At 42.6% G+C, this 144,179-nt stretch overlaps 2 protein-coding genes and 1 non-coding gene across 12 annotated transcripts; 1 reads left to right on the forward strand and 2 right to left on the reverse strand.

Annotated features, from left to right (window-relative positions):
* The first annotated feature begins 6,386 nt into the window (after positions 1-6,386).
* RNF141 (ring finger protein 141) lies at positions 6,387-50,810 on the forward strand. Of its 3 annotated transcripts, none has more exons than XM_066365909.1 (6): positions 6,387-6,497; positions 14,033-14,226; positions 17,299-17,407; positions 37,789-37,970; positions 43,512-43,619; positions 49,458-50,810. In XM_066365909.1, the coding sequence occupies exons 2-6, from the start codon at positions 14,084-14,086 to the stop codon at positions 49,606-49,608; spliced, it is 693 nt and encodes a 230-aa protein (XP_066222006.1). In that variant the 5' UTR covers positions 6,387-6,497; positions 14,033-14,083; the 3' UTR covers positions 49,609-50,810. The 3 variants fall into 3 exon arrangements, with proteins under 3 accessions (XP_066222006.1, XP_066222022.1, XP_066222016.1); XM_066365925.1 differs by lacking the exon at positions 6,387-6,497 and adding an exon at positions 6,527-6,663; XM_066365919.1 differs by lacking the exon at positions 6,387-6,497 and adding an exon at positions 6,703-6,989.
* A 2,899-nt stretch (positions 50,811-53,709) lies between these two features.
* AMPD3 (adenosine monophosphate deaminase 3) lies at positions 53,710-108,915 on the reverse strand. Of its 8 annotated transcripts, none has more exons than XM_066365872.1 (15): positions 108,846-108,915; positions 98,247-98,472; positions 88,858-89,062; positions 85,222-85,384; positions 82,352-82,571; positions 80,231-80,360; positions 76,040-76,234; positions 65,756-65,887; positions 65,039-65,202; positions 64,152-64,278; positions 61,258-61,421; positions 59,802-59,922; positions 58,448-58,621; positions 56,362-56,472; positions 53,710-55,358 (listed from the first exon to the last, which is right to left on the reverse strand). In XM_066365872.1, exons 2-15 carry the CDS (start codon positions 98,465-98,467, stop codon positions 55,182-55,184), a joined length of 2,304 nt encoding a protein of 767 aa, XP_066221969.1. In that variant the 5' UTR covers positions 98,468-98,472; positions 108,846-108,915; the 3' UTR covers positions 53,710-55,181. The 8 variants fall into 8 exon arrangements, with proteins under 8 accessions (XP_066221969.1, XP_066221984.1, XP_066221996.1 ...); XM_066365887.1 differs by lacking the exon at positions 108,846-108,915 and adding an exon at positions 108,726-108,798; XM_066365899.1 differs by lacking the exon at positions 108,846-108,915 and adding an exon at positions 108,745-108,767.
* Positions 84,833-84,939, reverse strand: LOC136390199 (U6 spliceosomal RNA). Its single transcript, XR_010748632.1, has one exon. It is a non-coding gene; the product is annotated as a U6 spliceosomal RNA (small nuclear RNA).
* Positions 108,916-144,179: the final 35,264 nt, after the last annotated feature.

The raw sequence follows: 144,179 nt of genomic DNA on the forward strand, positions 1-144,179 counted from the left end.
GCAGGAGGAAAATTTGGTGTGATGGATATATTCATTTTCTTGATTATAGTGATGGTTTCACAGGTATATACATATGTCAAAACTTCTCATATTATACACTTTTATCATGTGCAGTTTATTGAAGGCCATTTATATATACCTCAATAAAGTTGAAAGACATATCTATTTAAATTTTAAGAAACTTTCTATTTTAGCCTAATATGAGCATTGGAGTCAGGAAAATCACTTTACAGATTGCCTTTAATTTTATAAAATAGAGCCATTACTCCTTTTTATACCTTGTCTGGAGAGTGTAGTAAGGAAGAGACTATAGGGAAGACTAAGACTATTTAATTTAAATTAGCATTAAATTAATATAAATATTGATATCATTAGATAGTTCCTTCTCATCTCTACAGATTTTTTCTTAACTTTGCACAATATTAATGAATTAATTAAAATGTAAAACAATAAAAAGGTAATCAAGATTATCTTAAAAACCACAGTAGAAAAAATTAAAATTTCTCTCTGGTATTCCTATTATGAAGTTATTTGTAGCAGGATAGGGAAACCTTTATTTTTCTCTTACAAAGTGTAAAATGTTTGTAGGATACCGTGAGTAGAAATAATCAGAGTTATAGAAGAAGAAAACTCTAAGTTAATTATTTTATAAGAAGGATCCTTTTGTAACAGATCTTGCCATTTGTAAGGTTATAGGTCAAATAAGTTTGTAAATATGATGTATATGTTTGCTCGCTTATAGTTTGCATTGGGTGTGGGGGTCAGGCTGTAAGCAGGCAAGGTCCTTCCTTATAGCCTAAGACTTAGTTTTAAGACTAGGCTTTTCCCACCCTTTTTAATACTAAGATCTTCTCAACACTAAGCTTTTCCCCACACTCTTGACTGTTGCATGATGTGGGGTGGTGCACTCTTATGAGGAATCCCATTATGCTTCAGATAAGTGACTTCGTATACTTTCCTTATTTGTATACTGGCTTAAAGGCTTTAATTTCTACACTATAAAATAAGGGAGACCAGGGATTCTCTCTCTCAGTTCCTAAAATTAGCATTGCAGAGGAGAGGCAGCCAAGATGGCAGAGTGCTGAAGGAGAAGCCAGTTTGTGCAGAGTTTGTGCAGAGAGAAGGAGATGGGGAACAGAGGTGAATAAGGCTGGTGAGATAGAAACCTTTGATTCTAGGAATACTGGGATAAGTCAGTGGCTTTGGGAGCCCTGAATGGAAAGGGAAGTGTTTTCCCACTGTGTATATTTCTTGCCCGCTGGGTGTAAGCTAGGATTAAAGCTAATGGCCCACCAGTTCTTGGCTCCGTTGTTTCATTATCATCTGTCCAAATCAAATGAGAACCTGAACAGGACAGGTGGCTGTGATGTTGGCCATGGCTGCTGGCTTTACAAAGGTGTTTTCAGAACTTCATAGTTTATATAGGCATTTTCCAGTAAAAACACAGAGGCTTCAATAAAAATTGTAGTAAACACAGTCCTTTAGTGAAAACCAGGAAAATTTGAGACTTCTGAAATATTTTTCTAGGAAACTATGTCCAGTGTCTCCTGCTTTTTGTAAGGTCACTAAACATCTGTGACAGGACTGTGGGAATATATGAAAAGGCTTTTGGTGGTTATAGATTGTAAACATTTTTAACTTCCTGTTGTAATTCATAAAGTCATAAAGTGAAAAGAACTGTCTAATAAATCATCTAGTCCAACATTCTTCTTTTATAGATGAGCATGCTGAGATCCAAAGATAGGAAGTGATTCACCTAAGGACTACAGAGCAAGTTAACTAAACTGGCTCAGGATCAACATTTCCCAGCCTCTAGGCTAGAGTTTTTCCTCACAATCCATTATTGTGTTTAGTTATATCAGTATAGAATATAGAGGAACAGCAGGTTACTTACAATTAAGATCAAAGCTTCATCATCTTCCAGGATTCAACTTTCTGGCTGCTTCTTCTCAAGTTCTGCCCTTTGTCTTCTGCTTTTATTTTTACACATTTGAAGTGCTCATGCACTCATAGATTCAATTATCACTTGTATTCAGATGATTTCCAAATCAACATAGTGAATTGTTATCTTTCATTGGTGTTCAATCCTGTACTTCCATATCTACATAGATTATCTACCATAGGAATGAATGTACCATAGTAATGGCACCTGAATTCAACAATTTCCATATCGAAGTGGATTCAGTATTCTTTCTGATCTCTCAGGCTAAATCAGGGGTTGGGAACCTATGGCTCGCGAGCTAGATGTGGCTCTTTTGATGGCTGCATCTGGCTCGCTGACAAATCTTTAATAAAAAATAATAATAATGTTAAAAATATAAAACATTCTCATGTATTACAATCCATTCATTTCCTACCGCTCATGTTCATGGTTGCGGGTGGCTGGAGCCAATCACCGCTGTCCTTTGGGACAACACCAAATTTTTATTGGATAATGTGTAAAGTACACGGATTGTTGTATGGCTCTCATGGAATTACATTTTAAAATATGTGGCGTTCCTGGCTCTCTCAGCCAGAAAGTTTCCAAACCCCTGGGCTAAATCATATGAAGAGATTTCTGTCTGTCTCCTCAAGCATTCTGTCATGGTGTCCTGAACTTTCTTTAAAATTTCTCCTTGCTTAATTTGATTTTGTTTTATTTCTTAGTGTATGCTAAGCACTGTAAGTATCCTATATTTATTATATTATGTAATATCATGTAAGCCTCATCCCAGTCCTAAAAGGCAGGGGTTAAAGACAGACATGAATATCTCAACTTTACAGAGAACAGTTCTAGAGAGGTGAAATGACTTGCCAAAGTGCACACTCTTCATAAGCTACAGAGGAGAGACTAAAATCCACTGTCTGCCTTCAGAACCTTGAGGTTTAGTTACTGTGCTATATTTCTAGTATTGGGTTCAACCCATTCTTGTCCATTCCATACTATTATCTCAGTCTAAGTTCTACGTCACCTCACAGATAGGTTAGTATAATAACGTCTTAGCTGACCAACTTATCCTGACATGTATTTATTCAGTTCATCTTGTATCTTGTTGCCAGACCAAGCACCTTAAAATATTATCTTTAATACATCTACATCATAAAGGTGCTGGTGCTCAATGTTAGGCCAAAGCTGCCAGGTACCCCTGCCTCTACTAAGAACTGCTTCTATATCCTCTGGGAACTGCCACACTCAAAAGGAACCACTGACTGCCATACACTGCTGCTGCATCCCAGGTACAAATGAAATAATAATCATGCTACTCCTCCGGTTGATGCACCTACCAAGTAACTATGCTACTCCTCTAGTTGATGAGTTGGCCACTAGAGACTGCTGCCTTTTCCTCCAGTGAACACAAAATTCTCCAGGCACTGCCATCTCTGCCAAGTATTACTGAAGTTCAACAAAATGGACCTGTCTTTGGGAACCCTTTTTAAATGGGTGGTTTTATCACACCATTACCTCAAAGATGTATCTAGATCTTGGAGAGTCAGTTCTGTATACTTACTACCCTTGTTGTGACCATGTCAGTCCAGCCACCTCCCACACCCTAATGCCCAACCCTCATCACTAGGTTCTATGATCATTGATCTCAGCACAACACTTTATGGCCATTTTCTTTGGCATACTTCATTGTCACCCACCTCAGGCTAGCTTCTTCTCTACCTCAGCCATCTCATTCCCATTTTCCTATTAACTCCGCTGCCATTACGTGCTTTTCCTTTGAATATTTTCTTCCTTACTGAGATGAGATCCACTTCCCTGATAACCTTATGGGCAATCTGGATCTTTGTTTTTTCAGCATTCAAATATTCATCAAGTGTTCAAAGATTGAACAGCTATTACATTCCAGGTTCTGAGTTGGCTGTCAGGAAGACAGTCTTCAGTACTCTCTAAGTGAGGTATAAAAAAAGGAGTACACAGACAGACACAAGACCTGGCCCTGATATAGTCTCATCATCTTACTGAAGTACCTTAGAACAAGAGTTAAAAGCACAGGCTCAGGGTTCAATTAGCTTGGATTTGAAGCTGTCTCCACTCCTGATTGGTTGGTTGACTCTGAAAAACTTAATTGACTTTCCTAAGACTGTTTCTTCATCTGTAAGATGAAGATATTAATAATAGATAACTCATGGTCCTGGCCAGCTGGCTCGGTGGTATAGTGTCAGCCCAGCATGTGGATGTCCTGGGTTCAATTCCTGGTCAGGGCACACAGGAGAAATGCCCATCTGCTTTTCCATCCATCCCCCTCTTGATTCTCTCTCTCTCTCTCTCTCTCTCTCTCTCTCTCTATTCCCCTCCTACAGCCATGGCTCAGTTGGAATAAGTAGGCCCTGGGTGCTGAGGATGGCTCCATGGCCTCTGCCTCAGGTGCTAAGAAGAGCTTGATTGCTGAGCAACAGGGCAATGCCCCAGATGGGCAGAACATTGCCCCATAGTGGGCTTGCCACTCGATCCCAGTTGGGGTGCATGCGGGAGTCCGTCTCTGCCTCCCCTCCTCTCACTGAATAAAAACAAAAAAGATACCTCATAAGACTGCTGTGAAGGTTATGTGAATTAATACTTTAACGTCCTTAGAACAGGGCTTGGCACAAAGTGCACAGTCAATAAATGTGATCTATTTATTACTGTATTTCCCCATGTATAAGATGTTCCCATGTATAAGACACACCTTAATTTTGGGGCCCGAAATTTGGAAAAAATGTATTGCATAAAGTTACTGAACTCAAATTTTATTCATCATAAAATTCATACAACTCCTCATCACTGTCACAACTCCCATCCATTAGCTTGTCCTCATCTGTTTCTGATGACAAATCACTGTATTCATATATTACCTCGTCCTCCATTCCATCTATGGCATTTGAAATGCCACACTTCTACAACTACTGTATAAGATGCACCCAGTTTTTAGACCCCCAATTTTTTTTTAACGTGCATCTTACACATGGGGAAATATGTTAGTAGAGAGCAGGATTTGTTAATCACAGGGTAAATCCACAAATGACTGGGAAGGACAGGTGAGGAAATGTTAACAAGCATAAGAAGTAATTTAGTGGTTACCAGAGGAAGGTGAAGGGCATAAAAGGGGGCCAAATAAATGGTGAAAGTGTTTTGCTTTTGAGTGATGGGCACGAAATGCAATGAATAGTTCACGCACTATGGAGATGCATACTTGAAACTTACGTGTTTCTATGGGCCAGTGTCACCCCATTAAACTTAATTTCTGCTAAGCACAGAGGCTATAGTGTCAGCTATACCTACATTAAAACCTTGCTCTGCTGTTTACTGGCTATGTGACTTTGAACAAACTACTTAAACAAGTGCAATGCCTGTAAGGTGTTTAGTATCATTTTTGACAGCAATTCTTGACTATAGATGTTCTGAAAAGTCATAATATTGCCAACACCTGTTCACAATAACTGCCATTTATTGAGGCTTACCATTTCAGACCTTGTGACGGTTACTGTTGTCCAAATGTTCTCTTTTATGGTTCTCAGTCTAGCTCAGTGAGTACAATGGACCCCATTTCATGGCAAGGAACGAGATAATCTTTGTGTAAGTATGACCAGTAGGAGGTGGGAGGCCTAGTAAGTGGTGGCTTGAAATCCAACCCTTGACCAAACAAGGCAGTGGTGGGATTCAAATAATTTAACAACCAGTTCTCTGCCCTAATGATCATTTTAAGGATAAAAAAATATACCAATAGTTTATTTCATGTATTTAATACTTAAACAAGAACAATAAAGGGTACACAAAACTATGTAGATTGTTATAAGAGTTTAAAAATATTAATAAAAATATTAAACAATACCTGACAAAAAAAACCCAATAAAACTGTTATTTAAGCTATTTTCATATTGCTTCTTGATTGGCATCCTCACTTGCAATTTTTTTCACCTACGGACGGAATGAACATTACTATGGACGCTTAGAATACACTGTTGCCCAGATGAACATTAAAAAAGTGTAAGGAATGTAATTTGTGATTTCCACATTGGGTAGTGCCCAGGCGCGCACCTTAGAGAGAACCCTGATTACAAGTGCCATTTTAACAACCTGTTTGCCAAACTCAACAAAAAAATAGGTATTGGTTCTACCAAACTGGTGTAAACTGGATGAATCCCACCACAAATCAGGCCTCACAGAGTGGCCTTTGTCACCAGGGGTCCCTCACAACAGCCCCTCGGAGATGGAGCCAGGAGAGGCAGCGTAGGCCAGGGCGCACGGGTCGGCGGCCCCAGAACCCCCTACCTAGGAGCTTGTCAGGTGAAGCCTCTACCGGGCCACTCAGGCACGTCCCTCTCTTTGGCCTTCCTCGCCACCCTCCCCTCAGCTCCCGAGAAGCCAAACCAGTGAGCCAGTGCAGAGCTCTGTCTCCAGGCAACGCGCCCGGCAGGGCTTTGCGTCACTGAGGTGCGACCCGGTCGCCCAACTAGCCACCGCCTCCTGTGGGTCTGAGCGGCGGGCTAAGGCGGCACCGGGGCCGCGGAAAGCGCGATGCCTTGGACCAGGGGTGAGCTTCGCAGCGCTGTCCCTTCGTCGTTTCCCTTCTCCCCTGCTCCACGACCCTAGGGCAGGGAGTAGAAAGGACGCGGGCCGGCTGCCGAGCCGGCTCCAGCGGGAGGCAGACCCCGCCCTGCCGCCCTCTAGGCGCCGGCTTAGGGCGCGGAGCTGGCTTGGTAGGTAGGCCCTGCGGGGAACGCACCGGCCGCAGCCGGGCCTTTCCAGTGGCCCTGCGTAGGGAGGCGGCTGTCCCGTTTTGGGGGTGGATCTAGGGAACTGGAGAGAGTTTTTCCTTCTCGAGCCCGGAACCGCTTTTGAATATTGCCGCCTGCGCGTCTGACGGCTAGCGGACGTAGCTGTTGGTGGAAAGCTCCAAGTTCAAGTGCGCTGGAGGATGCACTGAGGCGACAAGGGTGACCGGTGTGTTTAGTAAACACACTGATGCTGTTACCATAAATAAACAAAATAAACGTTGTGCGCCCCTGCCGCACCGGACACCCAGGTTAGAAACCCTCTGCCGAGTGACGATAATTTAGAAATGGCCAAGTCTATCTACTCAGCGTAGCTGGCCCTCCGCTTCTAAAGTAGTTTATGCTGCTCCTGACGAAAGGCCCCTTGTCTCCTTGCTAATAATTGTAGTTTTGATACCTGAAGGGGAAGCCTTCTGTGTTAGCTTTAGAAATGATTTCTTCTGTTGTTTATATCGTGCTACAGAACGTGGACTTAACAATTGTTATTCAAATTCATCCCCAGCCCCTTTATTTTAATTGCGTTGTATGCCTATATTCTGACCCTGCTCTGTTTCACGGTGTCAGATGAGTCAGTTCTTTCCTCTGGCATATTTATAACATTGCCTGTGGTTTTTAATTCGGAGAGTTTATGCATGAAGTTATTCTTTTCCACCCCCCTCTGTGCATTCTTCTTGCTATAAATTGAGCTCTATCCATTCAGAATTTCATCTGGGGCATCCCGGACCAAAGATTCTAAATTAGTCGCCGCTATATTGAAGTCATCTGTCTAAGAAGTTATGCTTTTTGAATTTATAATTAAAAAATAGTATGGGTTTTTCCTCTTTCTTTTTACGCTGCCTGCTGCTATTTCTAAATAATTTCCTCGAGAATATGATTGTACACTTCCAAAATATGTTCTTTGTCATTTCGTTTAAGTGAACTTGATATCTGATGTATGTAGCCTGATCCTTTTTAGTTCACATCCAAACACTTAACACACCTTACCCTTCTCCTAAAAAAGCAAGGAAGGTCCAGAGAGAATTCTTATAAGTCTGGCTAGTGTATTTTCCAATATATAATGTATTTAGTAAACACACTGGTGCTGTCAGAAATAGGTATTCTTAACCTCCAAGTGCTCTCTATTTTTTTGTAGTTTTTCTTTCTGTAAAAATTTTCTCCTGCCCAGAACAGGCATTCCAGACTCTATAGTGATTCTGACTAGTCTAATTTGTTTCACTATCAGTTATGACTGCTGTTAATTTCTTATCTTGCAGTTTACAGATCTAGAGTTTGAGTAAGCAATGAATAATAAAAGTGTATCCTTAAGGACCTAGTTTTTAGTACATAGTTTTTATCACTGATTTTTTTTTTTAAGTCACAGGCTTCATGATGAAAATGATTATTTCAATTAGAAATATTTTTTTGTAAGTAGTTGACACAATTTCAAAGAGAGCAGGTTTGGAGAGGTTTTCTAAATACTATGCAGTGTTTGTGAACTAATCATCTTGTTGCACTTTCAGGCTTTCAACCTCACTTTAATCCTTTTATGAATGGATATGGTTTATGTTTTCATGAAGGGTTTTGTTTTTGCTTTTTTTTTTTATTTTTATTGGTTTGGGAGGTTTAGGTTTGGGTTTGGGGGTTGGTTGGTTTGTTTTTGCCAGTTGCCCATGTGTTTTTATCTTTATAAAGAATATTTGAACGACAATAATTCATTTGTTAAAAAAAAGAAGTGATCAAGTGTATGTTACCACCCACTACAGAATGTGGCATTTTTGGAATCCTTGATATTCTTATGTTTGAAAGTAACAGTTGTTCTGTATTTTTTAAATCCTTCAGATGTTTCCTGCTAGAAACAGCTAAATTATAGGTGGCATAATAGTATGTGAACAGTTAGTTCTTTGAGAAATCTTGACCAGAGATTTGTCTGTTGTTGAATTCTATGCCAGAGGTTTGCAAACTATATTCCTATGTAATACTACCATTCCATGATTTAGAAGGAAGTTTTTCTAATATCAGATGAGTATTTCTAAATTTACATAAACATTTATTATATAATAAATTTTTACAATTTTATAGTTTTTTTCTTCCATGTATTTTATTTTTAAACTTTAGCTTCTCTCTAAGTTAGTATTTGTAAATGACTAAACAGGTTAACAAGAGTCAAAAGGACACTGAGTGAATAATAAAAAAAATTGTCAGCCATATTTACTGTATCCATTTGTAACCATTTATTCTACGCTTATGTAATCTGCTGGAAAAGAACATAGCTGCTATCCTCACAGATAGGCATGCACAGCCAAGTGACCTAGCTGATGATACGTGCTGTGGTGGTAGAATGTGCGGTCACCAAAGAGGGATTCTGAAAAACCTGTGTTGGCTGACTGGAGGGTGGCCTCAATAGATTGTTTCTGTGAACATTCACCCTTGGGTGTAATTTTATGTTGCATATAGATCACAGAGACATATTTTTATATTAGTGATAGATATTAATATTTACCATTATTTTATAGTATTCAAAATAAGCCATAAATTCCAGGTACTCTCTACTGAACCAGGTTGAAAAGCACTATTCCAGGCCCTTGAGTAGTCTATAGATGGTTCCCTTTTCATCGTAGTTGTTAGTGATCAGGTTTCCCAGGTACCAAATGCAATTACAGGATAGCATTAATATGTTGCCTCAAATTATTAATCTTGCTTGTCATTCAAAGTAAGGGTACCAGATCAAAACAGTGCAGAAACCAAAAGGATCGTTTTCTTATTCAATAAATAAGTCATTAAGGCTTCTCCTTAAATATCTGTGTGATGGGCACATTGATTATCATTGCATATAAGACTATATTTCAAAAGTTTGATTTTTTCTTTGCTACATAATATAAGTAATTTAAAGTTTTCAGTCTGGTTGATTAAAATCTTTTATTGCATTTTGATTGGATTGATATAGGAAAGCTAGAGAGAATTTAAGTTTCATTTTCGGAATAAAATATTAAATTAGAGGTCACCTATTCCACTTCTCATCCAAGCAAAAATCTTCTCTAAAACATTCATTAGTTTAATTTCTAATCTTTATTTAAACACCTCCACACTTTCAGTGAAAGCAAGTTCACATACATTAATTACAAGATAGCCATAATACTTCTGGATAATTTTGGATGATAGGAAATTACTTATATTGACTTGAAATCTGCCTAATTTACACTTAATTGGTCATTTTTTTCTCTGTAACTATAAAGAATAAATCTTACTTCCTTTTCCACATAGAACCTCTCCAAATATTTGAATAAACTTGTCGTGTTACTCCACATTGTTACAAAACTATGATTAGCTAGAATAAATTGCTTTGTTTCCTTTTTTCTAGATCTATAATATCTTGTATACTCTCACAAATATGTTCAAATGATTAGATTCCCTTTAACAGTGTGACTGCTAAGAGCTGATTGCAAACTTCAGTGTGGTCTAACCACTACAGAGCACAATGGGACTTAGGCTCTTGCTCTGGACATCTGCTTCTGACAAGAATTTAGAATTATTTAACATCTTTCTTGTCCCTACTTACTGTTGGCTTATTTTGACTGAAACGCTCAGACCTTTTATATTTTAACTGCTCTTAGCACATCTTCCCTATGTGTTTCTGTGCAGTTGGCTTTCAAAACATTCAGCATGAACTTTTAGTTATATTTGATATATTTCACTTTAGAAAATATCTATTTCAGTCTTGATTCTGGTATTCAATGGACATTCTTCATTCTAATTTTAGTCATCCACAGATTGGGCAGGCATGCAGTCTTGTCTTTGGGTCATCAATAAAAATGGTAAACAGCCCATCTCTTGGTGACAACCTCCCTATGAGTCTGCCTCTCTGCTTTAGTAACTGGCCTTTTTATTACCTCAAAGTCACGATGCTCCTTCCTATGTTAGGCACTTTCTGTGACCTCTGCCTGCAGTGTCTCCCCTCACCATGCCGCTAACCCTTTTCTCTGGCTAGCTGACTGATCTCAAATCAAACATTGTTTGCCCAAGGACTTCTTCCCTGACACAAAAACAGGTCAAGTTTCCCTTTTATAGGTTTCATAGTACCCTGTCCTTGTTTGGCTTAGCACTTTCATTTTGAATTATATATAATATTTATTGGCATGATTGTTTGTTTCTTCTCCGCTATATCAGATGCTCCATAGTGGCAAGAACCATGTTTATTTCATTCAGTATTGTATCCCCATAACATTGCACAACACCAAGCACATGATACTTATTGAATTTAATTTTTTAAAAGGCTGTTTAACACAGTGGCTCCAAAACACTGGCCTACAACCATGTGCTGCTGCTGATGTTTTCACAAGTTTGGCTTAGAACAAGAAAAGGGCAACAATGTATGTGTATGTATGTAGCATAATATCAGTGTGAAGGTACTGCCTTCTTGGGAAGGACTTTTTTTGTAATATATCTTTATTTTTTTAATTTTTCTTAAGTGAGAAGTGGGGGGGGCAGAGAGACAGACTCTCGCATGCACCCCAACCAACTGGGATTCACCCGGGATCCACCTGGCAAGCCTTCTATGGGGTTGTTGCTCTGTTGCTAGTCAGCTGAGCTATTTTAGTGCCTCAGGTGAAGCAGTGGAGCCATCCTCAGCACCTGGGTCCAACTTGCTCCAGCTGAGCCATGGCTGCAGGAGGAGGAGAGAGAGAGAAGGGAAAGGGGGAGGGGTGGATAAGCAGATGGGTGTTTCTCCTGTGTGCCCTGACTGGGAATCAAACCAAGGACATCCACACAATGGGCTGATGCTCTAACACAGACCCAACCAGCCAGGGCCCTATTGTAATATATCTTTCTACTTTGCAGGTTATAAATTCTTTTTAAATTTTTGTTAAGTTTTAGAGATTTTTTTTGTTTATTTTTGGAAAATAGCCTTACTTAGAAAGTAAGAATGTTTAGCAAACTATCCTTACTAGTTTTATCAACCTTTGAAATTAAAAAAATCTCTAATGTTGAATAAACTAGAGACCTCCTCTAGGCTAAGATCTTTATTTCTCTTTGGATACAGTTGCTATGAATCCACTTGGATATATTTGAAATTATAATTTTGCATTTAGAGATTTTTTTTTTCCTTTTTATTGGCATGGATCTTTCTCAACAGCTTCTTGTCATTTAGCTATATAATATAATATTTATCGTCACCAAGTAGATTCAAAACAGTAACTGTTGAGTTTTTCTTTTTTAGTACATTTGTACTTTTCTTATATCTAATGTGACTAAAAGAATTAAGTCTCAAGTACAGTACACTAAATTTTTTTTTTTTTTTTCATTTTTCTGAAGCTGGAAACAGGAAGAGACAGTCAGACAGACTCCCGCATGCGCCCGACCGGGATCCACCCGGCACGCCCACCAGGGGCGATGCTCTGCCCACCAGGGGGCGATGCTCTGCCCATCCTGGGCGTCGCCTTGTTGCAACCAGAGCCACTCTAGCGCCTGAGGCAGAGGCCACAGAGCCATCCCCAGCGCCCGGGCCATCTTTGCTCCAATGGAGCCTTGGCTGCGGGAGGGGAAGAGAGAGACAGAGAGGAAAGTGAGGCGGAGGGGTGGAGAAGCAAATGGGCGCTTCTCCTGTGTGCCCTGGCTGGGAATCGAACCCGGGTCCTCCGCACGCTAGGCCGACGCTCTACCGCTGAGCCAACCGGCCAGGGCCTCAGTACACTAAATTTTAATACCCAAAACAAAATTTACATATTTATGGTTATTGAGAATTCTTATTGTAAATGTTTTTATATATTAAAGTTATATATTTTATGTTTAGAATTATAACTTAATTTCTTTTATTAAATAATAAAGCATGTTTTCTGGCAAAATTTTTCCTATGAAATTATAACTATTTCACCTGATTTATATGATATGAGTGTTAATTTGGGTAAGATAAAATGATAGTCTGGTGAAATAGGATTTCTTGGAGGAAATCAGATTTTTTTTCAATCAAAATATTTTTTTTACTAACTTTATTTTTTAAAAACCCTCCTGTTAGCTATCTCACTTTGTTACTTGTTTCCTTAACTGTTCCAACTATCTTGTTTCCTCATCTATAAAATATTATGCAGATTTAAGTGACTGAATTCATGCATACATATAAAGTGCTTAGAAGATTATGATACATGATGTGAGTGATTAACAAATATTTGCTTTTACTATTATTAGTAGTATTTGTATTATATAGAGGTTTTTTTAGTTATAGAATACCTCGGCATAAATAAATACTAAATATTTATCTTGTTTTCTATATTAATCATATTCTTAATGCTTGATAGTCTGATAAATTATCATTTAACAAATAAAAAAACTACCTAAAATAAACAAATCCAAACTTTCTCTAGCCATGATACATAGAATTATATCTTTCAAGACTTTAGAGTAAGTAGTTATTACATAAATGTTTTGTGCTTAAGTTTAAGTAAATTCAATAACTTAATGATCTGTATTGGTAAGTTATTAAAATATTAATCTATATTTTTAACTAAAATATCACCTTTATATTTAGAAAACAAGTTACATAAATTCTAAGTGAAAAACATTGGAGTAAAAAGCAAAAGAGCTGTCTCTTTATTTCAAGCAGAAAATGTAAGCTGGCTGAATTATGTAACATTTTAGCTTTGTTAGGTTTTTCCAGGCCAAAAATCTGTTTAATTTACATGTATTTTACAATTAAAAGTAAGTTGCATATTTATAAAGTAATTCAACAACAAATGTTTTTGGCTAATATATTATGATTATATGTCATAGTATGTCATAGTGGTTGAGAATATAAGCACTAGAATCAGAAAAGCATGAGTTCAAAGTTCATGTCACCACTTAGTGATTTACACAACTTTAGGTAAATCACTGAGTTGTATTTCCTTATCTGTAAAATAGGAGTATAATAATGCCTACCTTTTAGGGCACTAGTTTTGAGTCTGACAGGTACGTGGTAAGCATTCAGGAAATGTTCTGAGGAAAATTTTGTAAGGTAAGCACACTTCCTTTTCAATATAAGTCACTTAAATGCCTCCATCACGGATGCATCCATTTAATGGTTTTTGGCAACATTATTGGAATTAATGGTTCATCACTGTCCCAATAATATAAGTGATTCTGTTTTCTTATTTCACTAAGTGATCTTAAAAAATAGAAATAGAAATCTTTACTTTTAAAATATAGTTTAAATAAATTATACCTTAAGCCGTGTAAATCTGGACTCTCACTTAAATGTATGTATTCCTAGTTATTCTTTATTTTCTTGAAGGGGTGACAATATTGCTGTTTTTATATGTAAAAGTAACTTTTATATATTTGACAGAAACTATATGAAACAACACTCTTTCTGGATTTCAAAAGACATCATTTCGTCATGGGACAGCAAATTTCGGATCAGACGCAGTTGGTTCTTAACAAGTTGCCAGAAAAAGTAGCAAAACATGTCACATTGGTTCGAGAAAGTGGTTCCTTAACTTATGAAGAATTTCTTGGGAGAGTAGCTGAACTTAATGAAGTGTAAGGCTTGTTTTTTATTTTATTTTCCCCCTTACTTATGCCCCATATGTCATGACTGTCTGAGAGGTAACCAGAAGTTTTAATTGGTAAGACCTAATGTTTTTAGCAGCAGTTAGCAAATATTTATTGAGTATCTACTGTAAGACTTTCTGTGTGACTATTTTAAAATATGTAATAGGAACAAAGAAATCAAAGGAACATAAAATTTTAAACAGGCATATAAATTGGCATATATAGTAATTTATAATCACAAAAGAATAAGATACTTTAGTTACTAATATTTTCTAATTAGCTAACATTTTAAAATCTCTACTTAATTCTTGAATAAATTGTTTAAAATGGAATATAAATTTCTCTACTTAAAGAGCATATTTACTAGAACTTAGTCTTTGTTTTGTTAAGCTTTTAAAATACATTTTCTTTGTGTGTGTTCTCCCCTAGTGACAGGTGATCAGATGTCACTTCTTTCTATTAAGTCTTTCTCTAGCAGCACCTACATCCACATATATCTTTTATTAGTTAATATTACCTGAGCACATAGAATGTGCAGTGCACTCCGCTGAGGGTTGGACCTTGTAACAGGCCTATAGTGGTTGTTCAACTATTAATGGCAGTGTTGGGAAAACAGCTGTGTTAGACTTCCTCGCTTGTACTTTGCATGACTAGAGTGTGGCAGGTGGCAGAGCCATGTGTACACTGTTTATGTAAAACTACAGGTGGTTTAACTCAGGGCAGATCATAGTGGCATTTTGCAGATTGCATGCCTACCACTGAGGGGCCATTTTGCTGTTTTTTCTCCTGCTGCCCTGAGAAGTATTCTCCTGCCTGTAGTTGCTCATCTGCTGTGTCAAGAATCTGTTAAACAGGAATGGCCCAATGCTTTCTGGCTCCGCAGTTCCTCTAACTTCTGCCTGAATCTAATGTGAACCTGCCTGGCCATGGCCACTGGCATTACAAGTAGATCCAGCTTTCCCCAAGTCTGAAGTTTTTTCATTATCTCTCCTTAACCTTTAACCTCTTTAAACCCCAAAAAAGTCAATCAAAATCACCGGGCGGTTTGGACCCACTTAGTATAAATATAGAGTTATATTACAGTCCCTCGTAATAGTTTAGGGTAAGATACATGAACCTGGTCCTTAAGCTTTGTGATAGCTATATTGCTTGATAAGAAATATACTTGGGCATCTGAAACACATTAGATATAATCCTTTTATGGTCATGACTAGAGTCTACTGACATTAGCTAGTCATGAAGAATGTCTTAAAAGTTAAAGTTATCCTAGAACCTGGTCGGCAAACTGTGGCTTGCGAGCCACATGCGGCTCTTTGGCCCCTTGAGTGTGGCTCTTCCACAAAATACCACGTGCGGGCGCTACCTCGATAAGGAATGTACCTACCTATATAGAAGTTTAAAAAATTTGGCTCTCAAAAGAAATTTCAGTCACTGTACTGTTGATATTTGGCTCTGTTGACTAATGAGTTTGCCGACCACTGTTAGAAGATAATTTCTTTTCTCGATTTTGTTTATTTAAAAAAAGAAGCCCTGTATAGATATATGGATATATCCTATATGGATGGATATATCCTATGTGGTTATATATGTAAATACATAGAAAATGAACCAAGAGGCTGCATGCTGGGTCTCTGGGGAGTTGATGGAAAAGGGGGCAGTCAACGAGATTTTACATTTTACTGTGTATGTTTCTGTATTGTCTGATCTTTCATAATAAAAATGTAGTTATTGGTTTTTAAAAACTTTAGCATTTTACTTTTTGTTCTTTGTTGTGTTTTTTTTGTGTGTGTGTGATTTTTGTTCTTTGTTTTTTTAGATCATTCAAATGATAGTATATGAGGCTTTACTTCTGGGACCACATTCTTAAGGAGTAAATTTGGGTTGAGAATTTAATTGCATCATAGAGTGGAATGATTTTTAGGTCCATTGTTTCAATACTTATAAAGAGTAATCAGTGACATTTCCCATCCCTTTAGAGTTTTGAAATTTATATAAACCTAGTCTATTATACACAATTTTACCTTTTTGCCTAAAGATACTGAGAAAAATGTGAAAGTATCTACAGGCTAAGTTTACTGTGTAACATAGACGTGGTGGAAAAGGAAATCTTCCTCTTGCTTATTTTATACAGGAATTTTGTCTGGATTTAGTTCTTAAAACCAGTTTTCTTGGTCAGAGTTGGGCATTTCCTAAGTGCAGTGCTGAGAACTAAAGAAGAAACGTGGCTTCATAGCTAGAAAACAGCTGGGAACTGGCACAGCTGAATTACATTTCCAGGCAGATTTTGTTACCTGGGACTAGTTGCTTAATTTTCAGTGGCCTCAATTTATTTAGCTGTAAGTTAGTTTTGAATATGATATCCCCACTGGTGCTCAGAGACGAATGGGAGTAATGATAGAAGGAAGCAGGGATATTTAAGTATGTCTTTGAACTGATTTAAATTGGCATTGATGGCATGATATTGAATTATTCTCTAAAAGTCATATTTTAATATTAGAATTCTTTGGCTCTCTAGATTAAAATTACTCTGCTAGGGGAAGACAGTAAAGCTCTATTTAAAGTGTTTCAAAATCATCTGCTTGATCTAGTCCAAACTGTCTATAAATTTTTTTCAGAGTGATGTGTTAGTATTGTTTAAATAAGGACTCAACCAAAAGCAAGGTTGTTGTTTTTTTCACACTTTCTCTGAGGCAATAGTCAAAATTTGGATAAGGAAACCAGCTCAGGTTTTTCTTTTAAATAACTGATTTTCTTGGACATGTTTTTCATAGATGTCTTTGTTAAAATTTTTAAACACCATTTGAGATATTAGATATGACACAAAAGATTTATAAATATCATGTCACTATGCTATTGACTTTAGAAACCTTGGAAATTAAGTTGTATTTAATCCAAACTTTTCCTGTTCCTGTGTTTTAAGAATCTAATTATTACAGTCATTATAATTTGTTTTTGTGGGTATTCAGATTTTCTTCTCTGTTTTAAAGAGTTTCGTGAATCTGTTTTCATTATTTTATATGACTTTTCATAAAATTAACGAATGGGTTTGTCTCTTTTCAGAACTGCTAAAGTGGCTTCTGGCCAAGAAAAACATCTTCTCTTTGAGGTACAACCTGGGTCTGATTCTTCTGCCTTTTGGAAAGCAGTTGTACGGGTGGTCTGTACCAAGGTGAGAGTGATAGAGACTTCCAACGCAGAGCTTAAACTACGTTGGTGGTTCCAACCACACTTAATAGTGTAATATATAGTAATATGGTTGAAATAAATGTTAATGATTTGGTTATAATTAACATTTATTTATAAACTCTGGAAAACATAGTTTTGATACTCATTGCTTTCCAGATTAACTGTTTGAATCTCATTGGTTGTATAATTACCAGATAGCAGAGATTTTTATAATCAAGAAGGTGATAGTAAACACTTATCCTTATACTTTCTGCCTCTCTTTTTGGATTTAGCTGGCTGTGGAATGCTTAGCTCTCAGATGAATCCTTAAAAATTAAAGTTGTCTTAGGAGATCATTTCTTTTAAGAACGCTGGGTTTTATTTATTTAAATAATTTTTTTCTTTTTTTTTACAATAATTTTTTTATGTTTTTTTTTAATTTATTGTGTTTACATAGATTCTAGTATCATCCCGATTGCATCCCCCCTCCCCCATATTCCCCTCAACATCCCCCTTGCCCTCTCCCCTTAGTGCCCTCCTCTCTTCCCTTCAGGATTATTCCATCCTATCATCCCCTTTCCCTCTGTCCTCTTTTCCTCTGGTCCCTTTGATCCCTCCTCTGTCTCAGTTTCGTTCCTCAGTTCACTTTGTTCATTGGATTCCTCAAATGAGTGAGGTCTATGATATTTTTCTTTTTCTGCCTGGCTTATTTCACTTAACATAGTAGTTTCCAGGTAATCCATGTTGTCGCAAAAGGTAAGATTTCCTTCTTTTTCATGGCCCCATAGTATTCTATTGTATATATGTAGCACTGCTTTTTAATCCACTCGTCTACTGACAGACCCTTGGGCTGTATCCAGATCTTCACTATTGTGAACAATGCTGCCATAAACATGGGGGTGCATTTCTCCTTTTGAATCAGTGCTATGGTATTCTTGGGATATATTCCTAAAAATAGGATGGCTAAGTCAAAAGGCAATTCTATTTTTAATTTTTTGAGGAATCTCCATACTGTTTTCCACAGTGGCTGCACCAGTCTGTATTCCCATCATCAGTGCAGGAGAGTTCCCTTTTCTCCACACCATCTTCAGCATGTGTTATGTGTTGTTTTGTTAATGAGTGCCGCTCTGACAGGTGTGTGGTGGTATCTCATTGTGGTTTTAGTTTGCATTTCTCTAATGATTAGTGATGTTGAACATTTTTTCATCTGTCTATTGGCCATCTGTATATCCTGTTTTGGAGAAGTGTCTATTCATTTCTTTTGCCCATTTTTTGATTGGATTGTTTATCTTCCTGGTGTTGAGTTTTATAAGTTCTTTATAAATTTTGGTTATTAACCCCTTAGCAGACATATTTTCAAATATGTTCTCCCATTGTGTAGTTTGTCTTTTTATTCTGTTCATATTGTCTTTAGCTGTGCAAAAGCTTTTTAGTTTGATATAATCCCATTTGTTTATCCTGTCTTTTATTTCACTTGCCCGTGGAGATAAATCAGCAAATATATTGCTGTGAGAGATGTCAGAGAGCTTACTGCCTATGTTTTCTTCTAAGAGGCTTATGGTTTCATGGCTTAAATTTAAGACTTATATCCATTTTGAGTTTATTTTTGTGAATGGTGTAAGTTGGTGGTCTAGTTTCATTTTTTTGCAGGTAGCTGTCCAATTTTCCCAACACCATTTGTTAAAGAGGCTGTCTTTACTCCATTGTATGCTCTTACCTCCTTTGTCAAATATCAGTTGTCCGTAAAGGTGTGGGTTTACTTCTGGGTTCTCTGTTCTGTTCCATTGATCTGTACCCCTGTTCTTATGCCAGTACCAAGCTGTTTTGAGTACAATGGTCTTGTAGTATAATTTGATACCACGAAGTGTGATACCTCCAACTTTATTCTTCTTTTTCAAGATTGCTGAGGCTATTCGTGTTCTTTTTTGGTTCCATATAAATTTTTGGAATATGTGTTCTATATCTTTGAAGGATGTCATTGGTATTTTAATTGGTATTGCATTGAATTTATAAATTGCTTTGAGTAATATGGATATTTTAATGATGTTTATTCTCACTATTCATGAACACGGTATATGCTTCCACTTGTTTTTATCTTCCCTGATTTCTTTTATCAATGTTTTATAATTTTCAGAGTACAAGTCTTTAATCTCCTTGGTTAAATTTACTCCTAGGTACTTTATTTTTTTGGTTGCAATGATGAAGGGGATTGTTTCCTTAATTTCTCTTTCTGACCTCTCATTGTTGGTGTATAAAAATGCCTCTGGCCTGACCAGGCTCTGGTGCAGTGGATAGACTGTTGGACTGGGATGTGGAGGACCCAGGTTTAAGACCCTGAGGCTGCCAGCTTGAGCGCAGGCTCATCTGGTTTGAGCAAGGCTCACCAGCTTGAGCCCAGGGTTGCTAGCTAGAGCAAGAGGTCACTCGGTCTGCTGTAGCTCCCCTGGTCAAGGCACATATGAGAAATCAATCAATGAACAAGTAAGGAACCGCAACGAAAAATTGATGTTTCTCATCTCCTTCCCTTCCTGTCTGTCTGTCCCTATCTGCCCTCTCTCTGACTCTCTCTCTGCCTCTACCACCCACACAAAAAAAATGCCTCTGATTTCTGAGTATTAATTTTATATACTGCCACCTTGCTGAATTCATTTATCAGATCCAGCAGGGTTTTTTTGTTTTGTTTTGTTTTGTTTTTGTATTTTTCCGAAGCTGGAAACGGGGAGAGACAGTCAGACAGACTCCCGCATGCGCCTGACCGGGATCCACCCAGCACGCCCACCAGGGGCAACGCTCTGCCCACCAGGGGGCGATGCTCTCCCCTCTGGGGCGTCGCTCTGTTGCGACCTGAGCCACTCTAGCGCCTGGGGCAGAGGCCAAGGAGCCATCCCCAGCGCCCGGGCCATCTTTGCTCCAATGGAACCTCGGCTGCGGGAGGGGAAGAGAGAGACAGAGAGGAAGGAGAGGGGGAGGGGTGGAGAAGCAGATGGGCGCTTCTCCTGTGTGCCCTGACCGGGAATCGAACCCGGGACTTCTGCACGCCAGGCCGACGCTCTACCACTGAGCCAAGCGGCCAGGGCCAGCAGTTTTTTGCCTGAGACTTTGGGGTTTTCTATGTATAGTATCATATCATCAGCAAATAATGATAGTTTTACTTATTCTTTTCCAAATTGGCTGCCTTTTATTTCTCCTTCTTGTCTGATTGCTGCAGCTAGGACTTCCAGAACTATGTTGAATAAGAGTGATGAAAGGGGGCACCCCTGCCTTGTTCCTGATCTTAAGGGGATTGCTTTTAATTTTTGCCCATTGAGTATGATGTTGGCTGTGAGTTTGTCATAGATGGCCTTTATCATGTTGAGGTATGTTCCCTGTATTCCCACTTTGCTGAGAGTTTTGCTCGTAAATGGGTGCTGAGATTTTATCAAATGCTTTTTCTGCATCTGTTGAAATTATCATATGGTTTTTGTCCTTTTGTTTATGTGATGGATCACATTGATTGATTTGCGAATATTGTACCAGCCTTGCCTCCCAAGAATAAATCCCACTTGATCATGGTGTATGATTTTATTTCATATATTGCTAGATCTGGTTTGCTAATATTTTGTTGAGGATTTTAGCATCTATATTCATCAGGGATATTGGCCTATAATTTTTTTTGTGTGTGTTGTCTTTGCCTGGTTTTGGAATCAGAATTATGCTCGCCTCATAAAATGAGTTTGGGAGTCTTTCTTTCTCTTGAGTTTTCTGAAATAGCTTGAGAAGGATAGGAGTTAGTTCTTCTTTGAATATTTAGTAGAATTCACCTGTGAAGCCATCAGGCCCAGGGCTTTCGTTTGTTGGGAGTTTTTTGATAACTGTTTCTATCTCATTTGTTGTAATCGATCTGTTTAGGTTTTCTGATTCTTCCAGATTGATTTTTGAAAGATTATGTGTTTCAAGGAATTTGTCCGTTTCACCTAGGTTGTCTCATTTTTTGGCATATAGTTCTTCATAGTATTTTCTTACAATCCTTTGTATTTCTGTTGTGTCAGTTGTTATTTCTCCACTCTCATTTCTAATTTTATTTATTTGAGTCCTCTTTCTTTTTTTCTTAGTGAGTCTGGTTAAAGGTTCATCAATCTTGTTTACCTTTTCAAAGAACCAGCTCTTGGTTTCATTGATCCTCTGTATTGTTTTCTTAGCCTCTATGTCATTTATTTCTGCTCTGATCTTTATTATTTCCTTCCTTCTACTACCTTTGGCTTTTCTTGATGTTCTTTTTCTAGTTCTTTTAGATGTAGGATTAAGTTGTTTATTTGAGCTTTTTCTAGCTTCTTAAGATATGCCTGTAATGTTATGACCTTCCTTCTCAGCACTGCTTTTGCTGTGTCCCATAAATTTTTAGTTGTTGTATGCTCATTATCATTTGTTTTTAGGAATTTTTAAATTTCCTTTTTGATCTCATTGTTAACCCATTGGTTATTTAATAACATGCTATTTAGTTTCCAAGTGTTTGAGTATTTTTCAGTTTTTCTTTTGTGGTTGATTTCTAGTTTCATGTCATTGTGATCAGAGAAGATGCTTGATATGATTTCAATCTTCTTAAATTTGTTGAGACCCCTTTTGTGCCCTAACATGTGGTCTATCCTAGAGAATGTACCATGAGCACTTAAAAAGAATGTATATTCTTCTGCTTTAGGGTGAAAGGTTCTAAAGATATCTATTAAATCTAGTTGATCTAGTATGTCCTTTAAGTCTGCTGTTTCTTTTTTTATTTTCTTTCTTGAGGATCTATCTTGTGATGTTAGTGGGGTTTTGAAATCCCCTACTATTATAGTATTGCTGTTGATCTCGCCCTTTATATCCATCAAAATCTGCTTTATCACAAGTTTTGACACGTAAGCACATGTTTATTTGGCGCATGTGTGCCTCTCTATTTTTAACACTTAATGTATACTTACTGATGTAGCAAATTAACTAAAACAAAGTTGATTCACGTTAGTCTTATGTGTGAAGCGATAGTGTACCCACGGCTACTGATAAAGTTCATTTACGCCACTGTAATCTTTATGAATTTCAACAAGGAAGAAATGCTACAGAAGCATGTCTGTCGCATCCACCATATTCCCCGGACTTAGCACCCTCAGACTATCACTTGTTTTTGTCCTTACAAAATTTTTTGAAGGGCAAAAAATTCAAAAATGAAGAAGATATCAAACAAGCACTGGTTCAGTTTTTTGCATCAAAAGATAAAACATTTTTCAAAAATGGGATATACAAATTGCCCTCACGCTGGCAAGAAATCATTAAGAATAATGGCAATTATATTATTTAATAAAGTTTATTGATGGTAAGAAAAATTTGTATTTTGTTTTATTCCAAAAATGGACAGAACTTTCCGGTAGACCTTATATATTTAGGTGCTCCTATCGTAGATGCATAGATATTTATAATGGTTATATTTTCCTGTTGGATTGCTCCCTTTATCATTATGTAGTGAACTTCTTTATCTCTTACAATAGCCTTTGTTTTAAAGTCTTTTTTGTCAGATATAAGTTTTGCTACCGCAGCTTTTTTTCATTTCCATTTGCTTGAAAAATTTTTTTTCAACCTTTTACTTTCAGTCTATGTGTATCTTTTGTTTTGAGGTGGGTCTCTTGTAGACAGCATATGTAGGGATCTTGTTTTCTTATCCACGCAGCTACCCTATGTCTTTTGATTGGATCATTTAATCCATTTACATTTAATGTTATTGATATGTAGTTGTTTATTGCCATTTTATTCTTTAAAGCTACATTCCTCTTATACTGTATTCTTTTCCCCCTTTGTTCTGTTTATAACAGGCCCCTTACCATTTCTTGCAGTATTGGTTTGGTTGTAATAAATTCCTTGAGTTTTTTTTTTTTTTTTTTCTGGGGAGCTTTTTATTTCTCCTTCAATTTTAAATGATAGCCTTGCTGGATAAGAAATCTTGGTTTTAAGCTCTTGTTCTGCATTACTTTGAATATTTCTTGCCATTTCCTTCTGGCCTCAAGTGTTTCTGTTGAGAAGTCAGATGTCATCCTTATGGGGGCTCCTCTGTAGGTAATAGACTGCTTTTCTCTTACAGCTTTTAGTATTCTTTTTTTATCTGTTAGCTTTGGTATTTTAATTATGATGTATCTTGGTGTAGATTTCTGTGGGTTTCTCTTTAATGGAATTTTTTTTTTTTTTGTATTTTTCTGAAGCTGGAAACGGGGAGAGACAGTCAGACTCCCGCATGCGCCCGACTGGGATCCACCCGGCACGCCCACCAGGGGCGACGCTCTGCCCACCAGGGGGCGATGCTCTGCCCCTCCGGGGCGTCGCTCTGCCGCAACCAGAGCCACTCTAGCGCCTGGGGCAGAGGCCAAGGAGCCATCCCCAGCGCCTGGGCCATCTTTGCTCCAATGGAGCCTTGGCTGCGGGAGGGGAAGAGAGAGACAGAGAAGAAGGGGGGGTGGAGAAGCAAATAGGCGCTTCTCCTATGTGCCCTGGCCGGGAATCGAACCCGGGTCCCCCGCACGCCAGGCCAACGCTCTACCACTGAGCCAACCGGCCAGGGCCTCTTTAATGGAATTCTTTATGCTTCTTGAACCGGTGTGACTTTTTCCTGCATCAATTTAGAGAAGTTTTCAGCTATGATTTCTTCGAACAAAGTCTTTATCCCTTGTTCTTTCTCTTCTTTTTCAGGAATCCCTATGATGCAAATGTTATTTCTCTTCATGTTGTCACAGAGCTCTCTTAGAGTTTCCTCAGACTTTTTGAGTCTCTTTTCTTTTTGTTGCTCTGCTTCCATGCCTTTGTTTATCTTGTCCTCTATCTCGCTGATTCGATCCTCAGCTTCATTTATCCTGCTTTTAATTTCTTCACTTCTGATATTGTATTTGTCATTTCTGATTCTTTTTTATTATTTTAATGTCCTTTTTTATATTTCCTATCTGTTTATTGAGGTGCTCGTTATGTCCATCTATTGTTGTTCTCAGATATTTTAGCATCCTAACAATCATTATTTTAAACTCTGCATCCGGTAATTTGGTTATATCCGACTCATTCATGTCCTTTTCTGTGGATTTCTCTTGATTCATTTGCATTTCTCTGCCTTCCCATTTTGCCTGTGTATAAGAAGGTTGTAGCCTGAGGAGTCCAGTGGGTGTGGCCTTTGTGTTCCCTAGGTGTGGTCTGTCTTCAGGCCTGCTACCACCTTTGCCGCTGCCTTGGTCGTTCAGGTATGGGCATTGCTGGTGCCAGCCCACTGCGGCAGTTGCTGCAGTTTCCACCTTTCCTCCAGGGGCTGGGCTGTGTTCACGTGCCCAGGCTATAAGCCCTGGCGGGCTTCTGTCTTTTCCGCACCCTTGTGTGCCTGGCTGTGCCTGTGTGCTGTGCCCGGGCCACAAGCCTGAGCACCGCAGGGTGGGGCTGCACACCTGTTCAGCCATGGGTCTTTGTCGTTTCCCGACTTTAGCTCTGCTCCTGCAGGTGGGGCTGCACTCTTGTGCTGGCCACAAGCCCCAGCTCCGCGGACGGAGCTGAGCTCTCCCACCCGCCGCAAGCCCTGGCTCTGCGGGTGGAGCTGCACACCCTTACTCTGCCGTGGGTATCCACCGGTCCCCCAGCTTTCGCCCCTCCCCCATGGGCGGGACTACAGTCTGATCGCTCCCCCAGCCCGCAGCCACAGGTTGGACTGCTTTCCTGCGTCCCTTTTGCCCTCATGGCTGCCCTCAGCATCCACCCCTGCCAGGCGGACTGAGCTCCCACCTGGCCTCAGTTGTGGCCGGCCTGGCTTCCGCCCCCACCAATGGGACAGTGGTTCTGTGTCCCGCCTCTGTCCGCCCTCCAGCTAGCACTCAGCAGTGTGGGTGGGGGCATTGCAGCTGAGACCCTAGCACTCAATACTTCATCTGGGATGGCTTCCTACTTCTAAGCCACTCTGCTCTGAGTGCTGCAGGAGAGGTTTGGCTGGTGTCCTGTTTGGCTGGTGTCCTGCTTCCCTTTGCTGGTATTGCTGATTCCAGAGGAAATATTCACTTCAGATTTGGGGAGTGACTCAACCCAGGGGTTAGGATGGCTGTCCCTCAAAATGTTTCTCCTTGTGCCTCCTAGATTACACTCTCTTCCTGCTACTTGGGTCCTCTGATCTCTCCCGGTCCCCCAGAGTCCTAGGTGAGTGGTTGTGAAAGAGGTTTTCAGCGCGGTCCTTTTAAGAAGAATTCTGGGTCTGAGAAATTGGCTCTTTCTCACAAACAGCATCCTGGCTTGTTTCGCAGCTAAATACTATATGTAAGCTTCTTCTAGGCTCTGGGGCTATAGGCTGGGGCTTTGTTCCTGGGGCCCAGGACCCTCCCCTCTCTGGGAAACTCCCCTCCCATCATTCGAGTCCTTCTGGGCTGCTTCTCGGTCCCGGGAGCTGGGCAGCCCTCTCCACGTTTCCGCTTTTCCTACCAGTCTCAGTGTGGCTTCTTCAGTGATCTTTGTTTCAAGAGTCCTCTTAATTTAGTCCATAGTTGGTTTTCCCAGGTGATGGTTTTTAAAATTAGTTTGTAATCCTCTTTGGTTCTGGGAGGTGGAAGTTGCTATGTCTGCTTACTCCAGTGCCATCTTGCCCCCTTTATTTAATAATAATTTTAAGTTCATGAGAAAGATTTGGTTTCTTTGTTTTAGTAATTTTTAGTTAGAATGAATTTTTTACCATTAATATACTGTCCCAAAAAATATACTGTCTCTTCGTCCATTTTTAAGTTTTAAATAATTGAACATATCAACTGTGCTAAAAAATATAATGGCAGCTGTCATGGAGTATTAGGAAACCTCTTCCATCAATGGGGAGGTTACAATAAGATGGTTTTTAACCCTTTTGAAGCCACAGAACTTTTGGTGAAAATGAAGAGACACATCTTACTAGGCCTTCTCCTATCACAACTTCTGCCCTAACACAAAGAGTGAACTCATCCATATGCATGTAAACAATAAACTGGATATTCATGAGTGCCCTGAGCTCATTCCTGACCAACCCAGAAAGGACTCCTGGGTAAGGAGATTTTTTTCTTTTGCATCATGATCAGCAAAGTCCTATACATTCTGTCCACACCTCACCCCCTAACCTTGTCTTCTCCCACTCTTCCCTCTCTCATTCTATTCCACCTGCCCTGGGCTCTTTGCTGGACTCCTTGTGCTCCTTGGTAGGGACACTTCTGCCTTTGCTCTTCCTATTCTTCCAGCCTTGGATGATCTTTGCCCCAAATAGTTATATGATTCATTCTTGCATCCCTTTCAGTTCTTAATTGTTACCTTCTCTGTGCGGCCTTCCCAACAATACTTTAGCTTTTTTTTTTCTTTTGTGCTTTTTTTCTTCTTCTTTTTGTTTTTTAGATTTTATTTATCATTGTATTTTTATTGTTTTTAGCATTTTTATCTCCTCTGTTTAATCATCTCCATAGCACTAATATCTGTCTAACCCAGTGATGACGAACCTTTTTTTTTTTTAATAAATAAATTTTTATTTTAATGGGGTGACATCAATAAATCAGGGTACATATATTCAAAGAAAACATTTCCAGGTTATCTTGTCATTTAGTTCTGTTGCATATCCATCACCCAAAGAGAGATCGTCCTTCGTCACCCTCTATCCAGTTTTCCCTGTACCCCTCCCCCTCCTCCTCCCCCTCTCCCTCCTTCCCTCCCCCCACCCCACGTAACCACCCCACTCCTGTCTATGTCTCTTAGTCTCGCTTTTATGTCCCACCAATGTATGGAATCCTGCAGTTGTTTTTTTCTGATTCACTTATTTCACTCCGCATAATGTTATCAAGATTCCACCATTCTGCTATAAGTGATCCGATGTCATCATCTCTTCTAGCTGAATAATATACCATGGTGTATATGTGTCCCATCTTCTTTATCCAGTCTTCTATTTTTTTTTACAGTGATTAAAAGCCTTTAAGCAAACTCTTGGCCAATACAGCAAGAATCCATAAAAGAGCAGTGTCCTTAACATGTTCACCGAGTCCAAGTTGGCCCCATCACCATGCCAAATCCCTGAAAAATGCAACCCAACCACAGTTCAGTCTGTTAGGAGCTGTCACAGGGAGCAGGAGTCCAGGAAAAGTCCACATCCAGGAAAAATCCTCATGGCACTGGAATTGTTGTCACCATTCTATACTTTGCAGCTCGTGTCCAAGTACCAACGACCGCTGCTTCTAGCTGGGAATGGTTCAGGTAGACTGGAAAAGCCATTTGCAGCATGCGTGGATATGGAGCTTCTGTTCTCCTCTGCCTGGAGAGATGAGACCAGGTTGCTTTTCCCTGGAGCTCTGCGACTGTGGCATGGTAAAGAGAACCTTGGGATACACTAAGCTGGGTGGCAAAGGTAGATTCATAAAAAAGTTGGCAAAAGGGGGAAAGAGAGCTCTAAATTAGAAGTAGGTCCCAGCCTGAAATATGCGTGAGGCATTGAGGTAGGAGGGATAAAGGAAACACTATATATTAAGCAAAGTAGCAGCAAATAGGACTATCAACACCCACAACAGAGATCTTTGAGGGAAGAATAAAAAATCTGACTATTCAGGCAGAACATAGTTAAGAGGCCCTTGTGCAAATGAGATCAGTTTACCTGCTTCTTGGAAGAAATACCCTAGGCTCGTCCACAGTGTCGTAGATGGGGCCGACGGCCCTGGGCACCTTCAGCCTTCAGTGGCAAACCCGAGCTTTCTGGGCAAGGTTAGGTCATAGGTGGCTGGAGCAGGGCTGGACGAGACTGAACCCTCCCTTAGAGGAGCAAGGGGGAAGCCTACCTTCCAGTGTCCCTGTTTCCTCACAGCAGAGGCATGTAAGCCTGGCAGGCTTTAGCTCAATGACCTTCCTTTCCACTATTGAAGCAGGACCCAGATGGCATCCTATGAGACCCCTTTGGGGCGTTGGAGCCTTTAAGGGTGTATCCTAATAGCTGGTAGTTCCCCTGATCTCTATTGGACTTTTTCTGCCTCTAGGTATCTTAAAAGTCATGCTCAGAAGATTTCGCTGAGGGGTTTGAGGATCCCCATCCGCCTATATAAATCTTTTCCATATATCTGGAGCTATTTGGAAAAAGACAAAACAGTGTTATTAGCTGGATCTAATAAAGAAGGTAGTAGTTTGCAGGCGAAAAAGATTTGGTGTCTCCTGTTCATCAGCATTCCAAAGAAATGTAATTTTTTTTTTTTTTAAGTAAAAAACATGATATGGTAGACCCGTAGGAGTTCCAGGATATGACTACCCCCTCATGAATTTTTTTTTAAATTGACCTTAAAATGTTTGCTGAGTACACTTTAATAATACCTTAACTTTAAAGATTGTAAGCATGACAAAATACAGTAACTGCTTTTGCTCCATATGCAGGAACATTTTCAGTTTAGCCAGTTTAGGAAATCCAATAATAGAACAATGCATACAGACAATGAGCTATAGCATGCTTAGCAGCCTCTCCTGTTCTGACAGAGGTTACTATAGATCTGGAATATGTATCCACTGTAATGTGGACATACAACTGTTTGCCAAATGAAGGTATATGAGTAACATCCATCTGCCAAGGTTGTCCTGGTAGGGGTCCTTGAGGGTTAACTCCAAATGAAGGGGCAGTATAGGACTCCTTGGACAGGATTTCCCAATCTGCCGTGCTGCTTCCTGAGAAAGTTGAAACTGTTTACACCGGGCTGCAGCGTTCTAGTGATGAATAGTATGAGACTGACTTGCTCGGTCTGTCATGGTTGCTCTATATAATTTTCTTTTGGGTAGCTTGATCAACAAGGGCATTCCTAGGCCCTGGCCGGTTGGCTCAGTGGTAGAGCCTTGGCCTGGTGTGCAGGATTCCCGGGTTCGATTCCCAGTCAGAGCACACAGAAGAAGTGCCCATCTACTTCTCCACCCCTCCGCCTCTCCTTCCTCTCTGTCTCTCTCTTCCCCTCCCGCAGCCAAGGCTCCACCAGAGCAAAGCCACCCCGGACACTAAGGATGGCCCCATGGCCTCTGCCTCAGGCGCTAGAATGGCTCTGTTTGCAACAGAGCAACACCCCAGATGGGCAGAGCATTCCCCCCTGGTAGGCATGCCAGGTGGATCCCGGTCAGGCGCATGCGGGAGTCTGACTGCCTCCCCATTTCCATCTTCAGAAAAATACAAAAAATAAGTAAATAAAAGAAAAAAATACAAACAAAAAAAAAAGGAAAAGAAAAGAGAGAGAGAGAGAAAAAAAGGCATTCCCTTGTGCTAAAGCTCCAGGGAGCATGGAGTGAGCTTGAGTATGTCCTATGAAACATGGAGCTCTATGTTGACATATAAGTCTTTGAAGAAGGAGTAATTGCTGAAATAGTTCACCAGCATTTGTCCCTAAGACAGCCGTCTTTATAGTGGAAACACCATAAGTAAATATTTGCTGTCTGTCTATAGATTAAAGGGGGAATATGGCAAATGCTGAAAAGCCATGATCTTTGTGCCCCTCCCCTCCCCCAACCCCTTCCCTCTCCTACCCCCACCCTGTAACCCCTACACTGTTGTCCATGTCTCTGAGTCTCATCTTTATGTCCCCTATGTATGGAATCATATAGTTCTTAGTTTTTTCTGAATTACTTCTTTCGCTCAGTATAATGTTATCAGGGCCCATCCATGTTGTTGTAAAAGATCCTATGTCATCATTTCTTATGGCTGAGTAGTATTCCATAGTATATATATACCAAAGCTTTTTAATCCACTCGTCCACTGACGGACACTTGGGCTGTTTCCAGATCTTTGCTATTGTGAACAATGCTGCCATAAACATGGGGGTGCATTTCTTCTTTTCAAACAGTGCTATGGTGTTCTTGGGGTATATTCCTAACAGTGGTATAGCTGGGTCAAAAGGCAGTTCAATTTTTAATTTCTTGAGGAATCTCTATACTGTTTTCCACAGTGGCTGCACCAGTCTGCATTCCCACCAGCAGTGCAGGAGGGTTCCCTTTTCTCCACATCCTCGCCAGCACTTATTCTGTGTTATTTTATTGATGAGCGCCATTCTGACTGGTGTGAGGTGATATCTCATTGTGGTTTTAATTTGCATTTCTCTAATCATTAATGATGTTGAACATATGCCTATTGGCCATCTGTGTGTCCTCTTTGGAGAAGTGTCTATTCATTTCTTTTGCCCATTTTTGGATTGGATTGTTTGTCTTCCTGGTATTAAGCTTTACAAGTTCTTTATAAATTTTGGTTATTAACCCCTTATCAGATGCAATGTCAAATATATTCTCCCATTGTGTAGTTTGTCTTTTTATTCTGTTATTATTGTCTTTAGCTGTGCAGAAGGTTTTTAGTTTGATAAAGTCCTATTTGTTTATCCTGTCTTTTATTTCACTTACCTGTGGAGACAAATCAGCAAATATATTGCTGCGAGAGATGTCAGAGAGCTTACTGCCTATGTTTTCTTCTAAGATGCTTATGGTTTCCCAGCTTATATTTAAGTCTTTTATCCATTTTGAATTTATTTTTGTGAGTGGTGTAAGTTGGTGGTCTAGTTTCATTTTTTTTGCAGGTAGCTGTCCAATTTTCCCAAAACTATTTGTTGAAGAGGCTGTCTTTACTCCATTGTACTTCCTTACCTCCTTTGTCAAATATCAGTTGTCCATAGAGATGTGGGTTTATTTCTGGGTTCTCTGTTCTGTTCCATTGATCTATGTGCCTGTTCTTATGCCAGTACCATGCTGTTTTGAGTACAATAGCCTTATAACTTGATATCCGGAAGTGTGATACCTCCCGCTTTATTCTTCCTTTTCAAGATTGCTGAGGCTATTCGTGTTCTCTTTTGGTTCCATATAAATTTTGGAATATGTGTTCTATATCTTTGAAGTAAGTCATTGGTATTTTAATCGGTATTGCATTGAATTTATAAATTGCTTTGGGTAATATAGACATTTTAATGATGTTTATTCTTCCTAACCATGAGCACGGTATATGCCTCCACTTATTCGTATCTTCCCTGATTTCTTTTATCAATGTTTTATAATTTTCCAAGTACAAGTCTTTAATCTCCTTGGTTAGATTTATTCCTAGGTACTTTATTTTTTTGGTTGCAATGGTAAAGGGGATTGAATCCTTGATTTCTCTTTCTGACAGTTCATTATTAGTGTATAAAAATGCCTCTGATTTCAGAGTATTGATTTTATATCCTGCCACCTTGCCGAATTTATTTATCAGGTCTAGTACTTTTTTGACTGAGACTTTAGGGTTTTCTATATACAATATCATATCATCTGCAAATAATGATAGTTTTACTTCTTCTTTTCCAATTTGGATGCCTTTTATTTCTTTTTCTTGTCTGATTGCTGTGGCTAGGACTTCCAGAACTATGTTGAATAAGAGTGGTGAAAGGGGGCACCCCTGCCTTGTTCCTGATCTTAAGGGGATTGCTTTTAATTTTTGCCCATTGAGTAAGATGTTGGCTGTGGGTTTGTCATAGATGGCCTTTATCATGTTGAGGTATGTTCCCTGTATTCCCACTTTGCTGAGAGTTTTGATCATGAATGGGTGCTGGACTTTATCAAATGCTTTTTCTGCATCTATTGAAATTATCATGTGGTTTTTCTCCTTTTTTTTATGTGATGAATCATATTGATTGATTTGCAAATATTGTACCAGCCTTGCCTCCCCAGAATAAATCCCACTTGATCATGGTGTATGATTTTTTCCATATATTGCTGGATCCGGTTTGCTAATATTTTGTTGAGGATTTTTGCATCTAAGTTCATCAGGGATATTGGCCTATAATTTTCTTTTTTTGTGTTATCTTTGCCTGGTTTTGGAATCAGAATTATGCTCGCCTCATAAAAGGAGTTTGGAAGTCTTCCTTCCTCTTGAATTTTTAGAAATAGCTTGACAAGGATAGGAGTTAGTTCTTCTTTTTAATATTTGGTAGAATTCACTTGTGAAGCCATCAGGCCCAGGACTTTCCTTTTTTGGGAGTTTTTTGATAGCTGTTTCAATCTCATTTGTTGTAATTGGTCTGTTTAGGTTTTCTGATTCTTCCAGATTGATTTTTGGAAGATTATATGATTCAAGAAATTTGTCCATTTCATCTAGGTTGTCTAGTTTTTTGGCATACAGTTCTTCATAGTATTTTCTTACAATATTTTGTATTTCTGTTGTGTCAGTTGTTATTTCTCCACTCTCGTTTCTAATTTTATTTATTTGAGTCCTCTTTTTTTCTTGGTGAGTCTGGTTAAAGGTTCATCAATCTTGTTTACCTTTTCAAAGAACCAGCTCCTGGTTTCATTGATCCTCTGTATTGTTTCTTTAGCCTCTATGTCACTTATTTCTGCTCTGATCTTTATTATTTCCTTCCTTCTACTAGCTCTGGGCTTTACTTGCTGTTCTTTTTCTAGTTCTTTTAGATGCAGGGTTAAGTTGTTTATTTCAGCTTTTTCTAGCTTCTTGAGGTATGCCTGTAATGCTATAAACTTCCCTCTCAGGACTGCTTTGGCTGTGTCCCATAAATTTTGAGTTGATGTATGCTCATTATCATTTGTTTCTAGGAATTTTTAAATTTCTTCTTTGATCTCAATGTTAACCCATTCGTTATTTAATAACATGCTATTTAGTTTCCAAGTGTTTGAATGTTTTTCAGTTTTTCTATTGTGGTTGATTTCTAGTTTAATGCCATTGTGATCAGAGAAAGTGCTCGATATGATTTCAATCTTCTTAAATTTGTTGAGACCGCTTTTGTGCCCTAACATGTGGTCTATTCTAGAGAATGTACCATGAGCACTTGAAAAGAATATATATTCTGCTGTTTTAGGGTGAAAGGTTCTGAAGATATCTATTAAATCGAGTTGATCTAATATGTCCTTTAAGTCTGCTGTTTCTTTGTTAATTTTCTTTCTTGAGGATCTATCTAATGATGTTAATGGGGTGTTGAAACCCCCTACTATTATAGTATTGCTGTTGATGTCGCCCTTTAAGTCCATCACAGTCTGCTTTATATATTTAGGTGCTCCTATATTAGGTGCGTAGATATTTATAATGGTTATATCTTCCTTTTGGATTGCTCCCTTTATCATTATGTAATGACCTTCTTTATCTCTAACTATGGTCTTTGTTTTAAAGTACATTTTGTCTGATATAAGTATTGCTACCCAGCTTTTTTTTCATTTCCATTTGCGTGAAATATTTTTTTCCATCCTTTTATCTTCAGTCTGTGTGCATCTTTTAATTTAAGGTGTGTCTCTTGTAGACAGCATATGTATGGGTCCTGTTTTCTTATCCACGCAGCTACCCTGTGTCTCTTGATCAGATCATTTAATCCATTAACATTTAAGGTTATTACTGATATGTAATTGTTTATTGCCATTTTTTTCTTTAAAACTGTATTCCTCTTTTGCTATATTCTTTTTTTCCTTTGATCTGTTTATAGCAGGTCCCTTAGCATTTCTTGCAGCCTTGGTTTGGTTGCAGTGAATTCCTTGAGTTTTTTTTTTTTTTGTCTGTAAAGCTTTTTATTTCTCCTTCAATTTTAAATGATAACCTTGCTGGATAAAGTAGTCTTGGTTGTAGGTTCTTGTTCTGCATTACTTTGAATATTTCTTGCCATTCCCTTCTGGCCTCAAGTGTTTCTGTTGAGAAGTCAGAAGTCATCCTTATGGGGGCTCCTTTGTAGGTGATAGTCTTTTTTTCTCTTGCAGCTTTTAATATTTTCTCTTTATCATTTAGCTTTGGTATTTTAATTATGATGTGTCTTGGTGTTGGTTTCTTTGTGTTTCTCCTTAATGGAGTTCTCTGTGCTTCCTGAACATGTGAAATGTTTTCCTGCCTTAATTGGGGGAAGTTTTCCACTATGATATGTTTGAACAAAGTCTCTATCCCTTGTTCTTTCTCTTCTTCTTCAGGAACCCCTATGATGCGGATGTTATTTCTCTTCATGTTGTCACAGAGCTCTCTTAGAGTTTCCTCAGACTTTTTGAGTCTCTTTTCTTTTTTCTGCTCTGCTTCCCTGCCTTTATTTATCGTATCCTCTAACTCGCTGATTTGATTCTCTGCTTAATCCATCCTGCTTTTAATTCCTTCCATTGTAATCTTTATTTCAGATATTGTATTTGTCATTTCTGATTCTTTTTTATTATTTCAATGTCCTTTTTTATATTTGTTATCTCTTTATTTAGGTTTTCGTAATGGCCATCTATGGTTGTTCTGATATCTTTGAGCATCCTAACAATCGTTATTTTAAACTCTGCATCTGGTAATTTGGTTATATCTGATTCACTTAGGGCCTTTTCTGGGGATTTCTCTTGGTTTATTTGTGTTGTATTTCTCTGCCTCCGCATTTTCTCTTCACGGGAGTGGCTGTGATCACGTTCTCGGGTGCACAAGCGTTGGTGGCCTTGGCCTTTGCCCCGCCCCCGTGTGTGATGCTATGCTCGGTCCTGAGGGCACTGGCAAGCACCTTTGCTCAGCTGTGGGTCTCCGCCTGTTCCCGGGCTTTCTCCCTGCCCTTGCAGGAGGAGCCCGCTCGAGGACCGGCTGCTAGCCTTGGCTCTACCACCGGGCAGGACTGTGTGCCCAAGCTCTGATGATGAACCTTTTTATAAAAACCGCCCACTTTTGCAGTGCTGGTCAACCTGGTCCCTCCTGCCCACTAGTGGGCATTCTAGCTTTCATGGCGGGCCAAACGCATCACCGTTTGGTTGCTCAGCTACTGCCCACTGTTAAATACTATCTCTATGTGAATATTCCCTGACTTCTTCTGAACTGTGCAGTTTCAAAGGAAGACTGGCCCAATTTCTTCAGCTCTGAAAATCTATTTTGTAATCTATAAATTCCTATTACCTTTAATTCTAACTTGTTCTCAACTCCCTGCATAGTCTTTTATTATAAAGAATATTATGTTTGAATTTCCATATAGATCTTACCACCCCAAAATTTAATCAGTTTTTTTATTATTAGTAATGGCTTTGCCATTTTCACAACATGGAATCTGATTCATACTTGATTCTCAGTTATTCCTCTCATTACCTTCTCACGTGGTAAGCAATAAATGTTACAGCTATCATTATTTTCATTCCAAATATGGAAATGTGATATGTTTTTAAGTTGTTATTTATTGACTTTTAGAGAGAGGAAGGGAGAGACAGAGAGAGAAACATCAATTCGTTGCTCTCTACCTATTTTTGCTGTCATTGGTTGATTTTTGTACGTGTCCTGACCAGGGATTAAACCCATAATCTTGGCATTTCCTGAGGACACTCAAACCAACCAAGCCACCCAGCCAGAGCCAATAATGTTTTTTTAATATCTAACCTAACTACTTTATTTTTTATATCCCCAGTTACATCATTATACCTCAAAACTTACTTGATTCATAATTTTAAGGCCTGCTGTATCTCTCCCTGAATTCTTCATTTCTTTCTAAGTATTTTCTGATTTTGTTGGTTCATTTGTTTTGATATGCACGTAATAGATTTTATTGCTTACTTCTGTACCCACAGAAGTAAGCAATGCCGTCTCCTGTGCTGAAAGGAAGTCTTTCACATCTCTAATGTGCCACCACTGATTAATTCATGTTCTCTGCCCTCAACCCTAATATTTTGGTCATTTCAAAAGTGAATATATGCTCCATTTCATGAGTCTCCAAATCTGAAAGCAATATTATCTCTCCTTAACCTATTACCTCATACTTACCCCAAATACCTCCTTACATTAAGAATGTAAGCTAGCCCTGGCTGGTGGTGCAATGGACAGAGCATCTTCCCCAGGGCTCTGAGATCACAAGTTTGCCAGTGTGATCCCAGGGGATGCCAGCTCTATCCCGAGGGTGCTGGCTTGACCCGATCAGGGCACATGAGAAGCAATAAGTGGGTCCACGACAAAGTAGAACAAATTGATCCTTCTCTCTCTGACCCTCCCTTCCTTTCTCAAAAAGAACTGTAAGCTAAGAACAGGGTAAAATACAACCTGTAGACACTGGTTTGCTTCATATTAAATGAGTTTTTGATAGATTATACATCAAAATGTCCTTCTGGGAAAAACTCAACCACTTTTGTTAGGATTTACTTTAACGTAATTTTCTCACTTTAGTTCAGAAGTTTGGGTATAAAGTAGAACTGAAGATATTCAAGAAGGCAATTTGTTGTTTCAGTTGTAGTAGAATGGCATGTGGTTTTTGGATTCAAATAAATCCTTTAATTAAGAAATTCTTGAAAATATCATCTCCCATTTAGTTGGCTGTTTGTTTTGTTATTAGTTTCTTTTGCTGTGCAAAAGCTTCTTATTCTGATGTAGTCCCATTCATTTATCTTTGCCTTCACTTCTCTTGCCTTTGGAGTCAAATTCATAAAATGGTCTCTATGGCCAAGGTCCATGAGTTTAGTACCTATGTTTTCTTCTATGTAATTTATTGTTTCAGATCTTATATTTAGGTCTTTGATCCATTTTGAATTAATTTTGGTACAAGGAGACAAACTGTAGTCGAGTTTTATTCTTTTGCATGTGGCGCTCCAGTTTTCCCAGCACCATTTATTAAAGAGGCTTTCTTTTCTCCATTGTATGTTTTTGGCTCCTTTATCAAAGATGATTTGACCATATATATGTGGTTTTATTTCTGGGTTCTCTGTTCTGTTCCATTGATCTGTGTGTCTGTTTTTCTGCCAATACCATGCTGTTTTGATTATCATGGCTCTATAATATAATTTGAAATCAGGTATTGTAATGCCCCCAGCTTCGTTCTTTTTCCTTAGAATTACTTTGGCTATTCGGGGTTTTTTATAGGGACACAAAATTGAGACTCATGAACATAGATAAGAGTGCAGTGGTTACCAGGGAGAGGGGAAGGGAGGAGAGGGATGGGGTGGGGGAGGGGAGGGGCATAAAGAAAACCAAATAAAAGGTGATGGAGGACAATTTGACTTTGGGTGATGGGTATACAATATAATCAAATATCAAAATGATCTGGAGATTTTTTCTCTGAATCTATGTACTCTAATTGATCAATGTCACCCCATTAAAATTAATTGTCTAAATAAAATTTTAAAAAATAAAATAAAAAGGAATTCTTTAAGAAATGAAAATGAATTGTCAATGCTGATCAATAAAATTCATTTCTTAAGTCTGAGAAAGTTGCCTGACCTCATCAACTCTAAACAAGATGATGTCTAATCAACCATACAGGGTTATTTTTAATATCAAATGAGATAAATTTGTGTAGGTAATTTGAACCTCACAATTGTAGGGGACATGATATTATTCATTTGTTCAGACTCTTGCTGTCTTATTGGGTAGTTTGCAAACCTGGAACACTGTGTTTCTTAGGGTGTCTAAGTGTTTGTTCTTTTGGGGGAAGAATTGATCAGATAAATTATCGTTTTTTGGAATGCTTTTTTTTTTCATTTCCTTTGCATTTTTAGATTAACAAAAGCAGTGGTATTGTGGAAGCATCACGGATCATGAATTTATACCAGTTTATTCAGCTCTATAAAGACATCACAAGTCAAGCAGCAGGAGTATTGGCACACAGCTCCACCTCTGATGACCCTGATGAAAATTCATCATCTGTAACATCTTGTCAGGCTAGCATTTGGATGGGAAGGTATACAATACATAAGAACTATGCTTCTCTTATTTTCCAATATGCAAGCTACTGAAATCTCATTATTATTTGCTGGTGCTCTCTGTGACATCTTAAATTACATTACTTTTTGTCTCAATTGATATTATATCCCCAGATTAACTTTTGAATTGTTCTATGCTTCAGAACATTGTTAGAGTGCCAAATTAAAGAAAAGTTACAGTGGTTCACACCAGGGAATGTTTCTGTCAAACCCTTTTTGTGCATCCACTCTCCACTCTACATGCTTGCATGACAACAGATTTATTGTTAATAGCCTTCTTATAATAGATATTTAAGTTTTTAGATAGTCAAAGCCCTTCAAGAAATTGGGTCTAAGAATGGCAAAACTATCTCAGTTTTCCTTAAAAGTATCTAATTGGAGCATTATAATTGTAAATACTGGTTCCAGGATTTGGCAGTGCATCCTGGAATGAACAAGTAGTTGATGGACATATTATATATACCAGAAGGAAATGAAGTCAGCTAGAGTTTTCTGTGATGGTGCTTGTTTACTCAGGCCTAATATGTTATTGTTCTATCTAAACTTTCTTTTCCTTCTCTATAATGCTTTTGGCATGTGAAAGCTCCCATCTGTTGCCATTTGACAAACATGAACATAATTTAAATTTGTAAATGCCTCATTGGAAAGTCTTACATAGATCCAGACATGTTGACATCCTGCCTTGTCATACACAGTAGACAGCGGAAACCTGTATTAACAATGTCTTTTACCTTAAAGTTAAAAATATGCTTAGCAAGAATTTCTCTTTCATTGCTCGAGTTGCACTTTCTGGTCTATTCTTAACCAGCTGTTTTCCAAATACAATGTTGTAATAAAATTGTATTTTCATATTCAAGAAAATTATCATTTTCTGTTGACCTTTAATAGGATTGTTTGGTTTTCTCGGTTTGGGATTAAAAGTGTTACTGAAATGCCAAAAGAGTTTAGAACATTATAGGCAGTGTTAAGGCTTATTGCTCCTGTATTTTGTAAAGTTTACCTTTCAAAGACAAGTGTCCTCATTTTCTTTTTTTTTCTTTTTTTTTTTTTTTTGTATTTTTTTTTCTGAAGTTGGAAACGGGGAGAGACAGTCAGACAGACTCCCGCATGCGCCCGACCGGGATCCACCCGGCACGCCCACCAGGGGCGATGCTCTGCCCCTCCGGGGCGTCGCTCTGCCGCGGCCAGAGCCACTCTAGCGCCTGGGGCAGAGGCCAAGGAGCCATCCCCAGCACCCGGGCCATCTTTGCTCCAATGGAGCCTTGGCTGCGGGAGGGGAAGAGAGAGAGGAAGGAAGGGGGGGGGTGGAGAAGCAAATGGGCGCTTCTCCTATGTGCCCTGGCCAGGAATCGAACCCGGGTCCCCCGCACGCCAGGCTGACGCTCTACCGCTGAGCCAACCGGCCAGGGCCCAAGTGTCCTCATTTTCTGCTTTTTTCTCTCCCTCTCCAAAATGTTGATCACTTATACACAGTATTTTGAAAGCCAAGAATAGTATTTAACAGTATATTTAAGCTCTATGGAAGCAAATGAAATGAAAGTAATACTTTTTTCTTGTTGCAGTGAAGGAGATAGGGTGTTACTCCTTTTCATGTGCCCTCAAGACTAAAAAATCCAGTGCCAGATTAATAGATTAGGACTGCTTCTTGCCTTTGTATGTTTTTTTCTTTTTAGTTACACCCTGGTACACTAGTTCATAAAAGCCAAACTCTTCAAGTTGAAGAGGATCTTAAGAGGTATTTGTTGGTTCAGCCTTACATCTGATGCATGTTTCCATTAGTGTTTTACATATATTGAGTACTTACAGGGTATTAGACATTGTGATGAGTGCTTTACATTTATAAATTCATTAAATCCTCACAACCCAATGAAAATATAATTATTGGCCTGTTTCAGATGAAGAAACTGAGGTTTAGACAAATAAATAACATAGATGAAAGTCGGCCCAGCTGAGATTCACAGTCAGGCCTGTAGGCAACACAGCCATGCTCCCACCCTGCATTATTCCTCTCTGGTGTAAAAGATCCTGTACTGCAGTGCTTCCTAAATTTTGATATTCAGTGATTTTGAGGAGGAGCTTGAGATTCTATCAAGCCTCCAAGTAGTGCCACTGCTGCTGATCCATGGATAACACTTGGAACAGTGAGACTGTACTGACGACATTTAGCCAAATGGTAACCCAACTTATACTTGAACACCTGCAGTCACATGGGACTCACACACAGCCTCAGAGAAGCAAGCCTTTTCATATACACATGGTTCTAATTACTGTGAAATCTCTTTTGTATTATACTCCTCAGATCGCCAGAATCTGGCCCTCTTGAGGCAGGACAGCACAGACTCGAGAACCAAATTGCCTGTGTTCAAATCCTGCCTGTACTCCTGTGTGACTTTGAACGAGTTATTAAACTTTCTTTCTTTGGTTTGCTCATCCTTTTTTGTTTGCTTGCTTAAGTGAGAGGAGGGGAGATAGTGAGAAAGACTCCCTGCATGTGCCCCAACTGGGATCCACCATACAACCCCATCTGGGGCTGAAGCTTGAGTCTACTGAGCTGTCCTCAGCACTCGGGGCCGATGCTCGAACACCAATGGAGCCACTGGCTGCAAGAGGGGAAGAGAGAGAGAAGGAGGAGAGGAAGGGGAAGAGAAGCAGTTAGTTGCTTCTCATGTGTGCCCTGACTGGGGATCAAACCTGGGACGTTCGCATGCTGGGCCGACATTATCCACTGAGCCAACTGGCCAGGACCGGTTTCCTCATCTTTTAAAAGAGGATGATAACAATACTATCTGCTTCATAGGACTCGAGAGAGTTTTCATATATGTAAAATACTTAGAATAGTACCTGGCCCATAATAATATGTAAGATTTAACTATCATTATCACCAAATTAGTGCTGTAGTCTACTTATTAGTGGCGTTGCCTTTTGGAATTCCATAAAAAAGTTTGTTCTCTTTTCCAGCCCCTCAAATATTTGAAAACAGTCATCAGATTCTCACTGAGCCTCTGTTCTTCAGGATAAGCATCCCCACTTCCTTCAGCATTTGTTTATATGAGTCTCTTCTGTGTGCTGGAGGCTTTCCTGATGATCCTTCATCTGTCAAAACACCTTTCAGGGTAGGGGGCATACAACGGAATGCTCTATAAGTGGTCTCACAAAGACAAGTAGAGCAAGACTTTTCTTTTTCTGGTCACTGCTCTGCTTGGAAGGTAGCAAAAAATCAGGTGGATATTATATAGGTTTCATTGGCTGCTTCTGTGTCTCCTGTTGTTTCTTTTATCTCTGTCCAGAATGCTGTCCTTCATAGCCCTCTGCGCCTCACTTTTACACTCTAAATGTCAAGAACTCTGTCACTCTTTATGGATTCAGTTATGTTCTCTGCTCCTGATGCCCAAGTCCACATCTTTAGGTGTAAATTATAAGCTTATCAAAAGCAGAGACCCCAATTCATCTGGGTCTGGCATAATATGTAGCACCTAAAAGGCACTTAAAAGTTGAAATGAATATATGTAGAAAAAAATCCAATGCATTAGATCCACATCCATCTAGGTTTTCACTCAGTTTCGCCATTTCAATTTAGTGGCCACCCTATTTTTCTGTGTTACTAAAGCATAGCGTGTAATCTTTTATCACGTCCTATTGATTTGTCTTTCATAATGCCCCTTTTATCTTAAAGGCGAATTGCTGAAATAAGGATCTAATTGGTTTTTCTCCCTCTAGACCAGTGGTAGTCAACCTGGTCCCTACCGCCCACTAGTGGGCATTCCAGCTTTCATGGTGGGTGGTAGCAGAACAACCAAAGTATAAATAAAAAGATAGATTTAACTATAGTAAGTTGTCTTATAAAGATTTATTCTGCCAAACTTAGCAAAAATCTGACATAAAGTACTTGGTAAGTAATTATTATTATAAGCTTTAACTTGCTGTAACTCTGCTTTATAAATTTTATAAAGTAAAGTTACTTCCCTACTTTATAAATCACCATTACTGTGGAACCAGTGGGTGGTTAGAAAATTTTACTACTAACAGAGATACAAAAGTGGGCGGTAGGTATAAAAAGGTTGACTACCCCTGGTCTAGACTGTCCCTCATACTGCACTCCCAACTAATCTTCCTAAATTATTATTTCAGTGGGGGTTTACTTTCCAGTTGATCAAACTCTAATTGTAGTCTGCCTGTCAGAACAAGTTTAAACTTTTCATTTTGATATTCAACGATCAGATTATCTCTGCCATATTTAAGCAAACTTTTCCCTCAGTTTTCTTCCTAGAGCATCATGCCAGGTTCCTCGTTATGTGCACGCACTCACGTGCATGCATGCACACACACGCACATTTTTTTCTACCTCCACAGCTTTGTTTCTTCACCTAGCAAAATCCTATCATTTTTTTATTTCATCTTTCCAACAAGTTTGAAATATACTCATTTCCTCCTTGTTTACTTCACAGTTATTACATGTAATGCACATTTGACATTTGCGTGTATTGTTTTATGTTCAAATTGATTAATTTTAAAGTGATACCTCAATGTCATATATTATAGCAGAGAATTAAAAACATGTTAGAGATAGCTTCTAACCTTAAGTTTATAGTCTAGTGGCTATATTATTTAAACATTCAATTTTTGTATGATGAAAAAAGTAATACATGCTTGATGAAGAAAACCTAAAAACTACAAAATAGCACAAAGGATAAAAGCAAATTAAAATCACCTCAAAAAACATTTATGGAGAACCTAAGACAAACTCCCTTTATTCAGAGAGCTTACAGTTTATGGATAGACCCACCAATAAACAGCCAGTTGAAATACAATATTTCAGTTCTTTAATTGAGGTGTATGCTGGTTTTAAGAACAGGGAGATGATATTTGGAGCTGAGTTACTGAGGTTGGAATTTACCAAACTCACAAGGGTATTCCAGGAAAGGAAAACACTACTCCAAAGTCTCATTCAGGACACTTAAGTTGTGGCTGGAGTAGGTCGATGTCACTTTTCTTCCCAAGATAAAAGAGCTCCTTAAGGATAGAAACTTTGCCTGCTATCCCTTTTGTATTTCCTATAGCATTGATACTTCAGACTAAGCTATCTTTTCATTTATATGCTCATTATCAGCATCAACACAGGAAGGCTTTGATGGCAAGGTCCATATTTTAGAGTTTTGTATCCTGCTTAGTGAATAAATCATATATTGGTTGAATTCATTTATATAAATATCATGATTTAAATGAGCTAAGTTGTTTTCAGAAAGACCTGAATATTTCTAGTTCATATTTTCTCTTTAACTGTTGCAAAATTTACATTTTATCCAGTTTTTCTTTATGAAATCTGCCCCTCTTAGTACTTATTCCCTAATATAATTGCTTTCCCTAAAAGGTATGTTGATTTAGTCTGATATTGCATGAGTCATTTGCTTTATACTGAGGTCACATAGATGTTTGATAATGTTTTTTAAGGTAATGGAAACAGTTTAAACTAGAATGACAGCAGAGAATATCATTGTTCCAGCTCAGTTTTCACCTTGCAGGGTGAAGCAGCTGACTGATGAGGAGGAGTGTTGTATCTGCATGGATAGTCGAGCTGACCTCATCCTGCCGTGTGCTCACAACTTTTGTCAGAAGTGCATTGATAAATGGTAAGTTATCTGCTGTCCTTAAGGGATAGGCAAAGGAAAAAGGGAGCGTGTATATGAATAAACTTTAAAAAAATACAAAAATATTGTAGTTAAGTATAAAAGATTTTGTTCTTTAGTATTTTGAATTTTATGGCATGCCTCCTAGTAGTTAAAAAATTTTTTTTTATTTTTATACCTAAAGTTTATAAAATGTGTATTAGTTTTAGCAGTTTACTTTAGCTGTTAGGAGATTTGTGCCTGACTCGAGCCTAAAATCATACTCTTTCTTTTTACTTATTTCTACATATTTCCTTTATATATGATTAGAGGAAAGAATATGAACCCTGAAATTGGACCTGGAGGAAACTTTAGAGCTCAGTTAGTTAAGTTCATTCTATAACATAAGAATCACATTTAGGACAATTTATAATTGATACACAATAAACTACATATATTTAATAAGTACAATTTGATGTTTTGATATGTATACCTGCACAAAAACCAGTATCACAATACAGATAATGAACAAGTTCATTACTCCACAAAGATACCTTGTATCCCATTGTGAAATCTCCTTCCCACCACTTCCTTCCTATGCCCAGACAACCACTACTCTACTCTCATCTCTGTAATTTGGATTTTCTAGAACTTTTATAATTGTAATCATACCGTATATCCTCTATTTTGGTCTGGCTTTCATTCAATGTAATTATTTCAAGATTTACTGACATAATATGTATCGTTATTTCCTTTTTATTACAGAGTATTCACTGTATGGATATACCACAGCTTATTTACCTATTTACTTGTTGATGCACATTGGGTTGTTTCTGATTTTTTGGTATTACAAATAAAGATTTTTTTGACATTGCTTCTTTTGCTAAAATAAATGGAAATTCAGTCTCCAAATTTAGAAACTAAAAACACTTTATTTTCAGAACCTGCCCATCTATCCAAAAGTATAAAATCTAGATCTCTTCAAGTATCAACTGAAAGACATTTATCCTTATAATTATTTAAATAAAAAAGTAAAGCAATATTATAAAACCACTTTCACTTACAGGTAGGACAAGGTTTTAGCACATACAATATTGGCAAGCTTGTGGAGAAACTAGCACTTTTATATATTGTTTGTCAGTATATAAATTGGTGCAACCGCTTTGGAGGACATTTTGGCAATTATTTTAACTTTTAAAAGCAACTTCATTAAAGCATAACATACACGCAAGAAAATGCATCCATTTTACATATATATTTCAGTTCACTTTGACAAATTTTTACAACCATGTAACAAGTATGACAATCAAGACACAGAACATTTTTCTCTCCCAAAATGTTTAGTTCCTAGGACAAAGTTAATAGGAATCAGAGATCTTTGCTTACATTACAAGTAATAATGAAAGTTGCAGATACTTTTTTTTAAGAGAGAAAGTGAGAAAGAGAGAGACGGGACGGGAGAGAGAGGGTAAGAAGCACCAACTTGTAGTTACTTTAAGTTGTGCGTTGATTGCTTCTCATTTGTGTCTTGACTGGGGCCAAGCCAGTGTCCCCTTGTCCAAGCCAATGTCCTTGGACTTTTCATGCCAGCAACCCATGGTCTCAAGCTGGCCAGCTTAGGGGTCATGTGAATGATTCCCCTACTCAAGCCAGTGACCCCATGCTGACAAGCCCCTTGCTCAGAGCCAGTGACCTCGGGGCTTTGAACCAGTGAGCCCAGCATTCTGGGTCAATGCTTTATCCACTGCACCACCACTGGTCAGGTGCAGGTACTTTCCTATCACATTACATAGAGTAAATATCATTTACTCCCATCATAGCTTTGAAATCATGGCACTTTTCAGACTCACCAGGATATATTTACTAATAAAGCTCTTATATACATTTGTGGACAAGTCATTTTATGGACATATATTTTGGGGGTTTTTCTTGGGTAAATACTTAGAAGTGGAATGGCTAGTTAATATGGTACGTATATGTTTAACTTTTTAAGAAACTGCCAACTTTTCCAAAGTGGTTGTACCATTTTACACTTCAATCAGTAGTTTATGGGAGTTGTAATTGCTCTACAACTTTGTCAATACTTGGTATAGTCAATCCTTTTAATTTTAGCCATTCTATAAATGTGTAGTGGTTTTAATTTGCACTTCCCTACTGACTGATGATGTTGAGTATCTTTTCATATGCTAATTTACTATCCATTTGTCATCTTTGGTGAAGTGTCCATTGAAAGTTTGGGAATTCTTTATATATTATGGATATATAACCTTTACCAGATAATATGATTTGCAAGCACTTTCTCCCACTCTGTGATTTGCCTTTTTAGTCTAAGTATGTCTTTCAAAGAGCAGAATATTTTAATTTTGATAAGATCCAATATATCATGGGTGATTTATGGACAGTGATTTTAATGTCATATCTAAGAAATCGTCTATCTTCTGAAAGCTTTATAGTTTTTAAATTTTACATTTTGGTCTATGATTCATTTTGAGTTAATTCTTTAATATGGTGTGGAATATCAATCAAAATTCTTTTTATTTTTGTATATGGTTCCAATTGCTCCAGCACATTTTGTTGAAAGACTACCTTCACTAAATTATTTCTGCACCTTTGTTGAAAAGCAGTTGTTCAAATACATGTTATATTTCTGGGTTCTATTCTGTTTTATTGATCTCTTTGTTTATTTCATACCAATACCACAGTATCTTGTTTATTATCTAGGTTTTGTAAGTTTTAAAATCAGGAAGTGTTAGTTCCCAAACTTTGTTCTTTATCTCAAAGCTGTTTTAGCTATCTAGGTCTTTTGAGAATCAACTTCTCACTTTCTACCAAAAAAAGCTTTAAAAAAAGTTCTAAAGATTTTGATTGGGATAGTGTTAAATAAATTTATCAATTTGGAGAGTACTGACTTAATAATATCCAGTTTTTCAATCCACAAACTGTATTTCTCCATTTATTTAGGTCTTGTTTAATTACTCTTAAAAATTTTTGTAGTCTTCAGTGTTGCGTATCTTTGACAGATTTATCCGTAAGTACTTTATATTTCTTATGCTATTTTAAATGATATTTTTATCAGTTTGATTGTTGCTAATATATAGAAATACAATAGATTTTTGTGTATCAATCTTATAACCTGCAACCTTATTAAACTTATTTATTAGTTTTGATAGCCTTTTTGTAGCTTCTATAGGACTTTCTTGAATGGCTAAACATCATTTTTCAAAAATATTTTTTCTGGATATAAAATTCTAGACTCATAGTATTTTATTTTTCATTCTCATTTGCTTTCATTCTCATTTTTGCTTCATTCTCATTTTTCTTGCATTGTTTCCTTTCAGAAATCTCTATCCTTATCTTTTTTCCTGTGTGGATATTATACCTTTTTTTCCCTCTGGTTGCTTTTAAAGTTTTTTAAACTAGTGTCATTATCAGTAGTTTTAAGCAATTTGATTATGATGTGTTATCGAGTAGTTTTCTTCCCATTCCTTGTGCTTAGGGTTTATTGAGTTCTTTGGGTTGTATAGGTTTATGGTATCATCAATTTTGGAAGTTTTTCGGCCATTAATTTCTCAAGTATTTTTTCTGTTCTCCCCCCTCTCCTTCTGGTACTACAGCTACATATATGTAGACCACCTTCTTTTTCTTTTCTTTTCTTTTTTTTTTTGTTGTTGTTGTCGTCATTTTCTCTGTTTCATTTTGAATAGTTAATATTGCTGTCTTTTCAAATTACTCATCTTTTTTTCTACAGTGTCTAACTTGCCATTAATTCCCATCCAGTATATTTTTTTACTTCAAATATTGTTGTTTTCACCTCGAAAAGTTTGATTTGAGTATTTTAATATCTTCTGTGTCTCCACTTAATGTGTTTGATCTTTCCTCTAGTTTTTATTAATATATGGAATGTGGTTATCATACCCTTTAATTTTCTTCTCTGTTAATTCTAATATCTGTGTCAGTTCTGGATTGGTTTTGATTGATTTTTCTCTTCATTTTGAGTTGTATTTTGCTGCCACTTTTTATGCCTGGTAGTTCTTAATTGGGTGCCAGACACTATGAATTTTACCTTTTTGGGTACTGGATATTTTTATATTACTATAAATATTGTTGAGCTTTGTTCTGGAATACAGTTACTTGGAAACATTTTGATTCTTTTGGGTCTTGCTTTTGTGATTTGTTCAGACCAGAGCAATGTTTAGTTGAGAGCTAATTATGTCTCACTAATGAGACAAGACCTTTCGGAGTACTCAATGCTCTGTGAATTATGAAGTTTTCCGGTCTGGCTGGTGGGAACAGACAATATCCCAGGCCCTGTGTGAGCTTTGGGTACTGTCCCCTCAGATCCTTTTGGGTCTTTCCTCAGCCTCAAATAGTTTCCTCACATGCACACTTACTCTGCAGAATATACTCTAGGGGACCTTTGGTGGATTCAGGATTTCTCCCTTTGTGCAGCCTTCTCCACACCAGTTCTCTGCCCTGTTACTCTAGCTGCCTTAGCCTCCCAAGAGTCTCAGCTCTGTCCCTTCAACTAGTGGAGCCTGCCAAGCTCCACCTAGGTTCCCCTGCTTACTCTGTAGCCTTGAAACTCTCAAGTTAGTAAGTCAGGGCAAATATAGGGCTCACTTTCTTTACTTCCCATCTCTCAGGGATTACTGTCCTTTGTCATCTTATGTCCAGTCTGTCCCTATTGGCCAGAAGCAGAAGTTGACTGTTTTAAAATTGTGACTTTTGTGCACAGAGGAGCACACATAATTATCTTGCAAAGTACCTCTGAGGAACCAGAAACGAATCTGAGTAACATAAGCCAGCTCTAGCTTTCACATTTAGTTTTTGGAACAGATTTCTTAGTTTCTGCACAAAAGCCAAAGAGCAGTTGATATAATTTAATTACTTTGGTCTCAGATTTCACTGAGAGATGAAGAGAAAAACATTCTTCCTGCATGACGTTTCTGATTCAAATACGGTATTTTTGAAATTTCTAAAATAATCTTTGACAAGACAGAAACAAACCCTTTTGGAAAACATAATCTTATTTAAATGATAATATATAAGGTCTTTTCCTTTCAGGAAAATTATTCTGCATGTAAAGTTTTATTTTAAACCTTGAATGCTTCTATTTCATTGTTTGTAGTGGCAAAAGACAGGAAAAAACCTAAAAGCTCTTTTATGAGAGACTAAAATGAATGGTGGTGGCCTATTCATACAGTATATGTTTAAAAGAATAGACAGCTCTAGCATGTACAGATACATAATAGTCTACAAGATATATTGACAAGTAAAAAGAGCAGTGACGTATGTACACTCAAGCTTGATTATGTGTAGCTGTCTCTAGAAGAATATATAACTGGTAGTAGTGGTTGCTCCTGGGCATAAGAATTACCATATTTCCCCATGTATAAGACACTCCCATGTGTAAGATGCACCTTAATTTTGGGGCCGACATTTGAAAAAAAAATTATTACATAAAGTTATTGAACTCAAGTTATATACATCATAAAATTCATACAATTCCTCCTCACTGTCAAAACTCCCATCCATTAGCTTGTCCTTATCTGTATCTGATGACGAATCACTGTCTTCAACAATGAGGGCAAAAACAAGTGCAAAAAAGCAGGACATTCAAGTAAAATAACTACAACCACGTATAAGACACACCCAGTTTTTAGACCCCCAATTTTTTTTTTTAAATGCATCTTCTACCTGGGAAAATACAGTAAAGATTGGGGTGGAGGGATTTATTTTTCACTGTATACTTTTATGCTATTTACTTTTTTAAAAACCATGTATATATATGTATAACTTTTCAAACAAACCTGTTTTTAAAAAGGAAGAAAAAAACTGTTCTTTAATTGACTTCTTTAATAGGAGAGATCGACACAGGAATTGCCCTATTTGTCGCCTGCAGATGTCTGGAACAAATGAATCTTGGGTGGTGTCAGATGCACCCACTGAAGATGATATGGCTAACTATATTCTTAACATGGCTGATGAGGCAGGCCAGCCCCACAGACCATGACCATGGGTGAAGTGTTTTGTTGCTATTGTGGGCTACAAATACTTGGGTCACAGGGAAGGAATGCAGGGATGGTATGGCACAGGCACAGAGAACTGTTTTCCCTACCCTCTGATTTTTACTTTTCTGACAGTTTATCCCATTTCTTTTCATAAACTTTTCATGTCTTCCATTTATGGTAAACTAAAAGTTACTACTGTTTTAGGCCATATTGTCCTATTATTTATCTGTTCTAATATAGTATATTAGAACTAATTGCTCTTGAATCCTTTGCTGAGCTAACAGCAACATTTCCAGAGGCTTCTCAAACATTTTTCAGGGTAGGAGTATTCTGGAATATATTTAGTTAGGTTTAAAATAAACCGTGAATGTTAAAAAGTTGTAGCCGTCTGAGAGAAAATTTTAAATGACTGAAAATGGAGAACACATCAAAAGTGCACGTTACTACTTAAATTAGTCTTTCTGCTGGGATCTAAGGAGTATGTATGCCCCCTTGTGGTTAATTATTGCTCCTTTAATAATTTTTTACTTGAAATGATCTACAGTTATTTCATAACCTTAACTGTGTGTTTTGAGACTACTTGGTTTTTATTTAAAAGCTTTTTCCCCCCATGCTGTATAATTTGGGTAAAGACTATAAAGTTGGTTGTGACTGCTTTGTAGATGGATTTCTGCTGGAGAATCTTCTTGACTGTTCTAGAAATGCTTTCCCACAGCTGGGGAACTGTTCTAACTAGCTCTTGATAATACTTAAGCATCTCGGAGTTTTCAGAAAGAAATTTTCATCATAGATGCTAAAATTCATATGTCCAAATTATGAAAAAGCATGCAATATTGGTTTATGGTGCTTTATATTCTTAACTTAGCATCTTTCTGAGGCCAAGTCCTTAAACTTCTTAGCTTAAGAAAAAATTAGGAGATAATTTGGCTTTTTTACTGTTTCATTCTACTTCCTTTGAAATTCTTTGAAAGAGTATAGTTATAATGGAATTATAATGTTCAATGGCACTCAACCATTTTTTTTAAATTGCTTATAAAGTAAAATTTTTGTTTTATATTGAACACTATTATTCAGTATATAATAAAACTAGGGTCTGATGTCTCCTTTTAAAAGAATGTTAACATTCCATGTAATTTTTCTGACTTCTTAGTAAGTTTCAAATAGTTTCTGAAGTACCAAAGTACACAATTTAAGTTGCTACTTATTAATGGCAAAAATTTTGTATACTAGGATTTTAATAGGCATACAAATTAAATAATTCATTTCTAAGAAAAATGTCTGACCAAAGATGGCTTGATTTTTACCCCCAAAATACTGATACCTAATTGATTGACATTCATGATGGAGGCAGCTCAGTGACAAATAGTTAAACATTCACTGTAGGTATTTATGCAGAGTACTGAGGGCTCCATGTGATCAACCTGGCAATGTGCTTTATGGTTGTGCAACCTTGAGAAAGTCCCTTTCTCTGGTTTGTGGGTTCACACTCTAGAAACTGAGGCTTTATTTGTGGTTTTCACACTTTATTCTAGCAGTAGAATCTTTTTTTTTTCCAAGTAAAATCTTACTCAGAACCCCTATATATATGTGCTGCACCACTTTATAAATTCATATTTTATTATAAATTTCTTTATATAACTTCATATACTATAATATTACAATTTATAAAGTCAACCAGTGAAAACATGTATTAATACATTGGTGATATATAAATTTGGTGAGTAACACAGTTATGTGATGAGACTTGTTTTATAAATTTTTTTTCCAAAACATGTATTTTTTAATTAAATTCAAGTCAGTTGCAAAACCCTGTCTCTCCTCCATGTATTATTAGTATTCCACAGAACGTAGTTTGAAAACCTTGGGATATATGATCCCCTGATATCTTTTTCAGCTCTGAGATTTTAAATTGTCCTTTTGGATTAGACTTGCTGAGTCTAATTAAGATTGCCTGATTTAAGAATGTTTCTGAAAATGAACAAAGTTGCTTTACAGATTTTTGGATCTTTCCCAGGAATAGCCAGTGATTTTATCCCTCAGATTCCTTCACCTTTCAAGGAATTATTTAACAACAACTTGACATTGCCCAAACCTGCTTATTTTTCAGTATGAGCTCCAAGACATTAACTGATCTACTGTGAAATATAAAATGTTTTTCTTAGCCTTATCTAATAAATGAGCAATTTTTTGCTCACTCCATTAAACTGGGTGATAATTCTTTAGATGTGAATATTAGGTGTGTTATGTTATAATAACTAAAAGTAAAAGTTGTGAATTTGTTTAATGAAGTGTATAATTTTTGTATTCTGTACAGCTTTGTCTTTTTAAATTATGAGGTACTTGAACGCATTTACTACGATAGGAAATGTAATGTGTGCCTTCTGGGATTTTTGAAATGGGTTCATGAACTCTAAGGTATTTTATGTTATAAAGTTTTCCCTATCCTAACTCAGTAACAAAGGGTTTACTCATAATGCTATAGAACATTAGTTTAAGAAAGTGGATTTGACTATGAACTGAATTTAGAAATTGAGAATACTGTTTTATGCTTAGGATAAACTGATACATTGTGCAATAATCTTTAGCAAGTAAAATTTTACTTAATTGAAGAGATTCTTTTTCTCTTATCATGTAGTTTCACATTCTTACATACTAAATGTTTATACTCCTATACTCCTTAAGGACTATTTTGTATTGTGCTCTGGGGGGTTATGATGTTTGTGTTCTGCTTTAAATTTTATTTCAAATTAGACTTAATTTTCTTATACCTAATATGTATCTGTATAATAAGGCTTCTTGAAAATATCTTTTGGTTCAGTAATTTTTAACATTTGGAAAGTTGGATTTATTAAAAGGCAGTCCAAAGAATTTGTATTTTTAACTGTGTTTTTTTTTCCTTCATAAGTCAAGCGTACTTGATCTATCCAGGAGTAAGAAAGCTACTTGAAGGTTAGGGAAGTCAGCTGGTCAGCCACATCCATGTCGAACAGCACAATGACAATATAATAGAAATGGTTTACAGCAGGATTTCATGTTCACCTTGTAAAACATTTCTAAGATAAAATTAATGTAATTAGAGAAGCATATTGGAATTTTAATGCTGAGAAGAGGAAAGCCATTTATAAGAAGGAGTGGTAGTTTATAATTAAATTTACTGATATATGGAAACATGGAGAATACATTTTGGTATCCAAAGACATAAAAGCCTCCTCAGATATGTTTGATAGTTTTGCAGCTGTTTATAGTCTTATTCTCTTTCTAAAAAAGTATTTATTTAAAGGTTGAGGGTGTAAAAATTCCCCAGGAACTATATTTTTCTGATTAGTGTTTCCTTTATTGTAGTTACACTTGTTCTTCATAATATATTCATTTTTCACATATAGAATACTTAAGTTATTACCAACTTAACACCTACTGTGTCTACAAATCCAGAAAAAGATGAATTCTGTTCCAGCAACACAGCACTCAGGAACATATAAAGAGAAAGTCAGAGGGATAGTTTGCTATTCTGCCAGGATATGAAGAAGTAAAGGCCCGGGACAGGCCTTGATAATACTAACCTCAGAGCTGTGATTTGTTCTCATCAGACAAAAAGCAACAACATTGGTCATTTCAGCAGTGCAGTTTGAAGTAACACAACAAGTTGAACCTTTTAGAATAAGGGATAACACACCTCAAAAACTGATCCTTTAGAAACATGGGCTAGTATACAATCACCTTTGATTACAGCTGTAAGCATGAAAGTAGGATTCACCCAAGAAAGGTCAGGTAGGTATAATGATACAATAAAAATGTAAAATGCTAGCGAAAAAGGAGGGGTCTGCAGTGTTTGCAGGACAGGTAAAATGCAATAAATGTTGGCTGAGCAGATTAAAGTAGTACCTAGGGAAAAGGAAATGAACATGTGTGGCAGAAGTCAGAGAAGAAGAGCTTCAGTTTGAAATTTTGAGGTTTTCCGAATGAATGTCCTCCATGTCTGAGTCTTAGTTAAAAATAAATTAGTAGTTATTGATAGCTTTTCATGATGCCCAGTTTTTTCTTACAGTAAAAAACTTAAACATTTGCTTTAAATAGTATTAACTTGAAATAGTTTTAGATTGAGCCATTGTCCTAACAAACTTTATTTAATAATTAAAAACAAATACTTGATAAAGTCACAGGATAAGAAAATCTAAAGTCAAAAGAAGCATTTTCACAGGCAAAAAATAGGGTTCTTCCAACCCCATAATGATTCAGAAGGACTTCCCATAGTCTCCATTCGCCCACAGAAATAGACAAGAAGGTCCTTGAGCAGCTTGTTGTGTACTAGGAGCACATATCCTTAAAAAGTTGCCAAAAGAGAAATTCATTTATTCAACATACACTTATTGAGCACCTACTATATACCAGGCACTAGTAACACAGATAAAGAGTACATTGGTAAAGCTTAAATTCAGACTGGTCTTTAAAAATACTTTCTACCTGGCTTGCACCTGCGACCACTTATATCTTTTGAAAAAGTCTGCGTATTAGGTAAGGGAGAAATTTTGCCTTTAAAAGAAATGCACCAGGTTACAGTGATAAAAATGGTAACATTTGTGAGGCCTCATGGAATTGTGAAGATAGGACTGGAATAGGAGTAGGGAAACCTAGTTCTAGTCTTATTACTTATTAGCTGTGTGATGTTAAGTAAATCTCATTTCTCTGGCCCTAATTCTTCATTAAGTAAAATGATAATTGGGCTACGATCATAGAATATTAGAGCCAGAGGAACAGAGATCATTCAGTCCAGTGCTTTTCAAAGTCCTTCGTTCAAACGGAAATATGTAGACATCCCAGTGAAAACCTTGATGAAAGCAGTCATCAAGGAAGCAAAGGCAGCACCCAGAGTCACACTCCCCCGCCCTCTCCACCATTAAACGGGAGGGGCATCCACAGAACACTGTTTGAAAACCTCTCATCTAGTCCTTCATTTTTCAGGGAAGGAAACCAAGACACAGAATAAGAGCAACTGGTTCAATGTGCACATCTGGCTTCCTAAATAGAAAAGAGGGTGGAGGGCTAAATAAAACAGTTTAAGAAATTCATTTAAAAATGCAAAGAAGGAAGTTGTCTATTTTAATTCTCTCAAAGTAGCTCCCCGATGAATGGGAGCTTTGACATTGGTTTTGTTTAAGGCAGCCAGCCAGCCAGGGGCTGAAATGAACAACTTCCAACTAGCCTTCAAAGCCTGTAGCGGACTAGGGCAGAAAAGCACAGGGACCCGTGTCAGTAGGCACTTGGACCACGGAAGATCCTGGCCCCAACAATGAAAGCACTAGTGGTTTCAAGAAAATATTTGGAACATTAGAAATGAGTACAAACAAGTGCCTGACTCCCATATCCCCAAGGAGCAGTCACCATTTACTACTCAGAAACACTAACAGTGGGAGTGTGAGATCTTAAAATGAACAGTGCAACCAGAATCGCTAGGTTTGAAAGTTCTTCAGAGGCATCCTCTCCCTGGAGGAAAGCTCTCGTTTAGTATCCTGACCACTGTGAATCACGGCAGACTTGAAATTAAGCCAGAAAGTTAAATGCATGTCCAGCACTAGACCTACTTGGTCAGGGCTGTGATCTCTTCTGATTTCATGGCGTCAGACAGGAAGCTGAGCTCATTGCATAAGGTCTCGTATCGGAACGCCATCCGGATCTGAGCAACATTGGTCTTTCGAATATCATTTCCTTCAGGTCCTTCTTTATAGTAATTTTGTCCCAGAAATTTTTGCTTTTCCTATGGACCAAGAGAAATACAAATGGAACAGTACAGTACACCTTTGATTCCCTTTCTGTATCCACACGGCAGCTCTGGCATTAGCCACAGCAAAACAGACGTGCCCCTGAAGCAGGTCCTCCATGAGGACATCTTTCCCCACGGGGCTACAGTGAAACCCCTCCTGACCTCCATGTCCTCAGGGATGTCACCCCGACAGCCACATTCATTTCCTTCATTTCTATGCCTTCCGTGGTCGGAAAGTCAAGATTACTGCTGGTGAGGAAAAGGACAAGGTGAAAACTCTTAAGAAGTCCCTCCTGAGAGCTGACAAGAGCAGATAGTTGGTGTTTGGGGAAAGCCAGTCCAAGGGACCAAGTGTACAAATTGGATCTGCAGTGAGAGCAGCGCCAATGTAGCCCTCTTCCTGTACTAGTGACATCACCCAGAGGAGGCACCCGAGGACCTAAGTCACCCGAGCAATGGTTCTCAACCTTGCACACCAGAATCACCTGGGAAGCTGCAGGGAAAAAATTACTGCTGTCCAGGTCTCATCCCTAGAGTTTTTATTCAATCTGGGTACTATTCATCTATTCAAGAAGTGAGTGCCTAGAATGTGGCAGGTTCTATTCTAGGCCCTAGGGATACAATGCTGAACCAGACAGTCTCTGCCCAAATGGAACTTACATTCTAGAAGGCAAAAAGAAAAACACACATTACAATATCAGTTATAATATGAAGAAAAAGGGATGGAGAATGATGATAAGTATATCTACTGTAGAATGGGTGATAAGGGAAGGCCTCTGAGGAGGCAACATTTGAGTAGAGGTCTGAAAAAGGTGACAGGGCACGGAGGAGAATTCAGAAGTCTCCCCAGGATTTTCTCCCCTACAAGATGAGTTTCAGTGTGACTGAAACCTCCTGGTCCTTTTCAGCACTGACCCCAGAGCCTAGAAAGAACCAGGTAAACAGGCATTCACTGTACACACTTCAGGGACAGGAGGGACAGTGCTGGGGCACATACTCGATGTGAGAGGCCGCTCTGCAGCACGCTGTTCCTGGCGATTTCACACAGGTCACACGTGCTCAGCTTCCACACTTGAGCTGCAATTGCATATTCTTCCATAAGTGCTTCCTAGAGTCCCCCAAAAGGAAATGATTAGGTGGCAGCATATCCATTTTAATGCTTCACAGATTTCCAAAGCTAGAAATATCAGACATTGCAAATTTAATTTTTCTTTAATGACTGGCACCTGAACCAAACAACATTCTCTCCCTTAAATGACAAACTCCTCAGGTTAACAAGTAGAACTATATCAAAGGACACATATATGTATTTGTTCGAAGCCCTGTGCCAGTCAGGGGGACACCAGCCTGCTCTCCCATGACAGTCTCCCAGGTCAGGTATACCTTTAGTGTCTGCTCTACAACTTTGTCATTTATTTAACAGACCATTTTCTTAAGATTGTCCAAAAATAAAAGTTAATCTGAGTAAAGTAGTAAGAGCAGAGATGGAACCTTAGTTAAGAATGAGAAATGATCAAGTATCAGTAGGACAGTGTAGTCCCCAAAGGACGTGGGCTTGGTGTGCTTTCACTGTACCTTCTGAGATGTGAAATGTCTGGCTAATCTCAAGCCCTCTGTTACCTCTGCCACCCCACTGCCTCTGCATTCTAGAGCAGCAGTTCTTAAAATGTGGTTCCAGGGTCCCTGGGGGCCCCGAGGCCTTTTAAAATGTCCTCCCTTTTCCATCTGCATATTTTTGTGAGACAAGGTTTTTCTCATATACTTTGATGAAAACAATTTATCACAACAGAGTGAATGCGGCTATGAGAACCAGCTGGTGTCTGACCAGGTGGTAGCACAGTGGATAGACTGGGACGCAGAACACGCCGGTTCAAAGTCCCGAGGTCACCGCCTTGAACGTGGGCTCATTCGGCTTGAGCGCAGGTTCACCAGCTTGAGTGCTGGGGTTGCTGGCTTGAGCATGGGATTATAGACATGACCCCATGGTCACTGGCTTGAGCCCAAAGGTCACTGGCTTGAGCCCAAGGGTGCTGGCTTGAGCAAGGGGTCAGTTGCTCTGCTGTAGCTCCCCAGTCAAGGCACATACGAGAAAGCAATCAGTGAACAACTAAGGAGTCACAATGAAGAACTGATGCTTCTCTCTCTCCCTTCTGTCTGTCCCTCTCTCTGTCTCTCTCTTCTCTCTGTCTCTGTCACAAAAAGAGAATCCAGCTGTCTTCTATTAAGCCAGACATTAAAGAGATTTGCAAAAATGTAAATGTCATTCTCAGTTTTTTGTTTGTTTGTTTTAGGAAATATGCTTATTTTTCATAAAAAATTGTTAAATTCAGTAGGTTTATTAATGTTATTTTTGTGTTAATAGTTTTCAATTTCTCATTAGTTTCTGACAGAAATAAATATCATTAGGTGTTACTCAGAAACATCTCTCTGAGGCCTCAATTCTTTTCTTTTTTTTTTTTTTTTTTTTTTTTTTTTGAGGGCCTCAATTCTTGAGAGTATAAAGGGATCCTCAGACCAAAAGCTTGGAGAACCTGATCTAGAAGACTCTGGTACTTCTGTTTTTACTAATCAGTGGCTGTCTTATCAATAGCATCAAAATGTGCTTGACACAGTAATGGCTGGCCCCCATGCATGCCACCGCCTTTCTTCTCCTCTCCCTTATCCCCAGTGGTCCACAGTTTCATAATAATAGTATTAACAAAAATGGTAGCTAACATTTTGAATACATGCTATATGCAGGCACTATATTATCTTAATGAAGCCTCACAATACAGAACAGGTAGATGTAGAGACAGTTTTATCTCTATTTTACACACGAAAAGGAATAAGATACAGTGACGTCAAGTAACTACCAACATCACAGAGCTAGTAAATTCAAAGAAAGGGAAAATAGAGAAAGGCAAGAAAACGAAATTGTGCCTTCAAAGACTCAAGGACCTCCCCAAAACAGGGCTCCTGGAAGGAGGACTTCCCTCACCAGGAGCCACCAACCCCACCCGGGTGCAGAACTGAGCTGTGTGCTCAGGTGCTGGCAGCGGGAGGACAGGCCAGGACTGGCGCCGCTGGGGCCCCTAAATCCTCACCTTCGTGTAGTGGAACTGCATGGGGTCATCGGTGGAGAGAGAAACGTGCAGCCCCTTGTGCAGGAATTCCCTCAGGGGGTTTTTGGAATATTCGAGGAACAGACTGTTGTTGCTGAGAGGAGACATGGCAATGGGGATCTGGGCCAGGTAGTAGAGATACTGCAACACCGGACTCTGCAAAAGAACCGCCAAGCTCAGGTGACAAGGGCCAGAGAGGGGGGGGGGAGCATCATGAATGAAAGGCAGGGGTCTGGACAGTGTCATTGTAAGTCCTCAATCAAGCCCAAGTTCCCCAAAGCCAGGACACCCCATCCCCACCCCCCAACATCTGCATTCACCTCATTTCTACATCACGCCGTCTCTCCCTGGGCAGGCCCTCCAGCCCAGCGTTGGAAATGCTCCCTTTCACCTCCAAAGTGGAGGCACAGCTCAGGGCAGGAAGGCAGCTACATGCCCCAGCTGACCCCAGCCTATATACTCCGCTGCCCTCCCCCAGGTGCCGACCCCACTGGTCAGTCCAGAGGATGCCCCACTTGGTGGTTTTGTTGCTTTAACTGCAAACATTCAGGTTGAGACTCTAAACACTCCAGCTCCTCAGAGATGAGAAGGGGCAGACCGGACTGGGCTAGGGTAGTTTTTGATGTAGCATCTGCCCCACACAGAAATGTGACAGGTGGTTAGGCCTCCCCAGGACCAGAGCAGGGGAGCAGTTTGAGCAAACATCATCCTTTGGCAGGTGATTCAAACTATGGAGAAAACCAAAAGCACAGAATTCATGGCAGCATTATTTACACTAGCAAAAAGTTGGGACTCTGTCCAACAACTAGAGGTTGGTTGCATCAATTTTAGACCATCCAACTGGCAGGCCATCCCGCCAACAGCATTTAGAATGAGGCGCATAGATATTGTGCTGCAGCACAGAAAAGTGCTTGTTATACAAAGTTAAGGGATAAAGAAGGAGCCAAAATTCTGTGTTAATTATTATAATAAGCATTTAAAAATATGCTCTGGGAAGAAAAGATGGAATTGGAAAAACTAAAATGCTATAAATGCCTTGTTTCTTTTAAAGCAATAGCAATGTGGTTTCTTTTTCCCATTTCTCCATATTTTGGAAATCCAAATTGTTACATTTATAATATTACTTTCATAGTTTAATATGAAACCAAGATGACTGCAGACAGCCCAGCCCAGAAGAAGGCTTGGCCCTTTTAGCATCACTGACCAGAGGCTCCCAGGGGGAAAACAGGAGCCCAAGAGACCCCACTCCTTCCCTGGGCTCCCCACTGTTACTGTCCTGGCACTGTCAGTGTCAGGGACTGTCACTGAACGGCAGATGTCTGAATGGCTTGGTTACCTTCTTGAGGAGCAGCCCGTGGGAAATGTTGTCAGCAGTCAGAAAAGCGGACACCAGGTGAGTGATGGACCCGGCCTCCCCACAGTGAGGCCGGAATAAGAACGTGCTCAGACCTCGTTCCCTGCAGAATAAGTGAGGCAGGGTCTCAGTCAGCAACCATGGTCCACACTGCCCAGGACCCCACAGACTATGGCCTGCACCCCTAGCTCAGGGCCTACTCCAGGGAAGACAGTCACCCATGGCAGGGTCAGCACAGCTGGCCCAGAGGAACCTGGGAACTGCCCCTCCCAAATGTAGAGGCCAGGCCCAGATGCCTCAGAACCAAAAGATGCCATTCCTGGGAAACAGGTGGAACCTAGTGGTAGAAAGAGACCCCGCCCTGTCTCCACCCACTCCTCCCTTTCTTCTCCTGACCAGGCTTGTACCCCAGGCTCACAGACCTTTGAGCAGGAAAAGCCATGAGAATGATCAGAGTCCAACTTCTTTGTTATATAAATAGACAAACCCAGAGATCCCAGAGCATGGAGTGAGACATTAGAAGCCCCTGAGCTAGTCAGTGACAGAGTTAGAACTAGAGCCCCCAAGTCCAAAAGCTTAGCCCCGACTGCTCCCCCAACACCAGGCCACGTTCTTTCAGTCAGTGTCCCATTCAGAACCTCCACCTGCACAAACTCGCGCTGGCTTAGGCTCAGGGAGTGAGGCCGCAGAAGCCCAGCAGAGGCGGGAGGGATGCTGGACTTGCAGAGGAGGGAAAGGATGGTGCAGTGTCCTGGGCACCAAGTACCAGACCCCTGCCTCAGCTGTGTGTGTGCTCTGGTGGGAGCCTGTGCAGAGAAGGCCATTGGATTTCATCTAGACTGCTCACAGACATTAGGGGATATTTCAAAATGAATATGAAGCGATAAAAAAAATTTGCTTTTTTTTTTTATTAAACAAGAGCATCAGGAAAGCAAATGACAAGTCAAAGAAAGTTGCTCAATTATGCAAATGAGATGCAAAACCAACTTTTATTTCATGGGTGAAAATGCGCTATACAAAAGGCTGAACGTACTGGAGCGTCTGCACGTTCCCTGATCCCCTCATTTTTGTGAGCAGTGTACTTTGTTCCCGGTGATATGTCCAGTGCCTAGGACAGTTCCTGTCACATCACAGGTGTAATAACTTGCCGCATGAATAACTGCACATGTGAACACTTGGTGTGGTGGTAAGTGAACATGCTTGTGTGTCAGCACATCCTATGTATCATATCAAGGGTAGACAGGTACATGTGTCAGGTGTTAGTGCATATGTGTGTGAACAGGCATGTGTACCGGCACGGGGTTTGGCTTCCTGGTATATATGATCGATTGGAACGTAGTGGGCCTGGCTGCTGGTGTGTGGCCCTACGTAGTAGGCTGGGGCATGTCCCTGGGTTTGAGGGTGGGAGCCCGGGGCCGTGCGGGGCTGGCTCACCCACCTGCGGAGGTTGTTGAGTACCATGATGTTGGCATACATGTAGTACAGGTAGTAGCTGTAGGGCGGGTTCTGCTCACTGGTCCAGATGTCCGGGCTGGGGCTCTTGTCGGAGAACATGTGGTCACTGTGCTTGGACTCATCATCCACACTGTCGAAACCTGTCACCTGGGCAGCACAAGGGGTCTGCATCAAGCCAAGGCAGAGGAGCTGCCGGAGGCCTTGGAGTCCAGGTCTCTCAGGTTCACAGCTAGGGGCCCCAGGGCCAGCCTGAGGCACATTACTCCAAGGGGTGGGGAGTGGGCACACTGCTACCATCTATTCCTCTGGATCCAGAGGTACCTCCCAAAGGTGCCCAGAACACCAGCCTGGAGAGTGAGTCGTGCCTGTGTGGTAATGGCAGTGGTGAGGGAACACTCAGGCCAGGTGAACAGTGAGGCAGACATACCCACTGTCCATTTCTCTGCTGTGCCAAAGAAGAGGCCAGCACTACAGGGTAGCCAGCAGCCACTGACAGCAGCAGGGACAACAGCTCTGAGAGGGCAGGGAACAAGCATTTCCCGTGCCCCTACTATATACATGAGGCCCTGCTCGAAGCACTAACCACACATCAGCTAATTCAATACTCAGAGTAATCCTGTGAGGGAGGGCTTGGCTGTGAGCAAACCAGAGCCAAAGCAAGTAAGCAGCTTACCCACGTGGAATGACAGGCTGTGATCCTAACCGGGCTCAGCGTCTGAACTCTGGGGCAACAGGTGCAAAACGCCCTAGGGCATGTCCCAGGTACAGTCATGAAAAACTAGCCTGGATGCTTCACCAGCAGGCCAAGGTGGGGCCCATCCAATAAGGCCTCTTGGAAGGCTGAGCCATGGTTCTGGGAGGAGGTGGCTCTACTCCCCAGCTCTTCCCCGGGAACTGCCCTCTGAGGCAGACCAGAGAAGCTCAGGACACTCCTATCCTTCCAGGTCAGTTACACCTCAGCTGGGCCCGAACTATGCCCCCGGGGGGCCCCACGCTAGTCCCAGGCTCCCTAGTCCCCTGATCCCAGAGGTCAGGCCCTGACCTCAGCCAGCATGTGGGGCAGGTTTGCTGACGTGTCCCTCCTTTTTCTCAGCCACGGCAGTGCTTTGGGAAGCCCACTTTGTCCCACAACTGGCCCAAACTGGAGAGCCCCCAGCCCAGGCCCAGGCCGCAGCTGGGGGTCTGCCAGCCTCTTCCAAAGGAGCAAGGGACCACAAGGGTCTTGGCAGAATCTTCCCTGTCACAGAGCCATATGTCAAAGGAACAAGAGGGTCCCCACTATAGCTGTCAGCACAGCCTGCACAGAGTAGGGGCCAGGGAGAACCTTGAATTCTGCTCTGTACTCACTAGCTCCAGGCCTCATCGGAACTCTCAGGGCCTTGCACAGGGGTATTGTCAGCCCCTATGCTGAGCTCTGTATCCAACCGATGTAGGGCATCGAACTGAAACTCCCACAGGCCTCAAGCACAAAATATGTCCAAACGTTACTATTCCCCGTCCCCCTCATGTCTGCTCTTCCCCCATTGTCAACAGTGGCCCCTGAAAAGCGCATTCATCATCCTGCAAGACACCAGGCTCCCAGAGGCCCCCTGCACTCTTCCCTCTAGCTCACCCTCAGGCTCTGCCCAGGTCCCGTCAACCTACACCCATGCCCACCACTCTGCCCGGAGTGCCCAGCCTGCCTCCTGCCTATGCCACACTTTTCTCACTTAGGAGGCAGTATGGGGATAATGACTCCTGCTGGGGAGTCAGACACCTGGACATGAATTCCAGTTCTGCCACTTTTTAGTGTTGATCTATGTAAATTGGAGCTAGCAGCTTCACGGGGCTGGTGTGAGGATTCAATGGCACAATCCCTGGAGAGCACTGCGCACAGGGTCTAATATACAACAAGCATGTAATACTGCTTATTATTAACACCAACCGTGCTGTAAAGTAGAGCGACCAAGAGGCTGAAGCAGATGGTGCCATGGTGTGGACCGCCAGAGCAGGCAGCAGCCGTAACTGAGCTGTCACAGCTCGTTCAAGCCCCCATCATTTGTCTGATTGCTGGAACAGGCCCCTGACTCTCATCTTGACCCCCAATCTCCAGCCACCTCTGTTCCAGGCTAGTCAGCACACAACAGCCAGGATGATGTTTGTCTAAAACAAATTCAACCATGTCCCTCAGCTTGTTCAAGCCCTTTCCTGGTGGAGCCCCCCTACACACACACACACACACACACACACACACACACACACACACACACTCTCACACACTCAATCACCCCTACCCCATGACCCAGCACTCCAGAATCTTCCCTGACTCCCCACTTGTCAGAAGTCATCCCATAACCTCCCCCAAATACTGCACTTCCTCTCACGGTCTCCAGCTCCCTCTATGCCAGGCACACAGAGCAAGGGGACCAACTCCTGACCCCCTAATGCCCTTTCTGGTTTAGTCTCTCCTTCCCTTCTCTCCCTCTCCCCAAACTAACCAGAAACGGAATATATTCTGTGGGGCGTGTGTACTTAAAGTGGAGGCCCATCTTTGTAGGTAAAAGCAGGAGAGCTGAGATGTCTGCATCTCTGAAGACGCCCGAAGCTGCTGCGTGGTGCTGCTGGGGCCGGATCGCCTTTCCAGCCTCCTGGATGGGAAGGGACTCCACCCTGCCGCCCTGCTGCCTGCCCCAGCACCCCTCCCCACCCCCAGGGCTGTGCCTCCAGAGACGAGTGGGAGAAGGTGTTATTGTAGAAATTCAGCCTCTTGGGGCTCGCATCCCCATGGCTGGGGTGCAGGAGTGGGCACGATCTGAGAAGGGAAGCCTGAACAGACCCCCAGAGACGCCTCCTCTCTCCACCACTGTGCCCACCACACAGGGCACCACCCACACTTACATATTTGAGGAAGAGGTGAAGTTCTCGATGATCTTGGGGGTTGATTGTAGCCTCGAAAAGAGGCAGGAAGATGTTCTCCAGCATCTTCCCAAAGCTTGGCAGCAGCTTCTTAGACCTAAATATGTCACTGGGGAAAGCGAAGACCATTAAGGTGGACCCAACAGCCCCCTTAGCCTGCCTGAGATGGACCTCAATCACTTCTTCAGGCAACGCCATGTCACCATTTAAACACCCAGAGCAGAGCCAGAGGTGTGGCTTGAACACAGATCCTTCCCCTCCTCCCCAACTCCCAGCAACTTCTGCTACGTGAGGCACTGGCTGGGAAACTCAACACCTTACGCAAGCCCATCAGAGAGCTTTCTGAAGCCAGAGGCCACACTGGGAGAAGGGTGGAAGGGTCCAGGCTGACCAAGAGTCTGGGAGATGAGTCCTATTTCCCAGTGTTCCAAACTCTCTACAACTCAGCTCAGTTCCCTTAAACCACAGGGCCTAGCCCATTCCAGGGGCCATGAACCCCAACATCAGCCAGACAACTGGAGAGGACAGGGGCGGTCTAGGTCATACCCAGGGCGAGTGCCAGCACTGTAGGCCACTACCAGATCACTCATACCCTGATGCTCACCCAAAGGACATCCACATCCTGCAGTGAGAAAAAGACAAGCAGCAGTTCCCACCAGGCATTTGCACATATATGTTCTTTAAAGAGTAAGAGTTGGTCACAAAGACATCTCTGCCGGCCCCACCTTCCTAAAGGAAAATCCCTGGGGAGAAGAGGCCTGAGTTGGCACTGAAACAGGTATGCTTCTCAATAGTGCGGACTCAGCGGCCCACACAGGACAGGCTGGGGCCCCCAAGGGCACAGGCAGACAGGGGGCCAGCTCACTTACTAGATCCGGGGCACCTGGATGATCCAGCGCATGTTGGGTGAGTAGACCTTGTGCTGGATGAACCAGCGGGCCAGGTGGAGCCACTCATCGGGACTGCGGCCGTAGATGGAGAGCCGTGGCTCTGAGTACTGGTACTTGCTCTCCTCCAGCTCCCGGGCCACCTCCTGGCACCAAGAAGAACTCAGGTCAGGCCAAGAGCACCCCAGCAGCTGGATCCTGCAGCTCCCTCAGCCACCTGCTCCCAGGCTGGGGAGACCTTCTCTACATCACCTTGCTGCCAAGTAAGTACTCACTCGCCTCAGCAGAGGCTCCTTCCGGGAGAGAAAGGCCTTGGGTCTGCACCATCACACGCATAACTAGGCCAGGCAGCCGACACGGCTCCACATGGAGCTCAGCTGCTCCCAGCCAAGCTCAGGCTGCAAACAGACAGGGCAGCAAGGCTGGACACTGTGAGTGCTCCCACGGTGGATACCCTCCCCTCCTCGCCTGCAGTCAACACGGTGGTCACATGCAGCACCAGCCTGCCCATGCTCTGGGGCTGGTGCCCAGGGCCAGAGCACTGGGCACTGAGCACCTCAGCCTTGCCAGAGCTGGATGGTGGATGGACAGGGGTTCAGGAAGGAGAAGAAGACAGAGAGGCCATGTGCAGCCCCACTTCTGAAGGTAGATGCTGTCAGGTATCTGAAGAGGGCTTGGAGAGGCTGAGGGCTCACTCACCTTCACCATCCGAGCAAAGTACTCTCCTCCCAGGTAGTTTTCAGTTTTCAAATACAGGTCGCGCAGCTCACTGGCCCCCACAGGGTTGTATTTAGAGTTGAACTTGTCAAAGCGATGGAATGTCTGCCGGCCCTGCAGAGAGGAGACCACCAGCCATTTCACCACATCACTCTGCAGCCACCACACACGTTCCCTCTCCAGGCCTTCACAAGGTGGTGTCACACTTGGCCACACTGCATGATGTCTTCTATGTTAGTTTTTGCATAAAATCTTGGAATGTCTTGGGGCCAGAATCATTGATCCTCACTCAGTCAGCCTTGGTGTCCTTTTGTGCGGCCCTCTGTGAAGGAGGACCAGGGGGCCTTGTGCTCACAGCTACCATGGCTAAAAGCATGGCTGGCTGAGTGAGCAGAGAAAACTAAACCAGTGAACAACCAATAAAGTGTGTCTTAATGCTTAGATGTCATAAGGTGCTTTCTTAATTTTTTTAAACAGAGAGAATTATATATATATATATATTTTTTTTTAATTTTATTTAGAAAATTGAATTTAACAGGGTGACATTGATCAATAAGAGTACATAGGTGCCTGGCCTGTGGTGGCACAGTACAAATAAAGTGACGACCTGAAACGCTGAGGTCACTGGTTCGAAACCCTGGGCTTGCCTGGTCAAGGCACATGTGGGAATTGATGCTTCCTGCTCCTCTCCGCTTTCTCTCCCTTCTCTCTATCTCTCTCCTCTCTAAGAGTTTCAGATAAACATTTCTATAGTATTTGAACTGTTGATTATGTTGTTTACCCATCACCAAAGTCAGATCATTTTCTGTCACCTTATATTTGTCCCTCTTTACACCCTACTCCCACCCCCTCCTCCCAGGCACCCCTACTTCACTCCCTTCCCCCTGGTAACCACTTCACTTTTATCTATATCTATGAGTCTCAGTTTTATATCCCATCTGTGTATAAAATTATACAGTTCTTAGCTTTTTCTGATTTACTTATTTCACTCAGTGTAACGTTATCAAGGTCCATCCATGTTGTGGTAAATGTCACTATGTCATCATTTCTTATGGCTGAGTAGTATTTCATTGTATATATGGACCACAGCTTCTTTATCCAATCCTCTATCAAGGGACGCTTTGGTTGTTTCCATGTCTTGGCCCCTGTGAATAATGCTGCGATGAACATGCAGAAGCATGTGTCTTTACATACCAATGTTTTCAAGTTGATACCAAGTAGAGGGATTGCTGAGTCATATGGTAGTTCTAGTCGTAATTTTTTGAGGAACCACCGTACTTTCTCCCATAACGGTTGTACTAATTTTCATTCCCACCAGCAGCAAATGAGGGTTCTTTTTTCTCCACAGCTTCTCCAACACTTGTTATTACCTGTCTTGTTGAGAATAGCCATCCTAACAGGTGTGAGGTGGTATCTCATTGTAGTTTTGATTTGCATTTCTTGAATAGCTAGTGAAGAAGAGCATCTGTTCATATATCTTTATGTTTTCTTGGGAGAAGTGTTCAGGTCCTATCCCCATTTTTTTAATTAAATCGTTGCTTGTTTATTGCTGAGCTTTGTGAGTGCTTTACAAATTCTGGATATCAACACCTTATTGGAGCTTTTCTTTGCAAATGTCATTTCCCACTTAGTTGGCTGCCTATTTGTTTTGTTGTCAGTTTTCTTTTGCTGTGCAGAAGCTTTTTAGTTTGATATAGTCCCATTCATTTATTTTTGCCTTTACTTCCCTTGCCTTTGGGATCAAATTCATAAATTGTTCTCTATGGCCAAGGTCCATGAGTTTAGTACCTGTGTTTTCTTCTATGTAATTTATTGTTTCAGACCTTATATTTAGGACTTTTATCCATTTTGAATTAATTTCTGTGCAAGGGGACAAACTGTAGTCAAGTTTCATTCTTCTGCATGTGGCTGTTCAATTTTCCCAGCACCATTTATTAAAGAGGCTTTCTTTTCTCCATTGTGTGTTTTTAGCTCCATTGTCGAAGATTATTTGTCCATATATACAGTGTGTCCATAAAGTCATGGTGCACTTTTGACCGGTCACAGGAAAGCAACAAAAGACGATAGAAATGTGAAATCTGCATCAAATAAAAGGAAAACTCTCCCAGTTTCATACCTATTCAGTGCAGTTCGATGTGGGCTCATGCACAGATTTTTTAGGGCTCCTTAGGTAGCTATCCCGTATAGCCTCTACAGACTCGTCACTGACTGATGGCCTACCAGAACAGGGTTTCTCCACCAAATTGCCAGTTTCCTTCTCCATCAAATTGCCAGTGCTTATCCCACTGAGTAATGTTATTCCTATGTGATGGCTTTGTAATTTTCAGTATATAGGTCCTTCACATCCTTTGTTAAGTTTATTCCTAGGTATTTTTTGTTGTTGTTGCAATTGTAAAATAAATTGTTTTTTGGAGTTTATTTTCTGAAATTTCATCGTTGGCATATAAAAAAGCAATAGACTTTTGTATATTGGTTTTGTATTCTACAACTTTACTGTATTGGTTTATTGTTTTGAGTAGATTTTTGGTGGAGTCCTTGGGGGTTTTTATATACACAATCATGTCATCTGCAAAAAGTGATACTTTTACTTCTTCTTTCCTGATATGGATGCCTTTTATTTCTTTCTCTTGCCTGATTGCTCTGGCTAAGACTTTCAGTATTATGTTGAATAAGAGTGGAGAAGAGAGAACAGTCTTGTCATGTTCCTGATTTTAGAGGAAAACCCTTCAGTTTTTCACCATTTAGTCTGATATTAGCTGATGGTTTGTCATATATGGCCTTTATTATATTGGGATACTTTCCTTCTATTCTGATCTTATTGAGTGTTTTAAACATAAAGGGATGTTGTATCCTACTGAATGCTTTTTCTGTATCTATTGATAGGTTCATATGATTTTTGTTCTTTGTTTTCTTGATGTATATTATGTTGATCAATTTCCATATGTTGAACCATCCTTGTGCTCCTGGGATGAATCCCACTTGATCGTGATATATTATTTTTTTAATATGCTGTTGTATTCAATTTGCTAGTATTTTGTTTAGGATTTTTGTATCTGTATTCATTAGAGATATTGGTCTGTAGTTTTCTTTTTTTGCGTTGTCCTTGCCAGGTTTTGGTATGAGGGTTATCTTGGCCTCACAAAATGTGTTGGAGAGTATTGCTTCTTCTTCTGTCTTTTGGAAGACTTTGAGAAGCTAGGTACCAAATATTCTTTGAACGTTTGGTAGAATTCACTAGTGTAGCCATCTGATTCTGGACTTTTATTTTGGGATAGGTTTTTGATAGTTGTTTCTATTTTCTCCCTGATTATGTGTCTATTTAGTTTTCCACTTCGTGATTCAGTCTAGGAAGATTGTATAGTTCTAGGAATTTATCCATTTCCTCTAGGATTTAGTTTTCCACTTCTTCGTGATTCAGTCTAGGAAGATTGTATAGTTCTAGGAATTTATCCATTTCCTCTAGGTTATTGAATTTGGTGGCATATACTCTTTCATAATATTCTACTATGATCTTTTGTATATCTATGATATCTGTGATAATTTCTCCTCTTTCGTTTCTGATTTTGTTTATATAAGTCCTTCTCTTTTTTCCTTAATGAGTCTAGTCAGTGGTTTGTCAATTTTATTGATCTTTTCAAAAAACCATCTCTTTGTTGTATTTTTTCTGTAGTTGTTTTGTTCTCTACTTCATTTAATTCTTCTCTAAATTTTACTATTTCCTTTCTTCTGGCTTTGTGTTGCCTTTATTCTTCTTTTTCTAGTTCCTTAAGAAGTGATGTTAGGTTCTTTAATTGGGATTGCTTTTGTTTCTTGATATAAGACTGTAATGATATAATCTTCCCTCTTATTACTGCTTTCACTGCATCCCAGAAATTTTGATATGCCATGTTGTCATTTTCATTTGTCTGTATATATCTTTTGATATCTGCTTTTATTTCTTCTTTGACCCAGTCATTTTTTAGAAGTATGTCATTTAAAATTAATGAATGGGACTACATCAGACTAAGAAGTTTTTGCTCAGCAAGAGAAACTGATAACAAAATAAACAGAAAGCCAACTAAATGGGAAATGATATTTTCAAACAACAGCTCAGATAAGGGCCTAATATCCAAAATATACAAAGAACTCATAAAACTCAACAACAAACAAACAAACAATCCAATAAAAAAATGGGAAGAAGACATGAACAGACACTTCTCCAAGGAGGAAGTACAAATGGCCAACAGATATATGAAAAGATGCTCATCTTCTTTAGTTATTAGAGAAATGCAAATCAAAACTGCAATGAGATACCACCTCAAACCTGTTAGGTTAGCTATTATTAACAAGACAGGTAATAGCAAATGTTGGAGAGGCTGTGGAGAAAAAGGAACCCTCATCCACTGTTGGTGGGAATGTAAAGTAGTACAACCATTATGGAAGAAAGTATGGTGGTTCCTCAAAAAACTGAAAATAGAACTACCTTATGACCCAGCAATCCCTCTACTGGGTATATACCCCCAAAACTCAGAAACATTGATACGTAAAGACACATGCAGCCCAATGTTCATTGCAGCATTGTTCACAGTGGCCAAGACATGGAAACAACCAAAAAGCCCATCAATAGATGATTGGATAAAGAAGATGTGGCACATATACACTATGGAATACTACTCAGCCATAAGAAATGATGACATCGGCTCATTTACAGCAAAATGGTGGGATCTTGATAACATTATACGAAGTGAAATAAGTAAATCAGAAAAAAACAGGAACTGCATTATTCCATACGTAGGTGGGACATAAAAGTGAAACTAAGAGACATTGATAAGAGTGTGGTGGTTACGGGGGGAGGGGGGAAAGGGAGAGGGAAAGGGGGAGGGGGAGGGGCACAAAGAAAACTAGATAGAAGGTAACAGAGGATAATCTGACTTTGGGTGATGGGTATGCAACATAATTGAAAGAGAAGATAACCTGGACTTGTTGATCTTTGAATATATGTATCCTGATTTATTGATGTCGCCCCATTAAAAAAATAAAATTAAAAAAAAAAAAAAGAAGTATGTCATTTAATTTCCACAGTTTTGTGGGGGTTTTTTACTTCCTTTTTGCAGTTGAATTCTAGTTTCAAAGCCTTATGGTCAGAAAATATGCTTGGTGTAATTTCAATCTTCCTGAATTTGTTAATGTTAGTTTTGTGGTCCAACATATGGTTTATCCTTGACAATGTTCCATGCACACTGGAGAAGAATGTATAATCTGATGTTTTGGGATGAAATGTCCTGTAAATGTCTATTATGTCCATTTGGCTTAGTGTGTTGTTTAACGCTGATATTTAGTTATCAATTTTCTGTTTGGATAATCTAGCTAAAGCTGTCAATGGTGTGTTAAATTTCATGTATGATTGTGTTTTTGTCTGCTTCTATTTTTAGATCAGTTAGTAGATGTCTTGTATATTTTAGTGCTCCCTGGATTGTTGCATATATATTAAGAAGTGATATGTCTTCCTTTATCATTATGAAATGTCAATTTTTGTACCTGGTTACCTTTGTTGTCTTGAAGTCAGCATGGTCAGATATGAGTATGGCTACACCTGCTTTCCTTTGGATATTATGTGCTTGGAGAATCGTTTTCCAACCTATCACTTTGAGTCTACTTTTGTCCTTGCAGCTTAGATGTGTCTCTTGAAGGCAGCATACAGTTGGATTTTGCTCTTGATTCAATCTGCTACTCTGTGCCTTTTTATTGGCGAATGAAATCCATTTACATTTAGGGTAATTATTGACATTTGAGGATTTCTTATAGCCATTTTATGTTTTATTTTCTGGTAGCTCTGTGTTGTTTGGTTCTTCTCTTCTATGTTTCTGTCAGTTGTTTTTGTTTCTTGGTATTCCATACTTCTTTCCTCTGTTTCTTCTTTTTTTAAGCTGTGAGTTTCACTGGTGGCTTTTTCGTGGGTGGTTACCATTAGGTTATTAAGAGAAAAATGTTCATATGTACAAGAGTCCTCTGTCTTATGAGTGCTTCTGCACTCCATCCTTTGCTACTGCAGATCTTAATCCTCTCCTCTTTTATGTTATTGTTGTCACAGATTATACTTGTTTTCATTGTGACCTTGTTGGAGCTTTTACTTGTAGTTTGGATTTGTTTTATTCTTTGTATCTGGGCAAATAAACCCCTTGAGTATTTCCTGCAGTGGGGGTTTTCTGATGATAAATTTCCTCAGCATCTGTGTCTGTAAAAGTTTTTATTTCTCCATATTTGAAGGATGACTTTGATGGATATAGTTTTCTTGACTGGTAATTACTCTTTTTTAGTACTTTGAATGTTTGGGTCCACTCACTTCTGGCTTTTAGAGTTTTTGCTGAGAAATCTGATGATAACCTAATGGCTTTTCTTTATATGTTATAGTCTTCTTTTACCTAGCTGCCATGAGGATTCTTTCTTTGTCATTGATTTTTGACAGTTTAACTACAATGTGCCTTGAAGTAGGTCTGTTTGAGTTGAGGTAACTTGGCATTCTATTTGCTTTTTGGATTCAAAGCTCTAACTCTTTCTGTAGGCTTGGGAAATTCTCAATTATTTGTTTGAATAGGCTCTCCATTCCGTTCTCCCTTTCTTCTTCTTCTGATATACCCATTATTCTTATCTTGCTCTTTCTGATGCTGTCTGACAATTCTTGTAGAGCTCTCTCAGTTTTTTTAATTCATAAGTCTCTCTCCTCTTCTCTTTGTAGAATCTCTAGTTGCCTGTCTCCAATGTCACTGACTCTTTCCTCTATCTGTCTTGTTCTATTAGCTAAACTTGCTATGTCAGTCTTTGATTCATGTATTTAATTCTTCATCTCTGTTTTTAAAGTTTCAATTTCCTTGGTGAGCTAATTAAGTTGCCTATTGGTGTTTTCTCACATCTTATTGAGTATTTTCAGAACTTCAATTTTGAATTCTCTGTCATTTAACTCCAAGCTTCCATGTGATTGAGATGTTTTTCTGGAGATTTTTCATTATCTTCCTGAATTATGTCTCTGTCTTGTGGAGCTGTGGTATTTGATTTCTTCTTCCTTGATGGCATTCAATAGTGGTATTGTTAAGAACTCTAACAAAAAAAAACTAAAAAATAAAATAACAAAATAAACTAAAAAATATACAATAAATAATATAAAAATCTAAAAAATAATGACAAGTAAAAATGAAAAACCACAAAAAAAGCAAAGATTAAAAACCAAAAAAGAGCCTGACCAGGTGGTGGCACAGTGGATAGCATCAAACTCAGACACAGAGGACCCTGATTCAAATCCTAAGGTTGCCAGCTTGAGCATAGGCTCATCTGGCTTGAGTGTGGGCTCACCAGCTTGAGTTCGGGGTCACTGGCTTGAGCATGGGATCATAGACATGACCCCATGGTCACTGGCTTGAGCCCAAAGGTTGCTGGCTTGAAGCCCAAGGTCACTGGCTTGAGCAAGGGGTCACTCATTCTACTCTAGCCCCCTGGTCAAGGCACATATGAGAAAGCAGTCAAAGAACAACTGAGGTGCTGCAATGAAGAATTGATGCTTCTTATCTCTCTCCCTTCCTGTCTGTCCCTTTCCCACTCTCTATCTCTCTTGTAAAAAGAAAAAAATAATAAAACCAAAAAAGAAAATAAAAAACAAACAACGCACCCACAAAAAAAGAATAAAGATATATAAAAATTAAAGAAAATGAAATTCAAAAGAGAAATAAAGAAGAAAAAATGGGGAAAAAAAGAAACAATAAATTTCAGTTTTGAGAGGTTAGTGTTTTCTTCCTGTTAGTGTTCCTGTATAACAAGTTTTAGCTCTGTGAAATTAGTGGACTGTCCTCCACTGAGACATTGCTATCACAATGATATAGACAGGGCCACAGTCACATTGGTGGGTGAGTCATGTTGTGAAGGCTTTAAAGCTTTAGCAATGGCAATCTCAGGCCTCTGGCTGCTTCTCCCCACACCTCAACAGACCAGGGACTAGACATGGAGCACCTCTGTTCTACAAGGTAGAGAGTGGCTCTAGAGCAGGGTTTGGTAACTTTTTTGGCTGAGAGAGCCATGAATGCCACATATTTTAAAATGTAATTCTGTGAGAGCCATACAATGACCCGTGTACATTACACATTATCCAATAAAAATTTGGTGTTGTCCCAGAGGACAGCTGTGATTGGCTCTAGCCACCTGCAACCATGAACATGAGTGGTAGGAAATGAATGGATTATAATACATGAGAACGTTTTATATTTTTAACATTATTGTTTTATTAAAGATTTGTCTGTGAGCCAGATGCAGCCATCAAAAGAGCCGCATCTGGCTCGCGAGCCATAGGTTCCTGACCCCTGCTCTAGAGAGTTAGCTGTGAGGTTTGTCTCTACCACTCTCCATACTCACAAGGTTAAGGAGGCGGATATGGGGGGCTGGCATGCCGCACTTTAGTTTTCTCTGTCTCTGCCAAGTTTGGGCTGCAGGCAAACCATGGGAACACTGGCCATGACCTCACACTCAGCCACAGCTTTGGTTCAGTATCTCCCCCTCTACTTCTCTATCTCACCACTCCTCCTGGCATAAGGAGACCCAATCACTCCAGGTTTCCTTCTCTGAACCCTTCAGACAAAACCTAGACAGCCAGAGCTTCCCTCCCCACTGTAGTCCAGTAGAAAAGAAAAAAAACCCAGTACTCCAGGTTTGTCTCCTCTCTTGAGTCACCTGCAAATGTGTTTTATTTTCCGCCCACCTTTTCAACCTGTCCTACCTTTAGTCCATTCAGTGCGTGAATGTTTCAGGCATGTCCACCTGGGGTTCCTTCACTGCTTTATAGTTGTTTAATTTGTTGAAATTTCAAGGGGAGAGATTAGGAGTATCTCTCACATTACCATTACTCTGACATCTTGTTCCATAAGGTGCATTCTCCACCTTATCTCATTCAGTGTTTTGTTTGTTTATTCAGCACTGGTGTTATTTTGGTGTGTGTGTGTGTGTGTGTGTGTGTGTGTGTGTGTGTGTGTGTGTGTGTTAAAATATATATAACACAAAATGTACCATCATACTCATTTTTTAAGTTCAGTGGTATTAAACAAATTCATATTGTTGTGCAACTGTCACCACCATCAATCTCTAGAACTCTTTCCATCTTCTAAAACTGAAACTCTGTACCCAATAACTCCCCATTATCCCCTTCTCCCCAGCTCCTTGTAACCACTATTCTCTTTTCTGTCTCTATGAATTTGCCTACTTTAGGTACATCATACAAGCAGAATCATACACTATTTGTCCTTTTTGTATATGGCTTCTTTGACTTAGTAAAATGTTTTCAAGGAACATCCATACTATGGCAGATATCAGTACTTTACTCATTTTTTAAGGCTGAAAAATATTCCATTGTATGGATAGACCACATTTTGCTTTTTTATTCATCTATTGATAGATACTTGGGTTGCTTCTACCTTTGGAACACTGTGAATAATGCTGCTAAAAGCATTGTTGTGTAAGTATCTGTTTTAGTCTCTGCTTTCAATTCCTTTGGGTACATACCTAGGAGTGAAATTGCTGGACTATATGGTAATTTTATATTGAACTTTCTGAGGAAACTCCATACTGTTTTCTATAGTAGCACCATCATTTAATATTTAATAACTTTCAAATGTTAACAGGCCTGTGGCATTCACCATTTCATAAGCAAGGAAATAAGATCTCAAGTGAGTTGCTTAAGGGCCCACAACTTCTAAGTGACAGAAGTGAAATTAGAACTGGGACCTGCCTGAGGCAGGGTCATGGGAAGCAGAGGGACAGGTGTCAGAGGGAAGGGGGATGAGGGGACAGGATCAGAGAAGGTGAAGGGATTAGTGAAATTATATATACAGAACACAGAGATACAGATAACAGGACAGCAAATCCCAGAGGGAAGGCAGGGAGGGAGTCAGGGGTAGGGGGACAAAAGAAGTATAATGAGGGGCACATTGTTAGGGAGTGAGGGTGTTATATTAAGTGGGACACTTGAATCCATGTTAACATAATAAATTTTAAAACTTAAAAAAAATTTTTTAATTAAAAAAAAATAGAACTGGGACCTGCCTGACTCTAAGTCACATACTCTTGTCCCCTGTCCTCCCAGGGCTACCCCTAGCCCTGTCATTCTGAGGCCAATCTATCTCTCAGTCTCCATAGTTATAAGAGAATGAGCTGCTTATGCAGTCAGCCTCTCTCCTAGCACCATCATGGCTTCTTTTCAGGGGGCTGAGTACCCAGTCAGGACTGTTCGGGGAGCCGAGGCAGTTCACTCACCGCATGGACATCCAGTGAATCCACGGTGAGGTCATAAGGGTCCATGTGCAGGCTGTCGAACACCTGCCGCAGGGTGATCTTCTGGCCCTGCTTCTCGGCCACGATTCTGTCAGGCTCCGTCTGGTAGGTGTGCTTGATGAAGCGCAGCAAGTGCTTTTGATTCATGCAGGCAGCTGCATGGATGTGCGTGTCCACCTGCAACACAGCGCCCACCAACCTGTGAGCCAGACCGCCTCCTCTGGCAACAAGAGTTAGGACACCCAGCCCTCAATGTGGAGCGCAGAGCCTCAGCACCTTTTGGGCCATGGAGGCAGCCTCCCACCAATGCCTAGATGCCCCCTCCTCATGTCTTCTCTAGACTTTGGAGCTAGTCTCCCTCCCCCTAACCTTGCTGCCCAATTCCACCTCCTTCCAGCATCAAGAGGTTTTTTTAAATTGTAGATTGGAACTGGCCACTCTCCTCTTAACAAAACATCAATGGCCCTCATGTCTTCTATATTAAACACAAGCTCCTAAGCCTGGGTTTTGTGCTTACTTCAAGCCTTCACTCTCACCTCCCATTGCCCTGCTCTGTGCTCCAGCTATGACACACCATTTCCAGGTGCCCGAAGCACCATGCTTGCTATTCTACACCATGTCACTCTGTCCATGCATTTCCTTAGCCTCCATTCCTTCCTTTTTCCTCATCAGTCTCATCCACCTGGAAATTTCCTACAACCTCCTCCACCTGAAATCCAGTCCTGATCCCCCCAAGCACAGCTAATAAGTCTTTCCCTTTCCCAATCTCGGAACCCAGTGCTGACTCTCTCTGTGCTGTGCATGTCCTCCTGATCCACTCTAATGCTTTTTTGTCTACTCCTTCACCAGACTGAGAGTTCCTCCAGGACAGGGACCATGTCTGATGCATGTACTTCTCCAGCTCCTTCTCCAGAGCCTGGTATGATGCATTAGTTAAATCAATGGATGGAAGAATAAACAAATGAACAGGTATAATAGATTCCAATAGTTTTGATGATATCCACATCCTCATATAAACCTGAGGGCCCACCAAATGCCCCATAAAATCCCACTCTACCTATTGACCTCTCTTGGAACACTCAGAGCCTTCCCTTCAGCTACCAACCCCAAATAAACAGAGCCCAGGCTAAGCTGAGGATAACCTGAGGTCACAGTGGACATCTTGGCTCCTCTTCCAAGAACCCAAAGGGCCTAAGGAGGTTCCCAGGGAGGGTGGCAGCAGCCTCACAGCTGCTGGCTGCCACAATGCACTCTGAAGTCACTTCTGCAGCCAACTGGGCACTCTGCCAGAGCTGGGGTGAGGAGGCAGCTGACCTTAGGCCTGAAAATGCTGTCCACGCTGGCCAGGCATCTCCAAGTCATGCCAGACCAGACATCTGATCTACTGACCCTCCCTGAGCATTATACCAGCTAGCCCATGTCGTTGGCCACATCACTCTCTCCTCAAGATCCTTCCTACAATTAATCCAGAAAGGCAGGCCATAGACATCAGAGAAATGAAACAATTCAAAGCACCAAAAAGCACAATGTGAAGGCTCCGGCACCTCAGGGGTGGGCTGGGCGCGTGCGGATGCACTAGAGAAGGTCAGCTTGGCTTAGCACAGCCAGACACGGCTGGGCTCAACCACCTCGGCACTCAGCACATTCTGACTTTTCTGGTCATGTCCTCCAGCTTAACAGTGACACACCGCAGGGGGTACAGTCTGTTTTTACCCCTCTAAGTCACAAGATGAGGGATAAAAACAGTGAACAATCCAGAAAGCATCCAAATTTCAAAATCTCCAAGATGATTATTTTTGGAACAAGACATCATTGGATGTCAGCGTTTTCAGTTCACCAGAAGATCCAAGTACATTCTTTCTTTCATCTAACATCCAGGTCTAAACAAACAGTTGAGTTTCCAAATCGGGCTGGCCAATACTGGTCCCTAGCCAACACTGACCATTTCCAGACCCACAGCAGACATCAATAATCAATTACAACACTCTTTATCACTGCGAAGTCTATTTGCTATCCTTGATATGACATTTAAACCAGAGTGGATAAGGCCTAATTCTACCCAACTTCCAAGCAGTAAACACACTCAGCCTCTCATTCTTAGATCTGAGCAGAAAACAATTGTCTCGTTTATGCAGTCTGCTGGTTGGGCCTCATGATGTCATAACCCATGACCTGCTGAAATGTTGCAAGTACTTTCACGAATATTACCCACATTGTGGCCATGCACAGCTTCTCAGAGCATGGCCTGGTGTGCCCTCATGACACTGCCAGCCACCTCAGGAATAGGGAGACCACCCTCCCAGCCCATCCTGGTTTTCAGATCCAGCTCTCTCCCATAGTAGATGCTTCCAGGGTAAGCTAAAATAGCCAGCCCCCTCAAGGCAGGGAGAGACAAGCAAGGCCAGACTCAGCAGACCTGGGCCTGTATTTATGGACTAACTGGGGTGACAGAGAATAAGCCACTGTGTCACAGCACAGGGGTCAAGGCCATCTCTTTCCAGCCAGCACATTAACCCCAGGGTGACAGGAAACCCTGAGGATGGGTGCTGGTCTGTAACACAGCCCCACACAGACTCTCTCATACTGTGGCCAGAGAGCCGCTGGATGGCCTAGGAATACCCACTGGGGCCCCACGTCAGAAACAAACAGTGTCGGATCCAGTGCTATCAGCAAGGACAGCCCGCCCCACGCAGCAGGAAGCAGTCAGGCCCAGATCATTCACATACAAGGGTAGGGCTGCATTGGGCATGGACCCATCTGGGCACGTGCTAGATACGTTGGGTGCACTTGGGCAGGGCAGAGAGGAGCTGGCATAGACACTGTCTGAACACCTAAGGCTCCCAGAGAAGGAACAAATGGTGCTTAGAGATGAAAATGCCAGGTAGGCGGTGTCTACAGACACCCTTTCATCTCTGTCTGGAAATCCCAAGACACTACCATAAGCCTCGCACGAGCTGAAGCCAAACTCTTGTTTCTTAAGGGTCCCATCCAAGCGGGAGTCCATGCCGGGATCCATGAAGCTTGGCCTGATCCTGGGGCCTCCCCAGAGGAGCCTTCTGTCTGCCGGTGTTGAGTGCCGCCGGCCTGAGCTGGCTGTCCCAGAGGAGCCACATCCTCCCCAGACCTCCCCTCCCTGATGAGAGCAGACCCCAGGGAGGGGCAGTCCTGCAGAAGGCCCACCTGGAACAGAGGGCCCTGTGGAGATGATGACTCTACTGTGACTCTGTGTGGCCATTCCTCCTCCAGGGAAAAACAGCCTAATCCCCACCCTTCCCCCACGAGCTTCTCTCCTACCTCATTACCATACCCCAGCCACCTCCCTGCTTGCTCTGAGAAACCCATGGGCCCCTACATGACCCAGAACCCCACACACCTCTGCAGCCTCATTCCCCAAAGCCCCCGCCCCCTGAGCTCCAGCCACACTGCACTTTTGCAGCTAGGCCAGCACAGGACGCAGTCTCTCTCCTAATACCACTCTCTCCCTCCGGGTATTTACATATGCTGTTACCTCCACTGGGAATGCTGCCACTTCCATTTCCCTACTCCACCCTCTTCCTGGCTAAAGCCTACTCTTTAAGTCAGCTCAGTTCCACAATACTTGGACCTTCTTGTAGACAGCAAGGGACTCTCATTTAACATCAAATGCCCCATGCTAGCACTGATCCCTTGCCTCCTGTATTTGAAAAAAACAATGCAAAAGCAGGAGACCTAGATCATGTCCCACCAGCGCCAGGCCAAGCCCTCTCATCCACATCGGGGAGGGGCAGAGAGGAAACACTACTTCTCTTTAAATACACCTGATCCCAAAGGAAGCAAAATCCAACTCCCAACTCCAAAGGGGTCTTAACAGCCGTTTCTCTCCATGATGAATTTAATACATCCTCTACCTTAAAAGTAACCTGAACTCAACTCATGCCCAATAAACAGACCATGCCTATTTTCCAAGGAAGAGGGCACATTCCGACAGAGACATAACATGGGTGCCAAGTACCATCTGAGGCATGATGGCCTGATGCACAGACGGCAACACACTGGTCTTCCTTCTGCACATACAGCTCACACTGCTCTGGCCGAGGGAGGCCACACAGGAGACCAGCCCCAGCCTGGCTCAGGGCGTCCCAGTGGGTTGGGAGGGCAACAGGAAGGGCTCCGAACACTGGCCCACTAACGCACCTTTCTCACATTATAGAAGTCTCGGTGGGGGTTTCTCTTCAACTCTTTGAACTCAGACATTTCATTTAACATCTCATGAAGGCTGAATTTGGATTCCAGAAAGTTCAGTCGCCGGTGACAGTATGTTTTCCTACAGGTTGGAAAAGGGGAGAAACCATTGTTGAGGAGAAGTCTCATCGAGCTCTCCGGTCTGGAGACCCCCAGCGTCTGCAGGGACCGACCCTCGGGTGGAAGGTCAGGGTGGGCAGAGAGGGGTGAGAAGGTTCCAGCTGTCCAGAGACCCAGCTGGGCTGTGTAACCACATCCGTGTGCTCTGTGAAATGAGTAGGCATTTGATAGAGGGACGTGGGGCTGACTGTGCAACCTCACACAGGTTCTCTGACTTCGACAATTGATCTTGAGCCTCTATTTTCCGTGAACAAATATGGAACTGGCAATGCCCAAGATTAACAGGAGGGTTAAACTTGTTTACATATGTGAAGGGCCTGCCTCTGAGCATAGTGGACATTCAATAAAAGTCTCCCTCCTTCACCCCTTCCTTTTCTGCTTCTCTTATCTATCCTCAGCCACTGTTGATTCTTTGAAAGGAGTTTAACTTCTGCCCAAAAGGCCAGTAATACAGTCAAACTATCATGCATGACCTGCCCACCTTGACAGGCAGAGAAACCAGCCTCTGACCAAATCCAAGATCCAAGGACCTCTCAACTCTGAGGTTTGTATTGCGGGCAGATGAAGAATGTAGAAAGGTTTGTTACTAGGGCAGAAATCTCTGCTAGGACTGATGCCCCCACCAGCCAGCAAAAAAACCATTGGATGTAGGCATACTAACCGCTCAAAGCCAACTGCCAGCCTACACCCAGCCCAGATGCCTGGCCACATGCCTGTGCCCACAGCCACACGGTACCTGCAACCACAGTTCATGCCACCTGCTTCCTGGTGTCCCCCACAAACAGCAGCTCCCTTAGCATCTAATCACTCAGATTTTCACAAAGAGCTGCAACCCTGGAACAGCACTGCCATCTGTCAGCCAAGGTGAGCCCAGAGAGGAGCGTGGGGGTGCCCCAGAGTCAGAAAAGATATCAGAGGTCGTCTCACCCAGTCCCTCTCCCCAGCAGGGCCTCTTCCCCTCTCCCTCAAGGCTTCCCCTCGAAGCTCTTCACACTGGTCGAGATGAGCGTCCCAGGAACTGCCCCTCTTCTCTGCCCTCAGATCAGTATGGAGCAAAAGCCACCTGCCCATCCCCCTCAGGCCCACCCTCCTCCCTTGGAGATAGGCCTCACTCCCATTCCCAGTAAAACCCAAAAGGCAGGGCAAGAGAGAAGCTCCTCAGTGGGAACCAGCACCCCCTTCCTTCCCGCAGACCCCTAGTCCTGCCTGGACACACTCAGCACAGATACTTAGGGCCCAGTCGTGCTCAACTTCTATTGCTGGTTAGCTTAAGTCAGGGGTCCCACTACGGCTCATAGGCCGCATGCGGCCCCCTGAGGCCATTTATCCGGCCCCCGCCACACTTCCGGAAGGGGTATCTCTTTCATTGGTGGTCAGTGAGAGGAGCACTGTATGTGGCGGCCCTCCAACAGTCTGAGGAACAGTGAATTGGCCCCCTGTGTAAAAAGTTTGGGGACCCCTGGCTTAAGTGCTCACCAAGAAGTGAAGGGCCACCTTCAAGGAGACAACTGCCTGCCAGGTTAGCACGAGCCAAGCCCACAGGCACCATAGGGGTCATGGAACAGAGTTCCCAGGCTCCCTGTACTCTCCCCTACAGAAACAGAAGACCCCACACCTGAAGCAACAGTCCTCGTTGCTCCTCCACCATCTACAGGAACGTCCTGGGCTGGGCAGAAGGGTGACAGCCTTCTACGGTGGCCAGGTGGCCAGCAGCAAACAGAAGCTCCACACCTCTGCATGCAGGACAGGTGCTACCAATTCTGAGAATGCACCAGTCATGATGGAGAATTGTTGCAGAAACCCACAGGTAAAGGGGAAACCACTCTCTTTCTGGGGTACTTTAAGTGTAGGGAAACCCAGAGCAAAGGAGTGACCCAGATAGCTTTTCCCAGCCCCTTTCCTACAGAACAGCCACCATGCAAGAAAAGTCAGATAGGGGCAAAGCTAGCTTACGTGGGGCCATCAGTGATGAGGGCCAGGATATGGCTCATGTCCACTGTGTAGGTCTCCAGGTCAGGGTAGGGCAGGCTATGGGGCTCCCGGCACTCCAGCATCTCCTGGTTATCATACACGAACAGGATGCCTCCTTGCATGTGGACCAGGTAGCCCAGGTTGGGGGGAGCATCATCTAGACAGTAAGGGTCTTCCTGTGGCAGTGGAAGAGGGTGGAAGTCTGCAAAACAGAATTGAGTAATGGCAAAGTGCCCTTAACTTCATGAGCTCACGTGGGCCCAAAAGTTACATTGTCAGCGAGCCTGGACCTGGTCATCCCATATAAAGCCCAACTACCCCACCCACCCGGGCATCTCATACCCCTTTCCCTGCTAGATGTTGTTTCCTTAGCACCTACCACTATATAAAATAACTTGACGGCCCTGGCCGGTTGGCTCAGTGGTAGAGCGTCGGCCTGGCGTGCAGAAGTCCCGGGTTCGATTCCCGGCCAGGGCACACAGGAGAAGTGCCCATCTGCTTCTCCACCCCTCCCCCTCTCCTTCCTCTCTGTCTCTCTCTTCCCCTCCCGCAGCCAAGGCTCCATTGGAGCGAAGATGGCCCGGGCGCTGGGGATGGCTCCTTGGCCGCTGCCCCAGGCGCTGGAGTGGCTCTGGTCTCAACAGAGTGATGCCCCGGAGGGGCAGAGCATCGCCCCCTGGTGGGCAGAGCGTCGCCCCTGGTGGGCGTGCCGGGTGGATCCCAGTCGGGCGCATGCGGGAGTCTGTCTGACTGTCTCTCCCTGTTTCCAGCTTCAGAAAAAATACAAAAAAAAAAAAAAAATTACTTGACATAATCATCCCTCGTTTGTTTTGTTCACTGCTGGATCCCCATTTCCTAGAACAGTCTTTGGAACATGACAGGCAATTTTTGTTAATTTAACGGAAATGAGCTGAAGCCTCCTGGGCACTTCAGAGCCACCAGACATATTAAAAAGGGCAGCTGTGTCTTATCCTAATAAGAGAACAGACAGCACCTGGGACTGCCCAGTGGACATAACTGTCCCAGTCCTCCCACATCTTCCTGAACCTAGGGAGCCAAGGGGCTAAATGAAGAAGCCACGCCCCTCCCCAGATGAGCACAAAATACGCTTGTCTCCCAAGAGCAGAGAATATCCCCACCGCTATGGATTAAGTTAGCCCACGGGAGGCAAATAGCTTGGCTATTTCCCAGCTGTGAGACATTGCGCAAACCACTTTACCTCTGATCCCATCTGCTCATCTGAGGATTACACACCCCTGCCTTAACAGCCTGTAGTGAGGGCTGCAATAGTGAATATAGGAAAATGCTTTGTAAATAGTAATGCCCAACACATAAATTATAGGGTATTATTCTCATAATGACTCTTCCCGACTCTTGATAAGTTCTGTCTCTGGCCAACAAGGAAGTGGTACTTAATAGCAGTGGCACTGGAGGCTGACACTCTGCCCATAGCCAACCCCTCACGGGGTCCAGCTGCTCAGACACCATGGAATCTTCATCATAGGAGCAACCAAGTTGGGTGACCTGCCTGGGAGACCCCCATCAGTGCTTAGGACAGATCACCCCTGGAGCATATGTGAGACGTCACGGCTAAAGCAGCACAGAGCTGGGAACTGATGTCCCCCCTTCAGGCCCAGTCACAGGCCAGCTCAGGGATCAATAAAATGTGCAAGTGGCCTGTGAGATGCAGGCCATACAAGGCCTGGGGGAAGTCACAGCCTTCACCCCACCACACTCATGCCCAAGACCTCGAGTTACACATAAAGTACACAACTGACCGTCATTCCTGTCTGCCCTTGCCAGAAATGAGGCAGGTGGGATCAACTTCCTTCCAACAGACAGAGAAATGGGCCCAGAAGGATTGAGGTTTACCCAGGGTCCCCAGTGGGAACAGATACTTCAGGAAGCCGGAGATGGAACCAACTACACCCAGGGGGCAGCCTGGGTCATGGGCATGGCACAGACCCCCAGGCCCTCATTGGATCCCCCACCAACAACTTTCAACATCAAGGTTTCCTGTCGTCCTCCTTCATCTTACTTACGGTCTCTACTGCTTCTAGTCCTTGACAAGCCAAATAGAACCCACCAGAAACCATCCTACTCTTGCCGATTTCCCCTTCCCCAAACTTCACCATATAAATATACTACCATTTACTGAACACTCACTAGAAGCCAGAACTGCACTAAGTACTTCGTACGCATTCCTTCATGGAATCCTCTTAACCGGCCCAGAGAATAGGTATTCTTAGTATTCCCATTTTACAGATTAAGAAACTGAGGTTTGGAGAAATATCTTACCCAAGAAAGTGTCAGAGCTTAGATCAGAATAATGGTAGGTTTGGCTCCAGAGCCACTTCCCCTGCCCTGAACATGCCCCCTATATTTTACCCCACCCCGCCCCACCACCAATTCAGCATTTAATGTCTGATCATGTTTTTTTGTTGTTGTTGTTGTTGTTTTTTTAAAAATATGGAATGCTTCATGAATTTGCGTGTCATCTTTGCACAGGGGCCATGCTAATCTTCTCTGTATCGTTCTAATTTTAGTATATGTGCTGCCGAAGCGAGCACCCAATCATGTTTTGAATATCCATGAGACAGCCTGTCTCTCTGGAAAACTTCCAATATCTGGACTGCCTTTCATCTCTCTTCTGACATCCACAACTCAGCTCTATGAAGGGCGAGCCATAGAAAACAATCTTGGGGAAGCCAGCAATCTCAGCACAGAAGAAACCAATACTGGGGCCGGCCCGTGCAACACCATCAGGGGAAATACATCCAGCGAGTGAAAAGTCCTGACCAACTCTTGGGCTGTGCCCTACTAGGGACCCCACCTCAGCCTCAGCACCATACCTGGGAGGCCCTCTGCCAGAGGTACGGTGTCTGCCCGGGAATGACCCAGGTACTGGGCCGTGGTCCGTGGGAAGCGGTGATAGGCGAGCCGGGCATACTTCTCCCGGATCATCAGGGCCTTGGCCAAGCTCTTGGCGGCCTGCTCATAGTCCTCCACAGTGACCTGAAGAAGAAGGTGTGCAGAAAAGACTTCTCACAGCCAACCCAAGAGCACCGTCCTTACAAGATCCGCTGCAAGGCTGGCCCTTGGCTGGCAGCTGGGAACTTGGGTTTCAGGAGCATTCCCACCATTTCCTGACTAATAAGAGTGGTTCATTGGGCTGAAACTGTTTGCACACACACTCTGGTTTATGAGGAACACATGATTTCCTTCTGGGAGCCTGGGATGTGGGGATGTGCTATGTGGAAGTATGAGCAGAGCCTCAATAAAAACCTTGGGCATTGAGCTTCCATGTAGATGACCTTCTCACGTACTGTCACAATCCAATGCTGAGGAATTGTGTTGTGGTGACTCCACTGGGAGAGGGCTTCCTCCAGACTGCAACCCAGGCACCTGTTCTCTGGGCTGACCTTGCTCTGTGTTCTTTCACTATAATAAATCCTAGTCAGAGTACAGCTATGTGCTGAGTCTGAAGAGTCCTCCTAACAAATCACTGACCCAGGGGTGGTCTTGGGGACTCCAGACACAGGAGGGGATTCAGGGGTGCTGGGAGGCAGGCAGGTTCTCCGGCCTGTGCACCCAAGGCCAGCCTCCAGTGCTGGTGATTAAACCACAAACCTGCTGCTGCACCCAGCATGTGAAGGGGCAAAACCTGGTCCATATCCCTCATGAGGGTGAGTATCACCGTTTTCAGCTGAGAGAATTATGGGTCCTTTGGGGGTAAAAATAAAAACTCCACATCTCAGTCTGCTGTTTTGCCACCTGCTGGCTGTGATTCATCTGGCGATCACCCCGAATTCACCCAGCCAACTAGCTTACTGACATGCGGCTTCTGCCAGACCCTTTCCATAGATTTTGTGTGGTCCTCACTGCAACCCATTTCACAGATGGGAGAACCAAGACCCAGAAAGGACAAATCACCCACCAGGAAGTCACAAAATCAAACTTCAGAGTCTGATCTGATTGACTCCCAAAGCCCAAGGATGTTCTGCTTTCCCAGAGCTGCCTTGTATTCAAGCCAGTGGGCTCCTTAATCTTAGTCTGTTTGGGATGGATATGTGTGGCAGAAATCTGAATGTGCTGGGGAGAGAAGCTGCTAAACTGTCACAACAGCAGCTACATGATGCAGCGGAGGGGGGACAAAACACAGGTGAGAGAAACGTGGGGAGGGCTGAGGCCGGAAAGTGTCCTCCTCTGCTTTAATTAAAACAACAGTTTAGTCTTGAAATACTTCAAACATACAGACAAGCACTGAGGATAATACGACAGACACCCATGTATCTTCCTTCTAGAGCTAATGATTTTAATATTTTCCATCATTGTTTCAGATCTCTTACGTTTGAATGAATAAATCATCACAAATACAGCTAAAACACTCCCCTCCTCCCTTCCCCACCCCACTGCACCCTCATAGGAAGGAAGTTGGGATATATCTTTTCCATGCATGTTTTCATACCTACTAAATGTTATTCCTTGCTTTTTGCTAAAGAAGTAGCCTCTTCTTTCTTGACTCCAGTGTCCCCAATGAAGGGGTGTTAATTCCATTTTAACCTTTCCAACAGATAGCTTCTGAGAGCAGCAGAAGAGGTAGGCAGACACGTACCCCTTAGACAAAAATATACCCCCACCAATGACAAAGCCAAGCACTTTGCCTGCAGAACTGAGGGACTGAGCACCACAAAGGGACTCATGCCATTGCTGAGTATATCAGAGAGGGCGCTCAGGGTCCCAGTGCTCCAGTGGCCACCACCCAACTAGTAGGTGCCACAGGCCCCACGCTGACAGCAGACCCCCTGGGGGCCAAGGAGATCTGCAAGGTCACCTGCCTGTCAGATTTATAGTTCTCTAGGACCAATAGACCTATGACGTGCCAGCCCGGAGACTGACTGAAAGAAGCTTGTTAATGCCCCAGGCCAATCTCCTCCCATCCAGCTAGCTGACAGCCCACCTCAACTCTCCCTTTCCACTGCTCTGCTCACATGCTGGAGGCTAGGTGGGCACCAGGACTCCTGGTCAGCAAACTGCATCTTCAGACAAGGCCAGCATTGTTTCCAATCCAACCAAATTTCCCATCCGCAGGCACTTACATAAAATATCCTACACCTCCACAGTGGAATACTATGCATTTGTGAAAAAAAGAACAAGGAAGTACCATGTTTCCCCATGTATAAGACGCATCTTAATTTGGGGGCCCGAAGTTTGAAAAAAAATGTACAACATAATGTTGTTGAACTCAAGTTTTATTCATCCACAACAATGAGCACAAAAACAAGCGCGAAAAAGTGGGAAATGCAAGTTAAAAAATCTCCAACCACTGTATAAGACACACCGCGTTTTTAGACCCCCAAATTTTGGGGGAAAATGTGCATCTTATCCATGGGGAAATACAGTATTTGGTATCTATTGGTTTGGCGTTATCTCCAAGATGTACTGTTAAGTGAAAGAAAGCTAGGCTCAGTAGTATAATGTGTATAGTAAACTACCATTTATGTACAAGTAAATAAACAGTGTGTCCATAGCTAATTATAGATACACAGGCCACCTGTGTGAGAACATATAAGAAACCAAAACCAGGAGCTGCCTCTGAGGAGCAGAACTGGGTGGCTGGAGAACTGACCTAATTTCTGTACCTTTTAAACTGTATACTATAATTTATATATGCCAAGATTCTCTGTTGCCCAAAAAATAGTATGTATTTTATAACTAGGAAAAATTTTATAAGAGTAGTAAGCCACTTTTGCTTTCTCAGGTATACTATATATTCTAAAAGTACTGCTAAAAAGGAAAGAGAAAGAGAATAAAGGCCACCTGAGGCACAATAGTAGTTTGTGGGCCAGGGAGACAGAACCGAACTTAACCCCGGCACTAAGTGTAGTGATATTTCTCTTCCCAGAGGAAGCGATGAAAAAGCACATTTTCAGTGACTAAGGTAACTGACTTAGTGTGTACATTTAGCTTGTTCACTTTCTCAACAAGACCCTCTCTTCTTGGTTGGGGGCTAGCCTATTTTGAAGGATACTGAGCCTAAGCATACGGGAAGAGCTGAATCAGCAAACCAGTCAACACCAGGACATGGAATCCCTTCCACATGTGGGAACACTGATGGGCCCAAGCCGGCACCTTCCTCAGTGGGCTACAGGGTCAGAGATCATTCGGAACTGACAGGCCATGGCCACAGTGTGCCAGCCCACAGCCCTAGGCCCTCCTCACAGGAACGGACAGCAGCCTAGTCTCACCCACACCCCACACCTCAAACAGGACCCTCCTTCTTTTCTCATTCCTATGCCCGCTACCTCCCAGACACCCACTGACCAGTTCAGGCTTCAGGGCTGGGCATAACCCCAATGACCCAAGGGACACTGGCCTCTGCACAAGGACATACAACCCTCACAGAGCCTGGCCTCTGCACAAGACACATACAACCCTCACAGAGCCCGCAGGGAAGCCCACAGAGAGCAGGGACTGGGAGACCTTACCCCGGCACAGTAATCTCCACTGATGGTTACCCGCTGGTACTCGGGCATAGCATAGGGAGCCGGCATGGACTGGGAGGTGGCTCCCGGGAGCACAGGGGTGGCAGGAGACATGGCTGGAATGGTTGTCGGGGGGGCCTTCCAATCTTGCTGCGTTGGCATTTGCAGAGACAGGGACTGGGACCGAATCATCTTGAAACTTTTCTTTCTAAAAGCCAAGGACAAAGATAAATGGGAGACATCAGTAGCTAATTGGGGCAAATGATAAGAGTCTTGTTATGCACATGGCAAGAGAATCTTGTCCTGATTAATCACCCCACTAAAAGAAGATCTAATTATTTATGCCTTCCTCTTACTCAAATCTCTTTGCATAAGCTACAGAACAGCCATCCAGACACCCATCCCCGCGGTCACTAAGAATGGCCGTGGGCTGTCTGCACTACACACAGAGCATTAGAACAGGCAATGTCTCAGGAGACAGAGGGCAGAGCACCCTGCAGGGGTCGAACACCAAGGACAGAAGAGGTAAGGACCACGTCAAATCAACCAGTTTCCTATCTTTGGATAACCCGAACTCTAAGTCTCAACATATGAACAGTCTTAGGAAGGACGATGAACAGGGTCATAGTAAGAAGTTACATTGTATTTCACAGAGCTAGAAATTTAGAGCTTTGGACTCAGAATACATCATGACGATGGACCAGTCTCACCTCTTTGTTTTATAAAATAAAAGTCGGGTGGCCCTGGACAGTTGGTTCAGTGGATAGAGCATTGGCCTGGCATGTGAACATCCTGGGTTTGATTCCTGGTCAGGGCACACATGAGAAACAATCATCTGCTTCTCTTCCCCTCCCTCTCCCCCTTCTCTCTCTCTTCCCCTCTCACAGCCAGTGGCTCAACTGGTTAAAGCATCAGCCCCAGGCACTGAGGATAGCTCAGTTGATTTCAAGCTTCGGCCCCAGACAGGGGTTCCTGGGTGGATCCCAGTCAGAGAGCATGCAAGAGTCGGTCTCTCTGTCTCCCCTCCTCTCACTTAAAAAAAAAAAAATAGAAGTCAGGGGCCCAGAGATGGGAAAGGGCTAATCAAAGTTCCGAGGCAAGGTGGCAGCTAGCCATCAGCCGCCCTTCTCCCTGGCACATGCTCTACCATGTCACCCAACTGTTCCTTCCTCGAGCCTGACATGTGTTTTCCTTGCTGTGTCTCTGTTATGGTAAATGGATTCATCAGCATCAATTTCAGGTCCCTCTGGACCCGTCTCCTTGGCAGCAAAAGATGACTTCACAAACTCTTGGAGAAGTGGGCACAAAAAGGTTGGGTTAAAATGCTACGGGCTTAAGCCTACATGCAATGCTGATTTTGTGAATACTCACCTTCCTCATTAATTAAATAGTAACGTTTCAAATGACAACACCCCAAGTTCTAGGATCCCAGGAAGGGAGTTAAGAGCAGTGAGGTGAGGCCCTGAGGCACTCCTCTCCCACGCCCCTTTCTGCCTCCAATGTAACCCAGCCCCCTAGCACTGCCACCCAGTGGAGTCCAATGCCAGAAACAAGGTGACTACTTGCCCTACTTTGTGCCAGAGGGCCCAGCAAACTCATGGGTATTTATCCCACCACAACCAGGGTCTACAGCCACCAGCAAAGGACCCAGTGATGACCGCAACCCACCAGAGCTCACTGAACCCCTTCTCTTCTCCAAGCACCAGTGACACCTATAGGTGTGGAGAAACTGGTTAATCTCTAAGAGAGCCTCAGGCTCAAAGAAAGCAGCTCTCTTCCTCCGGGCACGTGGCCAGGTCTCCTCACAGACCCACTGACAACTTTTCAGGAACCACAGTTCCTTCCCCTGTTTATATACCACTGCTTGCCCTGGGTCCCTGGTCCTTACCACCTCCCTGGGGACAAGGCTGTTTACACCTGGAAAATAGAGGTGACCGCTCTCCAGGATTTGTTGTTGCCCTGCCCCTGTCCCTGAATAACAGGTGTACTGGGGCTATTTGGAAAACTCAGCCTGAATGAAGTCCAGGAGCCTCCGCCCAGGCTTCCCCCAGCCTGCCATCCATTCATCACACAAAGCTGGGCCAACTCGTGTCAGTCCATCATTCCTCAGAGACAATCTGCCTTGAGTAATGAGGTTCTCACTTTGGCATCGTTTGGATATTCACACTTAGAGGAAGAGCTATCACTTTGGGCTCCCTCTCACATTCTGACAGGCTCCCTCGGGTCCCCTGAGACTGGCTAGTGTCACTCACATGCCTGCCAAGTCACTGTTTTTAATCTCCATGCCAATTTCTGCACATGCCTCAGCCAGTGCCACCTAATGGCTGGTCCTACCAAGGAGAAGCAAGGTAATATGTATGGTGAGCAACAGGTAAGAACAGTAAAAAAACCTCCCATGAACAGAAAGCTGGAAGGCTGACTAAGCCAACATTCCACCAGACTTGTCCTAGGAATGCTAGGAGTGTCCTTATTCTTCTGCCCAGTGAGGAAGCCAGTATCCACCTGCTAGTGTCCAGCGAATTCCCCTTGAAAACATCCATTATGGCTCCAGCCTTGGTGTTCAGGTGAGCCCCAGATGTCACATGTGATAATCTATAGGCTAGAGTGCAGACTTTGCACCCACAAGGTTTAACAACAGATGGGCCCACTCCTACTCCGGGCTCACTCACCATAGGCAAGGGCTTAGAACAACCAGAGCTAACCACTAAGCTTGTACCTCAGAAAACAGGGTAAGCTAAATGAAGCCCAAGGAGAGGGCCTTGTGTTCATTTTCACTTGCTGCATGACAAATTGCCACCACCAGATGGCTTCAAACAGCACCCATGTACTGACTCCCAGTTGTGTAGATGAGAAGTCTTCGGTGGGCATGGCTGGGCTCTATGTTCAGGGTATCGAAGGCCAAAATCAAGATATTGGCCACACTGAGCTCTTGTCTGGAGACTAAGAGAAAATCCACTTCCAACCTCAGTGAGGGTGTTGGCAGAATCCGTTCCACATGGCCACAGACAGAGGTCCCTAGCTCCTTGCTCGTTCCTCGGCAGGCATCACTCTCATTTTGGCACACAGACCCCTCTACCTTCAAAGCCAGGTATGACACATGGGCTGGCGCCCTGATTCCCCCTGATGCTGCCCTCTACGACCAGCCTGGGAAAGCCTCCTACCCTAAAGGTTAATGCGATTAGGTGAGGCCATCAGGTAATCTCCCTATTTTGAGGTCCACTGTGCCATATACCACAGCACAATCACAGGAGTGATGTCTCATAATATTAAAAAGGACCTAGAGATTAGGGAGGGACATTTTTGAAAGGGCATTTGCTTTTGTTTGTTTTAATTTTTATATATTATATATTGATTTTAGCAAGAGAGGAAGAGGGGGGAGAGAGAGAGAGAGAAACATTGATCTGATCCTGTATGTGCCCTGACTGGGGATTGAACCAACAACCTCTGTGCTTTGGAACAATGCCTTAACCAACTGAGCTATCTGGCCAGGGCTGGGGTGGTGGGCATTTTAGAAATTTTGCCTTCCATAAGCTCAGATCTAGTGTTTGAACAGCAACCGTGTGTGTGTGTGTGTGTGTGTGTGTGTGTGTGTGTGTGTGTGTGTGTGTGTTTATGCGTGTATTCACATACTTGTCCTCCTTTCTCTCTCAAGACTCTCTGAGGTCCCACATGTGTCACAACAATAAAAGCTTACTCTCACCATTATTTGAATTATAGAACCATGGGGTCTCCTGGGTGGAAAGGACATTTAAAATGACACACTCCAACCCTCTCACAAAGGCAGTTTTTGCTTGAATATCTCTAGTGACAGAGAGCTCACTATATTTCTGAATAAGACATCAGCATTCAAACATTATTCAAAAAACATTTACCAAGCAGTCACTCTGAGCCCGGCCAGTGCTAGGCACATAAACACAGGTGAACAAAATATGACCTGTTGCCAATGATAGAAAGCTCTTCCTTAGGATGCACCAAGATCTGTCTGTCAGGGTCCCACCTGTTGCACCTCGTGCTATCTCTGGGGCACCAGAGTAAGCCAGCCCACTCTGCCACAGCTGGCACACCCCCTCCTTCCCTGCCCACATGTCCATCTGGCAGACACAGACTCCTGCCAAAAAGCTGGCAGGGTATGGGGCTATGATGACACCAGCTTCAGGCCGGAACAGAGAGCCCAAAGGGCCAGGGAGCAGCTTTGTCCTCCTGGGCTACAGGCACCTTCCTGCCTGACCCGGTTGTCAACACAAGATGGAAAACAGCATCTCTCAGTTGTTCTGATGTTCCAACCTGCTCTACGGCCCATGGCTACACCTGCCATTCACTGTGTCCCAGCTTTACCCTGTCCCAATCCCCAGACCTTCTCAGCGCCTGTGAATGAGGCACTCCAGAGCCTTTGGTTATAACATTTGGTTTATATGCTAAACCCAAGTTAAGAATGAGGGACCTCCTTGCACTTCTAGAGAACAGCCAACATCTTCCCAGGGGCCTTGGGGGCCCACTGCCTTGTGTATTCTTCCCAGAGGACTTCCAGGCATGAGGGGCACCAGAGCAAGCCTTTCCCCAAAGGTTCTCAACTATGTACAGTGAGACAGGGGGTCACATGTGGACCCCACTCCATTCAATAAACTACCACCTGCCATGCCCTGGTGGGTGGTGGATAGATATAATATAACCCCTGACTCCAGGGGCTGACTGGTGATGGCACTGATGGGACAGTTCAACAGATTGCCATCATTGTCATTGCACGTGGGTGTGGTGAGAAGCCCTGGGTATTTTGGAATTCCAGAGGAGACACCTAATCCAGACTGTGGGTGGGCACGGTAGAGCAGCAAAGTCAGAAAAGGCTCCCTGAATCATTCCCAGAAGGAAAAAGAAACATTGCAGAATCAAGAGGCTTGTATGAACCCCTCCCCAACACCTACTCCGTCCATTCTGGCAGCCCCTCCCCCTCCAGCTGAGATACTCTGAAGGTTCAGGGCAGGAGTCACAAACCAGCACGGGTTTTATTAAATGCCGTTAGCTGGGGCAGGCATTCCCCACTTCCACAGGTTCATCTGCGCCTGTCGCTTCCCCTGTCACTGCTGGCTCACATGGAAGTGAGGCCCCCACCCCTGGGGGGAGGGGGACGGTTGAAGAGCTGACACCTACTCTGTGTTGAGATCAGACGTCTCAGCCTATCCAGAAAGGAGAAGGGGGAAACAGCTGACCATGATGCGACCTGATGGCCCTCCAGGAGGCATGGTTTGCAAAGGGCACTGCTGCCCCACAGGCAGCACTTACTACACTGCCTGTCAAGTGACCCGCTGCCTGACCAGGTAGGTGTAGCTTTGATTTGCATACCTGAAGCCCACCAGATGTAAAGACTCACAACCTCAGGTCTAGCCTCTCCCCTCACTTCCCTCTGATAGATAACCAGCCCTCACCTGTGGCTGTCCTCCCTCCCCCGCCCCGCTGACCAAGGGTAGGACTCCATTCACCTGCCTCCTCCCTGTCTTCCTTTCCTGGGTCCTTCCCGGCTGCCCTTCCTCCCAAAAGATCCCTGAGGTCAAAATGAAGTGCAGGCCCTGGCCGGTTGGCTCAGCGGTAGAGCGTCGGCCTGGCGTGCAGGGAACCCGGGTTCGATTCCCGGCCAGGGCACACAGGAGAAGCGCCCATTTGCTTCTCCACCCCCTCCCCCTCCTTCCCCTCTGTTTCTCTCTTCCCCTCCCGCAGCCAAGGCTCCATTGGAGCAAAGATGGCCCGGGCGCTGGGGATGGCTCCTTGGCCTCTGCCCCAGGTGCTAGAGTGGCTCTGGTCGTGACAGAGCTACGCCCCGGAGGGGCAGAGCATCACCCCCTGGTGGGCAGAGTGTCGCCCCTGGTGGGCGTGCCAGGTGGATCCCGGTCGGGCACATGCGGGAGTCTGTCTGTCTCTCCCCGTTTCCAGCTTCAGAAAAATACAAAAAAAAAAAAAAATGAAGTGCAATCTTTTCTACCTTTTAAATTAAGTCTTAAATTCTCAACTTGAAAAGCAGATGAATTGACTGTTTCAAATGAAGCTCCTTTGTCAAAGGCCCTGAATAAAGGAGTTACCCAACCCTGACTGAAGAAGTTTCATAAAATAAAATGATGGAACAATGCTTTAGCTAGGCTATGCTCAATTCATAGCAAATAACTGTTCACCTACTTCACTTATGACATTCTGGAGCAAGTAGCCATTCTGGAGAGCTAAAATTTTCAGGTAAAGTCTGTCCCCTTTCTACTCTGATTTTTAAAAATACCAACTTCGGTGTGGCTTTTTAAAATGAAAATCATAATTCCTGTATCTTAATCAAAGCATGCTGAACCTGATCTAAAGTTCTCTCAGTGACTCGGGGTCAACATTGTACGATCCAGTCACCATCTTCTAGGCGTTTTGCTCTGAGACTGCTATGCTTCGAATTCTCCATCCACTCTTCATAATTTTTCCTCACTGTTGACTGTCAGATAACAATAATAACAAAACCAGAAACACTAATGATGTTCCAAGCACTGTGCTAAGCAGTCATGTATATTAGCTCATTTAATTCTCACAAGCTAGGCCCTTTAATTATCCTCACTGTGCAGATCAGAAAATGGGCTCCTGAGGTCAGGATCCTTGCCCAAGGTTAGGATCCACAGTAAAAGATGGGGCTGTCATTTGAACCCAGTGGACTGGCTCCAAAACCTGTGATCACAATTACCGCACATCACTTCTGTGACTCGATCTCTAGAAATCCTTCTCTTACTTCTAATTTGTTTCCTTAAACTTGTCACAGGATAAGAAACAAGATAACCAAGCTTACTAGTATCTATGTAAAGTAATAATAGACAATGAGATGGGAGTTTTAGAGGAAATGACAGCTAAAAATATGGATTTCTTCTGGGGATGCTAAAAATGTTCTAAAATTGATTGTGGTGATGGTTGTACAACTCTGAAAATATAATAAAAACTATTGAATTGTACATTTTAAATGGGTGGCTAGTATGTTATGTGGATTATAACTCAATAAAGCTGTCTATAAAGAAGAATAAATAGGAGATGTGGGGAGCACTATTGTGCATTTTGGTTGCTCAGAAATTTTTCATGTTGTCAATGTTGGCTAGGTTCCAACTACATATGTGTACTTTTGTGGGGTAGGCAACATGGTAAGATTCAAAGTGAACAAAAGATAGCTTCTGTATACCACTGGTCTTTTCCTATTTTCTTCCCTTCGCCTCCCGACTTTAATTCCATCGAGAGTCCACCCCTCCCTCTCATCTTGAGCCATCCCTATGTCCAGAGACCTGGACAATGTCATCTTCCTAAGGAGGCAGGGCCCTGCTGGCCTCCTGACTGGGGCCTACCCTGTAAAAACAAGTGCTTCTCTGAGCAGCCTGGAGCACCAGCTTTCTGGACTCGGCCCCCCAATTCTGGAAGGAGATGTCTGAGCCCAGCTCAGTTTACTGGAATATTACACCGCAAGCCACCATGTTTTAGGTATTCATCTTCCTTGCTCACAGATCAAGTTTTCCTTCTTTTTTGTATGAAGCTATTTTACTTCCTGGTTCTAGCTTTTGCTTTTACAGTAGTAGCCTAAGAATGGTCCTTTTCTTTTTTCTTTTTCTTTCTTTAAATAAGAGAGAAAAAGAAAATGGTTATAAAATTTTTTTTAATTTGAAAGCCTTCTCCAAGTACCAAGAATATTCAGGCTTATCAGAGGAGCCAGGGCTAGGGAGGGCTTTTTCCAAACTGGAAGCCCCATCTTATGTCACAATTTGAAACACAAACCTACTGATTCTGCATATCTGGAGACCTGCTGCTGGCTTCAGGCCTGTGGGCTCCTTGCAGGAAGGCTCCCTAACAGCGTTTATATTCCAGAGATGAAGAGGAAGCTGGGGACAGACTTCCTCTACAAAACTGCCCACACGTGAATATTTGCATAACGGCAGCTCTACAGAGCAGTGAAACTGAAAGGCCAAATTGGGGGGGGGGGGTGCACAGCCCCAGAGGACAGACACTGAGACATTGGACAGATAGTCAGGGACCAGGCTGTCATTTGGTAGAAAAGAGTCAGGGGTAGGGTGGAGCGGTGGCCCAGCTCCCTTCCATTCCACTCCAAAGCCGGCAATTATATCCCGGGGAGCAACACCCAGGTCATTCCAGTGACTATAGGTGGAACCAAGGACCCCACCCCTGGCTAACAGTGGGAAAGCCTCATGGTCAAAGTATGGGGTTCTGCATTCAAAAGATGTGTTTTAGTCCCTGCTCTGTCACTCACTTATGAGTCCTTGTGCAAATTCATCTAACTTCTCCGAACCTCAGTTTCCTAATCTGCAAAATTGAGATCCTCAGAATATCCGGTTGATAAGCATAACGTAGAGATGACAGAATGAAGGACAGTGCATAGCCAGGCACACAGCCCATCGTCAGAGGCAGCTGCTGTTGCTGCCCTCTCCATCTCAGCAGCAGGAAGTCAGAGAGCGAAAAACGCATGGGGCTGACTGTGGCCCAGGCACTGTCCTAAGCCTTTTACAGATGTTGATTCCCTCAATCCTCACGACACTTCATGAAAGCAACCACACTTACCATCCTCGTTTTATAGATGAGGAAGAAACTGGGGCACAGAGAGGTCTCCTAATTTGTCCAAGGTGACAGAGCAGCCTAGTGAGTGGCAGAACACAATGGTCTAGGGAGCTCTGGCCACTGTGCTATAGTCGCTATAGTGGCAGTGGGGAAATAGGATGTCTCTCCCTGTGACACATCCACTGCTCACAGGCTAAGTCCTGGGCGGGATCCTGGGGGTGCCGTGGGAGCCAGATACAGTCTTCAGGGAGCTTCCAGTCAAAGGGGGGAGAGCGGGGCAAAACAAGGCCACAACACCCTCATAGGTCAGGACAGAACAACATTTCTGGAGGGGAGTTTGCGGAGAATCTCTGGAAACCATGGAGCACCATTTGGACTTAGGGCAAGAAGGTGTTCATTTTTGCCATTCGCCTGTGCATTGATGAGAGGAGGACAATCTCTTTTTACACACGCCAGGCCCAGTGTTGCTCTATAATGGAAACTGGAGTCAGAAACCTCTTATTCCTGGTAATAAAAAAGGCCAGAACTCTTCATTATTAAAGGTCTCAGATGCTCAATTCATAAGACACAGAAGGTCCTACGGACCAGTCAGCCCATAAAGTTGCCCTCTGTTAGGCCAGGGCAGTGTGGTCGAGGGTCTCTACAGTGATGCTCCTCTTTACCCTCCAGGGCTGACTATGCCCCTGAGCCTGGGGCCACCCCACATCTCCAAATACAAGGCTGGCATTCAGAGTGGGATAGTTCCCATGAGCCACCTTATCTCAGGACAAATGCCCACAGTCTGCCTGGGTCTGCACAACTGTGCACATGACCGCTGAGTAATGGGGACAAACCTTTTCACAGTCTCCATAGACTCCTGCTCCGCCAGCTCCTTCTGCAGCTCCCTCTCCTTGGCTTCCTTCTGGCCGATGGGGCAGTCCTCCGGGACGGTGAAGAGGGACAGGACATCTTTGCTGTCCTCTTCTCGCAGCACTTTGGCAAACACCTGCTCGGCCAGGAGCCGGACTTGCTCGTCCACCTCGGAGAGGTTCAGCTTGGGGAATTGGCGCGGCATCTCGGCTAGCAGAAGAAGAACAAGCATTAACCTTCATGAATTACTGCCTGGCCTGTGTCACCGTGTGGGGGAAGAGAAGGTACTGAAGTAAGGGCCAGGCCCCCAGTTTCTCAGGGTCAGCTGTCTACTCGGGGTTTCCTCCGACCAAACCCAGCATGCCAATTTTTAAAACTAGCTCAACAAGTAATTGGATGTGAAGAGTGTAGGGGCCACTCATCTTTCATGAGAAAGCAAGTGTTCGGAAGTCAAAGTATGAACCGTTCGACTAAGGGTGCTTCCATTTGCCTGACCTCAGGGAATCAGAAGCTCGCCAGGAGCCCTGCCCTTCCCAGCTCTGTGTCCATGATGGAGAAGGGAAAGGGGAGGTCAGCACCCTCCTCCTGCAGACTAGGAGGAAGCCAGGCCCGGTGCAACCATGACCAAGCCTCACTCCCTCTGCACAGAGGGGAAGCCCAAAGCATTTAATTAAATGCTTCAGCTTCAGGTCCCACGAGGTGACAACAGCAGAGCCATGAGGGCTCCAAGGCTGCATTTTTCATCACATAAAACAAGGCCTTTTGCTGAAAAGAAAGAAATTGTGTTCATGGTTCCACCGTGTTCCAAGCCCTCTGGAACCTCTACCAAGAAACAGCAAATAAAATACAGCAGTACCCCCACCCCCACTATCTATGGGGAACACACTGCAAGACCCCCAGTGGGTGCCTAACGCCCAGACAATACTGAACCCTTTATATACTATCATTGTTCCAATACATGCATACCTATGATAAGGTTTAATTGATAAATTAGGCATAGTGGGAGACTAACAATAACTAACACTGAAATAGAACAATTATACCGATATGCTGCAATAAAAGTTATGTGAATGGCTTAGAGGACATTATTAAGTACAATAAGGGTGACCTGAACACAAGCACTGCAAGACAGTGGGTCAGATGACTGCGATGGCTAAGTGACTAACGGGTGGGAAGCGTGTACAGCGTGGAGATGCAGGAAAAGGAAATGATTCACATTCCAGGTAGGACAGAACAGGCGAGCACGAGATTTCATCATGCTACTCAAACGGGTGTGCAATTTAAAATGTCTGAATTGTTCATTTCTGGAGTTTTCTATTTAATATTTCCATGCCACAGTCAACTGCGGGTAACTGAAACCATAGCAAGTAAAACTATGGATAAGGAGGGACGACGGTAAAGGTTTGGAGACAGGGATACTATACCTTTCATAGCCCAGCTGAAAAGTCACTACCCCAAAGAAGCTTGCCTTTATCTATCTCTGTGCATACTCGTTCCTTACTATCAGCAGCTGGCCTTAATCACCTGGTTGGTTCCTTTCTTTTCTGTCTGTCTTTTTTCCCAACACTTATAGAGCACTTATTAAGTACATTCTGCCTTTATACTTATTAGCTCAGATAATCCTATTATTCCCATTTTACAAATGACAACATGAAGGCACAGAGGGCCCATTTGCCAGGGCCACACTTTTAGTAAGTGAGCAGAGACTTATGCTTGCTCTCAGCCTTGGCTCCTCTGTTCCCCTCTGAGTTTCTGCTAAGGGCTTTGAACCTAGCACCTGGTCCCATCTGGACTCTTAACCACTATGCTGTGCTGCTTCTCCTTGTCCATCTGGGCGTCAGGGAAGGTGTCCCCACTGTCCCCAGCATCTCACTTAACGGAATCAGTGAATACGATATCCTTTCAACTGTGAGCTCATGAGGAGTGGCTCTGGAAGAAGTGTTTCTGGTCCACCTATTACCATGGTTTCTTTCGGGCAGATTAAAGAGAGAAGTGGTTTTGTCAGCCCAGCAGATGAGCATGAAGGTGAGACAGTGTCCAGTGGCTGTCTGGCAGGGAGAGGAAGCAATTACAGGGGAGGAAGGGCTCACTAAGCAGCATTGGAACATTTATTCTCCGCACATCACCATTTTCTCCCTGCTGTGAGATAAAGAGGTGAGGCTGAGTGGTCCCCAATGCCCTCTCAGTTCTAAGTGCCATAATTCTAGGTACCAGAGAGGTTTCCAATGCCCAGGAGGCTTGCTGTTCGGGTCCTCTCTGCAGCACGTGGGTCTAATTCATGACAGACAGGAAGGAGGAAAGCAGGCTAGTAACTGACAGTGAGAGAACATCTGTGGGCCCCTTAACTGAGGAAACAATTTCCTCCTTCCCTCCACACCAGGACCCTCCCTTTCCTGGCCTCTCTCACCCCCAGGGGGTTGAATGGGGGGGAGGGGACCGGTTGGAACAGAGGCACTCGACATGCAACTGTGCCAGTCTGCGGTGGCAGAGACCAAGAGAGCAGCAGAAGCCTGGCCTGCAAAGAGGAAGAGGAACAGAGCTTCCTGCAGATTGTCAGGTTCAGATAGCAGAGCGAAGGAGAAGCTGGAAACCGTCAGAGCTAAGGCTGCGAAAAGAAGGTGACAGGAGAGAGAAATGGAAAGAAAGACGGAGAATTAGACCCGGGGGAGCCGTTAGGTCAGAACAAATCCGGACCGGCACCCTCCAGCTCGGAGGCCACACTCTAAAACCTCACATCGTGTCTCACGTTGACATCAAGGAGGCCCCACGCAAGGAGCAGCAAATGCCAGGAAGTGTCCAAACCATTTAACATGTTCTGGAAATTGCTTCTGAGAAAAGAATCTGAAGGAAGGAAAAGGCCCAACGATGTTTATGTGCATAGCTTTAAAATGCCCAAATTAGAGCATACTCACCTGAAAAAAAATTGTTGAGCAACCAAAATTACAGTTATGAGGCCACATAAAAATATCTTACAAAATAACAGTAAGTGAAAAAATACATAAAACTATATACCCATGCTTTGATGACAATAATATGAAAATATCTGATTTTGATCATTAATGCTGTTATAATGTCATTTTAACAAACACAAAGGAGACAGAAAGGAAATGAAGAGGCTAAAGAGTTCAAAAGAAAGAAAAATAGCAAAACAAATCAAACTTCAACATCCCAGGTTTTGACAGAGTCCTCCCCCACAACCCACACGAGAGAGAGGCTGGCCAAAGGGACTTACCCACTGAGACCATCTGTGTCAGCTCTCGCCCTGGACAGAAGCAGCCCACCACCACCACCTTCCCGTCCCCTACGCCTTACCCCCCACCACACACACACACAAGCCTGACCCGGCCACAGCCCACCAGGCCCCCTCAGAAATGGGCATTGGGGGAGGCCTTCATCTCTGAGGGCTCTTATGCCAGATCTTGCCATATTTTTTCATGAAGTACACTGCTCACAAAAATGAGGGGATCAGGGAACGTGCCGATACTCCAGTACTTTCAGACTTTTGTATAGCGCATTTTCACCAATAAACTAAAAGTGGGTTTTGCATCTCATTTGCACAAATGAACAACTTTCTTTGACTTGTCGTTTGCTTTTCTGATGTTTTTGTTTAATAAAAAAAAATCAAATGCTTCTTTCTTTTATCACTTCATATTCATTTTGAAATATCCCCTAATTTCTGTGAGCAGTATATTTTTAGCTTGCTCAAGTCAACTAAACTTATTTTGCATCTTTCTACAAAAGATTTTCCTCTTTCTTTAGCTTAAATAGCTTCAATCGGCCTTTTTCAAACTGGGTCCCATAAGAAATAAAAACCTATTTGCTGGTTAACCAGGTCCTGTAGTCAATTACTAGGGAGATGCTGCATTCCATAGCCCCTTAACCCAGACTCACGAGGCTCAGGGGTCATAGAGCAGCATGTCCCCACAGACCCTCCTTTTTCTATAAGACTCCTATGAATCTCTTGCAGAACTACTACCAATGTCTTAAATAATTGGTGAAGGCTTCATTCTATGCCTTAGTAACCTAGTTGGTTACTAAGTCAGGGGCCTAGGAGCCTCCTGTATACTTGCTGTCTTCTAGACCTGCCTGGCAGACAGTTCCCACCTGCCCACCCTTCCTGCATTGCTCGTCTCTCCTCTCAGACCTACAGACACAGGCCAGGCCACAGGCTGCCGCCGCCGAGGAAAGCCCACTCCGCAGATGCAAAGCAGAGCTTCAGTTCCAGCTGCTCGCTCAAGCCCGGCTTTCAACTTTCTGTCAGCTAGAACCAGCAGACTGAGAGGTTTCACTGTGAATTCACCTGCACTGGCTAGTGATACTGCAGCTTGTCTCACTATCACATACAACACCCTCCGATGAGCTTGCAGAAGCGCCCCAGAGTTAGGAAGCTGTAAAAGGCCACCAATGTCACCAAACTGCAATTGTTCATGGTGCCACAGTCCCTCCAGGAAGGAAACAGAGTCCCAGTTAAATCCCCTCCCGACATAAATGAAGCTGTTTCCTGCTCCTGCCAGACTCCTATGGTCAGAACCCACGACACAGACCTGATCCTGGCACCGGAGTCTCCATGGCTGCTCTTGAGGATGCCACACAGGTGACGCACTCCGGCCAGGGACTGCGTGCTGCCCGGAAGGCTGAGCTGAGTCAGTGTAAGCGCCGTGAGCTGGGTCCTATCTGCCGCTGCTGGGGTGGGAGGTATCTGCTTTGCATATCTGTGAGCAGCCTTGAGTAAGAGCAGGAAAAGTCTGGGCTGGAAAATCTCCCGTGAATATGAAATGCAAGTGGAAAATTTCCAAAAGTCCTAAAGGACTCAGGTCATGCCAGTTATCCACGGCTGCTATATCCTGAGTACAGTGCCCTGGCCCTGTTCACAGCTCTCTCCAGAGCCAGGAACTAAAACCACTGCTGCCCCAATGCAATAGCCTTCCTGACCAACCACAGATAAGATAAGCTCAGCTCCCTCTAACGTCTAGACCCCATCTGAGTGCTGAGCAGTAATATGCAATACCATCCCCTTTGCTGCCTCCCCTCAGAAGGCACCACCCAAACCAACCCTCCTGAGGGCACCCCAGGACTGGCAGAGGGAGCTCTAAGCCCAGTTGACAAGATGAGCCCCACCCTCCCCTTCTCCTCTCAGAGAGGGAAGGTCGATACACTGCTCCCTCCTTTCCCAGGATAGGACAGAGACTCAGAAAGAGGGAGACTAAAGCAGGCGCAAGCTAGGATGACAAGCTGACGTGCCTTGTTCCACACCTTCCTTTCTTGCCCAAAGTAACCTGCACGTCATGTGACAGGGCAGCCTAACTAGCTCTACCAGAGCATGACTGCGTATACACGTACACACACACAAACACACACACAAGTATGTTCCGCCCAACCCACATAACCCATCCTCCCCACCCTCTCCTTACTGCCGCTCACGGCTCCCACGTGTCCCTCCAGCTCTGAGAAGCCTCCTGCACGGCGGCTAGACTCACTCAGCCTGCCACCAGCAGCTGCCACTCCCACCGGGGACGGTGGGGCTGCCTCCAGTGACCCCAGGAGCAGTCCTCTAAAAGCAAGCACAGTGGCTTAAAGCAGAATCACATGGCACAAAGCTCCACTCTTCATCTGCCCTTCAGAAGGACGATCCTGTGTGGGAAGCCTCAGGACAGACTCCCAGAGACTCAGACAAGCGGCATGGGTCTGGGAAATAACCATGAGCAAAACAGCTATTTCTGTGGTGCTGCTGAAATCCTGGGAAGAGTAGCCCAGAACGGATGGGCCAGTTGTTTACTGGGGAGGCTGGCGCTAGCCCTCCTTTGGGCCTGAGTCACCTTCTCATGTCCAATCATGAAGTCGTGCTTTCCTGAGCCCACATAATCATTTCTGTGCATACAGAGCAGGATTACATGGTTGACACATGATCCTCGGGCCACTTCTGGGCTCTAGCCACCAGAGATTACCACCCACCTGTCCTCACAGCTGTTTCATGAACAGTGCAAACAACAGGCTGCAAGCAACCTAGAAGGAGGGTTATATTTATTCATTAAATGTACTTAAATCATAGATAAAAAAAAATTCTAGTCCTTAGTACTAGAATGGTTCCTTCTGCTGGTATGTTTGGGGGAAGGGAGGGTTCTGGGGGGACCTCCTGCAATGGGAGCATCCTAACCCATGCATCTGAGAAACTCCCTGGACCCAACACAGTCAGGAAATTTCACTCTGCACCTGGAACCAGACTTCAGATAGCCTTAGTCTAAACATGCATGTTCCAAATATAATCTGTAAAACATAAAAGGAAAATACGGCAAACTATAGTACCTTATAGGAATTCATACACAATTCCTACTAGCAGATTCTAAACATCTAAGAAGTCCTACAGTAAAGAAAGTTGCTTAACTCTGTTTAACCCAAAAGACTTATCTGACCCTCCCACCACTGCCCCCAAAGGAAAAAATACCTACTCATATCCCATGGCCTGGGCTTTGGAAAATGCCTTCCACAATGAGCCTTCATTTTCCAACCTAGAGAAAGCTGCCTTCCTGGGGCCAGCTATGGGTGAGGCCCACTGCATCAGGTCCAGACAGAGATAGGCAGCAGCCCTGCTAAAATGACACTGGCTAGGACAATAGGCAACGGTCCCACTGGAGCCAAAATGATTCAAGACCCTCCAGAACAGCGGCAGTTTAAGAAGAAACTGTGGCTCTGTCTCAGGAGGGCAACCTTCATGTAGAACCTCACAATTCCACCTTGAGCCCAACATGTCACTGCTCCTCATGGCCTAGAAGTCTTCTTGGACTGAGAGGCATTGGTTCCAAGCTCTAAGCCCTATTTCCCTTCTGAAGAAACATTTAAGATAATCTATGAAAACCAGGCCAAGGGCCTGTATCTCCTGCCCAGGAGACCAGACAACCCTCTCTTTCATCATTTAAGTGCCCCTCACAAACACCCAGAAACAGGAAAGGCTGGATCAAATCATGTCCTATCAAGAAAATTACGTCTTCTCTTCAAAAGAATGCTGTGGGCTTGCCCATACGAGTTCATTTTGTTTCATTTACTGAGGTGCACATGACTCACATGGGAGTTGGGCAAAGGGGGGCTTCACCTGCTGGATATCAGCTCCGTGACAGACCTTGCCCATTTAACTCCCTTCTGTGTCCCCACGCCTGGAATATAGTAGGCATCAGTAAATATTTGGGGAATAAACAGACATAAAATAATGAATGAGTGAATGAGTTAATGATTAAGCTACTTATAACATGCTCAGTGTCAGTACAATGTATGGTTAAAAATATGGACTCTAGCCAGACTACCAAGGTTTGAGTCCTCTTCCATCACTTAGTTGCATGACCTTGGGCAAGTGGTTGAACTTCTCTGCCTCAGTTTATTCCCTATAAAATAGGGTTAATAATAGTACTGCCGTGACAATCAAATAAGTTAGCATAGGTAAAGTGCTTAGAACAATACCCGGGTATGTGCTTTGTCAGTGTTATCTATCAACATCATTGTCATCATGACATCAGGTATGAGAGAGTCCAACTGAGAAAATGAACATGAATTTTCATCTAGACTCTGAACCCTTTTATTCAACAGTGTTTATGGAGTACTAGGGTGTGCCAGACTTTCTCTCAAGCTCCTACTTGGGTGCAAGGAGAAAGAAACTATGGTTAAATATGAAACTGGATCAGGAAAAGCAGCCTTCTCTATGAAAGATACTTCTTGTTGAGTTTGGATGGTCAGCACTCCAGCCATGAGCCACCCACTCTTATGCCCTAGCCACTCATATATCAAAGCCCAAAACCATGGTCTCTGTCCTAGATATGCAGCCAGCACACAGAAGAACTAAGGGATTGATAAATATGTGAGAAGAACCAGGAAGGCCAATGAGGAGCTTTAGGGAAGAAAAGATAGCTTCCTGCTTTTCTCTAAGGCTACTTTTTATCTTCCCATAATATTTTCAAGATCTGGGATTGATTTTTTGGAGCCATTTGAAGAGTAATTCACCTAGTGTAAGGACAAAAGAAATGGGCCTCATTTTGCACCATTTCTCGACTGACCTGAGAGCCACTCTCCCCTTATCCAGGATCTCAGAAGAACTGAAGTGGGACTGAGGTGGGGCTGAGAGGCCCAAGATTCTTCCAGTAACCCATCTATGCAAGCCCCATGATTCTTAGACAGGGCAGCCTCTTAACATAATCTTCAGAACAAGCCAGCCCCTCACAGTTGCACCCAAGCAAGGGGAAACCTGCTGGCAGCCCTGAGAGGTGAGAGCTGCCTGGCTCTATCTGCCTGGCTCCACGGACTGACTGCCCCTGGGCAGTAATGCTTCACAGAGCATCGGCGGTTCCAGCTGCAGCCAGCTTTTCCCTGGAGACCACTGGTCACCACATCCAGGGAAGAGCCAGGACCATGCTAAAATACCTCCTACCATGTTTTCCTGAAAATAAGACACTGTCTTATATTAATTTTTGCTCCTAAAGATGCGCTAGGTCTTATTTTCAGGGGATGTCTTATTTTTCCATGAACAAGAATTCACATTTATTGTTGAAGAAAAAAAAATCAACATTTATTAATATACTGTAGTCATGTCATCACAAACATCAGCATAACCAGCCAAACTCTGAATTCCATCAAGAATTTCTTGTGACTCTATTTCCATGTACAACAATCTACCCTGTTTCCCTGAAAATAAGACAGTGTCTTATGTTAATTTTTGCTCCTAAAGACGCGCTTGGTCTTATTTTCAGGGGAGGCCTTATATTTCTAAGCTTGAAAAAAAATTGCACTAGGTCTTATTTTCGGGGGATGTCTTGTTTTCTGGGAAACAATGTAGTGCTTCCAGCTCTCGCCCTAGCTCCTTTGCTAACTTGTTATCACCAAGCTTTTGAGTATATACAAGGGTCTAACTGCCTGGGGAAATGACACAGTAGTTAGCAAGCCTCTCAGAATACACCCTAGATCAGGGGGTCCCCAAACTATGGCCCGCAGGCCGCATGCGGCCCCCTGAGGCCATTTATCCAGCCCCCAGCGCACTTGGAAAGGGCACCTCTTTCATTGGTGGTCAGTGAGAGGAGCATAGTTCCCATTGAAATACTGGTCAGTTTGTTGATTTAAATTTACTTGTTCTTTATTTTAAATATTGTATTTGTTCCCGTTTTGTTTTTTTACTTTAAAATAAGATATGTGCAGTGTGTACAGGGATTTGTTCATAGTTTTTTTTTATAGTCTGGCCCTCCAACGGTCTGAGGGACAGTGAACTGGCCCCCTGTGTAAAAAGTTTGGGGACCCCTGCCCTAGATCCTTTTGCCAGCTAAGACAAGCCATTAGCAGCTACCCTGGGAAGGCAGCTACCAGGAAGTTCAAGGGCAGAGAGCAGACTGGTCAGAGCGCAATACAACTCCTTTGCCAGGAGACAGCCAAAGAGATAAGGACGAAGCCCTCAAACGACCCACCATCCTGTCACGCTGTCCTTGCCCCTGACTCCAGGTGGAAGTCCCCCTCCGCAGTAAGCATTCAGCCAGTCCTCAAGTACCGGACGCTTAAGCGGCGGCAAGTCCTGAATCGTTTAATTTCTCTAAATCCTGTGAATCCAGTCTAGGCCGCCAAATGGCTGAGAGGCGGCTGGTTCACTTGAGGCCTCAGGGCCCGGGCCACCGCAGAGACAGGGGCGGGGGTCCCGCAAGGGGGAGCCCGGGGTCGGCGGCGGGCCTCGGTGAGCTGGGGAGCCCAGAGCTGAGGTCCGACCCCGCGGCGCTCCGACTCCCGCCCGGGCCGCGGTGTCCGCGGGGCGCCGACCCAAGGTCAGCAGCGCAGCATCACGCGCACTCACCGCCTCGGGGTCCCGGACCATGTCTAAGCCCCAGGGGGGCGGGCAGCAGGGCTGGAGCGCAGGTGGCAGCGCCGGGCAGAGCGCGCCGTAAGCACCTCGAAGGGGGCTGCGGCCCCCGCAGCCAGCCCGGCCCGATCCCGGCCTGGCCGCCCCCGCCCGCGCCCGCGCCCGACGGAGCCGCAGTGCGGCCGCGCCACGGCGGGAGCCGAGCGTCCCAGGGCGCAGCGCTGCGGTGCCCCGACCCCAGGGCCAGGGCCAGGGCCCGCCCCGAGGGAGAAGGAGAGCTCCTCCGCAGGGAAGGAGCCACCGAGCCGTGCGCCTCCTCAGTCGGTGCCATACCTGGGGAGGAGCCGAGGAGAGACTGGAGCCGGCAGCAGAGGGGTGCGGACCCGGAGTCCGCCGCAGCACGGGTCAGCCCGCAGCCAGCTGGGCACCCGGGCCGCGCTGCCCGCGGGAGACTAGAGATGCCGGGGGCGGCGGCAGCTTCAGCCCAGGTCAGCTGCAGCCAGGCTCCCCGGACCTCGCCTCCGCTGCCACCCACGGGCCCCGAGGCCGCTGCCGACAGTGTCAGGATTTGCCGGAACCTCCTCCCTCGCGGGGACTTTCCCAAGGTGAGACGCTGGTGCCAACCGCCTTGAAACGGGTGGCTTACGCCTTATAGCTGAACTGACCCGCAAGGTTAAGTTTTCTCCTGGACGCCCGTAAGGTCCCTTGAAAATCCTGACCCTACACGCGCGCGCGTACACACACACGCACGCAAGCACACACCTACCTCTCTCTCCAGCCCCTCTATTCTCTGGCTTAAACACCTGCCACTCCCAAGTTCTCACCGACCTCCTAGTTGCCAGTGCCAGCGAGTGTGTTATAATTCCTTTACTAACCTCTCCCAGTATTTGAACCTGCTGACCACGCCTTCCTTGAATGTTTGGAATACACTGTTTCCAGAGTTGGCGCCACCTCCCCTCTCTCTGTTTAAATTTTGCACATACCTACAGTAGAAAGATTTGATTGTGGCATGACCCTTGCCTCCACTCCCATTCAGCTGGCCTACTCTGGGGATCTCACCCACTTTCATGGTTTTAACAACCTTCTGCCTGCTAATCACTCTTGAACCTCATTTCCAGCCCAGAATGCTCCAGAGCTGCAGAAGGTATAACCAATTTCCTGGAGCACATCTCCACTTAGAGGTTCTTAGGCCCTTGAAAACATATCCAAATTCAAATTCCTAATTTCCTCCCAGGAGTGCACCAGAACAACAGACTAGTGGATGATAGCACCAGTCCCTCTCCCGCAGGCCACACTTGGAAGACATCTTGACTTTCTTCTTTTCATCTCTCACATCAAACTTGTCCCCAAGAGGGGAAATGAAACTCTAACTGGGAGCACCCACTATGTACTCACTGCCAACTGTTGCCATAGTTATCTCGTTTAAGCACCGAGTTTTATTCCTTCTACCTGTAGCCTGATATTTCCAATTTACTTATTTATAAATGATATGCACATGCAGTGTATAAATATATATTATAAAGCACACTAAAAACTTTTAAAGGATGTGGTAAAGATGAAAAAATAATTTTAATTTAAAGAATTAAAATTAACAGGGTGACCTTGATCAATAAGAGTACATAGGTTTCAGATAAACATCTCTATAGCATTTGAACTGTTGATGTGTTGTGTGCCCATCCCCCAGAGTCAAATCACTCTCCATCACATCATACCTTTCCGTCTTTACTTCCCTCCTGCACACCCCTCCCCCACACCTATCTCCCCCGGTAACCACTTAACTTTTATCTATGTCCATGAGTCTGAGGTTTATATCCCACCTGTGTGTAAAATCATACAGTTCTTAGTTTTTTCTGATTTACTTATTTCACTCAGTATGTTATCAAGGGCCATCCATGTTGTCATAAATGTCACTATGTTATCATTTCTTATGGCTGAGTAGTATTCCATTGTATATATGGACCATAGCTTCTTTATCCAGTCCTCTATCGAGGGACACTTTGGTTGTTTCCATGTCTTGGCCACTGTGAATAATGCTGCAATGAACATGCGGGTGCACGTGTCTTTACGTATCAATGTTTTTGAGTTTTGGAGGTAGATACCCAGTAGAAGGATTGCTGGGTTATATGATAGTTCTCTTCTTAATTTTTTGAGGAACCACCATACTTTCTTTCATAATGGCTGTACCAGTTTACATTCCCACCAGCAGTGAATGAGGGTTCCTTTTTCTTCACAGCCTCTCCAACACTTGTTATTACTTGTCTTATTGATAGTAGCCAATCTAACAGGTGTGAGGTGGTATTTCATTGTGGTTTTGATTGCATTTCTCGAATAGCTAGTAAGATGAGCATTTTTTCATATATGAAACAATTTTAAATTACTTCATTTTAATGAATGGTACAACATACCTTTTTCTTTTCACTTTAAATTAGTAGCAAAAATCGGTTTAGTAAAAGCATCATGATTAAAAATGGGTTTAATAAATCTTAGTCTAATATTTTATGAGACTAGAAAGTATGCTTTTAAGTTCAGTTAATGTCAATACTTGGTCCTAATGGATGTTATTGCCAAAAGCAATCTCACAAAGAAATAGACCCAAATAGAAGAAATCTATCTTTGACTACACTTATTAAATCATAATTCTCACTGTTTAAATCCTATCTATTAATTTTGCAAATGTGAAATTCTGCCAGAAAACTCTCTTTTGTCCATGAAGGCAACATCCTCGATGATGTTTTAATCAGTTGTTCTTGCAAATGTTTTTGTCAATGGGATTTTTTAAATTCTTAAAACTTTATTTGGAAAATTATAAAATGGGTTTAAAAGAATACTTCTTAATTTTGAAGACTGTGGCTATGACAGTTTTTTAGATGACATCAACACACTTCATTTTGGCATTAAAATTACATGATAATGGTAATAGTTTCAAATATCTATTTCAAAGTACTTTCCCCGTAATGTGATACTTTTAAAGCAAAGTTACATTCATTGCTAAAATATTACCTTTGCCTGAAGGAATACTGTGTGTGTGGGTGCACATGTGTGCAGACACACTTGTGACAGTCACAAGAGCCAGCACAACAGAAGTCAACAAATTTGGAATACTTGTCCTTTTGTTTAAAAAAAAGCACATCTTTTGATTTTACAATATTTAATTTTTTTTTTATTATTTTTTTTTTTTTTTGTGAGAGAGGAAGAGACAGACAGGGACAGGCAGATAGGAAGGGAGAAAGATAAAAACATTTAAATTCTTTGCCTTGAGATAATCAGTAAACCTTTGAGTAATATAAAGATTTCCACAGTCTCATTCCACATCTCATTATAAGGTGTTGTAAAAATTCTACTGTATTTTGACTTTCTTCAAATTGACCATATTACTGACATCTGGTTGTGCTCTACCAACTTCAATTTTTTTATAGTTGTAATTTATAAATGAGTAATGCAGTAGATGAGTTTTACATGTATTCTACTCAGGGCTTACTTTTACACATAAAAAACACACAGCATATTATACTAAATAAGTCTTTTATATTATAAACACATCTTTTCTTTCTTCTTTCTTTTTTTGTATTTTTTAATTTTTATTTTGAGAGTACATTTATTAAAGCTGGGAACAGTGAAACAAGAAAGGGTCTAGGTTAGAAGCACTATGAGAGAACCTGGGCAGGGCTGCTTTTGTTCTCTAAAAATGTAGGAAAGAAATGAGCCCAGGCGAGGCTGCTGTGGCTCACTAAGAAGTCGGGAGAAGAGAACCGTGGAGACAGGTTTAGGGGGTTAGCCCTGGACGAGTTGCTGCTGCCCGTTGCTCCCCTGGTTGCAAGTCCCTTGGGTCCCTTACAGGTTAGGAGATGCACGCCCGTGGGGAAGAGGGAGAAAGGAAAGGCATGGGTATATTCCTGGAAGGGAGAGTGTGCCTACATACATCTAAGTATTATCAAATAGTATGGCAAAGACTTAAGGTGAAACATGTTAGCAACTCGCTTCCCACCATATAGCTAACTGTCACAACACATCCTGTGTTCTAAAACCTTTTCTTCAAATCAACAATGTTGTCTGTGTGTCTTTCCATAAAATGCATTTATATGTGTTGTCATCCTCTCTCTGTACTAATCCAGTCACTTTAACCATGGAGAACAGTGATACCAGTAGATTTTTTTTTCAATAATATTGATAATTAACTGAGCCTGACCAGGCAGTGGCACAGTGGATAGAGCATTGGACTGGGATGCGGAGGACTCAGGTTCAAGACCCCGAGGTCGCCAGCTTGAGCGCGGGCTCATCTGGTTTGAGCAAAGCTCACCAGCTTGGACCCAAGGTCACTGGCTTGAGCAAGGGGTTACTCGGTCTGCTGTAGCCCCACAATCAAGGCACATATGAGAAAGCAATCAATGAACAACTAAGGTGTCGCAATGGAAAACTGATGATTGATGCTTCTCATCTCTCTCTGTTCCTATCTGTCTATCCCTGTCTATCCCTCTCTCTGACTCTTTCTCTGTCTCTGTAAAAAATAATAATAATAATAATTAACTGACATTTTGCCTTTTACTATTTAATAAAAGAGATTTCACTCAAATTCTAAGCATGTTTATTACATTTAATACTAGTTCACAGAAGTACATAGCTAAGTATTGCATGACTTGGAATATCCCTCCCCCCAAAATGATGGAGGTTTGTCTTCGTGTTCTGCATGTACAGAATTGACATGTCTTGATGATTATGATGGCATAGTTATACCATTTTTATCTAATATCTCCAGGCCCAGTATACACTTAGGTTGCTTGTTGACTATAGTGATATAAATCTCTAGTAGTCTCTTTTATAAATTTGAAATTTTTCTTGGTCAACACCCTTGTCGGAGATATTATAATGGATCTCATATGAGTAATAGAAAATTGTTAGCTCTGCCATTTTTTGAGTTTGATTTTGCTCACACTATTAATATTATTTTCAGTCTATGGATTTCTTTGTAGGAATCTTTCAAAACTACTTGTCCCTTTGGTGAGAATTAGTTCAATTAAATGGTAATCAGATAGTACTGTGGGGATCCAGAATGAGTCACCCCAAGATGTGCCTCTGTGGTATGCAGATTATTTTGAGCTAAAGGCAACGTTAGCCACAGTCTCATAATAATCTTCTGCTTCCCCCACTTTACCAACCTAGAAGAATTTGAATTAAAGGCCTTGTCGATGAAGATTAACAGAAATTTCTTTTGCAAACTTCTATTAACTAAAGGTTTGATCTTCTTATCACCCTGCAGTGAGCTTTTGGAGGCCCGAGGGCACCTTACTCCATCCCTAACTCAGGATGTCTTATATACCCATGTTCCCTTTCTGTCTCTGAACCTCTCATGCATGTGGGGTCGGTCTCTGACTGTCTCATGGATACAGGGTTCCCATATATATGTGTGTGTTTTAAATTTGGTTATCTACCACCTGGGTTATAAGTAATTTGGAATACCTCTTGATTTACTTGAAAGCAACCAGATCAGTGAGGGTACCACCGTCACTCCCTACCCCATGTTGTAGAGCTCCCTCTTTCCCTGAAGACACCTCTACTATGACATGTGGTGTGGACACCTGACACAAGGGCTGAGTAAGGGTGCCTATGTCAATCCATATTGTGAATCTTATCTTTATATTTACAATAAAACATAAATACAACTGAAAGTTTTAATTTTTCTTTTACACCCCAGTGGCTCATCTTACATACCCACTTGAGGAACACCTATTTAATCCATCCCTTCTATTGCCTCAGTTCAACATGAATATTACCTAACTAGTTTCTGCCAACACATCTACCTCCCGAACCCCACCCTCACTCCTCAGCAGCACAACAGTCTCTTCTCCATGCTTCTGCCTGGAGCAGACTCCCGGCACCCCCTCCTCATCTCTTCCATTTAGCGCAATACTCCCATCATTCAGACTGGAACACCTTGGAGAACACTGGGACCAGAGCTGTGGGTCACTTCCAGCTGTACTCTTACTCCTAACACCACTGGGGAATGGGAGTTATTCAAGCATTTTTAAAAACTCAGAGGTGTCAGCCCTGCAGCGGTAGAGCGTCGACCTGGCGTGCGGGGACCCGGGTTCGATTCCCGGCCAGGGCACATAGAAGCGCCCATTTGCTTCTCCACCCCCACCCTCTTTCCTCCCTGTCTCTCTCTTCCCCTCCCGCAGCCAAGGCTCCATTGGAGCAAAGATGGCCCGGGCACTGGGGATGGCTCCTGGGCCTCTGCCCCAGGCGCTAGAGTGGCTCTGGTCGCGGCAGAGTGACGCCCCGGAGGGGCAGAGCATCGCTCCCTGGTGGGCAGAGCGTCGCCCCCTGGTGGGCGTGCCGGGTGGATCCCGGTCGGGCGCATGCGGGAGTCTGTCTGACTGTCTCTCCCCGTTTCCAGCTTCAGAAAAATACAAAAAAAAAAACAAAAAAAAACCCTCAGAGGTGTTTGGGATCTGTGCTCCGCACCCCCCACACTATTGCTCTCCTCTGCTGTTCCACAGTATACACACACACCCACAGTGGGCATGGCAGCCTCTAAGGGCCCAATTACTCTGTCTCCTTTTATTGTCTCCCCAGCTACAGAAGCCAGAATCTCCCCCCAGGAGATATTAAGATAGGGACTCTGCTTCTGAGAGTGCTTTAACAAAAACTTATTAAATATATCTTGTTTCCAAACCAAAGAGCCCCGAGGCCTCTACTGATTGAGAGGATTGAAATCATGGCATATGGTCTGACCACAAGGCAGAAATGGCTACATCAGGAGTACACGGTGGCCGAAAAGAGTGCCCAGGGCAGTGTTCCTGACTCGGGAATGGAAGGGCACTGTGGCCTCTGCTGATGCTGTGGCATAATGAGGGTACAGCCCTTCCTCACCTGCCTGTTGACTCCAATTCAAGAATCAACTCCCTCCCCAGGAATTTAACTCCTGTGTAGTCAGTCAGCCTTAAGCAAGCTGAGCCCGACAGTGCCCTGACAGTGAAAATAACTGGTTCCTTCTTTCTGAAATGGGTTTCTAGAAAGGAGTAATTGAAACTTGAGCACTTTGAAAATTAGTGTGAATGAGAGCGAGGTTCTAGTCCCAGAGCACATGCACCCAGGATTGGAAATTGAGCTGTTGTGACAGGAAGTAAAGAGAGGAAGTCCTGGGCACCGTGCCAAGGTCAGGAAATGGAAAGGGAGAATGTTCAGGAGGACTGGTATTGAATCTTGGGTGACTGGGAACCTTGGGCTTAAAACCTCTCCATCATCCCTCTCTGGACTGGAGTGAAGGAAGGTCAGTGAATGGGTATTTGAGACTTAGGGCCTATACCACATGACTACAGAATGCTCACTCAGTAGTCAAGGGGCTGACACTCCCCAGAACATGTCTGTCTACTGATCTGCCTGTGGTCTCTGTAATTAAATTGAAATCTGGAAATTAGCAGCCCCCTTCCCCATCTAAGAATGGCCTGTTGTCTCTGCCTTCCCTCCAGGACTCTGTACAAGATTGTCCTAGGCTGTTTGTTGTCCAGCTCAGCACTGGATCATTCTCATGTTCGTGTCTTTCCTACTCTGTAAAACTCCGCCATCAGCCTAATCATTATACCATTTGGTGAGACTCTGCAGTGGACTTCTGTAGATAGGAATCATAGCTTCATACAGCCTTGCACGTTTAACTTACTGTCTGCAGTCCCCAAATCATCTGCCCCCAACTTCCTTCATCTCTTACCATATAATTTGAAATTCTAGTATGATTATAGCCCTCTAGAATAATTTGGGAAGGGAGTGGGAAAGGACAGAGGGGAGACTCAGATGAGGCCATGACCTCTGTCTCCCAGAGATATAGTCTCCCCCACTGCCTCCTACACACATACATACACACTGATAGGTCATACACATTCCCAAGACCTCCCCTGCCTGCAGCTTCTAGCATTCCCAATTTCAGGCTGTCTTCTTCCCAATCCCTGGTTCAGAACTGCCTGTCTAACCATCCAATGAGCAATAGGATCAAAGACTAAACCAGCAGTGAGAGTATGTAGCTACCCCGTCCCACAGTGTCTGCTTCCCAGTTGAGAATCAGACTTCAGAAGGCTGGCCACCATCAGTCCCCAACAATACCATCGATACACAATCCATCCTCAGCTCTGTGGATTCTACCACGGAAAGCTGGCATAATCTGCTGCTTAAATTGGATCACAGAGATCTTTCCAGCTCTTGAATTCCTGTTATTTAACAATGAGCCTGAGGACAAGAACACCTCTGGGTGAGGGAGGAGGACTTTGCATGAGAATTTGATTTGGGAAATCAAATTGTAATGGTTGCACACATAATGTATAGGTTGCTCAATGTAATTAATGCCACTGAATTGTACATGTAAAAATGTGTATGTAAAATTGTACATGTGAAAAGGGCAACCTTTATGTTCTGTTTCAACGCAGTGACAAAGAGCTACTCGGAGACCAGATGACACGCTCTGAGGGACAGAAGGGAGGTAACAGCCCCAGTCAGCAGACTGAAGGACTGAGGCCCCATTCCTAGTCTTACTCAGATATTTATTATCCAATACAAATAACTCAAGGAAGCAGACAGCAGAAGTTTTCAGGGGGTGAAGTAAAGGACAAGGAACATGCTGACTTCTAATCTCTGTTCTGAGAGCCTAAATATTTCTGTGTTGTTAAATCTTATTGTGCTGTTTGCTGTTTCCAGTACAGGGTCAGAGAGGTCCCTGGACTCTTGTGCACTCAGGGCTTTTGCCCTAAGGCACCTTGCTGTCTCTAATTGTTTACCCTAACTCTGCATATTTTCATAGCATATTCCTACATATCCCCCTTTTTTGTTTTAATAAAACTTAACAGAGAGTAAAATGGTTAGGTGGTTGCAGTGGAAGGTGAAGGGCAAGCATAAAGAGAAACAGTGTTTTAGGGGTTACATGCATACCTGTATTTTGCAAAACTTCTTCAGCATGCCTGGTTAGCTATTTTAAAGTGTCCCAGGTGATGTCAGGTACTGCCTGAGTGCTTGAGAGTGAGTTAGGTGTTCTTCTCTTTTTCAGATTCATTTATGGAGGTCGATTCACTATCAACTTCTGGATCTCTGGAACCAGGTTGCTTTCTAGGGGCTGAAACCAACTCATGATAAAGCTTCACATTTCTCACTGGTATCCAAAGAGTACCTGTTGATAACAAAATTGGAGCATACCCTTGCTCCCAGGTTAGTAATTTGACTGGATTCTCCCACTCAGGGACAGTTCATATATCCCAGTATATGAGAGGCTTAGGCCATTGCTTGGCTGGTATAAAATGTCTCTCAGCTGCAGTAAGTCCAGGTGAGAAAATGTTCAAAAAATTAAGAGTAAAAAGAGCCTTATGCAATTGTTCTTGTGGGTGAGTCTGTCCTCCTGACTCCCCCTTTTTTGTTTGTGTAGTTGGAGTTTAAGAAGGCTATTGGATCCTTGTTAATACCTGTAAGTTTGGGTGAATTTATCAAGTTCCTGAGGCCCCTAAGAATGTCCTAATGTTCCTTTTAATTTTCCTTTCAGGACAATCCTTTTTCTAAAGTCCTTCCTTTCTTCTCCTTATCTCACCTTTGTCTACTTTGTCAGCTCCTTCTTTTTTTTTCCCCTCTGCACAAACCTTCTGCAACTTACACCAACCTTCTTCACCATTCAGAAATAACCAGCTTTCAGAACAATTTAATTTCTTCCTTTTCCTTCCAAAAGTACCTCCATGCTTTATACCTTTTATCATTAAAACCATACAGTTTATTTCTAATTAATCAGAATTCTCAACTTCTAAAAACCTTAATTTTCAGTGACAACTAATTCACTAATTAGCAATTTTAGATGGATACTTTTATGAACATATTTCATAACCTTTAGAAACATGTTCTTTCACTGGCAATCTTATATTTTAGAAGACATAACAGAGATAACAGGAACCTTTTGTAACCCTAGAAAAAACAAACATGTTTTGTTAAGAACCTTAAAAGATAATAATTAAATTTAAACTAGTAGTAATATAAAATGCTTTTCTAGACCACCTGGTTAAAATTTTTTGGAATATTTTTATATTTTACAGTATTATTAATAATTGCAGAGAAGGCAAGACTCTTTATTTGTCCTTGGCAGCCTTCCAGGATGACTGAAGAGATGAGAGAGGGGATGGGCTACTGAGCCACTTGGATTTTAAAAGTATCCCCTTTTTTCCCCCTTTACATTGAGGTCCTGGCATGACTCCTCTCATTAAGAGATGTTAATCCTTCTATTATTATCAGGATTACAGTAGTTTCCAGGTCTCTAGAAAAAGGCTTTAAGATAAATGACCTGGTTTCTCTCTTTTTTTTTTTCTTCCTAAAATTACCCTTGGTTATTTTCTTTTAAGAGCCAAATTAAGATTATCCTAGGTACAGTATTAAGTCTAGTTTTAACTTGGCCTGGTAATTTGCATAAACACAACAAGAATAGTAATTGATCATATTGACTTTTTACAATCTGCTTTGCTGGAACTTTATAAGGAATTTTTAGATTGAGTTTTAATTAGCCTCTCAGGGCACACATAAAAGCCAAGCTACACAGTTGTAATCTTTCTGAAAATGCCCTTCTTTCCCACAGTTGTAACAGGTTTGTGGCCTTGGTCACAAACTGTCTCCCTTTCCCAACCCCCGGGCCCCTCCTGAAGGCCTTGTCCCAACCACACTCCCCAGAACCTTCCCAGGGTGCAGGGAGTTGCTTATGGGGAGAGGAAGGTTGGGTGGGGAGAATTTGAGCTTTTTTTTTTTTTTTGATTAATTTTAATGGGGTAACATTGATAAAATTGTCTTCCATCACCTTCTAAATGGTTTTCTTTGTGCCCCTCCCCTCCCCCAACCCCCTCCCTCTCCTCCCACCCACCCTGTAACCCCAACACTGTTCTCCATGTCTCTGAGTCTCATTTTTATGTCCCACCTATGTATGGAATCATATAGTTTTTCTGATTTACTTATTTCGTTCAGTATAATGTTATCAAGGTCCATCCATGTCGTTGTAAAAGATCCGATGTCATCATTTCTTATGGCTGAGTAGTATTCCATAGTATATATATACCAAAGCTTTTTAATCCACTCATCCACTGACGGACACTTGGGCTGTTTCCAGATCTTTGCTATTGTGAACATTGCTGCCATAAACATGGAGGTGCATTTCTTCTTTTCAAACAGTGCTATGGTGTTCTTGGGGTATATTCCTAACAGTGGTATAGCTGGGTCAAAAGGCAGTTTGATTTTTAGTTTCTTGAGGAATCTCCATACTGTTTTCCACAGTGGCTGCACCAGTCTGCATTCCCACCAGCAGTGCAGGAGGGTTCCCTTTTCTCCACATTCTTGCCAGCACTAATTCTGTGTTGTTTTACTGATGAGCGCCATTCTGACTGGTGTGAGGTGATATCTCATTGTGGTTTTAATTTGCATTTCTCTAATAATTAGTGATGTTGAGCATTTTTTCATATGCCTATTGGCCATCTGTATGTCCTCTTTGGAGAAGTGTCTATTCATTTCTTTTGCCCATTTTTGGATTGGATTGTTTTTCTTCCTGGTATTAAGTTTTACAAGTTCTTTATAAATTTTGGTTATTAACCCCTTATCAGACGTATTGTCAAATATATTCTACCATTGTGTAGTTTGTCTTTTTATTCTGCTCTTATTGTCCTTAGCTGTGCAGAAGCTTTTTAGTTTGATAAAGTCCCATTTGTTTATCCTGTCTTTTATTTCACTTGCCTGTGGAGACAAATCAGCAAATATATTGCTGCGAGAGATGTCAGAGAACTTACTGCCTATGTTTTCTTCTAAGATGCTTATGATTTTACGGCTTATATTTAAGTCTTTTATCCATTTTGAGTTTATTTTTGTGAATGGTGTAAGCTGGTGGTCTAGTTTCATTTTTTTGCAGGTAGCTGTCCAATTTTCCCAACACCATTTGTTGAAGAGGCTGTCTTTACTCTAATGTATGCTCTTACCTCCTTTGTCAAATATCAGTTGTCCATAAAAGTGTGGGTTTATTTCTGGGTTCTCAGTTCTGTTCCATTGATCTATATGCCTGTTCTTATGCCAGTACCAGGCTGTTTTGAGTACAATGGCCTTATACTATAACTTGATATCTGGAAGTGTGATACCTCCCACTTTATTCTTCCTTTTCAAGATTGCTGAGACTATTCGTGTTCTCTTTTGGTTCCATATAAATTTTTGGAATATGTGTTCTATATCTTTGAAGTAAGTCATTGGTACTTTAATCGGTATTGCATTGAATTTATAAATTGCTTTGGGTAATATAGACATTTTAATGATGTTTATTCTTCCTAACCATGAGCATGGTATATACCTCCACTTGTTTGTATCTTCCCTGGTTTCTTTTATTAATGTTTTATAATTTTCCAAGTACAAGTCTTTAATCTCCCTAGTTAAATTTATTCCTAGGTATTTTATTTTTTTGGTTGCAATAGTAAAGGGATTGATTCCTTAATTTCTCTTTCTGACAGTTCGTCGTTAGTGTATAAAAATGCCTCTGATTTCTGAGTATTGATTTTATATCCTGCCACCTTGCTGAATTCATTTATCAGGTCTAGTAGTTTTTTTACTGCAACTTTAGGGTTTTCTATATACAATATTATATCATCTGCAAATAATGATAGTTTTACTTCTTCTTTTCCAATTTGGATGCCTTTCATTTCTTTTTCTTGTCTGATTGCTGTGACTAGGACTTCCAGAACTATGTTGAATAAGAGTGATGAAAGGGGGCACCCCTGCCTTGTTCCTGATCTTAAGGGGATTGCTTTTAATTTTTGCCCATTGAGTATGATGTTGGCTGTGGGTTTGTCATAGATGGCCTTTATCATCTTGGGGTATGTTCCCTGTATTCCCACTTTGCTGAGAGTTTTGATCATGAATGGGTGCTGGATTTTATCAAATGCTTTTTCTGCATCTATTGAAATTATCATGTGGTTTTTCTCCTTCCTTTTGTTTATGTGATGAATCACATGGATTGATTTGCGAATATTGTACCAGCCTTGCCTCCCAAGAATAAATCCCACTTGATCATGGTGTATGATTTTTTTTCATATATTGCCGGATCCAGTTTGCTAATATTTTGTTGAGGATTTTTGCATCTAAATTCATCAGGGATATTGGCCTATAATTTTCTTTTTTTGTGTTGTCTTTGCCTGGTTTTGGAATCAGAATTATGCTCACCTCATAAAAGGAGCTTGAAAGTCTTCCTTCCTCTTGAATTTTTTGAAATAGCTTGAAAAGGATGGGAGTTGGTTCTTCTTTGAATATTTGGTAGAATTCACTTGTGAAGCCATCAGGCCCAGAACTTTTCTTTTTTGGGAGTTTTTTGATAACTGTTTCAATCTCATTTGTTGTAATCGGTCTGTTTAGGTTTTCTGATTCTTCCAGATTAATTTTTGGAAGATTATATGTTTCAAGGAATTTGTCCATTTCATCTAGGTTGTCTAGTTTTTGGCATACAGTTCTTCATAGTATTTTCTTACAATATTTTGTATTTCTGTTGTGTCAGTTGTTATTTCTCCACTCTCGTTTCTAATTTTATTTATTTGAGTCCTCTCTCATTTTTTTCTTGGTGAGTCTAGTTAAAGGTACATCGATCTTGTTTACCTTTTCAAAGAACCAGCTCCTGGTTTTATTGATCCTCTGTATTGTTTCCTTAGCCTCTATGTCATTTATTTCTGCTCTGATCTTTATTATTTCCTTTCTTCTACTAGCTCTGGGCTTTACTTGCTGTTCTTTTTCTAGTTCTTTTAGATGTAGGGTCAAGTTGTTTATTTGAGCTTTTTCTAGCTTTTTGAGGTATTCCTGTAATGTTATAAACTTCCCTCTCAGGACAGCTTTTGCTGTGTCCCATAAATTTTGAGTTGATGTATGCTCATTATCATTTGTTTCTAGGAAATTTTTAATTTCTTCTTTGATCTCAATGTTAACCCATTCGTTATTTAATAACATGCTATTAATTTTTAAGTGTTTGAATGTTTTTCAATTTTTCTATTGTGGTTGATTTCTAGTTTAATACCATTGTGATCAGAGAAAGTGCTCGATATGATTTCAAACTTCTTAAATTTGTTGAGACCACTTTTGTGCCCTAACATGTGGTCTATTCTAGAGAATGTACCATGAGCGCTTGAAAAGAATGTATATTCTGCTGTTTTAGGGTGAAAGGTTCTGAAGATATCTATTAAATCGAGTTGATCTAATATGTCCTTTAAGTCTGCTGTTTCTTTGTTAATTTTTCTTTCTTGAGGATCTATCTAATGATGTTAATGGGGTGTTGAAATCCCCTACTATTATAGTATTGCTGTTGATCTCGCCCTTTAAGTCCATCAAAGTCTGCTTTATATATTTAGGTGCTCCTATATTAGGTGCATAGATATATATAACGGTTATATCTTCCTTTTGGATTGCTCACTTTATCATTATGTAGTGACCGTCTTTATCTCTAACTATAGTCTTTGTTTTAAAATCCATTTTGTTTGATATAAGTATTGCTACCCCAGCGTTTCTTTCATTTCCATTTGCGTGAAATATTTTTTCCCATCCTTTTATCTTCAGTCTATGTGCATCTTTTGTTTTAAGGTGTGTCTCTTGTAGACAGCATATGTACGGGTCCTATTTTCTTATCCACGCAGCTACCCTATGTCTTTTGATCGGATCATTTAATCCATTTACATTTAAGGTTATTATCGATATGTAATTGTTTATTGCCATTTTATTCTTTAAAACTGTATTCCTCTTTTGCTATATTCTTTTTCTCCTTTGATCTGTTTACAACAGGTCCCTTAGCATTTCTTGCAGCCTTGGTTTGGTTGTAGTGAATTCCTTGCGGTTTTTTTTGTCTGTAAAGCTTTTTATTTCTCCTTCAATTTTAAATGATAGCCTTGCTAGATAAAGTAGTCTTGGTTGTAGGCTTTTATTCTGTATTACTTGGAATATTTCTTGCCATTCCCTTCTGGCCTCAAGTGTTTCTGTTGAGAAGTTGAATGTCATCCTTATGGGGGCTCCTTTGTAGGTGATAGTCTTTTTTTCTCTAGCAGCTTTTAATATTTTCTCTTTATCACTTAGTTTTGGTATTTTAATTATGATGTGTCTTGGTGTTGATTTCTTTGGGTTTCTCCTTAATGGAGTTCTCTGTGCTTCCTGAACATGTGAGATGTTTTCCTGCCTTAATTGAGGGAAGTTTTCAGCTATGATATGCTTGAACAAAGTCTCTATACCTTGCTCTTTCTCTTCTTCTTCAGGAACCCCTATGATGCGGATGTTATTTCTCTTCATGTTGTCACAGAGCTCTCTTAGAGTTTCCTCAGACTTTTTGAGTCTCTCTTTTTTTTTTTTGCTCTGCTTCCATGCCTTTATTTATCGTATCCTCTAACTCACTGATTCGATTCTCTGCTTCATCCATCCTGCTTTTAATTCCTTCCATTGTGTTCTTTATTTCAGATATTGTATTTGTCATTTCTGACTGATTCTTTTTTGTTATTTCAATGTCCTTTTTTATATTTGCTATCTCTTTATTTAGGTGTTCATAATGACCATCTATTGTTGTTCTAATATCTTTGAGCATCCTAACAATCGTTATTTTAAACTCTGCATCTGGTAATTTGGTTATATCTGATTCATTTAGGTCCTTTTCTGGGGATTTCTCTTGGTTCATTTGTGTTGCATTTCTCTGCCTTTGCATTTTCTCTGTGTAAAGAAAGTTTTGGCCACTGGAGTCAACTGAGTATGGCCTCTGTTCCCTAGGTATGGTCTGTCTGCAGGCTCACCACCCCTCTTCTGTTGCTGCCTAGGGCTTTTGTGTTTGGGCGTTACCGGTGCCTGCCCACTGTGGCTGTTGCTGTGGTTTCCACCTCTCCTTCACGGGAGTGGCTGTGATCATGTGCTTGGGTGCACAAGCCTTGGTTGCCTTGGCCTTTGCCTCACCCCTGTGGGTGGCGTTATGCTCGGCCATGAGGGCAGTGGTGAGCACCTTTGCTCAGCTGCAGGTCTCTGCCTATTTCCAGGCTTTCGCCCCACCCTTGCAGGAGGAGCCCGCTCTTGGAATGACTGCTAGCCTTGGATCTACAGGCCGGGCAGGACTGCGTGCCCATGCTCAGCTCAGTAGCGGAACACCACCTGTTCTGGGGTTTTGGCTCCACCCCCACGGGAGGAGCTGGCTCCCAAGTCAGGCCACAAGCCTTGGTTCTGCGGGTGGGGCAAGGCTGTGCTCCTGCGCCCTTCCTCAAGGGCTGGTCTCCACCCCTTCCGGGGTTCCTGCCCTTCTCCTGCAGGCTAGATTACAGGCTGCTGGCAGCTGAGCTTGACTGCTTTTGTACGCCTACTCCTCCCCAGCCAGGCAAGACTGAGCTCACACGTGAGCCCAGTGGTGGCCACCCGGCTTCCGCCCCTGCCAACAGAACCACGCCTCTGTGTCCCACTGCCGCCTGCCCTCAGGCGAGCCCTCAGCCGTGTGCGGTGTGGGCGCTGCAGCTCAGACCCTAACACTCACTACTGTAGCCTCAAAAGCTCCCTCCTTCTAAGCAACTCTGCTCTGAGTGCTGTGGGAGAGCTTGTTTGGCTGCTCCCCTGCTTCCCTTTGCTGGTATTGCTGTTTCCGGGGGACATATTCACTTCAGATTTGTGGAGTGACTCGTCCCAGGGGTTAGGGTGGCTGTCTCCCAAAATGTTTCTCCCTGTGCCTCCTAGATTACACTCTCTTCCTGCTACTCTGGTACTCTCCTCTCTCCCCGTCCCCCAGAGCCCTGAGTGAGTGGTTGTGAGAGAAGTGTTCTGCATGGTCCCTTTAAGAAGAATCCTGGGTCTGAGAAATCAGACTCTTTCTCACAAGCAGTATCCTGACTTGTTTCCAGCTAAATACTGCCCATACACCTCTTCTGGGCTCTGAGGCTGCAGTCTGGGGCTTTGTTCCTGGGGCTCAGGACCCTCCCCTCTCTGCTAAACTCACTTCCCGCCACACGAGTCTCTCCTGGCTGCCATTTGCTCCGGGAAGCTGGGCAGCCCTCTCTGTGTTTCCGCTTTTCCTACCAGTCTTGGTGTGGCTTCTTCAGTATTCCTTGGTTAAAAAGTCCTCTTAGTTTAGTCCAAAGTTGGTTTTTCCATATGATAGTTCTTAAAATTATTTTGTAATCCACTTTGGTTCTGGGAGGTGGATGTTGGTACGTCCGCCCCAATGCCATCTTGTCTTCTCGAATTTGAGCTTTTAAAGGGACTCTAGACCCAAACCTAACATTCCAGACTCTTTTTGTTTCAGGAAAAGGAGTAAAGGTCTCTTCTTCTGTAGCTACTTCCTGCTGGTTAGGGTCAGTGAAATATCTAAGGGCAGGGGCTGGTCTGAGGTTCAGGCAAGGTGGTAAGAACCGTTTTTACAAGCCCTTTCCAATCCCAAGGGGTCGTTTCATATCCCATCCCTATTGTTTTTTGTTTGTTTGGTTGGTTTTTGCCAACTATCCCCTTGGTAAAAGTGCTTTCCCAGTATTCTAAGTCTAAACTTCCCTCCTACGGATACCAAGGGCATTGTTGTCAGATCATGAGCCAGAGGGCAGTTAAATTCTGAGCTGACACCCTGAAGCTTGAAGGAGTCCCCTTAGCTATAATTTAAGACTCTGCTGCTCAGGGGAAAGGGAATTCCCCATGATGAAGGAGAGATGAAGATAAATGGAAATTCCCTGGCCTGATCTCTAAAAGTGACCTCACTGCAAGCATTAAAGGGCTATTCCCCTGCTTCTGTGTTCCTTACTGAATGAGATGAGCAGACATCCTTTTCCTTTGCCAGCCTTTGGGAGGTCATTTGTTTTGGTTCCTCACATGGGGAACCACTTGTTGCTGTGACAATAAACTACTTGGAGTAGCAAACCTGTCATTTGATTCCTGTTCCTCACAAGGGGCACCACTTGTCACAGCAACAACAAGTTACTCAGAGACCAGATGACATGCTCTGAGGGGCCAAGGGGAGGCAACAGCCCCAGTCAGCAGACCAAAAGACTGAAGCCCTGTCCCCAGCCTAACTCATACATTTATTAGCCAGTACAAATAACTCAAGGAAGCAGGCAGAAAAATTTTTCAGGGGATGAAGTAAAGGACAAGAAACATGCTTACTTCTAATCTGTGTTCTGAAAGCCTAAACATTTCTGTATTGCTGAATCTTAACCTGATGTTTTGCTGTTTGCAGCATGCACTGTTTCCAGTACAGGTCAGAGAGGCCCCTGGACTCTCATCTGCTCAGGGCTTTTGTCCTAAGGCACCTTGCTGTCTCTAATCGTTTTCCTAACTATGCATGTCTTCATAGCATATTTCTACCATCTTTTACTATAGTTTAAAAAACTGTTGAAAGAACAAAAAAATCAAAAAATTGAATTTTTAAAAAAACTATTATTTCATATCTCTACTGTTTCTTTGCATCTTAAATGTGAACAGGCCCAGGACAAATGGATCTTTATCAACTATCTGACTATCCCCAAACCTTCAGGAAAAGTGGTTTAATAGGTACTCAGAGAGGACAAAAAGGAAAAGTTTCATTCTGTTCTGGGCTAACCCAGGGGAAAAAAAGAGCAGTCACCAGAGGAAAGAGGAACAACACACAACAAGGAATAAGAACCCAAAGGTCACTCTGACACAGCAGCTCCCCCCAGGAATCCTCAGAAAGCTAGGGGGAATCACTGGGCAAGCCCCAGACACCTCAGCGTGGGAAAATATTCCCATAGCTCATGATTTATCTAAAGGCCAAGACTTGGAGAAAAAGAAATTAGTCAGTTGGATGTCACTGGTATCTATCACCTGTTAGTGTTTCCCAAAAGGTGGGCTCCAGTCATGGCCATCTGTATATTTTATATCTATACCACATTCCAGATAATCTCCACTTGAACCAGATTAATTTCTAGCAACCTATAGCAAAGTTTACATCTTCTCTAAATAAACATAGTGATAACTTGTAGTTTACCAATAATGTCATATTCCCAAATGTATTAGTTGGAATTAGGTTTAACTGAAGGAAATAGAATCCGAAAATAATAGTGAGATAAATAAGAGAGCAGTTTCTTTCTCTCTTTCTTTCACTAAATAGTCCGAATTTGGGGATGATAGGCACTTCACAAGTCCTCAGACTCCTCTCAGCCATCACTCAACTATCCTTCAAGCTTGGCCCTCTTCCTCGTGGGAATTAGCAGCACCCCTTCCTTTACTAAGAAAAGCCCACAGCTAGAGCTTTAGCCGTTACATCCATGTTTTATTGAACAAGGAAGAGGAAGGACTATATGATAATTCAATTTGAAATTTCTTTTTGAGGAACCTCCATACAATTTTTCATAGCAGCTGCACCATTTTGCATTCTTACCAACAATTTACAGGGTTTCAGTTTCTCCACATCCTTAACAATACCGGTGTCTTTTTTCCCCCTTGTTTATAGCCATCCTAAAGGGTGTGAGGTGGTATCTCATTGTGGTTTTGGTTTGCATTTCCCTGTTGACTAGTGATGTGGAGCATCTTTCCATACATCTGTTGGGCTTTTGTATCTTCCTTGCAGAAATATCTATTCAAGTCTTTAGCCATGTTTAAATTGGGTTATTAGTTTTTCCACAATTGAGTTGTATTACCATATGATCGACCAATTTAATTTCTGCATTCTTATCCAAAAGAGTTGAAATCAGAATCTCAAGATAATGGCATCCCATGTTTATTGCAAGGCTAATCACATAGCCAGATGTGGATGCAACGTAAATGCCCATCTATGGATAAATGGATAAAGAAATTGTGGCCTGACCAGGCCATGGCACAGTGGATAGAGCATCAGACTGGGATGCAGAGGACCTAAGTTCGAGACCCCAAGGTCACCAGCTTCAGCATAGGTTCATCTGGTTTGAGCAAAGCTCACCAGCTTGGGCCCAAGGTCGCTGGCTTGAGCAAGGGTTTACTTGGTCTGCTGTAGCCCCACGGTCAAGGCACATATGAGAAAGCAATCAATGAACAACTAAAGTGCCACAACAAAAAATTGATGCTTCTCTCTCTGTTCCTGTCTGTCTGTCCCTATCACTCTCTCTGACTCTTTCTCTGTCAAAAAAAAAAAAAAAGAAGAAGAAATTGTGATATAGCTGGACCAGGTGATGGCGCAGTGGATAGAGCATCGGATTGGGATGAGGAGGACCCAGGTTCGAGACCCCAAGGTCACCAGCTTGAACGTAGGCTCAACTGGTTTCAGTTGAGCTCACCAGTTTGAGCCCAAGCTCACTGGCTTAAGCAAGGGGTCACTCGGTCTGCTATAGCCTCCCCCTGCCCCAGCAAGGCACATATGAGAAAGCAATCAATGAACAACTAAGGTGCCACAGCAAAGAATTGATGCTTCTCATCTCTCTCCCTTCCTGTCTGTCTGTCGCTATCTGTTCCTCTCTCTGTCTCTCTCTGTCTCTATCACACACACAAAAAAAACTGTGATATATATATATATGATATATACATATATATATATGATATATAAAATGGAATACTATTCAACCTTTAAAAAGAATAGATGAATCTTAAGGACATTATGCTAAGTGAAATAAGCCAGTCACAGAAGGATAAATGCTGTATGATTACAATGATATGTTATCTAAAGTAGTGAAACCCATAGAAGCAAAGAATAGAATGATGGTTACTATGGCTTGGGTGGGAAGGGAAAAATGGGAAGTTGCTAATCAACATGCATGAAATTTTAGTTACACAATAGAAGTTCTAGAGATCTACTATTCAATTTTGTGTCTATATATAACAATACTGTATTGAACACTTGAAAATCTGTTAAGAGGATAGATCTCACATTAAGTGTTCTTACCACCAAAAAAAAAAAAAAAAGGACAAAAGAAGGAAGGAATGAAAAATTAATGGCAGAGAGCACATGTCAAGTGTTTTTAATGAAGTTACCATGTCAGATTTATACTTATCCACCACTGGCCATACTGAGCAACTTTGTAATATCACTAGCCAATGACATTGATATTTCTTCTCTCATGTATAACTTCACCAAAGCACAACCTTCCTTTCCAAATATAACTGCTGATTTCATGTAGATTCAAGGTTACCAGAATTATGTGTTATGTTTCACTGTTTCTTACTTGGGAAGCCAATTATAACATGTCTAAAAGTCCTCCAGGATGATCATTTGTAAAATATATATTGAGCATCTGGTGTGTGTCAGACACTGGGTCCTAGAGCAACAATGGCAGTCAGAACACCGTTCTTGCATTCATACAGGTTATTAACTAAGGAGCATTGGCATTGGTCAAATGACCACACAAAAACATGACTTTCAACAGTGATAGTACTGTGAAAGGGAAGTACAAGAGATGTTTCAGAGCATAATAAGAAAATCTGAACTACTGGGTCTGAGCAAGGAGATGGTCCTAGACATTGGTAGACATTGGCAATAGCATGTGCAAAGACGCTGAGTGAGTTTAGAAGAACAACACATGACTCATTCCCTACCACACTCACACTGTATTTCTGCCATGTATTCATGATTGCACATTCTGTTTACACAATTAAAGCCCTATTTCCAACATGTGTATTTTCCTCATTTTATGATATTTACCCACATGGCCTGGATAAATAAAACCAGATTTAGTACTCCAAGGTAATACTGTTTTTAAATTAACTTTTCCAAATCCTGTCACTTTTCCAGCATTTGTTATGTATAACAAACCTGTTTTAAAACTTCTCATGCCCATCCTTCCCAACCCCTTGTGTTTTCTGACTACTTCCAGTTCTGTCTCTGTCAAACATAACTTCCACGTGAGAATATTCTGAAAGTCGGTGCAGAAGAATGCCCTTCTCCCCATGCTGTTTTGTAAGCATCTTCATTCCTTCTGCCAAAATTATAGAGGGGCACACTAGTGCCAGACCCTGTGTGGGTACTCCAGGGCTAGGTCCCACCCATCCCATCCTGCTCCTTCTTTAGTGGACTCTAGCTTTAATCTTTCATTCTCTTCCAGAGTCTGGCCTTCTCTTCAGTTCTTCTACAGAGAGCAAGTAGAATAAGAGCTGAGTGATGGTAATAGTCCTGGGCTATGGAGTTACTCTAGCCTTCCTGCCTCCTAATGCCACCTCGCCACCAGCACCCCTACTTCAAGTCAGGTCTATCTAATCGCCATCTGTCCCAATGTGTTAGGCCTAAGTGCATGCCAAATTTCATTCCCACCAGGGATCTCTGAATTATGTTAATGAAGTGATAATATTTATCCTTACCTTTTGTGGTTTCCTCATACGCCTCCCCTGCAGGAGTCTCTCATTTAAACCCTTATCTCCATCCTCCATCTACAGAACTGATAGCTAAAAGCCAGAGTCTCAGGGGGCCTCCCCAGGGCCATCAACAGAATGGCCTCTGTATCAGTAGAGCACCAGCAGCAAACAGAGGTTACATTTGTATTAGGACAATTGATTTAGTAGATAATTTAATAGAGGGACTATTAGGAACATTAGATAGTAGTAGATGATTTAATAGTGAGATGTATTAGGATAATTGATTTAGTAGAGGAACTACAAAGATCTGGGAAGGATGGTGGAAACCAGGAGGATTTGTACACTACTTAAGGGCTAGTAAAATCAGAGTGTTCCTTCCCTGGCCTTGAAGGGACAAGGTGAAAGATAACTGGTTAATTGGCAGGCTTCCAATAGAGCCAGATCCTAAGTTATCCTACTTATCTCTGTTACCTGGCCAACTCTTTTGGTACTGGTAGGCCCTCTTCCTTACAGCCCAACCTTTTTTTTTCTTCTTCTTCTTCTTTTCCAAGTGAGAGGAAGGGAGGTAGAGAGACAGACTCCCAAATGCAACCCCAGCAGGATCCACCTGGCAACCCCCATCTGGGGCCGGTGCTCTACCTATCTGGGGCCATGCTTGCAACTGAGCTATTTTTAGTGCCTGAGGCAAAGGCACCACAGAGTCATCCTAAGGGCCCAAGCCAATGCATTTGAACCAATTAAGCCATGGCTATGGGAGAGGAAGAGAGAGAAAGAGAGAGAGAAGGGGGATAGAGAGGTGGAGAAACAGATGGTCATTTCTCGTATGTGCCCTGACCAGAAATCAAACCTGGGACATCCACACACTGGGCCAATGTTCTACCACTGAGCTAAACAGCTAGGGCCAACCCAATCTTCTATCTCCAGGCTGCTCACAAAGTATCACTAAGTCCCTATACAGGAGTTATTGTTCAGCATAGGGTTTCTGGTCTCTATCCTGGCCTCCAGGCCTTCCCACGAGCCTGGTGACTGCAGGTGCCTGGCTGAGCCCACCTGCCCCTCTAGCTTCTCTCTCCTTAGTTGAAGATCCAGGAACAGTACTAAGAGTTGCCACCTTGGCCCTCTCACCTCCCTTTCCTTTTTTTTTAATATTTTATTTATTGATTTTTTGGGGGGTAGAGAAGAGAGAGAAAGAGAGAGAGGCAAGGGAGGAGTGGGAAACATCAACTTTCCCATATGTGCCTTGACTGGGCAAGCCCAGGGCCTTGAACTGGCCACCTTAGCATTCCAGGTCAATGTTTTATCCACTGCGCCACCACAGGTCAGGCTCCCTTTCCTTTTCATCAGCTAGTGACTGCTGCCCAATCAGGCTAAACACTGAAGTCAGTTCTTCTGGAAGCCTGACGTGGAGGTCTCTGACCCACCTTTTCAGACCCACATAGTTTGGTTCGGCTTGTGGGTCAGGCAGCTAGTAACTGTGTCCAATCTGTTTCCCAGGGTTATCCACCAGAAGGGGAAGAATCTCTCCTGTCATCCCCTCCCTGTCCTCCAGGGTTCACTGTTACAGAGACTGCAAAGCATGAAAGCCTAGTACCCACACAGAAATTTCAGTAAATCAGCCCTGTTTTTATTCACTTTCCATCATAGCCCCTCCTCTGAGGCTGGGCCAGGGCACAGTGAGCAACATGCACAGGCTGGAGCCTTTCCCTGGAGGTTTCTAGATTCTTCTGAGAACAGATTGCTGCCTGCTCTTCATCTCCACAGCTGCTCCAGACATACCCAGACACACCTGAATCTGGCCGTCCCACCTGTCTGCACACCAGGCTGTCCCAGCAGGACCATGGCTCTATTACAGCTGTTAAGGGACAGCTCTGTCCAAGCAGTCACTCCCCAGACTTTCTAAATGTTCTGTCTTGCCAGGCGTCAGTGGCTCTAGTCACACCACCCAGCTTATTAAATGCTCTCTGTCCAGTGGGTAGGACTTCAGGGAGGGGAGTTATACCCCTTAGGATTGATAATTGTGTTTTTAATAAGAAAAAATTTAAATCCAACAGCATGTTTACTAAGATCATATAATAAATGCTCATGATATAACATTAAGTTATAAAAGTAGGACAAAACAGGACTTCAACTACATAAAATAAGACAAATGAAATAAAATAAATAAAAACCTAGGCATAAAAATATGTTGCAGGAAAAATTTTAAAACTACTATTCTAGGTTCTGGGGTGAAAAAACTCTCAACTTGGAGGGCTTGCCCTAATTCTTTAATAGGCTGCCTGCCTACTGCCCCTTTTCTGCCCCGGACATCTGGGTGTTCTTTGATCAGTAGAGAAGATATCATGACTAGGAATGTGATTTTATCCAAGGTAAGGGAAAGCTATCTATAAAAGCTGGAGAGTTTTGTGCTGTCCTGGAATAGGAGGGATAGAAAGAAGAGAGAATGTGAACTATGAGGGAAGAGTCTAAATAGAGAAGGGAACCCAATAACTTGGCAATAGGACAGGGCCAAACCATAAAGACAATGAAAAATACCCTGTGGCCCTGGCCAGTGGCTCAGTGGACAAAGCATGAGCTTGGCATATGGACATCCCATGTTTGATTCCCAGTCATGGCACACAGGAGAAGCGACCATCTGCTTCTCCCCACCACCACCACCATACCCCGTTTTTCCCTCTTTCCCTTCCACAACCAGTAGCTTGATTGGTTCAAGTATGGCCCTGGGCACTGAGGATAGCTGGGTTGATCCAAGTGTGTCAGTGTGAGGCCTCAGGCACTAAAAGTAGCCCAATCCTCGAGCGTTGGCCCTGGATGGGGTTACTAAGTGGATCCCAGTCAAGGCACATGCCGGAGTCTATCTATCCCCCCTCCTCTCACCAAAGGGAAGGAAGGAAGGAAGGAAGGAAGGAAGGAAGGAAGGAAGGAAGGAAGGAAGGAAGGAAGGAAGGAAGGAAGGAAGAAAGGAAGGAAGGAAGGAAGGAAGGAAGGAAGGAAGGAAGGAAGAAAGGAAGGAAGGAAGGAAGGAAGGAAGGAAGGAAGGAAGGAAGGAAGGAAGGAAGGAAGGAAGGAGAAGGAAGGGAGGGAGGGAGGGAGGGAGGAAAAAGAAAAATACCCTGTAAGATGGAGGGGAGTGCATATTAAATTTAAAGTTTTTTCCTATTGTGTGCTGTGCTTTAATACCCCTCACATCTTCAGTAAATATCTCTTTAAACAAAAATCTCATAATGCTGATATTTGGAGGAATCAGAGAACAGAGTTCATGGTAAACTGCAATGTGAACCAATACAGGAGCTGACATAAGTAAGACCCCTTATATTTTCCAAGATAGGCCAGGTTATAGCAAACATATACAAAACAAATAAAACTCAGGACTTAATCGCATCAGGGCTATGTTTTTTCTGTTGCTTGTATCACAAGCCAGTGGGGGTCGGTGTTTCTCCTGCAGGCTTTCCTCCAGCGCCTCAGAGACTCAGGCTGATTCCGTCCTGCATTCCCACTGTCGGTGAGTCTTCCACTACTTGATGTGTGGGAGAAGGGAGGTTGTAAGACCAATAACACTACTAAAGCAGTGCCTAGAAGAAAACTTTTGCACCATTAAGTCTATATCTTAAAAAATAAAAAAAGTTGAAAACCAATGGTCTAAATTTCCATCTCAAAAGCTAGAGAGCCCTGGCCGGTTGGCTCAGCGGTAGAGCGTCGGCCTAGCGTGCAGAGGACCCGGGTTCGATTCCCGGCCAGGGCACACAGGAGAAGCGCCCATTTGCTTCTCCACCCCTCCGCCTCGCTTTCCTCTCTGTCTCTCTTCCCCTCCCGCAGCCAAGGCTCCATTGGAGCAAAGATGGCCCGGGCGCTGGGGATGGCTCTGTGGCCTCTGCCTCAGGCGCTAGAGTGGTTCTGGTCGCAACATGGCAATGCCCAGGATGGGCAGAGCATCGCCCCCTGGTGGGCAGAGCATCGCCCCTGGTGGGCGTGCCGGGTGGATCCCGGTCGGGCGCATGCGGGAGTCTGTCTGACTGTCTCTCCCTGTTTCCAGCTTCAGAAAAAAAAAAAAAAAAAAAAAAAAAAGCTAGAGAAAGAACAGCAAATTAAATCCAAAAGGGTGGAAGAGAGAAATAAAGATAAAGGCAGAGATCAATGAAATAGGGAAAAAACATACATAGAGAAAATCAGCAAAGTCAAAAGCCCATTTTTTAATAGAGTAATATAATTAACAAACCCCTAGCAAGACAAATCTTGGAAAAAAGAAAGAGAAAAAACAAATACCAAAATCAGTTATAAAAATGGAATAGCACTACAGGCCTTACAGAGATTAAAAGGATAATGAGGAGATGATAAACTTTATGCCAATAAATCGACATTTTATGCCATTAAATTGGAAATTTTAGGTAAAATATACAAGTTTTTTAAAATATAATTTACCAAAATTTCTATAAAAAGAGAGAAAATACCAACAGTCCTATATGTCTCCAAAATAATTGAATTTGAAATTAAAGCTCTTCTTACAAAGAAAACTGCAGCTGTAAATGTGTTCACAAAAATTTAAGGCAGAAGTAATACTGATCTAAACAAATACATTCAGAGACTACTTTCCATCATAGCCCCTCCTCTGAGGCTGGGCCAGGGCACAGTGAGCAACATGCACACGCTGGAGCCTTTCCCAGGAGGTTTCTAGGTTCCTCTAGAATCTAGAAACAAGTGGGGAAACATCAAGCTCATGAGTCTTGCAAAACCTTGATACCAAAAAGCTTAGAAAGACATTACAAGAAAGGAAAATTACTGGCCAACATCTTAGGCTGGGGAATTTAGAGGAGCCCTGGTGAGCCTGCTGGGTGAACAATAACTGTCTCTACCACAGCATACTCTTCTGGTCATTAGCTATCCTTTTGTTCTCTTCTTCCCACAAGTAGAACACACCTTCCATGGCTCTTTACTGAAGACTGTCCAAAGTACAATCTGTCACTGCCTTTCACAGTACTCTCCCTCAGCAATAGAAGTGATTTCTCGGCCCTGGCCGGTTGGCTCAGTGGTAGAGCGTCGGCCTGGCGTGCGGGGGACCCGGGTTCGATTCCCGGCCAGGGCACATAGGAGAAGCGCCCATTTGCTTCTCCACCCCCCCCCTCCTTCCTCTCTGTCTCTCTCTTCCCCTCCTGCAGCCAAGGCTCCATTGGAGCAAAGATGGCCCGGGCGCTGGGGATGGCTCCTTGACCTCTGCCCCAGGCGCTAGAGTGGCTCTGGTCATGACAGAGCGATGCCCCGGAGGGGCAGAGCATCGCCCCCTGGTGGGCAGAGCGTTGCCCCCTGGTGGGCGTGCCGGGTGGATCCCGGTCGGGCGCATGCGAGAGTCTGTCTGACTGTCTCTCCCTGATTCCAGCTTCAGAAAAATACCAAAAAAAAAAAAAAAAAGTGATTTCTCTTAGACTGAAGACCTGAGAACTAAACATACTCTGACCAACATACAAATATTCAGTGATGGAACAGGATAACATCAATAAACACTCCCATTCAGAAAGGGGGAGTAAGAGACCCACTGTAGCCACTGATTTACAGATCCACTGGTGTTACAATGCTGAAATGCCATGGGCAGATATCACGCAGGATGCCCATCCTGGGGCAAGAACTCTCTCAGGCATTGTTCTTTGTGATCCTTGGCACCAGCCTCTGAAGGGCTTCCCCCTGGACCCTTAGTCTCCTTTGCCACATCTAAAGAGGGACTTGAAGAGAATGCTCTCCTTGGGGGTTGAGAAACTTCCTGCAAGAGGTTGTTTTAAAACTTAACAGACTTGTGGTTTTTTGACAACACAGTTTCCTCCAAAAATTTGGGAAGCCTCTGATCTATTTGCATCCAGACCGTTTCATCATTTCACTTGCCACTATCCACACTCAACATGTGTTTTGTAAGACAGAGTCGTCGAAGTTTCTTTATTCTTTTACCTTCTTACCCATGTGACAGTGGTTTGTTTCCATGTGATGGTGATTCCCAGCTAGAAAAGAAAAACACAACACCTTTATCAGCTGTTTTCCATTGTTCACGTTAATCCACTGAGAAATTTTCTGGAGCCTTTGTCACTCAATCTCTTAAATTCTAATCTCTTACTATTTGAAAACTAGAAGCAGGCAACTTTTCTAGCTGTGCAGGCCTCAATATTCTGGACTGTGTCTATTCCCTCTCATTTCTAGTGGCAAGACATCCAATTCCATGTTGTTTGTTTGTTCTGAAAAGCTAGACTGATTTCTTAAATGGCCCCTCTGTGCATGTCCCATGTAAATCCAAAGACGTGGTGCAATTTCTGCTGAGTCTGTGCAGGGCACACACTTATATATCTGAGCTGGTCTAATGAAGGAAATGTACAGTTACTGAAATTCAGTGACCCTGTTACATTAGGCTCTTGTTACCTGCTGCAGAAGTTGTGAATGACCCCTCTGCTCATCTGCTTGGTTGGATATGAGACCTTACTCAATAAAATGAACACAGAGAAAACCAGAAGCAGGGGCACCAGTGGCCCAGGGGTGACCCTCAAGCAGTGGCATAAATTCTCTAGCTACCTCACCTCCTGGAAAGGAATTTTGAGGTATTTTCTAAAATAGTCTCACAGAAGGGCCCCAGTCAGATTGAGCCCCAAATGCCTGAAGCGATGACTCACTTATTAATTCACCTTTTATTGAATGTTTTTCTTCCCACATATTACTTCTCCAATTCCCAAATAAACTAGTTGCACCCAAATCCTTGTCTCAAGATCTGGTTTTGGTAGAACCAAAATTAGTGAAATTTGTCCAAATAGAGAGAAAACAGCCAAAGCTCTGCCTGCTAACAAATCACTCACTATTCATGTATTAGTATATTATGGGCCAGGATTGTAAATTTTATTGTTAAGGGAAAGAGATCAAAGTTATTGTGCCAGTATTCTTTTTTTTTTAATTAAAATGTAATTTGCATACCATAGTATTTACCTTCATAAGATGTATACTTTAGTGATTTTTATTATACTAACAAAATTGTGTGATATGTTGACATAAGAAACATCCAAACCTGTAGGAGAATTTTTATGACTTTATTTGAACCAAACTGAAGACCAATGCAAGGAAGAAAAATCTCAAAAGATTGAGAAAATGCTCTGGAGAGTGGCAGTTTTGAGTTCATTTTATGCATTAGAATAAGGAGAAGACATAAGGAGGGTTAGAATAAATCCATTGCTTGTAGATTAAGGGGTGGGATAAAGCAAAGTGAAGAAATCTCTGGGTTTGGATAAAAAGTAAAACAGATATGTACATTTTACATTGGTGGGTACAGTATAGTAAAAAATTAACATTTATAGTATATTGATAGGGTGTATGGAGAACAAGATAATGTGGTCTCATGCTCTGGTGCAGTGATTATGCCCTGAAGGACTTGGAAAATGAAATTACACTGACATTTATAGTTGTACTATCTTAGATACCAAAGACAATAGACTTTTGCTCACTCAGGGTAAAGACTGGCCTTTGCCAAGGGTAGAGAATCACCTGTCTGATCTTAGACCCTTTATAACTTGGATTGGGGAACTTTAGTTAAAAAGCCCTGGGTGTAAATGGTGATGTGAATATGCTTCCCTGCTGCAAACACAGGGATAACGGTTTCTTGGATGCAAACACCAAGAAACTGTGTGTGTGAGTGACCTTTGTGCAAACACAAAGGAATGCATGTGAACCGCTTTAGGAAATTAGCTCAGAGATTTATAGATTGCCCCTCTCTTTGTGCTTGTTAATCCCTTTATCACCTGATCTTCCTCCCCTGCAATCCTGTTACCTTTCTTCTGCTTCTGATCAATAAAAGCTCTGGGAAAAGGAGATCAGAAGGTTAGTCTCTCTTGACTGCCTCTCCCTCTTCTGTTGACAACAGTTTGTGTCCTGAGCAATTTTTCCACATGCCATTGGTTGTCCCAGAGGACTGGAGGACTATAGTCAAGGAAGCAACAAGCCTAGAACGTGACTACCAGGCATGACTCTCTTTTAGTTAGGAAACTTGATGTTTAAATCATCTGAGTTTGTAAGGCCTACCATGCAGGCCTCCCCTGAGTTTGTCAGGTTTAGTATGTGGCCCCTTTTTCATCCACAAACAGGAAGAGGCTTCATTGTTAAGTTGTGTGGGCTCTAGAGCCAGGCTGTCTGGCTCAAACCTTGGATCTACTACTTAATAATAATGTCATCTAATATATCATACTTAATTAACCCCTATAAGCTTCAGTTTCCTCCCCTGTAAAGTGAGGATTAAGTTGTACCAACTTCCTAGGTTTATTGTCAAGATGAAATGAGACAACCCACGTCAAAACAATGCAATGCCTAGCACCCAGTAAGTGCATAATAGATGTTACCTGATGTTAATTAAAGAGCTGAAAAATAATGGGTCAGGAAGTACAGCCATCCAGTGAATGTTATTGCTGTTAATGATAATCCTTTTGCAAGCCTGATTGGAAATGTGCTTGCCTGGGAGCTCCAAACAGTGGCAAGGAAGTGCATAGTCAGACAGATGAGGTGCTAATGGGCCTATTTATGGAAGATGAACAGGCAACTGATAATGGTATTAGGTCTCACAAGTTCATGGTCCAAGTCTAAGAATGTTCCCCTGAGTACTTATAGAGGAGAGGCTTAATTGGAGTGCAATGTAAATCTCTATCGTAACCCTGCCCCCAGGAGAGGGGAGCTGCCTGCACCATAGCAGGAAACTTGAACTACACTTTGGCTGCCTCTGATATTCCAAACCACATGGCTCTGTGAAGCCCAGGATGAGGGGCTGGAGAGAAACCAGTAAGTGTGACTATATCAGTATAACTCTGAGTGGGCTGGACTATGGGCTCTGGTTGCTGCTGCGGCTAAAAGGTCATGTTGCAAGGGGACCAGAGAGATAAAGTTCTCCTTGAACTATGTGTGGTCAATCCAGTGTTTGAACTGAGGTCTTCATCTCAGAGATGACAAAGCATAGTGGTTAAAAGCACGGGTTCTGGGGTTAGACTGAGTGAGTTCAAACACCAGTTCTTCCCCTAAATTAACTGTGTGAATCTAAACCAGTCACTAGCTCCTCCAAACCAAAGAGTCTTCATCCATAAGCTGAAATTACATTATTGTGTTGGCTGTGTTCTATTTGCCCCTCCATATCTACTCTCCAACCTTCTCTAGATACCCAGGGACTCCATTGCTCTCTGGCTTCCAGTTGCATATAGGACTTGGGCAGATAATAGAAGAATGAAATCTTGGTATTTATTTCCCTTGACTCCTCTACAGGGTTGCTTAGGATGGGTTGTGACCCTCTCCCAAAGACCGTAGCTACTTTTTAGGCAGCCTTCTCCTTACAGCTTTCTCCACAGGTTCCACTTCTTGTTTCCTCTTCTGTCGTAGGATACAGCTCCCCACTGTCACTAGCACCTAGACATTGTAACATACCTTATTTGTTTCCGAAAACTATACCCACTTAATTCCCTTATTTAATGCTCTTCAATTACCCATTATTGAGTGTGTGCCCAGGACCCTGATACAACTACATACTTATAATAGATACCTCTTTGGGCAGCCAACCAGCTCTCAGTGATTTCTTTCTTTATGAGAACAGCCTTTATACAAAGATAAGAGCCCCCAGTGGTCATACCTGTGCTACATGACCCTTTAACCTGACTGGTCCAGGGATGGATACCTGACCCAAAGTGGCTCCAATCAGACTCTCCCTGAATAGAATATGATATTTGGAACAAAATCTTAACTGGATCTAGGAGCCACTATGACTACACCAGGTTTATTCCCAAACTTACCCTCTACGGGACCCATAGAAGCAGGCAAGAATGGGTTCTCAACTTCTGGTCAAGGGGGTGACATAGGTAAACATGGTACTTGCCTCCTCCCACAACCACATTAAAATTACAACTAGACTACAGAACAACGACCATTCAGAACCACCTGAAATCTGGCTGAATGGAAATCCTACAACTCGGGAATTAAAGAAGAAGCTACATCCAGATTGGTAAGAGGGGCTGAGGCACAAAACTGGCTGGCCCCACACCCACATGTGGCAGATAAAAACTGGGAGGGATCTCAGCTGCAGAGGTCCACCTTCAGGAGCAAGGGGTCCCATACCCACCCTCAGCCCCCCAATACATGTGGCAGATAAAAACTGGGAGGGATCTCAGCTGCAGAGATCCACCTTCAGGAGCAAGGGGTCCCATACCCACCCTCAGCCCCCCAATACATGTGGCAGATAAAAACTGGGAGGGATCTCAGCTGCAGAGGTCCACCTTCAGGAGCAAGGGGTCCCGTACCCACCCTCAGCCCCACACCCACATGTGGCAGATAAAAACTAGGAGGGATCTCAGCTGCAGAGATCCAACTTCAGGAACAAGGGGTCCCATACCCACCCTCAGCCCCCCAACACAGGGTTTCAGTGCCAGAAAGATAAGGCCCATAACTTCTGACTGTAGAAACCAGTGGGGATTGAGGGTGAGGAAGACAGAGGGCTGCTGAAGTCTCAGGTCTTCCTACTTAGAAGGTCCATGCATGGACTTACTTAGCTCACTTGCTCTGAGCTCCAGTGTTAGGGCAGCAGCTGGAAAGGCACTAGGGACATATAGGGAGGAACTGAAATGTCTGACATCACAAGGGCTGAAGAGGCAACTTTTCCCAGACAGAAGTGCTGGCAGAGGTCATTGTTCCTTTGCTGAGCCCTCCCTCCACAGAGCAGGCAGTAGGCACCATATCTGAGTCTTTTCAACCTAGTTAATATTGTTTGTCCTGCCCACCCAACTTTTTGGCCCACCCAACCTATTTCCAGTGGCTTTTCCATACTTTCCTGTCTTGGCTTATGCTTCAGATTTTCCTAAAGCCTTTCAAACAAGCAGCATCTGGCTCAGCATGCCCCATACGTCTTGCTAAGTGGCCCCAGGCCTGGCACTTAGCTGCTTGGTTTGCATCTTGGCCTCACCTGGGCACCTCCAAGTTTAGTACAAGTAGCAGCCATCTGCAGATTACTTTGCAGCTCATGCCAGGTGGCCCAGGACAGAACACAGGTGGCAGCTGAGACCTTGGCCTGTACCTCCGGGGAGGCCCCAGAACCAGTGCACCAGTGGACAGCTTCAGACCGTTTGAAACATCACCACCTAACCACCTCCACAAGCACTCAAAGGGTAAACTCTTGAAGTAAATCCTGCTCCCTGGGGTGGGCTCCTCACAGCTGATCCTCCATGGTGGTCATCACAGCCAGTCCTTGCAGCTGATTAGCCTGGGGGTAAATCCTTCCCATTAACAAGCCAACAGCAATCAAGGGTCAACAACAGCAGGAGGGTATACACAGCCCACATGAGGGGAGAAGGGAGGTGCACACCTCGTGTGAACAGGGAGGCTGTGCCACTGGACCCTACAGGACACCTACTGCATTAGGCCACTCTGCCAAGCCTAGGAGACATAGCAACTCTACCTAATACATAGAAACAAACACAGGGAGGCTGCCAAAATGAGAAGACAAATGTTCCAAGTGAAAGAACAGATCAAAACTCCAGAAAAAGAACTAAACAAAATGGAGACAAGCAATCTACTAGATGCAGAGTTCAAAACACTGATTATAAGGATGCTGAATGAACTCAGTGACAACCTCAATAGTATAAAAAAGGACCAGTCAGAAATGAAGGATACACTAATTAAAATGAAGAATAATTTACAAGGAATCAACTCTAGAGTAGATGAAGCTGAGAATCAAATCAGAGATGTGGAAGATACTATAAGTAAGCAATAGCACTCAATCAGAACAGCAAAAAGAAAAAAGAATCCAAAAAAATGAGGATAGTTTAAAGAGCCTCTGGGACAACTTCAAGCATACCAACATTCTCATCATGGGGGTGATGGAAGGAGAAGAGAGAAAGCAAGAAATGGAAAACCTATTTGAAAAAATAATGACAGAAAATTTCCCTAACCTGTGAAGGAAATAGACATACAAGTTCAGGAAGCACAGAGTAACCCAAACAAGATAAAAACCCAAAGAGGCCCACACCAAAACACATGATAATGAAAATGCATAAGGTTAAAGATGAGAGAGAATCTTAAAAGCAGTAAGAGTAAACCAGTTAGTTACCTAAAAAGGAGCTTCCATAAAACTGTCAGCTGATTTCTCTACAAAGACTTTGCAGACCAGAAGGGACTGGCAAGAAATATTTAAAGTGATGAAAAGTAAGTACCTATGACCAAGATTACCTAGCAAAGGCATCATTTAGAATCAAAGCACAGCTAAAGAGCTTCCCAGACAAGAAAAAGCTAAAGGAGTTCATCACCACCAAACCAGTATTACATGAAATGTTAAAGGGTCTTCTTGAAGGAGGAAGCGGAGGGGGAAGGAAGAAGAAGAAGAAAAAGAAGAGATAAAAAATATGAATAATAAAATGGCAATAGATACATATGTATCAACAATTGAATCTAAGAAACAAACTAAACAAGCAGAACAGAAACAGATTCATAGATACAGAGAACATTTTGATGGCTGTCAGATGAGAGGGGGGTTGGAACAATGGGTGAAAAAGTTGAAGGAATTAAGTAATACAAATTGGTTGCTACAGAATAGTCATGGGGATGTAAAGCACAGCATGACTAATATCATCAGTATTCCAATAACTATGTGGGGTGTCAGATGGACTCGAGATTTATCTGGATGATCACTTTATAAATTATATAATGTCTAATCTTTGGGATGTAAACCTGAAACTAATATAATAATATATGTCAACTATAATTGAAATATAAAAAATAATTTGAAATAGAATGGGTTCTTATCTTTCCAAATGTTGATTGTTCAACTCTTCACCCTATTCCATGAGACACCCTATTATCCTTTTTCAATACATTTCTTTTTTAATTTGCTATCCAAACTTGGTTTCTGCTGCTTAGAGTCTAAAGAACACCAGGACAGAGAGCACCTCACAGAATTTTCATGAGATGATATATGTAGGGTGGTTAGTGTGTGCTCTGTGTATGGTTAGCTCTCAGTATTTCTAACGTTTATTATCTGTAAAAATGAAGCTAATAAAAGAATGAGAAGACAAGCCAGAGACAGGGAGAAAATATTTGCAAAAAACTGTTATCCAAAATATACAAAGAACTCTTAAAACTCAACAATAAGAAAGGGAACCTAATCTAAAAATGAGCAAAAGACCTTAAAAGACATCTCACCGCCTGACTAGGCAGTGGCGCAGTGGATAGAGCGTCGAACTGGGATGCCGAGGACCCAGGTTCGAGACCCCGAGGTCGCCAGCTTGAGCGTGGGCTCATCTGGTTTGAGTAAAAAGCTCACCAGCTTGGACCCAGGGTCGCTGTCTCAAGCAAGGGGTTCCTCGGTCTGCTGAAGGCCCACAGTCAAGGCATATATAAGAAAGCAATCAATGAACAACTAAGGTGTTGCAATGTGCAACAAAAAACTAATGATTAATGTTTCTCATCTCTCCATTCCTGTCTGTCTGTCCCTGTCTATCCCTCTCTCTGACTCTCTCTCTATCTCTGTAAAAAAAAAAAAAAAAAAAAAAAGACATCTCACCAAAGATAAGCAATTCTCAAATGAGTATGTAAGAAGTTATTCAACATTATATGTCATCAGGGAATTGCAAATTAAGACAATGAAATATCACTATGCACCTATTGGAATTGCCACAACCCCAAAACAATGACAACACCAGTTGTTTTTGAGAATGTAGAGCAACGGGAACTCTCATTCTTTGCTGTGAGAATGCAAAATAGTACAGCCACTTTGGAAGACAGTGTGTTTCTTACAGAGCATACTGTTATCATATAACCCAGTAGTCACATTCCTTCATACACTGCTCACAAAAATGAGGGGATCAGGGGAAACTGCAGACACTCCAGTGCTTTCAGCCTTTTGTATAGTGCATTTTCACCA

The sequence above is a fragment of the Saccopteryx leptura genome, chromosome 1 (genome assembly GCF_036850995.1).
Source record: "Saccopteryx leptura isolate mSacLep1 chromosome 1, mSacLep1_pri_phased_curated, whole genome shotgun sequence".
Taxonomy (NCBI): domain Eukaryota; kingdom Metazoa; phylum Chordata; class Mammalia; order Chiroptera; family Emballonuridae; genus Saccopteryx; species Saccopteryx leptura.

Coding starts and splice junctions, on each gene's coding strand:
- RNF141 (XM_066365909.1), top strand. CDS start 14,084: ATGGGACAGCAAATTTCGGATCAGACGCAGTTGGTTCTTAACAAGTTG. Junction 17,408..37,788: donor TACGGGTGGTCTGTACCAAG/GTGAGAGTGATA, acceptor TTGCATTTTTAG/ATTAACAAAAGCAGTGGTAT. Junction 37,971..43,511: donor GCTAGCATTTGGATGGGAAG/GTATACAATACA, acceptor TTCACCTTGCAG/GGTGAAGCAGCTGACTGATG.
- AMPD3 (XM_066365867.1), bottom strand. CDS start 102,831: ATGGAGACTCCGGTGCCAGGATCAG. Junction 80,361..82,351: donor CTCATCACTGATGGCCCCAC/GTAAGCTAGCTT, acceptor TCCAACCTGTAG/GAAAACATACTGTCACCGGC. Junction 61,422..64,151: donor TTCACCTCTTCCTCAAATAT/GTAAGTGTGGGT, acceptor TGTGCTGCCCAG/GTGACAGGTTTCGACAGTGT.